The following is a 123,535-nucleotide window of genomic DNA, read 5'->3' as shown; positions in this document are numbered from 1 at the left end:
GGGATGCAGACGGCAGGTGGGGCACTGCCGGAGCTCCCCGGCTCTGGTGTCTGAGCCCAGGCCGCTAAGTGGGGAGCAGGCTTCCCGCCTCGTGCGGCTCCCCTCGTCTCACCCGCATCGGGCCTCTGGTGGAGCTTGGCGAGCGAGCAGGCCGGTGAGGAAAGCAAGGGTGCTGGCGGACGGGGCGGCTGTGTGAAGAGGGTGAGGGCTGCGTTAACATCTGCACAGGGAGGAGCATTCACGCGGTGGGCCCTGAGCACGGCTGGGGCGGGCTTCCTCACCCCTCTGCCGTGCTCCTGGCCCAGCCTCGCTTGGTGCTCCTGGATCACTCGGAACAAAGCAGCGAGTGGGAGGGAGTGGTTTAGATTTGCAGGGCACAATGTTCAGAGTCTTTCAGTAGAAGGGTTTGGGGAGGGGATGGCTAGAGAGGGCCCCACGAACACGTTTTCTGGAAGTCTGTTTTGCTCACTGGAGAGGAGGGTGCTTGCGATTGTTGGAGGAGTATATCCTAGGCCTCCACTGAGCACCTCTTGGGCAGGCCCAACCATGGGTGTCTGGAATCACATGCAGTCCTGACACAGAGAGGGCAGTCAGGACTGTGATGCCGTGTGGGGGTTTAGAGGTGGGCGTCCAGAGCTGGAGCCGCACTGCTGCCCTGGGGCCAAAGAGGCGCCCATCGGAGTGGAGGGTGGGGGACCACCAGAATGGGTGGTGCTGGAGCTGTGTTTAATGTTGGAGTGAATGGCTAGCTGCCCACTAAAGAAGGGGAGAAGCTTCTGGAAAGAAGGAGCAACGTGAAGGGCAAGCGTGTTTGTGGTCATGGTGCCACAGTAAACACCAGTGTTAGGATTTTGGTACTTATTTAAAAAATAATAGGATTCAGGAATTGATACTGGTACTTTATTTTTTAAGTGTCGTAAGAATTTCTAAAATGTCAGTAAAATCAAATAGTTGGTGTGTTTCAAATAGAAAAATAATTTTTAAATACACAGTAAAAATAGAATGTCATTTATTTTAGTTTCTTAAGGAAATCAGTAATCAGTTTATTAAGATAGAAATTCCTATATAGAATTTATAGTTTTGTTAAATATACTTATAAAGTTAATTATATTCTATTTATTTTTATTACAGATTTTTTTATTGAAGTGTAGTTGATTTACAATATTATGTTAGTTTCAGGTGTACAACATAATTAATATTTTTATAGATTACACTCCATTTAAAGTTATTAAAAATGGTTATATTTCCCTGTGCTGTACAATATATCTTTGTTGCTTATTTACTTTATACATAATAGTTTGCATCTTCTAATCCCATACCCGTGTATATAAGTGTTAAATATCCATTATCATTTTAATGAGTGATTAGATGAAAAAAATAAAAGCGTTATTCAAAAATATAAACTAAGCACTGCATGGAAATGAAAATCTTTTAGCTCCTTTATAAAGGTTAGTCTTTAAAACATGGGGCTTCCCTGATTTCATTTAGTTGTGAATGTGTTTTTGTGCACATTTTCTGTAGAGATTTGTTTTGTTTTTACACCACATAAATTGGGAGAATAAGGAAAATAATTATAAGCTAGTTCCAGATATTTTTCTTTGGTTCACTCATTTTTAAGTAACCCCTTCTCAGTGATAGCTTAAATGAGATCTTTTTTCAGCTGTTTAAGAATGTTCAGTCTTAATAGCAAGTTCTAGTATTTTATTTCAAAGTTAGGATTTCTGATTTGTCTCCATCTTCTTTGATTTTATCATGTATATAGAGGTTCTGATGCAGAATTAGCCATATAAAAACAAATTCTGTTATGTCATGTAATCCGTTTGTTTAGAAGTTATTGGAAATAAAAATTATTCTTGAAATAGTGTTAAAATATCATAGTGCATTGTAGATTATGCATTACTTTGTCCTTTCATATAATTATTCTCAAGGCATATTTCAGATTTTAGATTTTTTTTTAAAAACTAGGTGATAGCATTTGATGAACCTAAAGTATTGGTACAGAGAAATTTTAAAATATCACAGAATATCAGCAACTGAAATTGCAGTCACTAAAGGTATGACCTGTAGGAAATGTTTGGAGAGATGAGATGTGTTTGGCTGGGGCATGTGTGCAGTAGGAGCAGGCTAGGGAGGGCCAGGTCACCAAGGGCGCTGGACACGAAGGAGTGTGGGTGGTGTGCTCAAAAATTATGAGAAGTCAGTGAGAAATTGTAAGACATTAGATTTCCTTTTCAGGAAGAGCATTCCAGTTGTAGACTGGAGGATGTTTTGGGAAGGTCAGCTCAGTTAAGAGGCTCAGAGTCCTGATCTCAGCTAGAAATGACATCTGCTGGGCCGGACCAGCACAGGCGAAGTGGTCCAGTGAGATGGGCTTGTCCTCTAGTGAGTGGTCCTCAGAGTGTGGCCCCCAGGTGCCAGTGTCACATCCCCTGGGACCTTGATACAAATGCACATTCTGTTCCTCACCCACATCTGCTGGGTCAAAACTCATGAGACTGAGGCCAGCAGTTAGTATTCTTCTTATTATTATTACTTTTTATTAGAATGTCTTTGCTTTACAATGCTGTTAGTTTCTGCTGTACAGCAGTGTGAATCAGTTATAGTACATATACACGCATCCCCTCTCTTCGGGATTTCCTTCCCATTTACATCATCGTAGAGTATTGAGTACAGTTCCCTGTGCTTGGCGATCAGTTTTGCACATAGCACTGTGTATACGTCTGTCCCTGTCTCCCACTTCATCCCATTCCCCTCCCCATTTTGTATCCATACGTTTGTTCTCTGCACCTGTCTCTTCATTTCTACTTTGCAAATAAATTCATCTGTACCATTTTTCTAGATTCCACATATGAGCAATATTGGTTTTACTCTTTCTGACTTATTTCATTGTTTATGACAGCCTCTAGGTCCATCCACATCTCTGCAAATGGCATAGTTTTGTTCCTTTTTGTGGCTGAATAATACTCCATTGTATATATATGTACCACATCTTCTTTATCCATTCATCTGTTGAGGGACATGTGGTTGATGTTGATGTTTAACGAGCCCTACAAGTGATTCTGATGTGCACTGAGTTCTGAGAACTTCTGCTTTTGGGATTAAAGAGGTCAAATCAGTAGGACTTAGGGCTTCATTGGGGGTAATAAGTCGGTGTGGTAGGAATCCTGACAAGACCCCTGGGTTTCTGGCTCATTTGCAGTGTGGGTGAGGGTACCCTTCATTGGGACAGAAAACATGGGATGTAGTAGGTTTGTGTAAAAACACTGATGGACTTGGTTTTGACTTGTCCAAGTTTGGGTGCTTATAAGAAACCCAAGTAGGTTTGCTGATGGGGACACAGGTCTGTAGGTCAGCAGACTGGCATGGACTGGAAGCAGTTTAGAGTTGTCGTGTGTAAGTGGCGGGTGAGGAAGACCAGCATGAGGGTTTCGATGAGTCCACTCCACCATAGTGTCCAGAAAAGAAAGCACAGAGGAACACCAGGCTTGAGCTGAGAAAGGAAGAGCATTCTCTGAAGAGGCAACAGCCAGTTCCCAAAGATGGAGTTGCTGCTGAATTCAGGAGAGGAAGGGGTTTAAGTGGAAGTGGCTTCAGCGTCCAGCACTGCCCAGACCAGCACGGGTGGGGAATAAAGTTGCAAAGCCAGAGGCGGTGTTAGCATGGTCAGTTCAGTGAGGCCAGGAGCTGGACCGCGGGGGCTAACGTGGATGGGGCCTTTAGGTAACCGAACATGATCATAGACCAGTCATACATGTGTACTTTGCTTCCTGAAGCCATACTTCAGGGACAGCAAATAGGATCCTTTTTTAAAGGCATAAACCTGTTCGGACAAAGACAACAGGGAGAAAGTGACAGCCACAAGAGTCTGGAGGTTGGGAAGCAGATAAGTGAGTGATGACTGACAGCTCCCCAGGCCCAAGAACTCTGACAAGGGGCGGGACTTAATGGTGCTGGGACCCCGGGAATTAGGAGTAAAGGTGGAGCAGGAACAGTGGCTGAGAGTTTGAATAAAAGCCAGTTACATCCTCCTTGCTGTCCTGTGAAACTGGGCAACGTCTCGTCCTCAACCCTGGCGGAATCCAGAGCTTTGGTCTCTAGGAAGGATGAAACAGGAGGCTCTCCTGAAAGAGACCAGGCACAGCTGAGGGCCAGGGCCACGGTGGACACAGGCCGTCATCGTCTCGAGCTCAGGCGGCTGCAGCAGAAGGCTTGTAACCTTCAGACTCCAACTCCTCCCAGCTCTGGAAGCTGGGAGTGTGAGGGGAAGGCACTGGCACCTGGCTGTTGAGCACCTGCTTCCTGGTTCACAGAGAGCATCTTCTCACTGTGTCTTCACCTGAGGAAGGAGCAGGGAGCTCTCGGGTCTGTTCCCAAGATGCTGATCCCATCCCGAGGGCTTCACCCCGTGACCTCATCACCCCCAAAGGCCCCATCTCCTGACACCGTCCCCTTGGTGGGGGTGTGGTTAGGAATCAACATCCTAGTTTTATACATATGCATGCACATGCTAGATGGGAGACCAGCAACTTCTGTAGGGAGTAGACCCAACTTCAGTGAAACACCCACAGTGATGTAGATTCCTTGGGTGACTGGCCCCCTGGAACCCGTATCGGCATCAGACTACCCAAGTGCCCAGGGTTTCAAATAAGTTTTTAGTGCTCGACCCTTAAATAGGAGCCGCAGACCAACCAAATGTGGATCTCCAGCCATCTGAAAAGAGCCTCCAAGACGAAAGTGGGATATCAAAACAGAAAAGAATCAACTTGAAAGAAACGGTCTGTACAAGGAAAAGAAAAATCTAAATCTCTTAAATGTATTCAAAGAATAAGAGAAGACAGTGTATGCATGAGATAACAGGATCAGTTGTGTGTGTGTGTGTGTGTGTGTGCATTTGGAGACAAAAGTATAAAATGAAAAACCAATAGAATAGTTGAAAGAAGTTGGAAAAATAATATAGGAAGTTGAACAAAAGATTGAAAGGAGACACGTGATCAGAACCGCCTTAAGAGGTTGAGCATCTCAATGCCAAAGGAGTTTGGCAAAAAGAAAACAAGCTGGCAACTTTCATTTTTAATATGAAAAATCACCCAGAACTGAATTATGAGTTTGCAGGTTGAAATGATCAGCAAAATATATGAAGATAGACCTCCAGCGAGCCAGAGATGGAGATCCTACAGGAAGAGCATTACCTGTGTGCAAAGGTCCAGGAGTGGAAACATCTTCAGGTTATGCAACTCCACACCGAGGAGCTGCACCTCAGAACCCAGGGAAAGCGATTTCCAGCCTAGCATCCCAAACCCAACCAAAGGGCCAGTAAAATAAAGACGCTTTTACATGTAAAAATGTCATCCACCACGCTGCCTTCCTTAGGAAGCTGCAGGAAGGCTGAATCCCAGCACAGTAAAGGGCCAGTCAGGATGAGGAGGACCTTCCCTAGCAAACAGCAAGCCTGACCCAGGACAGGGGAGTCCTGGGCAGAATATTTCCGTAGAGGGCAGAATGTGGGCTGGAGTTGGTGATGCATAGAGTAATCCAGATTTGCTTTCCTGGAGTCTGGGTGAGGTCCACTTCCTTTGATGCACACGACAGTGTGGAAGGGAATTAATACCCCAAAGTGGGAACTCATTTGAGAAGGAGGGAGGGAGCAGGCAGCCACTGGGGCCTGGTTGTCCAGTATTTACATTGACCTTATCCAGGAAGCAACTTCAATGTTTATGAGCCTGGTAGACACACTTGGGACACCAAGTGTCACCTTATTCAGCTCTCCTGACAAGCCTGGGGGAGCAGGTGGTGAGCCAGGCTCTAGGGTGGTTGATCAGTAGCACGTAGCATAGTGCTCAGGTTGAAACCAGTGTGATCTCCAAACCCATGGTGTTTCCACCACCGGCACGTCGACGGTTGGCACTGGAGCTCTTCCGAAAACCCAGATCTGTCGGAAACAAAGCATAGAAGGCTTTCAGATGTTCTCAGCCATGGCATTCTTCAAACCAAATTTTACTCACAATAAATATAGCTGCCATACTCAGAGTAGCAGCTAGAATTCCTTCTAAGCTCTCCCCTGGGAAGCCCCCAAGCTGAGCAGCCTCTAAGGGTTCTGGGAAACCTTAGAGGTTTCTGGAAGACCAGAGACACTGCAGCCTCATGTAGCGCAGGGGGCGCTGGACCTCTTGGAGTTAGAGCAACTCTGGCGCCCTCCTGATGTCGGTTTTCTCAGAGGGTATTCTGAAGATTCCATGCGAGTTTTGTAATGAGTGCCTTTGGCTCTCTGCCCAGATACGTGAAGAAACAGTCCTGTACAGATAACCAAGTTCATGGTGATGGAGTCCATGAGAAAGGGCCCCCTGGGTAGTGCCTGGGACTTGAGCAGGACCCAAAGATTCTGCTGATTGCAACCAGTCCCTGCACAACCTTCAGTCTTCAAGGCTGCTTTTGTTTCAGTTTGTTTATATAATAGTCACTGAGCACTCCTGGAACCACCTAGGGTCACAGCAACCCCTGGAGCAGGGGAGGGGGTTGTAGGAGAACCACAAAGCTGCACAGTTGGTGAGTGTGCCATTCCAGGCCACTCCTGCTCCATCTCAGGCTGTTAGCAGAACTTATGCTGTTTTTCTGTCATCTGTAAGGCAGATCACGATTCAGAGTTATTCCTCCTTCCCTACTTCTCTGTGATTAGCAATACTTGCTTCTACTACCAAATCATTCTGGTGGGAATGCTTTGGTGACAAGTGATGGAAACAGTCTGTAATAAGGAAAGAAGATGCAATGGAAGAATGTTGGGGGCTCGGAGGATCACAGGAAGTTGGAGGATTAGGTTAGGAAAGCTGGGAGGAATTGAGGCAGCCTGGAGAGCTAAGACAATGGCAGCATGACAACCACTTGGTGCCTCCAAAGCACTGCCGGCTGCCGCTCCATCAGTTCTGCTGTGTTTGCTCATTCCATACTCAGTGCTTCTCACCAGGTGAGGGCATCCGATGGGCCTCACATGGGTCTGGATCTGCACCCTGGTGGGAGCCGGAGAAGGGGATATCAGCCTCTCTGCGTGTGGGCGAGAGGTCTCCAACATGATTGCAGATCACTTTGCCAACAGTGGTGTGTTTAATCAAAGCTTTTTCCAGTAGTCACATGCAGATGTGAGAGTCAAACCATAAAGAAGGCTGAGCCCTAAAGAATTGATGCTTTCAAAGTGTGGTGTTGGAGAATACTCCTGAGAGTCCCTTGGACTGCAAGGAAATCCAACCAGTCCATCCTAAAGGAAATCAACCCTGATTATTCATTGGAAGGACTGTTGCTGAAGCTCCAGTACTTTGGCCACCTGATGAGAAGAGCTGACTCATTGGAAAAGACCCTGATGCTGGGAAAGATTGAGGGCAGGAGGAGGGGACAACAGAGGATGAGATGTTGGATGGTATCACTGACTCAATGGACATGAATTTGAGCAAACTGAGAGACGGTGAATGACAGGGAAGCCTGGCCTGCTGCAGTCCTTGGTTTTGCAAAGAGTCGGACGCGACAGCCACTGAGCAACAACGACAAATTGGAGAAGACAGAGCGTCACACCCCAGGTTACTCAGGTCCAGAGAAGTAGAATGGGTGGGTTCATAGACAGGACCCTAGGGGAGAAAAGTGAACCATGACTCCTTTATACTTGTAACACCGTATATTTATAAATTCTGTGAAAATGTCACATGTTGAGTTCCTGATTTGTTCCTGACAGTGTGAGGTGTTGGGGATGCTTTGATTTGAATTGAGCTGGTTTCTTTGCCTTCAAGACTTATGGGAAAACCAACAAGTAAACCCAAGATTCTCAGCTACGTTCTTGAAATTCTGAGGCCAGAATTGAAGCAGATCAGTCAGTTGGAAACATGTAACCACCCTTAAATGTGCCCCTTTGGTCCCTGTTCTCTTACTTCCTAACATCTAGAAGAGAGTTTATAAAGACGAAAGTCTTATTTACTGATCAAGTCAAGGTAAAAAAGATGATAGGCAGTTTTCTTTGTGACAAATGTTGTGTAGGACAGGAAATGAGAGCAGGGAAAAATATGAATTATGTAGGTTCATAGCCAACTGACAGTGTCATCTGGGCTCAAGACCTCTAACACCTGTAGAGCTCAGATCCTTTTGAGTCCTGTGTGCTTTCTCCACTAAAAATAAAAAGATGGACTCTTCCCAGTGCCTGGCAGGTGCTGACTCCTATCATTCTCCTCACTCATCCATCCAACACTCCTTGGTATTTACGGACTACCAAGGATGGAAAGACAAATGCTGGCCCTGGGCAGTACCAAGGTAGAATCTCCCCAGATGGTTCCCCTGATTCCTTCCCTCCTCTTTTGTCAGCCCACCACATCTCCGAGAGTCTGGGCGGCCCAGCGACTTGCTTTGACCAATGAAATGAAACAGATGTGCCCATAAGATGTGGCAGTCCCCACCCTTAAGGGGCCTGGCAGTTTCTTTTTTCACCTGGAAGTGGTCTGGCTGTCCCAAGGCCACCATCTGTGAAGAAGCCCAAGCTAGCCACATGGAGCATTCATGCAAGGGAGCGCTAGGGCCCCACACAAGGGAGGTCTTCTCAGGTCTTCTAGCTCAGCCCAGCAACTAATGGAATGCAGACAAGTTGACGACGTGCAGAGCAGACCTGCCTGGCTGAGCCCAGTCAGCCCCCAAGGGCAGCAAGCAGTAGTGGTCTGGAGCTGCTTCAGACAGGTCGAAGGAGGTGGCATCACATCGGGTACACCTGCAGGACCCTCCCGGTTGGCTGAGTCGAGGCTTCCAGGTCGGATGGGAAGTGGTGGTTTTGGAGAACTCACAGTTGGCCTGCGCATGGGCACAGGTGTGAGGGGATGGGAACGAGTCCTGATGCAACAGAAGAAGGGCACCGGAGACCCCACGTGCACTCCTTTGCCCTCCCGGGTAGGTTGCTGTGGTCTCCGTGATGACGCCTCACTTCTGGGCACCTGGTGTCCGCCCAGGCCAGCCCTCTGGGATCAGTCGCTGTCTGCATGTAGAAACGGGGTACATGTAGAACTCGAGGTGCTTGGAGACGTCGGAGAAGGATAGGCAGCTGGGTGCTGAGTGTCCCCAGGTTACCTCCTTTTAACTCTGCCTGAGAACCAGCTCTCAGAACATTTGACCTTATTTTGATTTTATTATTTGGAATATTTTAATTAACCTATTTTTTTCTTTTATATAGATTGTGAAGAATTATGGACTTTGAGAATTTATTAAAGGGATGATTTAAAATGGGCTACAGAAATCATAGGCACCCATAGGGTCTTAGCCTGAGATACATTGTGTGATCGTTTATTCAGTCGTGTCCGACTCTTTGTGACCCCATGGACTGTAGCCCGCCAGGCTCCTCTGTCCATGGGATCTCCTAGGCAGGAATACTGGAGTGGGTTGCCATTTCCTTCTCCAATGGAATCTTTTAGTTTGTTGATCTAGCATCTGTTAATGACCTTCAGGGCAGTGTGTCAGTCTCTGAGAGAATTCAAAGATGAACACATAGTTCTTTCCAAGATGTTCACTGCGTGATGGATGCATTCTGGGGCCTTGGTATGTTTTGGCATTATAGAGGTTGTTTAAACCTTCCCCTAGAAGGACTGCACCAGCTGGTAAAAGAATTCATTTTATCCCTTGGACTGGAAAAAAAAAAAAGCCCTCATTGAGTGAGTGATTGATCTGTCCCTACCCAAGCCCTCTTGGCCCTTTTAGACCGCAGCTCCACCCAGCCCTGCTCGATGCTATGTCTAGATCTAACTTTTGACATATAATTCACCCAGCTTGAACTTGGTTGGTGCTTGGTGGACAGCAGACTTCGTGCTGGACATGAGTCAGGTGATTCCACAGCATCACATCACTCACTCTCCCCAGGAGGATGTGCATAAATCCATGAGCTAGCCCTGTGACCCAGCCCTCTTCCATCCCATGCTGCTGCTGCTGCTAAGTCGCTTCTGTCGTGTCCGACTCTGTGTGACCCCAGAGAAGGCAGCCCACCAGGCTCCCCCGTCCCTGGGATTCTCCAGGCAAGAACACTGGAGTGAGTTGCCATTTCCTTCTCCAATGTAGGAAAGTGAAAAGTGAAAGTGAAGTTGCTCAGTCATGTCCGACTCCTAGCGACCCCATGGACTGCAGCCCACCAGGCTCCCCCGTCCCTGGGATTCTCCAGGCAAGAACGCTGGAGTGGGTTGCCATTTCCTTCTCCAATGCATGAAAGTGAAGTCGCTCAGTCGTCTCCGACTCTTATAGAAACCTTTCGAATCCCTGGCTCCACTGAACATGTGCCTTTTTGTTGATGTTGTTCCTGTTAAATAAGTTTTAAAAATAACAAGGGTCGTGCACTTAAAAATTCTTGTAAAGAACAAACTGGGTCCAAGCATTAATAACTCTAGAAACTTAGGGACAAACAGCTGTAGAGAGAAACAAAAAAGTGTAGGTAACCAGTGTATGTAAGGATAAAAGAAAGTAAAAGTGAAGTCACTCAGTCGTGTCCGACTCTGTGACCCTGTGAACTGTAGCCCACCAGGCTCCTCTGTCCATGGGATTCTCCAGGCAAGGATATTGGAGTGGGTTGCCATTTCCTTTTCCAGGGGATCTTCCCAACCCAGGGATTGAACCCAGGTCTCCCGCATTGCAGGCAGACACTTTAACTTCTGAGCCACCAGCTGCTGCTGCTATGTAAGGATAACCAGATAACCAAGTGTATGTAAGGCTCAGCTCGAGTGTTAGCAGTGTTTCCTGCTCATTGAAAGAGACAGTGAATATGGTACATCTCTGAAATCCCCAACACCAGCTATTTAGCATTCCCACCCTTTCTTCCTTCACTCTTTTTTTAAAATTAATTAATTTATTTTAATTGGAGGCTAATTACAATATTGTAGTGGTTTTTGCCATACATTGACCTGAATCAGCCTTGGGTATACATGTGTTCCCCATCCTGAAACCCCCCTCCCACCTCCCTCCCCATCCCATCTCTCAGGGTCATCCCAGTTCACCAGCCCTGATGAAGGCATCTAAATTCATGACCTGAAGAAATTCACAAGAAGGAACACTGAGAGCCCCAGCAGCGGGTGGACTGGTTGCTCTGCCTCCAGTCCACCTCCCCGTCCCGGCTACCCTGGCCATGTGATGGGGCGGCTGACACCTGGTTTACAGTCCCGCCCCTGTACCTGCCCCCATCCGACTCTGTGCAGACTCTGCATGAGTAAATGGGCAAGTCACTTCTCTAGGTCTCAGTTTTCCCATCTGTAAAGTGAAGAGCTGGGACAAGGCCCATGATTTTATAAACAAACATAAACACCAAAGGAGGAAAGAACACAGGGACAGCGTGTGCAGCAGACACGCACGTGCTTCTCACGTAGAAACGCTACCGGAAATTCTCCAAAGCCACAGTCTGACTCGGCTGCAGGCAAGACTTTTTCCTTCTTTCAGAAAAGCTGACCTCAGTCATGCGGGACTCTGCATTCCTGATCTCCTTTTTTTCTTTCTGGTACATTTCTCGTCAGTGATTCTTTCAGTGCAATCTTTTTTTTTTTTTTTTAATTGAAAATAGACATTTTATATTGTTTGTACAAGGAACAAATTTCAAAATACAAATCTTACAATACGTAGATATAAAAGACAAGGATATAAATATAAATGCACATCTATAGAAAAACGTCACCAAGTTTTCTTCTTTCTGAATCCTTAAATCTAGAGGAGCCACTAGGCACAGTCTCTCTGCTCCCTTTCCATGCACGCACAGCACCTGGCCGAGAGAAGGTTTTACGAGTTGAAATGCTGGTGTCATCCTTGTTAACACCTCCCAATCCAGGAGGAGTCTTGTAGCTCACTTGGAGCCTCGGGTGTGTTTCTTCTCTTTGTAACCTGCTGGTCAGGGTGAGGAATGGGATTGAATCGAGTGGACAAGCTGTCCTGAATAAATGTCATGATGAAATAAAAGCCCTGATAGGAAGCCCTGAGGCCTTCACTCCCTCCCGGGTAACTGTTGACGGCTGGGACTTTGGGAACTAGGCCTTACTCCCAGGGCGGGCAGGCAAGGCAGGCAGACGGCGGGCATCTGTCCTGAGCCCAGAGAACCCACCGGTAAGGGCGATGCTGGAGCTGGGCCGTCGGTAAGATGAAGGCCGGATGTTTCCTCACCCTGGGGGTCTTTCCCCTGGGGCCAGCGCCCCAAGTCTTCCCTAGGTCCTCTCTGACTGGGGAAGAGCTGGGCCTTCACTGCGGCCGCTGCTGGCCTCAGCGTCCCCGGAGCCTCCTAGGCCATGCGGGTGGATTTCCGTGTCCTCCCCTCTGGCATCGGCCCCCGTGGTCATTGGCACACTCTCCATGCTCTCCATCTCAACACCGGGTGTCTGGTGGGCTCGCCTGGAAAGCAGGATAATTGACAGAGAAGATTGTGTCAACAAACAGTTCCTTTTGGACACTCTGATGGAGAACACCTAGACTGCCTCCACTCACAGGCGGTCTTTAGGTCTTATTTTGCATTTCACCCCTTTGTCCACCAAGTTTTACCAGCACTGTGGGGGCAGCTCCCCCCGCCTTGCCAACCCCCTGCCAAAAGGCAGTGGTTCCAGTGCCAGGTGCCATGGGAGGAGTGAGTGACGAGGAGCCTGGCCAAGCCAGCATTGGCAGTCCTGATAAAAGTGATGTAGTGGTTATAAAGCTCACTCAGTCATGTCCGACTCTCTGCGACCCCATGGGCTGTAGCCTACGGGGCTGCGGCGCTGTCCATTGGATTTTCCAGGCAACGGTACTGGAATGGGTTGCCATTTCCTTCTCCAGGGGATCTTCCCAACCCAGGGATTGGACCCAGGTCTCCCGCATTGTACACAGAGACTTTACCATCTGAGCCACCAGGTAAGCCCTGACATTTATTTAGTAAATGTTAAATAAACAAATATAATAATCAGTTCTTGAGAAGCCAGGAGTAGGGGATGCAGAGAATCTTCATCCCACGCCTCCCCACCTGTCACTGGAAGTGTGTTTTAGGTCCTGAGTATGCGGACCTGTGGATTACAGTCTGCCTCTTGAGAAGAAGCAAGTTTCAGGACATTGTAGAGTCAACACTCAAGCTCCTTGGAGTGAGGCCTAAACTATAAATCAGAACTCTAGGCCAGTTTATAAAACCAATTTTCTAAAACCCAATTTGTCGAATCACTAATCTACCTAATAACCCATTTGCAAATTAATCAGCTTATGGAAAGAATCAGCTCACCACATGCCCAAGTAGCAATGTTTAGCATGTTCACCAGTTCTTAAAGATCCATTCATGACTCGTACCATAAATACAGTCAGTGAATATTGCTGTATTCCTTTTAGGAGCATATTTATTGGCCATATTTATCAAATTTACAAATTCTTTTTAAGAATATATTTTTAATGTCTTCTTTAAAAAGATTGTATATTTATTCTTTTTTAATATAATCAATGAATATATTCTATCTCCTAAGAATAATTCTATATACATTTTATGTAGAAATTATTTAACCGTAATGATATTCTTAAAATCCTTTTAAAAGTAATTTTCTATTTTGCAAATATTTTAGCATTTAGGGGGATTTTTTGATGAATTTTTAAGTAAAATATCAGCTTTCTTTTCTTGATTTCTAGACTATGAAGTTTGTGGTATTTCTTTTTGCATAGGGTGATATTAATAGCTTTTGAAGATGTGTGTGAATATTTTGATGGCTGTTTTATATTTTGGCTTTGCAGTGCCATTTCGTGGAATATTCATTTTGTCAAAGTTAGGCTCGAAGAGTGGTATAATCTTTATATTGATATAATATTTAGGAAGAAATTTTTGTGACTAGTGATTGAAAGTTTAGTTTCAACACACCTGATATGTCTGGAACAGCCATATCACTATGGAATGGTAAAATACTGGTCACCAGCTGATGGAAGTACAGAATTAAGGCTAATATGCTATTTAAGGCTTTTATGAAGAAATGGTAAAAATGCCTAAAGATTAGAAAAATAAAAGCTGAAATTTCAGCAAGTGGCAGAAACAGTCTTGCTGAAATATAGAATTTCTAGTATTAGAAATGCCAAGGCCAACACGTATAAGCCTATTTATGGGGACGTGTGCCCGTATTTAACAAGTACATTCAAGAAGAACAGTCCGTAAATATATCATACAAATTGCATATCCATCACATCGGTTACTTGGCACATTCTTTCCCTCTGAATTGGCTTTTGGTGAATTGGCCCCATGCCGTCCATTCATTTCTGGCTGCCCAGATTCTGACCAGTGACCTGCAGGCTGCCTTTGGACAGTGAAGGGAACAGGCCTGACTCAGTGACCACTTGGCCTGGACACCCCTTTTGCCCAGCACAGAGTGGGTGGGAGCACTCACACCTCCAGCCAGGAAAGGGTCTTCCTTGGCAAGGGCAGAGCCAGGCCATCAGATGCAACCCTGCTCTTGGGGGAGGAAGCCTCTTGTCCAGCATGGGTCTCCTGTGCTACTCACCTTGACCACAGGCAACGTCCCAGAAGAAACACCAGGCATACTACAAAGAGCACGGTGACAGTTGAGACGGCTGCTGGAAAGAGAGCAGAGTGAGTCGGCACCCTGCTCAAAGTCCCAGCGTTTCTGAGCCTGAAAATTCTGTACAGTTTACGCTTCTGCAGGGAGATCCAGATGCCTTCCCAACCAGCTCACAGTTACTAACAGATCCTGAGATCCACGCTGTTCTGTCTGTTCTACATCAGGGCAGAGAGGACACTCCTTTCCCGGCAGCACAGCCACAGTGGTTGTTTGGGAGTTGTTAGGGAGGGTGGGACCTTCACGTGGATGCAAGAGGGCTGGGCCCAGGAGCAGGTGAAACAGTACTCTTTTTAAAACACTTGTATCCATCAGAAGCTCCCAGCAGATTTGGCCATTTTGCTTTAATATTGTGAAATCTCCCTGCAAAAATCACCAACGTGCCCTGCGTCTAAGATGACAATCTGGGGCTTCCCTGGTGACTCAGTGGTAAAGAATTCACTTGCCAATGCAGGAGACATGGGTTTGATCCTTGGTCTGGGAACATCCCACTTGCTGTGGAGCGCCTGGGCCCAAGTACCCCAACTACTGAGCCTGTGCTCTAGAGTCCGGGAGCCACAACTACTGAAGCCCATGCAGGCCCTAGAGCCCGTACTCCATGAGGAGGAAAGCCACTGCAACGAGAAGCCTGAGCACTGCAACTAGAGAAAGTGCACACAGCAGTGAAGACCCATCACAGCCAAAAATAAACTAAATTTTAAAAAATTTAAGGTGACAACCTGAACAACTGTGGACCCAGGAGTCTCACTGTGGCCCAGGAGGCATATTGATCACCTGGAGCCTTGAGCTTTTCAGACCTGTGCCTAGACAGACAGCCACAGCTGTGTGTGCAAGGACTTGGCCTTCAACTAGAACTGTCCTCAAAAACAGCTAGAGATAGGATGAGGGAACATACCCAGATTTCTACAGGCTAGAAGAGGAAATGGGTGATGTGTAACGGAAGCTTCAGAGAAGACCATTCCTTTTGACTCTAATTTCACTTCTAGAAATGTATTCTAAGAAAAGGGGAAATGCATACACAGGAGTAGTCACTAAAGCATTGTTTAAAATAATTGTTTTTAAATATTAATCTAAATCTCTTATCAGTAGACAGTTAAATGAAATGTGGCATACCCATACAATGGAGTATTATTCAGCTTTTCAAAACTTTGAAATCTACATTTGTTAACACAGAAAGATGTCTACAAAGTCTTAAGTGAAAAAGCTGGTTGAGATAAAAATAAATAAAAGAATTTCCAGTAAGCCACGTATGTGTCCATATACACAAAATAGTCTTGAAGAATATATGCCAAGTATTAAGTAATTCTTTGGGCTTGTAGATAACTTTATTTTCTTTTTTAAAAAGTTTGCATTTTCCCCCACCCCCGATCTTTTTGCAATGACGCTCCAATCAGAAGAGACACTAAAGTTACAAAAACAAGACTACTTTTATTTACCTAAGTAAATAAAACTTAGAAAAGCTATTCCAAAAGAATAAGAGAAAACATGAGAAATTAGTGAACGTTGTTCTGAGCTTCTAAATTTAACATTAATCATCATTATGACTAAAAGACAAATTTCTTAGCAGAGATGTCTTACCCTCCAGTAAACTATTCCTTCACGTTGACTAATCAGGTTGGCATGCATTTACTGTCCACGGAGAGATTTATTGGAAAAGGCGAGCTAGTGTTAACTCTAGTTCCACTTTCACAGTGCTGCTTCCTGTTTCTAACTGAGAATAGAAGCTGCGGACTCAGACTCAAGTACAAAGAGGGGTCCTGAGCCAATGATATGACAAAGCAATCTGAATTCAGCCCCTGGAACTCAGACAGTTGGTTCCTTCCCCAGTTATTTCCAGGCAAATGTAGTAAAGAAATTGAAACAAGAATCACCAAATTTAGTAAAGAGATTGAAACCAGAATCGCCAAAACAGTGGATTAATAAATCAACTGTCATGTTTTCCAACCTTTTATGTTTCCTAGCAGGCTGCGTGGGTTGGAGAAAGAGGAAAAGAGATCTGATGAGACAGAGAAGGGAGGAGGATTAGCTTGAGAGAGGAAGCAGAAGATGGTTATTGCACAGGCCAGAAGGCAGGAGCCCCTGCCTGGCCTTCAGCCTACAGTGATATTGGGTCTGCAGTGGAGAAGACAGCCGAGGTGGCCAGTGGACCATGTTCAGTGTGGGTGAAGGAGTCCTCTGTAACCACAGTGAGGTACCACCTCATGCCAGTCAGAATGGCCACCATCAACAAGTCGACAGAGAATACTAATTCGTGCCCCCAGTGTTCATAGCAGCACTGTTTTCCAAGTCAAGACATGGAAACAACCCAAATGTCCGCAAACAGCTGCATGGATAAAGAGGTGGTATTTATGTACAGTGTAACATTGCTCAGCCATAAAAAAGAATGAAATTCTATCATTTGCAGCAGTGTGGATGGGCCTAGAGTATATTATGCTTAGTGAAATAGGTCAGAGAAAGAGAAATACTGTATGATATCACTTATATGTGGAATCTAACAAGTAACACAAATGAATGTATATGTAAAACGGGAACAGACACAGAGAAAACAAACTTGTGGTTACCAAAGGAAAGAGGGAAGAGAGGGGGGCAAATCAGAGATAGGGAATTAGCAGATATAAACCACCATACACAAAATAGATGAGCAATAAAGATATACTGTGCAGCAGAAGGGCTTACAGACAATTATCTTGTAATAACATGAATGGAGGGAGTATAATCTACAAAAATGCTGCACACCTGAAACTAACATATTGTTGTAAATCAACTATACTTCAGTTTTTGTTTGTTTTTTTTTAATTTTTTTTTTATCATCTATTGGTAGCTGGCTATTCTTTTTTTTTTTTTTTTAACTTTACAATACTGTATTGGTTTTGTCATATATCAACATGAATCCGCCACAGGTATACACGTGTTCCCCATCCTGAACCCTCCTCCCTCCTCCCTCCCCGTACCATCCCTCTGGGTCATCCCAGTGCACCAGCCCCAAGCATCCAGTATCGTGCATCAAACCTGGACTGGCGACTCGTTTCGCATATGATATTATACGTGTTTCAATGCCATGAATGGATGGAGTGTAATCTACAAAAATGCTGCACACCTGAAACTAACATATTGTAAATCAATTATACTTCAGTTTTTAAAAAGTGTTCTCTGTGCATATCCAGGGAATCATCATTTCTTGGCAGTACCTTCAAACTAGCTCAGGCAGATGGTAGGGTCTCTGACATGCTGTGTGCCTGCATTCGCTGAAAGCAGTTATGAAATGAGAATGTCAACACCTTAGTCCCTGCCAATGGTTTCTCTTTTGTGTCTTCCTATACTGAGCACATAGGAAGTGCTGGGTTCAGAGTGGGTAATCAATAAATGATTAATTGATGGAATTAAACCATTAAACTTCTGCAAGCTAAAGAACTGGAAAAGATCAGTTTTCATTCCAATCCCAAAAAAGGGCAATGCCAAGGAATGATCAAACTGCAGTACAACTGCACTCATTTCACATGCTAGCAAGGTAATGCTCAAAATCCTGCAAGCTAGGCTTCAACAGTACCTGAATCGAGAACTTCCAGATGTACAAGCTGGATTTAGAAAAGGCAGAGGAACCAGAGATCAAATTGCCAACATCCGTTGGATCATAGAAAAAGCAAGAGAATTCCAGAACATCTGCTTTATTGACTACGCTAAAGCCTCTGACCGTGTGGATCACAACAAACTGTGAAAAATTCTTAAAGAGATGGGAATACCAGACCACCTTACCTGTCTCCTGAGAAATCTGTATGCAGGTCAAGAAGCAACAGTTAGAACCAGACATGGAACAACAGACTGGTTCCAAATAGGTAAAGGAGTACGTCAAGGCTGTATATTGTCACCCTGCTTATTTAACTTATATGCAGAGTACATCATGTGAAATGCTGGGCTGGATGAAGCACAAGCTGGAATCAAGATTGCCGGGAGAAATATCAATAACCTCAGATATGCAGATGGCACCACCCTTATGGCAGAAAGTGAAGAGGAACTAAAGAGCCTCTTGATGAAAGTGAAAGAGGAGAGTGAAAAATCTGGCTTAAAACTCAACATTCAAAAAACTAAGATCATGGCATCTGGTCCCATCACTTCATGGCAAATAGATGGGGAAACAATGTAAATAGTGACAGACTTTATTTTCTTGGGCCTGAAAATTATTGTGGATGGTGACTGCAGCTATGAAATTAAAAAGCACTGCTCCTTGGAAGAAAAGCTGTGACCAACCTAGACAGCATATTGAAAAGCAGAGCCATCACTTTGCCAACAAAGGTCCATCTAGTCAAAGCTATGGTTTTTCCAGTGGTCATGTATGGATGTGAGAATTAGACCACAAAGAGAGCTGAGTGCTGAAGAATTGATGCTTTTGAACCGTAGTGTTAGAGAAGACTCTTGAGAGTCTCTTGGACTGCCAGGAGATCAAACCATTCAACCCTAAAGGAAATCAACCCTGAATATTCATTGGAAGAATTGATGCTGAAGCTGAAGCTCCAGTACTTTGGCCACCTGATGAGAAGAGTCGACTCATTGGAAAAGACCCTGATGCTGGGAAAGGTTGAAGGTGGGAGGAGAAGGGAATGACAGAGGATGAGATGGTTGGATGGCATCACTGACTCAAGGGACATGAATTTGAGCAATTTCTGGGAGATAGTGAAGGATAGGGAAGCTTGGCATGCTGCAGTCCATGGGGTCACAAAAAGTTGGACACAACTGAGAGACTGAACTGAACTGCAGCTGAAGGACGTGTAAAGTGCCATTTGCTTTTTAATGAGAAATCTGCATGTTGTTGCAGCTTAGGACCATGTCTGGCACAAGATGGGAGCTCAATTTGTATCATTTGAACAGACAAATGATATGATATAGAAGTAGCTCCCTTTAAAGGCTGAGCATGTAAACTGCAGCAGATGTACTTCTGCTCTGAGAGATGGAGGTATAATACAGTCTGAAAGACGAACCCTTCCCCTCGGGTGCACTAAATGGATATGGCAGTGTAAACGCCGTCGTAGCTGACATTCTATCCTTTCATTTCACAACCAGGAATCTTCAAAAATAGCCTAGGTAAGGAGCAGAGGCAGACATTGGAATCATCGAATAAGGTTATTGATTACAAAACAAGGCTGCCAAGTGAGTGCATAGATATAGAAGATAGTGAAATGAGGACCATTTCCCTCAACATGTATTAAAATGTTAGAGCCCTCAAACTCCAATGAGTATTTGCTCCCTCACTTATGGAACATTTACTATTTACCATTTTGTTGCACGAAAAGAGCCACTTTTAAAAGTTGTGAAAGGGACTTCCCTGGCAGTCCAGGTTCAGTCACTGGTCGGGGAGCTAAGACCCCACATCCCTCAGGGCCAAAAACCCAAAACATAAAACAGAAGCAATATTGTAACAAATTCAATAAAGACTTTAAAATGGTCCACATCAAAAAATATCTTTAAATACATAAAAGTCATGATAATCATTTACATGATTCATTTTTTAAGAACTGATATTGGTAATACCAGTGGACTGATTAAAACATTAATATCTACTGAGCAACTGCTATGGTAAAGCATTATTTATATCATCTTCCAAAGATGATCAATCAGTGGCTTATTGCTGCAGAAATAGGAGCCCCTACCGACGCCCAAAGTGCCATGAGTGTCCCTGCCTCTTGTAACCGGCGGGGCACACTCCTAGGGCCCAGGTGGCTGGGACTGTGTGTGACAGACATACTTTGGAGAAACTGTTCATCACTAAGTGTTTCTAGACACCTACCCACTCCAGTGTTCTTGCCTGGAGAATCCCAGGGACGGGGGAGCCTGATGGGCTGCCGTCTATGGGGTCGCACAGAGTCGGACACGACTGAAGCGACTTAGCAGCAGCAGCAGCAGCAGCAGGGTTTTAGTTTTAATTCCTATCTTCTTAGCCGATAAAACTTAAATGGATCTCATTTTCATGTCTTTGCTGACTAGGCCTGTCTTATAGTTAGTGTCTACATTAAGCAGTCTGGAAGAAAAGAAATCTTATTCATGCCACATAAAAGATTTAAAGTTTGTTTTTTTTTTTTTTAATCTCTGTATTTCCACAGTTCCTTGAGCAGAGCTATCTTTGCCTATTGTAGGTATTCAGTTAATGTTTATTATCTGGCATTTTAGAATAAGGGAGAGAATTTTTGATATTTTAATCCAGTGAAAGTCATGAACTGGAAAGAAATACAGATTAGATCTCATAATAAAATAGTTTGGAAATCCACTTTGGAAAAAAATAGCCCTCAAATTTTGTAGGATTTTTTTTCTTTCAGATATACTTGTACATGGGCTTCCCAGCTGGCTCAGTGGTAAAGAATCCACTTGCCACTGCAGGAGATGCAAGAGACTGGGGGGTTCAATCCCTGGGTCGGGAAGATCCCCTGGAGAAGGAAATGGCAACCCACTCCAGTATTCTTGCCTGGGAAATCTCATGGACAGAGGAGCCTGGCATGGAGTCACAAGAGTCACACATGACTTAGGGACTAAACCAGCGCCACCACCATCCTTGCACGTGTGTGAAGCGATATAAGGTTTTCCAGTTAGTCCTCCTTTGTTACGTAGCCCAAGAATGTAAGCAACCCCAAGGCCCAGTAGGGGTTTTGGCTAGATAAATTTTGGCAAATCCATATATTAGAATATCCTGAGCTGTTGGAAAGAATGAGGTGGTTTTTTCGTCTATTGATATGAAAAAATTTCCAAGACATACCATTAGGTAAAGACAAGATGCAGAACAGTGAAAATAATACACCTACCTGTATCGTGTATCTTCTACATGCTATTTACAGATTGACTCTCTCTGAAGGATACCCTGAAATCTAGTAGCAGGAATTCCTGCCTGCCTGCAGGGGGACTTTCAGTCAGAGATGGGCTTTTTACCGTACAGCCTTTTATAACTTTTAATTGTTAAGCCCTGGGCAAATATTAACAGTTCAAGAAAATGACTAAAAAAATGTAAAAGTCTGTAGAAAGATTAATGTAATATGTGACATAAGGAGAAAAATTTGGTCAGCTCTCTGACTTATTGGCCACCTCTTAAATGATAAACATACTTTTGTTTCAACATCATTGTCATTAAATGCCACAGTTTTTCCATGAAAACACTCTCCAGAGAGCCTTTTAAAAATATCTTGCATTGGCATATGTTTTGATCATTCTTAAAACCATTCTAATCAACTAAATGCAAAAACGACCAAAGCCACTTGGTTTTTTTCCCAGAACACACTTGATGCAGATAAAATATAACTACAAAAACTTGAATCATTCTCTAGCCAGGAAACTTGTGAATAGAAATTAGAAATTAATTTTTGCCTGCATTGAAATTATAGTTTTTTTAATCACTGAAAACTTGCATTTCTCCCTGCTTCTGTTTCCTTGCATTTCTCCCTGCTTCTGTTTCCTCCCCTCTCCTTTTTTCTCTCTCTCTTCCCTTCCTCTTTGTCTTTCATTCTTGCAAGCACTTTTCCATTTTCCTCCTTATACTCTCTGGGACTTTCTCTCTCTCCCAGCCTTAAAGTCATGTGTCTTCTGTAAAGATGCCTTTTAGACCAAGGACGAGAACTTCTCGCTGTTGAGTGTATAGTGCTAACTCCCTGTGAAAGATAAGTGCGTCTCATGGCAGAATATCATTTAATCATGTTAACTGGTTTTCCAGTGGGTCCTGAATGAGTCTAGCCCCCAGTTAGTAGGCCTGAACAGCTGCACGAGGGGGCCCTGTGGTGCACCGACGCTGGCTTCTGTACCGATCGCCTGACAGTGAGAACCTACCAAGATTAAGATAAATAGCCAACCTAGAATTCTGCACACACTGTAAACAGCACAATCATGTAACTCATCTACACGGAAACACTTCTGAGAGTGAAAGGGGCAGCTGTTGGTGACCACACTGGAAGAGCAGGCGTAAGTCAGGACCTTCCAGCACCCTGGCACTGAGGTCCCCTGAACATAGACACCACCCCTTGATGCAGATAAAATATAACTACAAAGGACCAAGGAAAATACTCACCGGTCACAACTCTGGGATTGTTCTGATATGCACCTGCAGGGAAGAGATTACAGCTCAGTTATTGCCACGGTCCTGAAGGCACTAATTTCTCTAAGCAGGAGAACTCCTGGACAGTTTGGCTCTCATATTAAAGCCTTGAGAGATTCACAGCTGGCAAAATCAGACTAACTTTAGCACAGAACCAGGATCACTTGTTTCCATGCTGAGCCATGCTTAGGAATCAGAGGCACATTTACAGAACATACAGATTACCCAGAGAGCATGCCCCCATCCCTCACACCGTGATTCCAGATGGCAGAAAGCTTCCTCTGTCCTTCCATGTCAGGAGGAGGCAGATCTTAATCAGATTCTCAGCAAAGGCTCTGCCATGCAACTTAATGTGGGGCAAGACAGTTCTCTCCCCTCTGAAGCAGGGTGGAGCATAGAGCACAGGCCAGAGCGAGAAGGCTGTGGCAGAGAGCAGGAGGCAGAGGGTCACGCAGTCATCCTGATTTTGGATTGGATGGTGTGATGTGATCGGCCTACTCTGGATCTGCACCCGTGTCTCAGAAACAGCCCCCGGGAGCTGCGCTGTCCTCCAGCAGGCAAAGCCAGCACTAACCGGGCGTGTCCTGCAAGGCCGGGTATGTGTGTTCCGGAGCCTTGGCTGCTGTCTGAGCTGGGACGTAGGTGGTCTCCTTACTGACTACCCCTGTGGTTCCCACAGGAGGAGCTGTGGATGGCAGCCTGGAGCCTGGTCCAGTAGCTGGCCTTGTGGCCACTTTGGTGTCTGACTTGGAAGTAAGATCTGGCTCTGCAGGGGAGTGCAAGACATGGATAATGAAAACATTGAGAACAGTGTCTTTTCTCAGCTTCAGAAGAGAGTGGACCAGCACCTCCCGTGAACCCACCCCGGCCAGCCCTCTCCCAGCAAACTCCTCCACAGCTCTGGGAGAAGATCCCTTGAGTGGGCAACATCTTCGTCAGTTCCGAATGGCCAAGAGGCTTTTGTGGACACTAGTGGATTTATGACTATTTATCATGGGCCACATAAGCTAACAATCTCAAAGGTTTGAGTAGAATCAGGCACTGGAGAAGTGGTTACCAGGAGACCCAGCTCAGACAAATGGAACTGGAGATTTCCCTGGTTGTCCATTGGATAAGTATCCACCTGCCAATGCAGCGAACAGGGGGTTCGACCCCTGGTCTGGAAAGATCCCTCATGCTGTGGAGCAACGAAGCCAGTGCACCACAACTGCTGAGCCTGTGCTCTAGAGCCCACCAGCCTCAACTACTGAGTCCATGCTCTGCAACAAGAGAAGCCACGGCAGTGAGAAGCCTGAGCCCTACAACTAGAGTAACCCCCGCCCACCACAGCTAGATAGAGCCCTCACACAGCGGTGAAGAACCAGTGCACCCAAAAAATGAATGAATAAAAATAGTTAAGAAAAGAGGAACTGTACTTGCCAAAGACATCAGGATGCTAATTTTAGTTTACTTTGTACATACTTGCACAAAACTTTTGAAATAAGGGGAACCTGGGATTCAGCCCATCTGACCTTTCGTGAGTGGACCTGAGGGATGCGTCCTGGCTTGGCGCCCATCTCTGGGAGGCGGCTGAGCCACCTGCCTTGCGTTGAGGTCCTTGACCTCCTGTCCCTCACCGGCCAGCAGCTGCCGCAACCTGTAGGCTGCAGTGCACAACCCTGCTGTTCTGTTTCCGTGGTGAATGGGTCTTCCACGGTGATAATACAGTCCTGATGAGCCCAGCCCTGGAGGGGAAGCTGTGACCACACATTCTGGGTTATCCGGCCCCTGGTTAGGGCCTCTGCCCCACGCTCTCCCAGCCACGTGTGCCGGAGGAGTCACTGTGCCCTTTCACCCTCTGTCGGCACCTCGTAGGGCCTAGGCGCTCTGCAGACCATGCTTCCCCTGACTTGGAGCAGGCCCATGAGGTGCCCTGGCCACAGCACCCACCCTGGAGGTTACACTCACACCTGAGATTTCCCTGCATGGCTGCAATCTGCCAAGTGCTTGGGGCATGAAGGCCAGGCTGAGGGAGGTCCCTCGAGCCAGGTGTGACTCGGGTCAAAGGGGTTGTGGGCACCCCAGCCTCTTCTTCCTGTTTGTCATTGGCTCAGTAACTGGAAGGAAACCCTTGCTCCACCCCTCCACCTTCCCTTCAGTGATGGTGCTCAGCCCTGGCCCCCTGAGGGTCGCAGGAGAGCTTCTGGAACTCCAGTAACCAGGTGCTCCCCACCAACCCAGAGTTCCAGATCTCAGAGAGCATCCTCAGTTAAGAACTGGCTCTCTGGGGAGGCAGCCCGAGAAGCGCTGTCAACCACTGTGGGATGGCTGCGCCTGGAAGGAAAGGAGGAGACGGGGCCAGGAGAAGCCTGGCACTGGGGCTTCCCTGATGGCTCAGTGGTAAAGAAGCCACCTGCCGACGCAGGAGACGCAGGTTTGATCCCCGGCCCAGGAAGCTCCCACATGCCGCAGGGAAACTAAACCTAGACTCCACAACTAGTGAGCCAGCGCACTAGAGCCCTCGAGCCACAACTCCTGATCCACGAGCTGCAGCTTCTGAAGCCTGGGCGCCTAGAGCCTGTGCTTCCACAGCAAGAGAAGCCATAGCAATGAGAAACCCATGCACCGGAACGTGACCATAGCCCTTGCTCACCGCAGCTAGAGAAAAGCCTAAGCATCAACAAAGACCCAGCACAGCCAAAATAAATAAAAAATTAATGAAAACCTCACACTGGGTAATGGGCCACAGAGAATCAGGAGTCAAGAGAGGGTGTCAGAAGACACAGGGCAAGTCTTTCCAGGATATTTTGCATCCAAGAGCTCAGATTTTCTTAACAGTGCAGAGGAAACTAGGGTAGAGTTTCCTAAGACTCGGTCAAAATGCAGAATCCTGGCAGCTTTGTGCAAGCGTGTGTACCGAAACAATCACGAGTAGGGTTGTTGGGAGATGGTGTGCTTGGGTCTCTCCCAGTTCTGCACGTCTCGCCAGTGGAGGTCCATCTTTTCAAGGATGCTTAGATGGCCTTGGCAGGTGGAGATAGTACCTCCCTCGGAGCACAGGGCAGATGTGTTCACACCAACATTAAAACATCAGGTTCCTGCTCAGGCTCCCTCCTCTCCAGGGATGTCTGCCGCCCACACGGGCACCTGCTTAGGCCTGTTTAAGGCACGTGTGGACGAGGGACTTGATGAAACCTGCCGGTGGCCCCGCTGCCTGCAGTGCCAGGCAAGAGAGTCCTCCGTCTCTGATCTAGGAGGATTGGGTTTTCTGCCAGTGCCCATGAGGCCCAGGAAGGCTGATACGCAAGGTGGGCAGAACCTCAGCCCCCACCCCCCCCATTCTCGAAGCTACACATCTACCATGAAGTGTGATCTGGCCTAGTAAGAGTGGCTTTTAAACCACTATGAAGTGTGCACCCATGAAGCCTGGTTGTCCAGCAACTTTGGCTTAAAAGAGAAAATGAAGCTAATGTCAGTTCTTATCCTTGACGTGAATAAGGGGTGTTTGCGGTGGAATCCCCGCAGCGGTCCACAGATCTGCAGGCTCTCTGTGGACCTGAGGGCAGCCGAGGATGGGAGTCCTGAGAGAGTCTGCGGCATTCCTACCTTTTCCGGAGGGGGTGGGGCTCTCTGGCTCTGGGGTCAACCCTGTCGGCGCTGCTGTGGAGGGTGGCCTTTGGTGACTCAGGGAGGGGTCTCCTAGAGAGAGGATAACCACACGGCATTTATGATCCCAGGGTGGAACCTGGGGTGGCTTCAGAACTGCATGTAGATAAAAGAATAATAATAATAAATGTATACTTTAAATAAATAATACATTTATAATTTAAAGTGGACACATCTGGCCACCCAGGCCTGGCCAGACACACAGGAGATAAACAGCTGTTTATCTGCAGTTCCCAGTGCAAACAGAGTGCAAAAGTTCAGAGGCAAGTGTCTTATCTTTGGCTAGAATGATAGCAATGACATCAACTCAGCTTTTTAACGCTGGCTTTTCCATGACAAAACAGATGATTACTCAATGGATTGTTCTGGGCACAAGTTGTTGGGGAAATCATGGAGGGAGTGGTTAGTAGTAAAAGGTGGGGCTTTGGGGGCTAAGACCTAAAGGTTCCCCTAGTCTTTGGTTCTAAACATCTATGATTCTAGGCTTACCCCATCTTTCATTCCCCCAACCCCACCCTGCAACCCACCCTGTTCAGTTCAACATCCTTGATTCATTCACCCAGAGGAATTGGAACGTTGAGGAAATGCCCACTTTCTCTACAGTAGGAAGCCCTGATTTTTGCCCCTGGACTACAGTTCCAGTGGGTCCCTGGGCTAGACCAAGGAAAACAGCCATGCTCTCCCCAAAGTTACTGCTCAGACCTGGCCTCGCCCAGCCCATTCCCATGGGCCCAACGGTCCATGCGATGGGCACCCTGTTCCCAGCCCAGCGATGCTTCTGCTATAAGCAGAATGCCTGCCTGGCCTCTGAGCCCTGCACGGTGGCCACGCGGTGGGAGGGCAGGGGCTCAGGGTGATCTCAACACTACAGATTCAATAGGAGACGCTTTTCAAGGAGTCCCCCAGCCATGAATCTGCTCTTGAACAACCCCGTTTGTCTGCTTTCCCCGGAAAGGAGCTGAGAATGTCCGCAAATGTTACGTGAGAACATGTCCCACCTGGACACACACCATGTGTGCAGTAACTATTCAGCACATCCTTCTCTTGGAAGACTATGGGTTGCTCTTTCCTTCTCTAGAGTACAGGGCTTAGTCTTGCTGAAAATAACACTGCTGGCTTCCACTCTAAGATTCTTTGACTTCTCCTGGCATGGTTATCCAGCTGTGGATTTTTTTTTTTTAAAGGTGGGGGAATCCCATAGATCTCTCTTCATTCTTGGTCTGGAGCTCTGGCTGGATCCCAGACAATGTCTGGGCCAGGAGGTCTCTGCTCCATGGGTCTCCCCACTTCTCTCAGGGCAGGTATCAACAGGGGAAGAAGGGCCGTGATTTCCCTGTGGGCTGTCCCCTGGGGAGGAATTGGGCAGCCCTCCAGGGAGCAGGGTGCTATGAGCAAACACCTCTGTCTGTAGCCCAGTTCTTGCTTCTGTGATCTAAAGCACTGATGGTAATAATAGTTAATATTTACCAGAGTTTGCTTACTCCTCCTACAACCCACAATGTTGAAAGGACCTGATGAATCAGGCCCATTTTCTTGATGAGGAATCAAAAGATCGAAGACATTGAGGCCTTTGCCCAAGGTCTCATGGGTGGTTATGTGGCAGAGCCAGGATTTGAATCCAGAACTGTGTGGCCCCCAAAGCCCACGTAGTTCCCCCTCTTTGAGCTGTGTTTAGAGGCCCATTGGTTTATTTAGCCTCAGTCCTCAACCCAGACATGTAGGCTCCTTCATCAGCTGCCCATACTGCGGTCTGCTCTCTGCGTGGCCGTGGCAAAAGGGGTGGAGGGACAGTACTGGGACAGCCACTTACTGATGCACTTGAGGTTGGGAGTGGTCCAGTGGGCGACTTTCGCGGTCTCGTTAAACACACACTGGGTCAAGCTGGAGGTCCCAGCTTTACGCTTGAAGCCAGAATTACAAACATACCGCTCCCTGGAGTTGATGCTGTAACTCTTGACCTGGATGTCTGCATGCTCCACGGATGTGGGAGTCGGGCAGGTGATGCCTACAGAAGCGTAGAAGAGAGAGAAAATGTGAGAGGATTGCAGCTTGCTCTGCAGGATGCTTGGGTGGAAGTCAGTAACTTTAAACCCAAGGGACCCCGGGGATCCACCCCCCAGATTCAAGCATGTGGAAGATGTCGAGTAAGGGCACCCACCATCTAGAAGTGGTCCAGGATCTTTCTTTAAGAGCCAGCCACTGAGCATCACTAGAGCCTGGGGGTCATCAGTGGAGACCCCTCTCCCTGTCCTCTACCCCCATGTCTCCAGCCTCCGTATCTTTCAAACATATCCACCTCTGTCTCTCTCCTACCCTGAACAACAGCAAAAGGCTCCAGATTGCTACCTTTAACAAACCTTCCATTTCCACAAGGCAGCTGGCATCATCTTCATTTTTTAAATAGTTTATGTATTTATTTCTTTGGCTGTGGCATGTGAGATCTTTAGTTGCAGTCTGTGGGATCTAGTTCCCCCACCAGTGATAGAACCCGGGACCCCTGCACTGGGAATGTGGAGTCTTAACCACTAGACCATCAGGGGAGTCCCCAGCAGCATCTTTATAAATGCATATTTGATGACTTCACTTTTTCCTGGTTGCCCACTGCCATCTTTCCTAAGCTGAGTTTAATGTCACTTTCTTAGGAAAGCCCTCCCTCACCCCTGCAGTCACCTGAGTCCCAGAGTTCTGTGTCCTTTTCCTCTACAGTGGGTTCCATCCACAGCTGTATTTAAGACATGGAGCCTTCAAGAAGGCTCTGCTGGCCCCGTCTGCCTCTCCAGCTACTCTTGTCTCTGGCCACACTGGCCTTTGGCCCATCACCATCCCCCATGCCTTCACCATGCCCCCTGCCTCCCCCCATCCCACCCTTCCTAGCTTAGTTCAATGTTACTTCCTCAGGAAAGCCCTCCCTCACAAGGGTCCTCAGTTCTTACAAGGTGAGGACCCAGCCAGGTTACCACCTTTCCTCCAAAGCGGCCTCCTTTAAGACTGAGTCCCATCCAAAGCCAGGAAGAGTTTATTGCAGTTAAAGTTTCAAAGCAAGATTTTCCTGTAGCCACTTGAAATAACTGTATGATTTCTTAATGCTCTTTCCCCTATCAATTCAGTACATTATTAGGTTTTCTTGTGCATGGAAGAGATGGGAGAACTAGTTTCTGAGGGCAAGCTTCGCATATGTGGGGCGGTCGAGGCAGCTGAGAGTGGGCTGTGCTGGAGGCAAAGTCCCACAGGGAAATTCCTCAATAGCATTTGCCATCATCCTGAAGGCTCCTTTCTCAGTTACTAAAGGGTGTGTCTGTGCTGAGTGGCTCGTTGGTTGGGTGCCTGGCTGCCCACAGCTGCCTGCAGAGCTGACTTCCGGGTTCCAGGTTGGGAAATGAGTAAGTCTCTGCTGAGCAGCTGGAGCATCGTGAGGGTTAGGACTCTGGCAAGAGGAGTGAGTGAAGTAATCTTTCTGCCAGCGAGGGACTCTGAGGGGAAGACTGAATGTAGCGCCAGTTGGATTCACAGTCTGGAGGAGGAAGGCGCCCTAACTGCCCCTGTGCCAGGGGTCCAAACTAGGGCTCAAGGGCCAAATCCAGCCTGCCATCTACTTTTGCCAATAAAGTTTTATTGGCACACAGCCTTGCTCATTTGTTCATGAAGATAGATGCTTTCACTCTGCAACAGCAGGACTGAATTGTTACAACAGAGATCTAAATTATTTACTTCCTGGCCCCTTTTCAGGAACAGCCTGCCCCAGGCTGTGTAGCCTTGAAACAAACCACTGCCCTTGTTACTAAGACCAGCTGAGTGAGTCAGCAGAGAACTAGCGCCATCCTCGGAGTAACTGAGGTTGACAAAAGTAACATTGTCCCGCATAAAAAGAAAAACTGCCCCAGGTGGCAAAACTCAGTGTAAGTCAGAAGACAAATGACCAAAATGACAAAAAAAACCCTGCATTTTCTATCACATAGTGTTAACTTCTGTCATGTCAAGAGCTCCTGAAAGTCAATCAAAAGACTGCCAATCCCACAGAAAAATAGGAAAAGAGTATAAACCGGAACTTGACAAAAAAGGAAATACAAATGCTGTTAAATACATTTTAAAAATGCTCAACCTCAGTCATAATGAAGGAAATGTAAAATAAAACTACCTAAGACAGTGCTTTCAGCTCCCAAGTTGGAATAGAGCCAGAAGTTGGTTACTACACCATTACTGGCATGTGGCTCATACAGCCCCAAGTGAGACATACTTGTAATCTAAATACCCATGCATTTTGACCCTGCAATTCTGCTCCCAGGGATTTTATTTTACAGCTATATCTGCATTCCTGTGAAACACTGTTACAACACTTACGCATATACCCTTGAACTCAGCAGTTCCACCTCTAGGATTTGCCTTACTGGTGTATTTATGAAGTGAGTGTGTACAACATTATCCATTAAAATAGCCAGTAAATTACCCTGTGTGTCGTCAGTAGGAGAATAAATAAATTACAATAGAGATTATAGTGCCACTGTACCATGAAGTCCTACCCAGCTCTTTACAATAGAGATTAGAAAAAAAAAGAAAATTTATTTATGCACTGAAGTGGAGAGATTTCCAGGATAAACTGTTAGGTTTGGGAGCAAAGGGACAGAGCACTGTGTTTTATACACTACCCTCAGTGAGAGATGAAGCAATACATATATCCAGTTTTTTGTTTATACATAAAATCTCCAAAAGCATACACAAGAAACTATTCACACTGGAGGTGAGGCAGCTGAGGGATAAGATTGCTGCCTTTTCATGCTTTCTGAATTTTTATTAAAAATGCTTTTGAAATATTTTGTAATGCTGTTTCTTCTGCTGATGTGTACACAGGTTCTTTTTTTTTTTTTTTCCCCCATGATATATGCTGGGGTAACAATCAAAATAGCTAGCAGCCAAACAGTGGCCTGATTCAGACAGCAAACAATCAGAATAGCTGCTGGCATTAACCAGGACCCGATGGGGTGACCACTGGCCACAGATCAAAAGCCACACCAAAGATGAGAACTGGCAGAATATCAGTCATGTATATATATACTATATACTGTTTTAAATATATGAAATACTTCATAATAAAAAAGTGGGGGATGGGATTTAAAAATACCCCACCACAGGAAGTCAGAAATCACAGGACAAAGGAGAACTAAACCACGCGGAGCGTGCTCATTGCTTTTACTGTAACACCATGCCATCTCTGCGTGGAGTCCTAGCTTTCTGCTTTCCTGCCTGACCCTCTGCCCAGGGCTTACCCATCTTCTCCTCCAGAAAGCGCCCTCTGGGTTTCCACACTCCCCAGCTGCTAGCCTAGGTACAGATGTCAGAGAATCACTGCCAGAATGAGTGGGACACGTACTCACCTCTCAGGGTCACCACCTCCTGAACCCCTTCTGCCACATCCTGCTGGCTAGGAGGGCCTCTTTAGACATCAAATCAGAGGGAGCCACATTCAGAGTGTGGTTGGAACAGTTACTGCCAAGTGCTCAGCAGTCTACAGACAGGCCAGCCACCACAGGGCCAGCTGTCAGACCCCCTCCTCCCACTTCAGGGTGTATTGGTGAGGCGTCAGCATCCTCACACCTGAGCACACCTGAGCACACCTGAGTCCAGTGGGTCAGTCACTCTGGGCTTTACTTTGGTCTTCCTAGTCTCAGAAGGGAAAATAGATTGTTTGATTTTCATTCTTAATCCAACACTGACTCTTCTTTTAAAACCCCATCGACATCTAATATTAGATTTTTAAAATATTTATTTACTTATTTAGGGTGCACTGGGTCTCAGTTGCCACATATAGCATCTAGTTCCCCAGTCAAGGAGCATGAAGCCTTAGCCACTGGACCACAAGAGAGGTCCCTAATGTTACATTTTTAAAACTATAATATCCAGCTTGCTGTCCTTTATCACTCCATCCTGACGCTGGCAATGCTCTCTCCACTTACAGTGATTCTATGGTGGACACAGCATTTTCATTCCCTTTTCAATGAGATCATAAGATAACCATTATATTTTAATGTAGTAGTTTTCTAAAAAAAAAATTTTTCCCTATTAACTTGTGTGAACAGAGATCATGGGATAAGCGATCTGGCTGTTTAGGTGTACTCCCTTCCTCCTCCACTCTCTCCATCCGATGTCTGGGTTGCATCTTGCTCACCTGAATCCCTTCCCAAACATTCTTATTCGCCTTGTAGTCCTCAAGTTCAGCTTCATCCACGGATTCCAATTTCGAATCATGTTTTGAATCTATTGATCTTTCCTTGGTCACCTTTTTTTTTTTTTTGGTCCTCACTGTTTTCTATGTTGTCTTCAGGTTTGAGATCATGTGTCAGCAAATTGTCCTACATCTTCTAAATCTGGAAATCCTTTCCTCCATTTAGGGCAATGAATTTCAACTTTGAGTGTTTGTGGCATTCTGAAATAAAACATTTGCCCTGTCACTCGAGGGGATTTAAAAAGTTGAGGCCATGGCAACCGTGTCAGTAAGAGCCACAAGAATCACTGCCGCAGTGTAAGGACGCCGTGCTAATGTGTCATTCTGCAGAGCTGCCTGCTATGTGGGTGGGACAGTTTATTGCATGTCTAAGTACCTAAGTTTATGGCATATGTAATAATTCTAAGTTTGGGGCAGACTTAAGTAAATAGGCAGTCTTCTCCATGGTGGCCTGACTCCACCTTAGATGCATAGTTAACCTGCGACACAGTAAAGATGGGTGTGAGCACCCTGGCAGGATGGAAGAAGCGCTCCTGTTCCTTTGCACTTGGGAGATGGCTGCCCTTGCAGCTCCTGCTGTCACTCATCTGCAGCCCCCACGGGCGGCCGAGCAGCTCCTCCAGCCCTGTGACCCTTTGCTGCAGCTTCTCCCACCTTTGGGCCAGGTGTGTCCAGCTCCAGGATGAGGAGCGCCCCTTGTGGAAGCTGGAGTCTCAGAGGGAAGATGAAGGACCCACATGGGTTCCAGCTCTGCCTCTCGGGTCCCAGGGGGCTCTTGCTTCCCCCCGGTTTACATCCATCTTCCCACCAGACCATGACCTGGAGGCTCCGGCTTCAGATGCAGAAAGGACAGCTCACCTAGACAGTAACTGGCTCCCACAGCAGCACAAGGTGGTTCTGCTCCTCTTAGATCCTTAGGACCACAATCCTGACGGATACAGTCTCAGAGTATCTCCCACAGTTGCTTACTAGTTACAGTGAGAAAATGGTAACTATGTTGCTTCCCACAGTTGGTTACTAGTTACAACAGGGAAAATGGTAACTACCTTGAAGAAAGCTGCCCACCTGAACCAAGTGATCAGACATAACATCACAGGGACGTTCCCCTGGTGGTCTAGTGGCTATGACACTGTATCCCCAATGCAGGGGGCCTAGGTTCGATCCCTGGTCAGGGAACTACATCCTGCATGCTGCAACTAAGACTCGGTGTGGTCAAATAAATAAATTAAATATTAAATAAAAGTAAGATCACCAACATGGAGATACACAGCTGTCATATGCCTCCTGATCTGATTCACTGCCAAGGACACAGGACCACATCTGTGGTCTCCCTCCCCTAAATTCATAACCTGAATCTAACCATGAGGAAACATACAGAATGTTCCAGACTGAAAGAGGCTAAAGAGATATGATAACTAAATGTTACACGTGGTCCTAGATTAGATCCAGAATTAGGAAGAAAACAGCTAAAAGGACATTAATTGGACAACTGACGGAATTTGAAAAAATGGACCTTGTATTAGATAATATTATTATGCCGAGATTAAATGTCCTAATTTTGACAGTCATACTGTGATCTGGTAAGAGTGTTGTGTTTTAGGAAGGTATGTAATAAAATGTATTCCTGGGAAATATACATTGAGATATTTAGGCATAAATATTTCAAGCATAATGTGGCAAACAGTTTAGATGCTTCAGAAGAAGATGTACATGTAATATAAATATGCAAATGTACTTATACTTAGAGAGAGGGGGAAACAGTAAATAAAACGGTGGTCCAGTGGTCAGGAATCTGCTTTGCGGTGCAGGGGACATGGGTTTGATCCCTGGTTGGGGAACTAAGATCCCACATGCCATGGAGCATCTAAGTCCATGTGCCACAACTACAGAGTCTGTGCGCCACAATCTCGCATGACGCAACTAAGACCCGACAAAGCACATAAATACATTTGAAAAAAATAAAATGGGGCCAGATGTAAACAGTTGGCAAAGATGGGTAAAAGGTATTCAGAAGGCCTTTGTACTGTCTTTACAACTTCCTGGTGAGTTTGAGGTTGTATCGGAATAAATAAAAGTAAAAAATAAGTAAGCATGCAAATCAACATTAGCTGAGTGGTGCCTGGGGCCCTTTCCTTGAGATTTCCTCTTGAAGCAAACTCTACGAGCCCTCTACAGCTCAGACAACAATTACCTTTGGGTCAGGAAAATCTTTGATTATTTCCCTCGTGATTTTCATGGTGCTGACTGCCCCTCATTACCTGTCCTCTCTTCACACCTTTTAGAGTTTCTTCCTCACTTCCCCGGGGGCCAGTAGTGGTGCTTCCACTCTTTCTACACTTGGTCGTCTTTTTTTTTTTAATGTTTATTTCACTGCTCTGGGTCTTCTAAAAAATCAGATTATGCTATTTATTTTTGGCTGTGCTGGGTCTTTGTTGCTGCGTGGGCTTTTCTCTAGTTGTGGTGATCGGGGGCTACTCCAGGTGCGGCGCTCACGGCCTCTCTTGTTGCTCTGGGGTCCGAGAGCTTCAGTAGTTGTGGCTCTAGAGCACAAGGTCAATGGTTGTGGCGCACAGGCTTAGTTGCTCTGCAGCATATGGGATCTTCCCGGATCAGGGCTCGAAACCAAGTCTCTGGCACTGGCAGGCAGATTCTTTGCCACCGAGCCACCAGGGGAGCCCTGCTCCGGGTCTTAGCTGCAGCGTGTGGGGTCTTTTAGTTGCCGCTCGCGGGCTGCAGCCAAGAGTTCTGCATTGTCCCTGATGGGAGTGTTCGTCTCCATCAGGGCCACACTGGAGGCCTTGCTCTGCCTCGTCAACTCTGCTCTTTGCTGCCTTTACCCTCCTCTTCTACCCTCCTTGTCAGTGCTTCTCAGATGTGCACCAGAACCGTCTGGAGGGCCTGTGAAAACACAGAGTACTGCACCCTCTTCTTGGAACTCCCGAGTCAGCAGGTCCCAGGCAGGAGCCAAGCATCTCACTTCCTAACCCCAGCCCTAACAAGCTCCTGGTGATGACGATGCTGCCGGCCCAGGGACCATGCCCTCTGCTATTTACAGGCGTAGAAGCGCCCTGGCATCACAGCAAGTTACTTTTCAGCATGAAAACTGCTTGTTCATTCTTTTTCAGGTCATGGTCTTGGTTCCATCAGTGAGGATTTCTTTCACAGTTCTTCCTGGTGTGCTCCTCTGAATTTATAATATTTTTTCATTGAATCTAATTCTCCCCCACCTCCAGCTCAAAAATGTTCTGTGGGTGTGTTTGTGTGTGTCTAGCTTGACAGTACCACACCACAAAATCTTAAATTAAATCTCAGATTTTTGCTACCAAAATCCTAAGTCTGTACCTGTGGGGCTTTGCTATACGTGAACAGAGCTGGGGAAGTATTTAGAAGGGGACGGGTAGGTGAAGTGGAGAGGAATGACCGTAAAACTCAACCCTGGAAGCATTTGACCATGACCAGCATGGATAGTCCCATAAAAACACTAGACTCTGTTCTATGATAAAGTGTTCCTTCCTTCTGTGGGAGCCTGAATGGACCTTGGACTTTTGGACCTCTCAGGATACATTACTGATGGCTGGACGGTCTCTCCAGTCACAGAGGAGTAACTCCAGAGAATACAGCAGATGGGAGAGGGCTCGGCAAAGACGGGATTTAGTTGGCAAGAGTGTATTTAGCTGGTTTCCTTCCTTATTCCAAGTCTGGTCTCTGGAGCTGACACCATCATTGTCTTGGCCTTGGGAGAGTCTGTAATGTCAGAGTCGAGTGTTGAGCCTCTCTGCCAGAGGTTGTTCTGAAACCTTAGAAGGGAGGAGACTCAGAACCCCCGCCTCACCCCAAACACCACACACACAGTGATGCTCAGGACCAGTCCATTTCCTCAGAATTGCAAAGGCAACATGCTCAAAGCTGTACCTGTCTTTTTTGTGACCAGCTTATTTCACTTAAAGGGCTTCCCTGGTGGCTCAGATGGTAAAGAATCTGCCTACACTGCAGGAGACCTAGGTTTGATCCCTAGATGGCGAAGATCCCTTGGAGGAGGGCATGGCAACCCACTCCAGTATTCTTGCCTGGAGAATTCCATGGACAGAGGAGCCTGGTGGGCTACAGTCCATGGGGTCGCAAAGAGTGAACATGACTGAGTGACTAACACACTATTTCATTTAGCATAATCAATATTGTAGCATATTTCAAAACCGCCTTCCTTTTTAAGGCTAAATATTGCACTCTGTATCAACCACATTTTGATTGTCATTCATCTGCTGATGGACACTTGTGCTGCTTCTACAATTTGCTTACTGTGAATAATGCTGCTATGATCATAGGTGCACAAATATCTCTTTAAGACCCTACTTTCTTATCTTTGTTCCTCTGTATATAATGTATCTTTATTCTTTGGGTCATGATTTTCTCCCTCTCCTCATTTTTCAGCAGTCTGAGTATGATGTGTCTAGCATGAGATTATTTCAAGGGGCTGGCATTTATCCTGCTTGGTGTTCTCTTAGCTTCCTGCATCTGTAATTGAATAGCTTTTATAAACTTGGAGAAATTCCCAACTATTATCTCTTCAACTATTTCTTCTGCTCCATTCTCTTCTGTTTGTGGAGCTCTGATTACACATGTATGAAACCACTTCCTACCACAGCTCTTGGATGCTCTGCCCTGGTCTGTTTTCCCTCTCTTGTTTGCTCTTTGTGTTGCTGTTAATGTGTACTGACCTGTCTTCAAGTTTACTGATTCTTTTCTTGGCTATGTCAAGCGCTGTGATAAGCTTGTCAAAGGCTTGCTTCATCTGTATTGTTGTTAAGTTTTTTCTAATATTACCATTTGAGACTTTCTCATGATTTCCATTTCTCAGCTGAAATTCCCCCCTTTACATATGAATGCTGTCTATCTTTTTCATCTGAGCCTTTAACATGTTAATGATATTGAGCTAGCCAAAAGGTTCCTTTGGTTTTTTCCATAAGATGGCTCTCATAGAGCTTAGTTGTCTTTAACTTCACTGGAAACAATTTTGTTAGATTGTATTGTGACAACTATCATATCAGCATACATTTTTAAAAGCTTATCAAAATTGGGGAATTTGTATGTAGCCATTTTAAATATTGAAGATGGAAGAAAAAAGCAACATTTTTGGCATATTGTGCATTATTATTTCAGGAAAGGTAAAAACACAACTGCAATGCAGAAAGATATTTGTGCAGTGTATGGAGACGATGCTGTGACTAATCGAACATGTCAAAGGTGGTTTGCAAAGTTTCATGCTGGAGATTTCTCACTGGATGACATTCCATGGTTGAGTAGACCAGTTGAAGTTGATAGTAGTCAAATTGAGACATTAATTGAGAACAGTCAATTAATTGTTATATCATGCAGGCGATTGCTGACATACTCAAAGTATCCAAACCGAGGGTTGAAGATCCTGTGCACCAGGTTGCTTATATCCATCGCTTTGATGTTTGGGTTCCACAAAGTTAAGCAAAACAAAAACAAAAACAAAAAAAAACCTTGACTGTATTTCTACATGTGACTCTCCACTTAAATGTAATATCTTCCATTTTTAAAACAAATTGTGATAGGTCATGAAAAGTAGACACTGTACAATAATGCAGAATGGAAAAGATAGTGGGCCAGGGGAAATGAACCACCACCAACCATACCAAAGGCCAATCTTCATCCAAAGAAAGTGATGTTGTGTATATGGTGGGATTGGAAGGGAGTCCTCTATTATTAACTCCTTCTGGAAAACCAAACGATTAATTCCAACAAATACTGCTCCCAATTAGACCAACTGAAAGCAGCACTCAGCGAAAAGCATCCAAAATTAGTCAACAGAAAACACATGTACATTAAGATAATGCAAGATCGCGTGTTTCTTTGACACCAAGCAAAAACTGTTGCAGTTTGACTGGAAAGTTCTGATTCATCTGCCATATACACCAGACACTGCACCTTTAGGTGTCCATTTATTTCAGTCTTTACAAATTAATGGAAAAATTTTCAATTCCCTGGAAGACTGTATAAGGCACTTGGAACAGTTGTTTGCTCAAAAAGATACAAAGTTTTGGGAAGATGGATTTATGAAGTTGCCTGAAAAAAATGGCAGAAGGTAGTGGAACAAAACAGGGAATATATTGTTGAATAAAGTTCTTGGTAAAAAAAAAAAAAAGAAAAGAAAAGAAAGTTCTTGGTGAAAATGAAAAATGTGTCTTTTATTTTTACCTAAAAAACTGAAGGACCTTTTTGGCCAACCCAACAGTTCCTTTAACTTCCAGTGCAAAGAGTCGGACATGACTGAGCGACTGAACTGAACTAAACTGAACTGATAGTTTCAATTTCTGGGTCATCGGTGAGTCTTGTTTATTGCTTTTGATCCCTGGGTCGGGAAGATCCCCTGGAGGAGGAAATGGCAACCCACTCCAGTACTCTTGCCTGGAAAATCCCATGGACGGAGGAACCTGGTAGGCCATAGTCCATGGGGTCCCAAAGAGTCGGACAAGACTGAGCGACTTCACTTTCACTTCATAGTGGGACTTTTCTGTTGTTGTGACATAGACATACAGTATGTTGAGACATATTTTTTTGCATGGCTCAATTTTTGATTGAATGCTTAACCATATTTGTAGAACTGAGATAAACAGTATTTATACCTGAAAGTGTGAACACTTCTAATGCTAAACTGATGATGTGGGAAAGGTCCAGTCAGTCAAGTCAGTTGTTGAATTGGATTTAGATTTTGTTGTTGCTATGGTTAACTTCAGACTAGCATTGGCTTCAAATTCCCCCAGTTTTTTTTGTTTGTTTGTTTGTTTTAGCAGGGGATGGGGCAGGGCGGGGGCTGTGTTGGGTCTTCGCTGCAGTGAGCAGGGTCTCCTCTCTAGTTGCTGCGTGCGGGCTTCTCACTGCAGTGGCATCTCTTGTTGCAGAGCATGGCTGCAGGGCACACACAGGTTTCAGTAGCTGCTGCTCCCAGGCTCGAGAGCACAGGCTCAGTAGTTGTGGCACACACACTTAGTTGCTCTGTGGCATGTGGGATATTCCTGCGCAGGGATCGAACCTGTGTCCTCTGCATTGGCAGGTGAATTCTTTACCACTGTGCCACCAGGGAAGCCCTCTTTTAGTCTTTTCTTGTGCTTAGGGTGAATTTGAGTAAACTCTGGGAGATAACGGAGGGCGGAGGATCCTGGTGTGCTGCAATCCATGGGGCTGCAGTCAGACACCACATAGTGACTGAGCAACAAGTGCTTCGACTGGGGGCTGGAGTGGCGGGGGTTTTTCTCAGTGTTCCTGCTCCACCCTCATCTTGAGTCCTCTTCTGTTTATCTAAACCACAGGGGTTATCTCTCCACACTCCTGCCCACCCCACCCTGGGCAGTTGATGGCTGCGCTTGTGACTTGGCATTTGCTTGCCTGGATGGGGTGGGGCCAGGGGAAGCTGACTCTTGTCCTGGTCCAGCCTCAGTCTTAGGCAGGCCCGCTGTGCCTGGCGCTCAGGCTTGCAGCTTTCAGTCGTCTTGCCTTTTCCTTTCGTGGCAGCCAAACGCTCCCTCGTTATCTTTAACGGGTTTGTGCATGTAAAAGCGTCTCCAGCAGCAGCAGTGGTGGGCCTCCAGTGGTGTTGGTATAGGATCTGTACCCAGGACCAAGTATATGTGGGGTTATTTAGGGACTTGACATTCTGTTCCAATGATATATTTGTCTATTTGTTCATCTAGACATGCAATACCTTGCTGTCTTGATTATTGTAGCTTTATTGTTGAAGTCAGGTAGTGTAAGTCCTCTGACTTTGTTAATCATTTTCAAAGCTGACTTTGGTCCTTTACTGGGTTATTCAATCAGTATATCAATTTCTAACTGGAAAAAAATAAGCCTGCTGAAAGTTTGATTGGAATTGCATTAAATTTATAGATCAAGTTGGTGAAGAACTGACATCTTAATAGTACTGAGTCTTCTCAATACCCATAAACACAGTCTTTCTTGATTTATTTAAGTCTTCAGTAATTTATCTCAGAAATTTTTTCTAGTTTTCAGTGTATCAATTTTGTACATCTTTTGTCAATATATCCCTAAGTACTTCATATTTTTACTACAACCCAAATGACATTATGTTTATTTCAGTTTTTAATTGTTGCTAGTATTTTGTATATTGATGTTTGTAAATTGATTGTGTGCTCTGCAACTTTGCTCACTCATTCCATTAGCATTTTTGTAGATTCCATGGGATTTTCTATGCAGGTGGTTCCATAGAAATTTCATGATTCCATTTCATTTACTGTGTTGTCTTACTAAATGTAACACTCTGTTGTGTTATTGCAGTGTTTGCTTTCAGATCTGTAGTATATGTCTTTGCCTCATCACAGCTCACCCACAGGTGAAATCATACTACTTCACATGTGTAGTATAAGAACCTTGAACAATATACTTTCATTTCTCTCCATCCAGCCTTTTGCTATTCTCTCAAATGTTTTGCTTCTACTTATAAATACCACAATACATTATTATTATTTTTACTTTAAACAGCTGATTACATATTTTATTGGCTATGGATTTTAATAGATGTTTTCTATCTATTATTCATCATTTCTGGGTGTTTTGTTTCCAGCAGAATTTTTCAGAATGTCTACTCTGTCATTTTACTGAAAAAGGAAGTCTACTTTCCACTGTGAACTGTGTGTGTGTGTGTATGTGTGTGTGTGTGTGTGCATGCTTAGCCTCTCAGTTGTGTCAAACGCTTTGCAACCCCATGGACTATAGCCCGCCAAGCTCCTGTGTCCATGGGATTTCCCAGGCAAGAATACTGGAGTAGGTTGCCATTCCCATCTCCAGGGGATCTTCCCAACCCAGGGATGGAACCTGTGTCTCCTACATTGCAGGCAGATTCTTTACCACTGAGCCACCTGCGCAGCCAATCAACCACATATTGGTCAGTAACTCACTTTACGAAGCTAGACTTTCACAAGTGCAATGGAGGTAACACATTGGATTGTGTCAATAATCTTCATCTCAGAGGCCTTAGTCACACCTTTTGATACTTCAATTATAATTTCTCTTCTCATAACATTGTCCTCTAGATAGTTAGTGAAGCAAATCTCACCTTGTTTACAACACTGAAAGCTCCTGAATATAGTTCTCAGGTACTCTTATTACAGGAGCTAAGCCCAGTATGTGATGGGTGTTTTCTGAAGTTAGTTTTCAGCTTACTAATCTATAGATGGAATGGATGAAGTAATGGAAATGGGAGAAAATGTAAGATTCTTGGATTTTCAAAATTCTTAAGTAGGCAAAAAATATACATAACAAGTCCTAACGATTGTTTAAATGAAGTCACCAAAATATTTGTGTAGGGCCACACCTCTTTCTACTTCCCAGAACCTGTGAATCAGACTTTTTTCTAACATGAGTAAGTAATCCTGGCCTACTCTCGAATCCAGAGCTCAAGAGTAGCAGGCTCCTCCCATTCTGTAAGAAAAGTCAGAATCCATTTCAGCATTTCCTGCCTCATATTCTGCTGTTGAAACGCCTATAGCACGCTGACTGGTGGGATACCAAGACATATAGGATATGATCGCTGCCCTTGTGCTCGTTGTGACACTGATGTAGCCAATGCATAAAAGCCTTTCTGTGTTTTCAGTAATCCATTCTCCCTCTTTATTCTGGCTGAAGCACCAGCCAAGCCAACACACATTTTCCTCTTGGCACTCAGTGTAAGTACCCGCTACACCCAGGTCATGCCTTTAACTCATCAGCTCTCTCAGGCTCGTTAACTAAGCCTCCCAGTCTACCTTTTGTGTGGTAGGTAGACTCATCATCATTCAAATCCTTAAATTATGACTTCTGAAAGCTTGGGAGACTTGAGTGGCTGTAGGTTGAAGGACGAACAAAAGAATGAAATACATTCTATACTCGAAGGACTCAGGAGGAAATCTGCCCCCCCACCTTCCACCTTACCAACACCGCCTTGGTTCAGGGTTTCATCACCACTTACTGGAACTATTGCAAAAGTCTCCAGCTTAGCTTCCTGCCTCCAGACTCTCTTGCCTACAGTTTATTCTCCACACTCTTGACAAGAGTAACCCGTACACCACGTGCATGCATGCTAAGTCACTTTAGTTTTGCCCAACTCTTTGTGACCCTGTGGACTGTAGCCTGCCAGGCTCCTCTCTCCATGGGATTTCCCAGGCAAGAATGCTGGATTGGGTTGCTATATTCTCTTCCAGGGGATCTTCCTGACCCAAGGATCACATCTGGGTCTCCCACACTGCAGGTGGATTCTTTACCATCTGAGCCACTAGAGAGGTCCAACTCTTCCACCATACAGCTCCAGTAATATCCCCCTGGACCCAGCCCTTAATTACCTTCCCACTGTGCAGGAGAAAATCATCTTTCCAAGTAGAAACATTCAAATAACATCAATCATGTTTAATAAGTAACATGGATATGACTCCAAGAGAATGTACTAGGGGACTTTATACATGTATTTACTTAGTTATGTGCTATTGGGTAAAATCAGTTTGGTAGAAGTGATCTAGCCCAATACAAGTTAGCTAGAGTGATGATTTTATTGCAAAAGAATATCCTCAAATGTTTATGCCATTTAAAAAAGACTTCGAGGGCTTTCCCCTTGCCTTATTTGTTCTATATAGCTAATTTTCATCCAACTTATTTTATTCTATGCTGTTTAGAATATCAGAGATTTTGAAACAACCTGAATATCCATCCTTTGGCAGGTAACAGAAGCCTACCAACAACTCTAACAATAAGGAATTATTTAAACAAGTCATAAAGGATTGTAAAATATATGTATATAATGCAGTTATATGCAGTGACTTTATAGAGCCCAATTTTGAGCAATCTGCAAAATTTACAAAGCCACCAAAACATTGCCAAACAAGATTGGTTATAATTAACTAAAGATGAATTAGAAAAAACTCCAAAATTCTAGCTCTTTTTTGTGTTACTTCTTTTGTAGTTTTATTTTTTCCTTTTATTACAAAAGCAATGCAAATTACATTGGAAAGACAAGAAAAGGCAGAAAACTACACAGACACAGACGCATACACACACAATCTATCATCTCTCGACTCTAGATCTCTAGTAAAGGCTGAATCATACAGTGCGTACTGTTTGAAAGCAACCCCATTATATTTATGCAGTCCTCCACTGTGGGGCATTCAGGTTGATTTCAACAAATCCCATATTTTGTACATTTAAGTTTGTATCACTTTTTTGCCATCAGTAGCAGCACAAAGCAAAAATGAGATAAAAATGATTTGACAAAAGTTTTAGCAAAACTCCCCAGATGTCTGAAAAATGGCTTATTAATTAAAAAAATGTTTAAAGACACAAGCTGTACAACCACCTTTAGGCACACCAGCACCCTGCATAACAAAACCCAAGCTGGTGAGCAGGGATATTCAGCTTCAAACAAATCATCATCGTCTCCAGCTGCTTTGGGCAAATCACCTGAAGCCTCACGGGTTACGAGGGTCTTTAAGAAGCTGCCTGGCCAAGATGATGCGTTCCCCTCCAGATCAGGCCTCCTGAATCAGAACAGATGACAGCAACTCGCTTTGTCTATTAGCACTGAAAACTAGCGGGAACAGATCTGAAACTATCATTTACCCAGCTAGTTGTAAGGAAAGAGCTGCTCTGTATAACTCCCGACCAGGATCACACTGCCAAGTAGCAAATCTAATCATCTGTGTCCACTTCCCTTCTCAGTCACTTAAAAACATCAGGTACCCTTTGTTCTCTTAGCTATTCATCCATTTTTACACCAGGAGAACATGTCCTGGCGGCTACCCAGGTGGCATTAGTGGTAAAGAACCCGCCTGCCAATGCAGACCTGGGTTTGATCCCTGGAGGAGGGCATGGCCATCCACTCCAGTATTCTTGCCTGGAAAATCCCATGGACAGAGGAGGCTGGCGTGCTTCATTCCAAGGAGTCGCAAAGAGTCGAACACAAATGAAGCACTTAGCATGCACGCTGTCCTGATTACTGCAACTTTGTAAGTCTTAAAGTCAGAAGTGCTGATCCCCCAGCTCAGTTGTCTTTCAAAGCTGTTTGATTGTGCTAGGTCTTTTGCATTTCCTGTCTCAATTTTGCAACCAGTCTATCATTTTCTATAAGAAAGCCTGCTGGAATTTTTATCTGATAAAAATTTTATCTGGAGAACTGATACTTTAGCAGCATTAATTTGTCCAGTCCGTGAACATGACACACCTCCATTTGTTTAGATCTTCTTTAATTTCTCTCAGCAGTGCTTTGTGGGTTTTAGTGTACAGTCTTTCTCATTTTTTTTTTTTTTTTTTTTTTTTTGGTCAGAGTTATCCCTAACTTTCTGATGCTACTGCAAATGATATTGTTATTTAAAAAATTCAGTTTCCAATTACCCATTGCTAATGTATAGAAATATAATTGATTTTCATGTAGTGATGTTTTGTCTATAGCAACCAATATATACAAACAGCTGATGCTGAATACAGGTGTAAGAGCAGTTCAACAGAGATCATCTTTTGAACAAATGGTGCTGGAAAAATTGGATAGCCACATTTGCTTGGAAAACCAAACAAATACAAAATTTTCAACCCATATTTCACATTATATGAAAAATTAATTCAAAATGAATCACAGACATCAATAAAAGCTAAACTATAAAACTTCTAGAAGTAAACATAGAAGAAAACCTTTGTAACCTTGACTTAAGCAAATATTTCTTAGATATGACACTAAAAGCACAATACAAAAGAACAAATTCATGAGCTGAACTTCATCAAAGTTAAAAATGTCTTCTCTTCATCAAACACTGTTATGAAAATGAAAAGAGAAGTCACAGACTCTGAAAATTTTTTTTTGCAAATCATATATCCAATAAAGGACTTATACCCAGAAAATATAAAGAACTCTCAAAACTCAATAATAATTCAATAACTCAATTTTTTAAAGGGCAGAATGCTTAACTAGACACTTTACCAAAAGAAGACAGATTGATGGCAAGGAAGCACAATAAGAGATGCTCAATATTATTAATTATTAGGAAAATGCAAATTAAAACTATGAAAGACAACTACACATCTACTAGAATGGGGATGATTAAAGAGAAAGACTGATCACACACACATAATTGTTTTCTTTTGATAACTATGGGAGCTGATGATGAATGTGTTAATCTTATTGCAGCAATCATTTCACAATATATACACATATCAAATCATCACTTTGTACACCTTGTGTGTGCGGTCAGTTGCTCAGTTGTTCTGATTCTACGACCTCATGCACTGTAGCCCACCAGGCTCCTCTGTCCATGGGATTCTCCAGGCAAGAACGTTGGAGAACATGGGTAGCCATGCCCTCCTCCAGGGGATCTTTCTGACCCAGCAATCAAACCTGTGTCTCTGGCATCTCCTGCATTGGCAGGTGGGTTGTTTATCACTGTGCCATCTGGGAAGCCCTTTGTACAGCTTAAACTTGCACAATATTATATATCAATTACATATACCTCAATAAAACTGGAAAAAAATTAAAAGTTAACAAAAAAAGACTGGCCATACCAAGTGCCAACAAAGATGGAGAGGAAGTGGAACTCTTGCCCACTGCTGGTGGGAATGTAAATGAGTACAATTCCTTTAGAAAACAGATTGGCTGTTACTTTAAACAGTAAGCATACACATGTCATGTTATCCAGCCATTCACTCCCAGCCATTTTCTCTACCCAAGTGAAATGAAAACCTCTGTCCACACAAAAACCTATATGGAAATGTTCATAATAGTTTTATATTTAATAGTCAAAACCAGAAACCCCCAAAACGTCCAGCAACAAAGTGGATGGATAAAAAAACTACAACATCCGTGCATTAGAACAATTCTCAGTAATAAAGAAGAATGGACTGCTTGATACAAGTTACAAGCTGGAGAATTCTCAGGATAATTATTATAAGTGAAAGGAACACAGGACATGGGGAAGCTTCTGAGAGTGATGATTATATTTACTTTCGTGGTGGTGGTGATGGTTTCCTGACTTTACGTTTACCTCTAAACTTATCAAATTGTTTAATTTATATGTGCACTGTTTATTATCTGTCAACCACCCCCCAAGAGAGCTGTTTAGGAAAAACTAAGAACCATCAGGAGCTAAGAGATGGAAGCCGTGCCTCTGTGAGGTCAAAGAGCTGCTGGAGCTGAAGAGCTTCAGGGAGTTTGCCTGCAGCCTGCTCTGCCCTGGGAGGTACACTGCTCTCGGTTTTGCTGGGTTCTGACTAAGGCTGCATTTCACTTTCACATCGTCCAGTAGACTTGCCCCACGTTGTTCTCCCCTGGGTCATGCGGGACATTGGCTAGGCAGGTGGGAGGAATTGACATCACCCTCATAACTCGGATTCTCAGATATGGGGGGAAATCCAAACATAGTCTCAGGGGAAAAAAAACCTCAGGAAAGCCAGAAGAGCTAGGGGATTCTCAGCAGGCCAGCCGGCGGCCAATGCGGATGGATCCTCCAGTGGAGGACCGGCCGACTGACCGGACTGGACATGTTATGAGAAGTGTTGCCTTAAACACACACACGTGCACAGACAGATCGCAGGATTACTCTCCTCTGGAGAGTCCATGGATGGCCTTTGGGGGCCCCTTAACCCCAAAACTATATGCAGGTTTTGTTAAGTCGTGCATTCGTGTGTTTTTCAGAGGAGAGGGTTTGTAGCTTTCATCAGACCCTCGCAGCTCCGTGACTGCGAAATGATTAAGGCGTGCCAACGCGGATAAACGCGGATACATCCCTACTTTCTCCTCCCTCTTGTCCAGCTCCTGGGACGAAAACCCACCAGAACGACACTCATTTGAGTCTGCCCAGTGAGTTGACAGCTGTGTCTAAAATTCCTCCTGAACACACACACCCAGCCATCCTTCCACTTCATTTTTCCCGGTTTGTCTGGGAGCGCGCCGTCCGGACTGCGGCCCCTACCTCCGCGCGCCCTCAGGGTTTCCTAACGCGGAGACTTCCCAGCTGTTGCCAGGCCCCCCGGGTGTGCAACCTGCCTGACACGTTTGCTCTCCTCTGGGACGCACGCGGTCCGTACCCCGTCGTACCGCCGCCCACCCGTATAACCTGCTTTGGTCGAGGGGAGGGACCCCCGCGAGGACTGCCGGCTGTTGAACGCTCTCCCTGCTTTCCTCTCGGGGCTCACCCATTTCTCGAAATCGCTGTAAAGCTCCCAACTGTAGCTCGTGCAGCACACCCCGGCTTCTTCCCTTTGCCTCGGAAATTGGGGAAAACGTAGAATGAAAAGCCCGGCGACTCGCTGCCTGCCTTGAGTGGCCAGGCGAGTGGGGCCCGCAGCCCGTGGTCCCCGCGTCCCTCCACGTGTCCCCGGCGCGCGGGGCGCACCTCGTGCTGGGGGCCGCCCCGCGCCCGGCCGCCCGCCTCCCTGCCCGCCCGCCAGGCGCGCGCGCCCTACCCGGCGTGGCCGAAGATCCGAGCAGCAGTAGTAGCAGCAGCAGCCCCAGCGCGGGGAGGGCGCCGGCCCCGCGGCCCCGGAGCCGCCCGGACATGGCCAGACTTCGGCCGCGCCCCCGCCGGCCGCCTCCCGGGCTCGCCCCGGCCGGGACGCCCCGCCGCCGGCGCGCTCAGATGCCCACGGCCTGGGGGAGGCGACGGGCCGCAGCTCCAGACCGGCCGCCCCGCGAGCCGCATTCGCTTTCGCTTTTGCTTTAGCCCCCGAGGGCAGGAGAGAGGTGAGAAGCGGTGACAGTTCCGTGACTCAGCATCCCCGCCCCCTCCCCTGGAAAAAACCCGGCGGCGCCGTGACCCCCGCGCCGCCGCCGAGTCCCCGCAGCGCCTCCGGCCGCGCCCGGACGGGAACCCGGAATGTGCCCCGCGGAGGCCCGGACTGTGCCCCGCGGAGGCCCGGAGTCCTCGCCGGCTGTGCCCTCCAGCCCCTGGTGTCCCCAGCGGTTTATTCCGTCGCGTGTCCCCGCGCAGAGGGAATGGGAGAAACCGACTCGTTCCCGTAAACACGGCCGGTGGGCGTCACACCTGGCTTCCACTCCACTCGGTCACCTCCCCTGGCTTGTGTGCGTCTGTCGCTCTGACTTAGAAGGCCTGGACCTTGGGCTGCCTGCGAACGAGCGGCCCCACGCCCTGCCAGTCCGGGCCTGTGACGCTGGGTGACAACTGGGCTGTCGCCCGGCGTGGCTGGCTTGGTCACCTGCCCTGTGCGTCCAGGCCCAGACCTGGCGCGCACCCGGAGCTGCCTGACCCAACGTTCCCCGACTCCTGGCACTGGCACTGGCGCTTCTTAGTCTTGCTGCATCTTTCTTCCCCAAGAACATTTCAGCTATTTAAAGGGGGCTCGGGAGAGAGGACCAACCGTGGTTCCCCTCTGTGCCTTATTCCTCCGTTAGAGGAATTCGCCTAGCCTACCATCCTGCTGCTGGGCAGGCAGCTTGCTTTCCTGGGATCTCCAGGTAAGCTGGACAGTCCTGAGAAGCAGGTGCGCTATGAGAAAGCTCCCGATGCACAATCGAAAACCCCCAGTTTGGGAAGTGAAATGAGGCCGACGCGGCATCTTTGGCCTGGGCCTCCCTCCATTCTCCGAGTGCTAAGATCCCGAATAACTCGGCACACAGCAAACTGTCACGAATGCCAACCGCAGCCCTTGCTCAGGTTTGGTCCGTTTTCCATGACTCAGGGGAGGGTGTGTGCTCAGTTCTAGGCAGTCTTGTCATGTGTGAAGATGTCTGTGCCCCCCACTGTCAAGACGGAGAGCACTCGTCCCCAGCACCCTCTCATGGAGCCCTGGCCATCGTCGAGTTGTCCTCCATCTTTGTGACCTTGTCGTTTGAAGGATGGTATGTAAGTGGAATCGTACAGTTTGTAACCACTAGAGGTCCACTCTTGTCCCTTGAGATCCATTCAAGTTGCTGTGTGTCAGTACTTTGTCACTTTTAGTGAGCAATACTGACGGTTTCTTTTTTAAAACGTGTGAGGCTCCGCCATCCACACCCAGACGCCCTGTGCTTTTGGGTCTGTGTTAGTTTGCTAGGGCTGCCTTAACAAAGTTTCAAGAACTAGGTGCTTGATTACAGCAGAAAGTGATTCTCTGATGTTCTGGAGGTCAGGAGTCTCAGATCCAAGTGTTCCTGGGGGCCCAGCTCTCTGGGAAGACGCTGGGGGACCGTCCTACCCACGTCTTCTAGCTTCTGGAGTTCCTGGGTTTGTCAGTGCGTCACTGCAGTTACTCCCAGTTACTAACTTGCCTTCCCTCTATGCCTGTCTCTGTTCAAATTTCTCCCTCTTCTATAGACACCAGATGTAATGGATTAGGAAGCACCCTAATCCTAATGACCTCGTTTTCTCTTGATGACCTCTTAGAGATCCTGTTTCCAAAGTGGTGACATGCTGAGTCACTGGGAGTTAGGACTTCAGCATATGTTTCTAGGATGACACATTTCCACCTAAACAAGAGGGTGTTTTTTTATTTTTTAAATTTGTTTTATGTATTTATTTAATGTTTGGCTGCACCAAGTCTTCATTGCTGAATGGGCTTTCTCTAGGGATGGTGAGCAGGGGCATCTCTTTAGTTCCAGCGTGCAGGCTTCTCATTGTGGGGGCTTCATATTTTCTGCCCCCAGGCTCCAGATCTAGGGCTCAGTAGTTGTGGCTCCCATGCGGCTCACATGGGGCGTGTGATTGAACCGGTGTCCCTGCGTTGGCAGGTGGATTCTTACCCACTGAATCAGCAGGGAAGCCCCTATGGTATCTTTACTTCTGAGAACAAAGTCCAAGACCTATTTTTCAGGCCAAAGGGAGTGAGCAGTTGGGTCCCTGCGGTATCCACACCTTGAGGGTGACTCATGTAGGAGTTTGTCCCAGGGCCTTCAAATCAGAGGCCTTTACAGGGCTGGGGAACTCGGTTATCAGCCGCCACTCAGAGCGCAGCTAGGGTTGAGGACACAGCTGTGGGAACAGGAAAGGTGATTCCTGGTAGCAGGGTCTTCAGCCATAGCCCTTCCTCTGGAGGAGTAGACAGTGGACCCTCAGGACAGAAGGGTAATGGGTCACATTGGGTCACCCAGAGGAGGAGGCCGTGGATCAAGGCTAATGGATTATTTCCCACCCTCCTCCTCCTCTGCCTCCTTCTTGCTTTAGAATCTTAATTTTAAAAAATTGTTTATTTGGCTGCACCAGGTCTTAGTTGCAGTATGCAGGATCTTCGACCTTTATTGTGACATGTGGTATCTATTAGTAGTTCCCTGACCAGGGATTGAACCTGGGGCCCCTGCATTGGGAGCTCAGAGTTTTAGCCACTGGACCACCAGGAAAGTCCCAAGAATGTTAAACTTTTAAAGTAAACTGTAATTCACATAACAGTAAATTCACCACTTTATTGTGTATAATTCATTTGTTTTTATTCATGACATTGTATGCATGCGTGCTAAGACATTCCAGGTGTGTCTGAGTCTGTGTGACCCTGTGGACTGTAGCCCACCAGGCTCCTCTGTCTATGGGATTCTCCAGGCAAGAGTACTGGAGTGGGTTGCCATTGCCTTCTCCATGACATTGTATAACCATCACCAATAGTGAATTCCGGAACACTTCCATCATCCCAGAAAGAAACCCAGTGCCTATTGGAGTTACTCCTAGTTCCCCCTCTCCTTAGTCCCTGCTAACCTCACATCTTTCTTTTCCTATGGATATGCCTGTTCTGAATCTTTCACATAAATGGAATCATACAGTATGTCCTTCTGTGTCTGGTATCTTTCACTCAGCATAATTTTTTCAAGGTTCATCCGTGTTGTAGGGTGTATCAGTACTTTATTCATTTTTTTGGCTTCATAATATTCCATTAACTAGATATTCCACATTTTGTTTATTCATAAGCCAGCACATGGATATTTGAGCTGTTTCTACCTTTTGGCTGTTAGGAACAATGCTGCTGAGAACATTCATGTACAAGCCTTTGGGTGAATCTATGTCTTCAGTCCCCTTGGGTGTGTGCCTAGGAGCAGAATTGTTGGGTCACGTGGACACACTCAGATTCTTGAAGGACAGCACAAAGACGTGGGGGCCATTTAAGGACCAGGCACAACTGGTCCCCAGACTGGGGGTGATCATTCCACTGCTCACCAAGGGATAGCATCCTTGAGTTTGGGAGATGCTGACTCAGGAGCTAAGGCGAGGGAAATCTGTAGGGATCAGTGTACGGGCATGTAGCAGTAGACAGCCCAGGGAAACCAAGGCAGCAAACTGCGATACAGGGACCAAGAGAAAACGAGTCCACGCCCAGAGGAGCCTTGCTGAAGAGCGGACAGACGAGTGCTGGCTGTGCGAGGAAGGAACTGCTTCTCAATCTTCAGAATATAAAAAACACCACATTTTCTATTTTTGTAAGTCTTCATATCTGGCCCCAAGCTTCCATTTGCCAAGATCAACAAAAATCCGATACGACTCCCGCCTCCCCAACCCCTGCACCCTTCCCAAAGCAATGGCTCTCTTCCCTTCCCATGGGTTTTTTTCAGGAAAACTAGAGAGGAGGCCTGCCACCTCTGACTTCTTGATTATTTCTGGATAGTTGTTGTCCAGACCCAGGCTCCAGCCTCTGGTTTCAGCAGGCCTCTCTGACCCCTTCTAGGGATTCCACCTCCATTCCCCTCGATACACTGTTTTGCACAGCCTCAGGGGCAGTCTCAGCAGATGCTCTCAATTAGCTGAGGTCCTTATCCAGAAGAGTCCTATGTGGGTCCACCTCCCTGGTACCCAGCCATCAATCAGACAAGTAAACATCACACAGTCTGTAAACTGCATCCCTGGGAGAGCCTGGATTCTGGAACACAAAAGCCTATTCACCCTCAGGGAAAATCACCCCTCAGTTTCTTCCCTGTGATGAGTCTTCAGTAGCAGAAATCTCCAAGCGACCAATCCATTCCTTTCATCTACTTGCTTCATTTTCGTTTTGGCTGCATCAGATCGCTGCTGCAGCTCACAGAATCCTCGCTGCGGCACACAGGCTCCTCTCCAGGGGCGATGCTGGGGCTTAGTTGCCCCTGGAGTGTGGGATTTTAGTTCCTTGACCAGGGATCAAACCTAAGCCTCCTGCATTGGAGGTCAGATTCTTAACCACTGGACTGCTAGAGAAGTCCCCCAATCCATTTCTTGATATCACAATTATATTCATTTGTAGTCTCATAGCCATACTCGAATCACTTTTGTAGTTGAAAGATGGAGTGATGGACTCTGAATTTTAAAGATTTAAATGTGTCAGAGGAGAATGTGTTTAACAACTCTTTGCAGTTTCATTTTTTTTTTCTTTTGACTCAACATTGTTTTGGATCTTTATACTGAGGTGACAAGACTTATAGCAAGTTTCATTTGTAAAATGTTTTATTTTTACTTCTGTCTACCCTGCAGAGTGCTCACCACCAAAAATTTACTTTCCCTCCATCACCATACAGCTGATCCCCTGTATCCATTTTACCCTCCACTGCCCCTTCCCCTCTGGTAACCCCTATTCTGTTCTCTGTATCTGTGTGTTCATTTTTGTTTGATTTGTCTTGGAACTTTTGCTTTTTAACTGACTTTGAACCACATTCTCTCCAGTTCTGCACATGCCATGAAAATTAGATGAATTAATAAAACCATTTTGTGTGCCCCACATATAACAAATACTCGATAAGTGTTACATATATGACATATAATGTGTAATATGTGATGCATTGTCCTTTATAAACTACCCTCAGTTCAGTTCAGTTCAGTCGCTCAATCGTGTCCGACTCTTTGCGACCCCATGAATCGCACGCCAGGCCTCCCTGTCCATCACCAACTCCTGGAGTTCACTCAGACTCACGTCCATCGAGTCAGTGATGCCATCCAGCCATCTCATCCTCTGTCGTCCCCTTCTCCTCCTGCCCCCAATCCCTCCCAGCATCAGAGTCTTTTCCAATGAGTCAACTCTTCGCATGAGGTGGCCAAAGTACTGGAGCTTCAGCTTTAGCATCATTCCCTCCAAAGAACACCCAGGGCTGATCTCCTTTAGAATGGACTGGTTGGATCTCCTTGCAGTCCAAGGGACTCTCAGGAGTCTTCTCCAGCACCACAGTTCAAAACCATCAATTCTTCGGCACTCAGCTTTCTTCACAGTCCAACTCTCACATCCACACATGACCACTGGAAAAACCATAGCCTTGACTAGATGGACCTTTGTTGGCAAAGTAATGTCTCTGCTTTTCAATATGCTATCTAGATTGGTCATAACTTTTCTTCCAAGGAGTAAGCATCTTTTAATTTCATGGCTGCAGTCACCATCTGCAGTGATTTTGGAGCCCAAAACAATAAAGTCGGATACTGTTTCCACTGTTTCCCCATCTATTTCCCATGAAGTGATGGGACCAGATGCCATGATCTTCGTCTTCTGAATGTTGAGCTTTAAGCCAACTTTTTCACTCTTCTCTTTCACTTTCATAAAGAGGCTTTTTAGTTCCTCTTCACTTTCTGCCATAAGGGTGGTGTTATCTGCATATCTGAGGTTATTGATACTTCTCCCGGCAATCTTGATTCCAGCTTGTGCTTCTTCCAGCCCAGCATTTCACATGATGTACTCTGCATATAAGTTAAATAAGCAGGGTGACAATATACAGCCTTGACGTATTCCTTTTCCTATTTGGAACCAGTCTGTTGTTCCATGTCCAGTTCTAACTGTTGCTTCCTGGCCTGCATATAGGTTTCTCAAGAGGAAGGTCAGGTGGTCTGCTATTCCCCTCTTTCAGAATTTTCCACAGTTTATTGTGATCCATACAGTCAAAGGCTTTGGCATAGTCAATAAAGCAGAAGTAGATGTTTTTCTGGAACTCTCTTGCTTTTTCCATGATCCATCAGATGTTGGCAATTTGATCTCCAGTTCCTCTGCCTTTTCTAAAACCAGCTTGAACATCTGGAAGTTCACAGTTCATGTATTGCTGAAGCCTGGGTTGGAGAATTTTGAGCATTACTTTACTAGCATGTGAGATGAGTGCAATTGTGTGGTAGTTTGAGCATTCTTTGGCATTGCCTTTCTTTGGGATTGGAATGAAAACTGACCTTTTCCCTAGATGATTGTAAAGAAAGTTATCAGCTAGAAATGTTAAGTACAAGTTAGGGGTGGGAAAGGGGTTGGGAGAAACATTATCTATGACACTAAGTCGAGCCATCTGCCGAGATGGGGGCCAGACAGCTGGAGGAGCCCAGAGGGTGTAACAGAAGAAGAACAGGCAGGCAGTGATCTGCTGAAGGAGGCAGCACCCGCCACCCTCGTGGTGTCGGTGGGGAGCTTTCTCAGCATCCCAGCTCCAGCTTTGGGGAAGTAAAACCCATGGGGTCCTCTTGATTGAAGGCAAAGTCTCAATGCATCCACACAAAGGAGGCAGAGGCAAGGATTTATCATCACTTACAGATCCCAAAAGCAAGGAGTGGGGCACAACTGACTCCAGCTGACTCCAGGAAAGACAATTCTCCATCCCAGGCCACAGTGAGCCAGAGGTAGAGAGGAGGGGAGCAAACATCTATTACTCATGAAGTCCTTGGGCGGAGGTCACTAATTTTTCACAGGCTTCCCTGTAAGCAGTAACTTTAAAAGGTGCCCCGAGAATACTGAAGAGGGAACTTGGAGTGGTATCCTCCATTTGAGTCTTTATCCAGATGTCCAGACTCTGGGTGTGAGAAGGATTATCACAGCATACAATGTCTCAGCAGCAACTCAGAAAGACAAAGTTGTTTTTCTCAAAAGTTTTTTTTTTTTTTTTTTCCCTCTCATCACACCAAAGTCTCAAGAAGATGGACAGTGAGGCCCCATGAACAGATGGTGAGAATAGAAACCCCACCCTGGGTGAAGTCCCAACAGCTGGGACCAATCTTCCTGCTTCCGCCATCACCTCCTACAGCAAGATTACAGCCAACTAAGATGCCGAACTCATGAAGCAAACCAGCCCGAGCTGAACTGCCTTTGTGCTTCATTTTCAGTTACACCATGAGAATCCCCTCCTATCCTTCATCCACCCAAGGGCCCAACGTGGCCAGTTGCCCTGAGGCTTCTTCCTTAATTTTCAGAAATACACCTGCCCCTCCTCTCTGCCCCTCATCCTGTCTCTTCTTCCTCCCTTGTCTCATCTCCCAGTGAGGAGGCTTGAAGACGAGGACCAGCTTCGTGAGCCTCCTGCTCTCTCCATTGTTTTTTGGTTCATTCCTGAATAACTCAGGATAAAACCAAGGAAGAAAGCGACAGAACCTTAGGGTTTTAAAAATGTAAACTCATGACTTACCCCAGGATCTCAAACCCAAATAAATGCCCACAATGGCCAGATAGCAGGGCTCGGGGCATGAGAGGAAGTGAGCTGAAAGCCCTTGAAGGCTTTGTGTGTGTCCAACATTTGGGTCCTTGTGTGATAACTCCTGGCTTGCAAACAGTGATTATTGTTTTAGAAAAAAATCAAGACACCATGCAAGCCCAAGAAAATCCATTTATAGGCTTTGCAACATCTAATATATAGTAATCTTTTTATTCAACCACTCAGCTTCCTCCACCATGCTAAAAATTAGAAATATTACTTTATTGGAATAAGTTCAGTTCACACATTTTAAAATCTTATGTCTGTGACCAATCTCAGATTATGTAGGGTAGCCACAAACCTTCAGTTTGTGAAAGATGTTTATCTGCAAAACACAATAAAAATGAAGTGCAACGACTCAGTAAATTTACTAAAGTCATTTAATTGTACTTTAAAATTGAGTGGATTTTTTGGTATGTAAATTATACCTCAATAAAATTATTTAAAGAGGTAAAGACAAGTGCAATACGTTGCTGTAATTGCCTGATAGAAGAATATACATGCCCATTTATGGGTGTAAATATTCTTTGCTTCAGTCTCTACTATTCTTGTACACAGAAAATTTAACATTCAATCCAAATAACAAGCTATCCCCCACCCAAAAAACAAGATAACATGAGATAAAACAGTCAACAGAACCAGACACAGAGGTGATGCAGATGTGGGAACTATCAAAAACTTTAAAAATAACTGTGACTAATGTATTAAAAGGGCGTAGTTGGAAAAGTGAACATTAGAAAACTTTTAAATCAAAATTCTGAAAATGAACATCATTTTTACGGGTTAAATTCCCCCCAGATTCATCTGTTGTAGCCCTAACCCCCCAAGGTGACTGCATTTGGAGATAAGGCCTGCCTTAGCAGACTAATGAAACCATGATGTGAGATACGAAGAATTCCTCAATAGGCTTATTAGCAGAGGAAAGAACCATGAGCTTGAGGAAAGGTCAATAGAAATGATCCACACTGAAACATAGGGTGTGAAAAGGGAGGACAAGAAATAACAACATCCTGGAGCCACAGGACAGTACAAGATAGTCTTACATGCATGTTACTGAGCCCTTGAAGGATGAAAGAGAGGAATATGGAAGAAGAGATAAAAGCTGAAAATTTCCCAAAGTGCATGAAAAACAACAAACTCCAGAATAGGAAGCTGAAAGCACCCCGATCAAGATAAATACCAGTAAAAACAAATAGCATGTCATTGTCAAACTGCTTAAAATCAGTGATATAGGGAAAACCTTAAAGTCATCCAGAATGAAATAATGAAATGATCCATAAGGAATATACTGCATTCTGAAGACTTCACACCAGGTACTGTGTGAACCAGAAGAGGATGGAGGGACATGGCTAAGAAGCAGAAAGAAAGGACTTAACTCGTGGTCCGCTGGTTAGAGCTCCACACTCCCATTGCAGGGGCAGAGGTTCAATCCCTGTTTGGGGAAGTAAGGTGTTACAAGACATTCAGTGTGGCAGGAAAAACAAACAAGCAAACAGAAAAAACAAAACTGGACTTGCAGTTTATTTATTCTCCAATATCCTTGTCTCTAAGGATCCCAGCACATGGTTTGTCACTATAGTATGACTGAGACATCTCTAGGGAGAGGAACCATGGGAGAAGAGGGAAGGAAAAGCCTGCCAACCCTGCAGGTGTAGTGTTGGGGAGCAGAAATGCCATCTGATTTCCTACTAAGTGAGCAGACATCTGCCCTCACAGGACCTAGGTGGCAGAAGCATTCTAGAGTTGTGACAATAATTTCTTTTTTAACATCTTGCATATACAATTTAAGTATCAAAATGAAATATTATTTTAGGAACACAGACATTATGAAAGAAAAAACACACTGTATTTCTCTTCACTGAGGCTCCATCTATTCTGAAATGTGTGACAATAATTTCTGACTAAACCTCTGACCTGCCAGGTACATTCCATTCCACCTCGCCCACTCCACGCTGTCCCTCCATCCACTTCAGTCAGCTTGCAGGTCAATTATTAACTGGGTCTGAGTTTCATCCCTCTCTTCCTTGGACGGGGGATGTCTCTCATCGATTTCTGCCCCAGTGTCTCCAAGTGCTGAGGGAGGGTTTCCTGTTCCAGTCCCAGCAGTTCCGGGGGTGCCCTGCAGGAGATCCGCTGACATCCTGAGCCTCAGCTCCCTGCCTGCACCCAGGCTCCTTCCTCGCTGAGGCCTGGAGAGTGTGCAGTCCCTGTCTGCGGTGCACCGGGCACCTGGGAACGTTTGGATTCTGTTCGGGCCTCATTTGCCCCGAGGGGAGCTCAGAACTTGGGCCATCTCTGACAGCTCCCTGGCTTTCCCACTTCTAGGAGCGCAAGATTAGTGTCCTGGCTGCCCATCCCAAAACAGTCAGACTCCCCTAGGCTCTTTTTGTTTTTTTTTTTTAACAGCTTTGTTGATGTTCTTTGACATATAAAAATTACGTACCCTAAAGATGTTTGATACATGTTATGCATCATGAAAAGATCACCAGGGTCTTTGCCGTCCCCTGTCCCTCCGCAGTTGCCCAGGTCTCTCCTGAGTCTCAGTTTAACAGTGCCTGTGTCAGAACCTCCCACCCGCCCCAGAGCAGGGGACGGTGGGCTCTGAGCTCGCCCCTCCCCTGCCCTCTCCTCTTCCCCACGGGCTGGGGAGGCAATGGGCATAGGGAAGGAAACACGCTCTCCCGGTTGTCCCGAGATCCCCCTCCTTTTTTGTCCCACGCAGTTGGTGGAGTTTCCTTGAACCAGATTAGCATCTGGTGACTTTGTTTTCATGAGTCCCAGCGTCGGTGGTTGCAGGGGTGCAGAACACAGACTAGTCCTTTCATTTCTAACACAGTCAAAACGTCCTCCTTTATGTATGATCCTTGCATACCGGCTATGAAGCTGTCTGTCTGGTTTTCCCTAGAGAGTGGTGCTCCATATTTGTAAAATGAATACACAGGAAGCTGAAACTCCAGAGGCCCTAGAAGAGGTTTTAGCACCGTGGTCCTGATCTCTGTAGACTGGATGTCCCGTGCCCTTGAGTTCACCAGTGAAATCCACCCCTCTCGGGGCATGCCTGCTGCACCTCTAGGGACAGTAAGCAGGAGTCTATTTGCAGTTTTGGAGGAGTGGGCCCCAGGGACAAGCCCACGGGGGAAGAGAGGACAGGCTGGTGCCTGTCTGAGGCTGTCCCAGTGGTCTGGCCCCCTGGCTGTGGATGAGAACCTGAAAAGCTATTTAGGTGTGAGCTGAGAACTTGGGGTTCACAGAGACTCCAGGTGAGATTCCAGGGTGCACAGAACTTGTTTTAGTGTAAATGCAGTCCTGACAGCCAGATCCTGGGGATCCCCAAAGGTGTCTGAGGGAAACGGTGTGTGCGCGTCAGCGTGTGTGTGCGCATATGCCGTGGGTGTGTGCGGGATTGAAGTCCAACTCTAGCAGATGGAGCAAGAACAAGGCATTATGGTTTATCCCCAGTAGCCTGGCTTCATCTGAACCTGCAGGCTGGTGAGGCCAGAAGACATTTCATTCAGACGCCAGTCTCCCCTCGAACCTCCCAAACCCTGCCACCCCACCAGGAACTTCAAACAGAGGTGAATTTTTCAGAAAGCATGTTATTGGAGGGGGTTAATATTTGAAGCATATGGTTGGATAGGTTTTGACATGTCCGCACCTGTAAACCCACAGTCACACAAAAGCCCTTTTAACCCTTACTCTGCCCCTCCCTGCCCATCTTCCATGTCTCCACTTAACATATATAATCTTTCCTCTAGCTTTTAAAAAAATCTTTTAAAATTAGTTAATTAATTTTGACTGTGCTGGGTGTTTGCTGCTGTGGTTGGGCTTTTCTCTAGTTGCGTGCAGCGAGAGGGAGCTACTCTAGTTGGGTGCGCGGGCTTCTCATTGCAGCGGCTTCTCCTGTTGCCAAGTGCAGGCTCCAGGCACACAGGCTTTATTTGCTCCACGCCATGTGGAATCTTCCCGGATCAGGGATCGAACCCGTGTCCCCTGCATTGGCAGGCAGATTCCTAGCCAGTGGACCACCAGGGAAGTCCTCCTTTTTCTTTTTTAAACAGATGGAATGCAGTTACTGTTAACGTTCTAATGGGTCACCGGCTTTGGTTTTGATCGATTGACCTTTACTCATTGTGAGTCATGTACTCCTGCTTGCTTGCATGGCCCGTACATCCTGACTGGTTTGTGGATTTTATCTCGTTGGCTGCTGGATGTTTTTCTGCGTTCCTGTAAACAATCTCGAGCTTAGCTCCAGAGTGCAGTGAAATGCGTGGATACGCTTTGATCCTTTTAGATCTTGCTTTTAAGCTGTGTCAGGAAGGATTTACACAGCTTGTAGCCTGGAGGTTGTTATTCCCCAATGCTGAGGTGTGGCCCCTCTGAGCACTCTACCCAGTGCCTCATGAGTTACGGAATCCAGAGAGCTTTAGGCTGGCTAGTGGGAGCGGGCATTGTCCATGACCTCCCAGGTCTCCAGGCTGGTGGGAGCGGGCATTGTCCACGACCTCCCGGGTCTCAGGCTGGTGGGAGTGGGCACTGTCCGTGACCTCTCGTGTGCTGAGTGTTGCCGCCCCACTTCCTCAGGGGGCCCTTTTCCTGGCCTGAGCAGTCCCTCACACACAGCCGATGGCCGGCACTCCTGTGAGAGGAAGGGCCGTGGCGCAGTCTCTCCAGAACCTGCTGGTCTCCAAGTCCTCTCAGTGCTGCTCTCTCCTGGGTCCTCTTCCCTGTGAACCATGAGGCCTGGGCTCTCTCTGGACACTCAGCTGCATCTCCTCCCCATGCCTGGCCTGAAATGTAACACGTAAGCTGGGCCAGCATAGGCTCTCCTGTCTGTTTCTCACCCCTCAGGGATCGGTATCCTTCACTGCAGCACATCCAACGTCTTGAAAACCATTGTTGGGCTTCCCTGGTGGTCCAGTGGTTAAAACTTTGCCTTCCAGAGCAGTGGGTGTAGGTTCGGTCCCTGGTCGGGAAGCTAAGATCCCACATGCCTCAGGGACAAAAAAGATAAACAAGAGATGCGGTATGATAACAAATTCAATAAACACTTTTAAATGGTCCACATTTTTTTTTAAAAGTCTTTAAAAAAATCTTGTTATCTCATTTTGTTGTCTCCCATTTTTGGTTGTTTCAGGCATGAGGGTAAATTCAGTTCCTATTTCCCCATCTGGTTGCATTAAATAAACTAAAGGAGCAAAGTAGGAGAGGTTTTTATTTCAGGAAGCAAAATGTTAGTCACTTAGTCCGTCATGTCTGACTCTTTGCGACCCCGTGGACTGTAGCCCACCAGGCTCCTCTTTCATGGAATTCTCCAGGCAAGAATACTGGGGTGGGTTGCCATTCCCTTCTCCAGGGGATCTTCCTGACCCAGGTATTGAACCCAGGTCTTCCACATTGCAGGCAGATTCAAGGTCTGAGCCACTCCAGGGAAGCCATCAGGAACACAGGGAAGAGGTGGGATTACATAAGCAGACTTTCGGCTGATTCTGACGGAAACTGTTGCTGTGGTTGAAATAAGTGCTGCTGTAATTGCAAAACTGTTTTGGAGCCTGTAATGGCAGTCAACCACTGCTGACTGTACCAGGGCCGCCAAAGGCTGTTGGAGCCCACAGCCACTTCTCGCTGACGGAGAGGCCACAAGAAGCTGAAAGGAAGGATTATGGCTTCTCTTTCTTCATCGGCCTTCCAAACTCTTCCTTGGACTTCCCGAAGGCCACCTAGCCCACAGCCAGGGCAGGAGCAAGTGGGAAGCTGCAAAGACACAGCCCCTCACAGCAGAGACCCGGGCGTGCAAGGACAGAAGTCATCACCTATCTGCGGCTGCATCTTCTACTCCCTTGCTGATGAGCGGTGTTTACTTTCTCAGTTAATCCCGTGGCTGTGAAGCACTCCACTGAAGATTTCAGATAGTTTATAACTTCTCATATTGGGGTCTGTTCTTTCAAGGTAATCTAAAGGACTTAAGCCAGATTCTCTCTTCCGACTCTACTAATGGAAATTAGTAGCCGTCCGTCTTGCCTGACTGCTTGAAGGTAGTTCTTAGCCTATTTTTTTTCCAGATGGTATACTCTGTTATCCTACCCTCGTAGCATTAGGATAACTTATGTAAGTAGGATAATTTACTACTGTAGAAAGAAAAAGACGTACATTTTGCACTGCACTCTTTCACAGGAGGAATGGAGTAACAAGGGGATTGGCTCTGCAAATCTCAGCCCTCCCTCTTTCTGATTCCTAGCTTAGCCAGAAAGGACTGTCTGCCTGGAACATCCCCATGTGAGCCCACATTTTTGGAAAGCCTTCAGGGACACTGCAGACTAACTGCAGTCATTCTCTGAAGATTAGTAAGGAAGTAGTCAAATGAGCACGGAGTGTCAATGCTGTTTCCTTGGATGTCCTTGTTTACCTCCTGGAGGGAGAAATTTTTTAGATAATATTTATGAACAGCAAACATGTACTTACTTGAAAGTCTGTTTAAATGTTGCACGATCATTCTTGTCTCATTTCCCACTGAAAATATTTGGATACTGATAAGACCATATCAGCCAAAGTTGGGGGCGAGGCATGTCTGTCTCTGATATTGGTAGGGGTGGATGTTGTGGGGTGTTGGTATAGCTGTTCTAACAAGGGCAGACATCACAATGGCCTAAAAAGGAGAGTATTCCTTTCTTTCTTTTTGGCAGTTGTGACTGTTAAAAGGGCTTCCCAGGTGGCTCAGTGGTAAAGAATCTGCCTACCAATGCAGGAGATGCAAGAGAAACTGTTATAAATGTTACATCTGCATTTTATTTTTCAAAAATTTTATTTTATATTTGAGCATAATTGATTAACAGTGTTGCATACGTTTCAGATGTACAGAAAGTAATTCAGTTATACATATACATGTATCTATTCTTTTTCAAACTCTTTTCCCATTGAGGTTGTTACAGAGTATTGTGTAGAGTCCCCTACGCTATGTAGTAGGTCCTTGTTGATCGATCTTATATACAGTAGTGTGAACATGTCCATTCCAAACTCCCAATCTGCCCCCAGGGGAGGTTATTTCTGTCTCACATCCAGTACAAGTATAAGCAGTCCCGGCATGGCCCCGCCATGCCAGACATCCTGGCTCCTTTGGTGTTATTTCCGTTTTGATCCCACTCCTGGTCTGACTCCCACCACCAAGGCCATCTGCCGGCCAGCGGAGGAGGTGAAGGAGGGGCGGGACATACCAGTTCTCTTCAAGGGCGCATCCTAGAGACTGCTTGCTTTACCACACTCACGTCTCCTGGGGCAGAGCTTAGTCACAGGACGCACTGAAGCCCAAGGGAGGCTGGCAAATGTAATCCTCAGCTGGGAGAGGACTGTGTCCCCCTAAAACCTGGGGCTAAGGGAAAGATGGATTTAGGGAGTCACACAGCAATCTCTGTTAGAATGACTTATCTTCCACAGTTGTTTTAAATTCCCAACCTGGTAATCCCAGCATGTCTGCCATGTCTGTGTTTGGTTCTGACGCTGGCTCTGTCTGTTCAAACTGTACTTTCTGCCTTTTAGCTTGCCTTGTAATTTATTTTTTTTCTCCACTGCTTGTCTTGTGGGATCTTAGTTCTCTGAACAGGGATCGAACCAGGGCCCTTAGCGGGGAAAGCATTGAGTCTTCACTACTGAACCACCAGGGAATTCCCTAGCATGCTTGCACTTTTCTGTTGAGAGCTGGATATGATGTCCCAGGTAGCAGGAGCTGAGGTGAGTAGGCCTTTGGTGGGAGGCTTTGTATGTTGATGTAGGAATTAGGCTGTGTTTAATGCTTACAATGCCTGGGATGTCAGAGGGTGAAGCTGCCTGTGGTGTAGTTGGTTTTTCCCCCTGATTTTCCCTGGGTTTTCTCTAGGTTTCCCTTCAGATTTTTTCTTAAATGGGGTCTGAGACATGCCCGTCTTTGGGCTGTTTTGTGGTTGTTTAGTCACTCAGTCATGTCCGTGTGCTCTATGTAGCCCACCAGGCTCCTCTGTCCATGGAGATTCTCCAGGCAAGAATGCTGGGGTGGGTAGCCATTCCCTTCTCCAGCAGATCTTCCCTACAGTCTCGTACAGTCCTGCATTGGCAGGCGGGGTCTTTAGCACTGCGTCACCTGGGAAGATTTACTACCCTGTACCCGTTAAGCAACCACTCACGCCAGCCCTGGTGAGCAGTAGTTTGCTTCAGTCTCCTTGGAGCTGCCTCTTCTGGACATTTTGTACAAAGGGAATCACACAGCACGTGACATTTTATGTCTGGCCTCCTCCACTTAGCGTCATGTTCTTTAGGCTCATCTACATGGCAGCCTTTCTTGAAGGCCTCATTCCTTTCTGTGCCTGAGCCGTATTGCAGTGTGCAGAGAGATCACGGTTTGCTTACCCACTCATCCACTGGGGGGCGTTTGGGTTGTTTCCATCTCTTGAGTGTTTGGCTGAGATGCTGTTATAAATAGTCTTATACCAGTTTCTGTGTGCACATGGGTTTTCTTCACCCCTGGGTAATATACCCAGGAGTGAAACTGCTGAGCCATGTGGTCATTCCATGTTTAACTTTTTCAGAAACTACTACCACCATGGCGGCACCATTTGGCATTCCCACCAGCAATGTATGAGGGTTCCTATTTCTCCATATTCTTGTCAACATTTGTTATTTCTTTTCTTTTCTCCTTAAAGTCGTCTTACTGGGTAGAACCATCTCACTGTGGTTTTGATTTGCATTTCTTTTTTAAAAAAATTTTATTGAAATATAGTTGATTTACAATGTTCTGTTAGTTTCAAGTATATATATATATAAATGTTCTTCTTTTACATTCTCTTCCATTATAGGTTATTATAAGATTTTTGAGTAGAGTCCTCTGTGCCATACAGTAGGTCCTTGTTAATTATTTTTCTATATAGTAGTATTTATATGTTAATCCCAAACTCCTAATTTATCCCTCCCCACTTCCCCTTTGGTAACCATAAGTTTGTTTTCTATGTCTGTCATATAAAACAGTATGTCAAAACATATTGTTTTATTAATAAGATCACTCGTATCTTTTTAGACTCCACGTATGAGTGATATCATACAATATTTGTCTCTCTCAGTCGGACTTACTTTGCTTAGTATGATCATCTCTAGATCTATCCATGTTGCTCAAAATGGCATCATTTCATTATTTTTACGGCTGAGTAATATTCCATTGCACACAGGTGTGTGCATGCCCATGTGTGTGTGTACACATACGTACCTGATTTGCCTTGCTGAAATGACCAGTGAGGGTGTGCTTGTTAACTGTCAGGACCTCTGTATGTTATTACAAGTATTGAGGGCTCCCAAAACTTTTTGTTTATATAGTTACATCTAGTGATACTTAGCATACTTAGATGCTAAAACACCAAGAAATTTTAAAAATATTATTCATTAATTCTTCCATCAACAATAGTGATAAACTTATTTTATGTTAACACCAGAGCGATGACATCATCATGTATCATGTAGTTTCTGGAAAACCCCACCACGCACTCGTAAGGGAGTAAGAACGAGAAGGCAAATCACATCTTACTCACAGTTGACCCTTGAACAGCCCGGGAGTTGGGAGCAATGACCCTCTCTGTGCAGTAAAAAAATCCACGTTATAGTTGGTTCCTCATACCCACGGTTTCTACATATCCCTGGTTCTGCATCTACAGATTCAACCAACCTCGGATTGAATAGCACGCAGGATTTACTGTTGACGAAAATCCACATGTAAGCGGACCCACGCGGTTCAAACCCATGCTCTTCAAGGGTCACCTGTATTATGAAAAAATTTTGATCTCACAGACTCCCCCCCACAAAATGAATAATGATAATCCAGTTTTACTCAAGTCAGATAAATAAGGTTAAAAACATTTTACTCACTTTCCCAGAAAACATACATGTCAGGGAACGCTGATGATGGACTCTGATTGTACTTGGTTGGTCACAGAAAGAACAGAAAAGCTCTTTTTAACCTGGATATAGACCTGCTAATACCTGTGTATTTTTTGGTAACACTTTCCTGCCCTTTCAGAAATGAAAACTGGCTGCTGATTTAAATTTTTCATTAATCTCCTTCATCATGTGATTTTGTTCAGCCAGGACATCTGTCAACTGATTGAGAATTGATATCTTGGGCAAGAGTTTGAACTTGCACTGAAATCTCAACCCCCAAGGTTGGCTTTTCCATTGGGGGTTGAGGGTCAGCAGGTATGGAGAGGTATAAACACGATGATTCTCAAAATGTGGTCCCGGGTTGGCATCCCATGTAACCTATTAGACATATGGATTCTCAAGCCCCACCCCAGACCTGCTGACTCAGAAACTTTGGAGATGGGCCCAGGCTTCTAGATCTCACCAAGTTCTCCAGGCAATTTTAATTTGCTCACAGTGTGAGGGTCACTTATGTGACCTCGTCCGTAATTACATGCGCTCCCCTGCCCCCATCCTTCTTTCTTTCTTTCCTCCCATAAACATTAGATGTACTGCTCCCTTATCAGTGTTTTTATGACACCTCTTTGCAAATGTACACATTTGCACACTGTGTGTCTGTCTGTAAACATCAGATTTGTGGTAGCCGAATGTGGAGCATCATTTATAGCAATCCCAGAGGAAAAGCTCTTAGAACAGCCAGTCACAAACAGCTGAAGCTAAATGTTAAGGATAACCCACTACGTGGACCCAGCTTCTCCCCCTTCTCCTGGCATTAACTCCAGTGAAATCCTTTCAAACTCTGAAGCTCAACAGTTCCATGGGTTTGCTTGCTGTCTTCTGCGGTCACCCAAAGACTGCTCCCCCAGGGAATCTGTTCTTTAGAAATTCAAACTGTAAGGTTCAGTAGAGGGGGCTAGCTTGGAGGACTGGGCTAAGGTCAAAAGGATTCCTTTGGGGGCATATGAGCAGGAGAGTGGGCTGGTCAACCAGAGGCTTGGAAAGGACTTATGTGGATCCAGGGACAAAGTCCACTCACCTGGGCAGAGAGCATGTGTGTCTATTTACATCAGTGTTAGGGCTTTCCTTGGGATTTCTAACCTGGGAAGTCGGGATGCTCTTAGCATGAAACTACTCTTCTTTATACTCTACATGGTGTGGAGAGAGCTCCATGCTACTTGTGGTCTAGTGAACGCATATACATGGAAACAGGAGCAAGAGTTCTGGTTGTCTCTCCCCGTTCCTCCAGCGACCTTGGACTTGCTGCCTAGACGCAGATCCACCTCAAGGGCTGATACCACAGGGCTGGCTTCACGATGGGGTTGCAGCTGCCCGGTGTTCTGTTCTGTGACTTCAGAGCTTTCCAGAGCCCACCGGATCAGGAAAGGCCTCTTGGATGAGTGTTTAGCTTCTTTGATTTTGATTGTGGTCCATGACATCTGTGGGCTGTTCTTGACTTCTTCTGGCCCTTGGTTTTCTATATTGTCCTTCTGTTCTTCTTCCTGTGGTGATACAAGTCATAGTCATGGGTGGAATGCTGCATCAACACCAATATGATCTCACTAAACTGATGTGGGTTGAGCATCCCAAGCCCCACTGACCCGCTAACTTTAAGTCCCACCTCAGGATACCCTGACCATCCCACTGATCATCCCTCTAGAAGTCAAGACCGGCAGCCCCGTGGTCCTCACGGGGACGTGACCCAGTCATTGTGCAGCCTGTGGGGCTGAAGATGAGCCCGAGGTCTGGCGGATTACAGGTGGGGGAGCTGGTGGGTCTTGGGGAGGGGCTGAAAGGTGGGCTGTGCTCGGGGGCTGCTCCTCACGGGGTGCACATCCTCACTCTGCATTTTGTCCCAGTAGGTGGTGATGACAGTCCCTGGGGAGTGGGTACCTGCCGCATCTCGAGTCGACCCTCCTCCTTCACACTCACTTCCAATCAGCCACCAGACTCTGCTAACCTGACTCCTTTATGTGTCTCTCCATTCTTTTCCTCTGGTTTAGCTGATGCCCCCAACCTGGTCCAGCCTCTCCTCGTCCCCTGGGTGGATTTATTCCGGCATAAATATCAAACTGCCACCACTATTACCACCCTCAATCCAGCCTTTCTGGTGGCCGGACCATTCAAATGCCGAGGCTACCATTTACCACATCAGCCAGCTTCTGTGGCTGCTGTTGCCCTCAGGATGGGCCTGAGTTCCCCAGTCTGGCCTGATCTTCCAGGACGTGGTCTCTGGCCATCACACGTCGGGGCACTGTGACCACTGCCCCGTGCACTTTACCCCTCAGTGCGGAGAACTGCCAGACCCTCGCAGATGGCCTCCTGCCCTTTAGGACGCTTCCCTTCTCCTCCTGTGCCTCTGCCTTGCAGCTGCTCCTGCTGTTCTTCACCTGTCTGCCCGTGTCAGCTCTGAAAGCCTGTTGGGCGCCCCCCAACAGGATGGTCTGTGTCATTTCTCTCTTCATTCTCTGTAACGCCTCAGTCTTAGGCTTTCACAAATTGCATTTCAAGTCTCTCTCTTTTATTTTCTCTTCTCTTGGACTGGTCTATAAGCTCCTGAGAGCAGAGGCCCTTCTTAATCATCCTGAGGCCCCTACCAAGTGCCTTGTACACAGGAGATAGTCTCTGAGTCCTTTTAAAATCGAAAGATAATTGGCAATGAACACTGTGGACGTTTAAGGTGTAGTGTGTTGATTTGATACATTTATGTGTTGTGACATAATAGCCACGTTGCTGTTAAGCTAACACTTCCATCACATCACGTGGTTGTCATTTCTTTTTTGGTGGTGAGACTATTCAAGAGCTAGTCTCTTAGCAGCTCTAAAGTATATAGATACACTGCTGTTGCTTGTAGTCACCTAAGCTGCTGCGTCAGATTCCCCAGAACTTGGCCATTTCCTAACTGCAAGTGTGTGCCCTCTGACCCACATCTACACAGGAGCTGTTCTATAAAACTTTTTGGGAGTAGAAGACAATAGCTGCAGAAAAGGAAAAATCATAGCACAGCTAGCTGTGCCAAGGGGATTTCCTGAATTGAAAACTGCTAGTTTCTAGCCAGGACTGTGCTGTAAGAACTTTCTGTGAAGATGGGAGTGTTTCATATCTGTGTTGTCCAACGAGGTGGCCACATGTGGCTATCAAACACCTGAAATGTGGCTACTGCCACGTGTAAACCGAACTTTTAATCATATTTAACTTATTTAAGTTTAAGCTGAAGTATCCGCACGAGGCTAGTGGCAACCCTGTCAGACAGCTCTCAGCAGCATCTGGTTACCTCCTACCTGGCTAAGAGCTCCCATGGGGTGAGGCTGCAGGAACTGGCATGCAGGCAAATGCTTAACAACCAGCTCTCGGAAACCGTCTGCTCACCTCCGTGGTGTAAAAACCCCCACCACACCCAGTGTCAATATGTCCTGCATACAGAGCTGGGGAGAGAGGCACAATGTAAAGTCATTATCTAGGCAGTGTTTCCTCAACACAGGTACACAGATGCAAACAACCCTGAGAATAAAGTAGTCAAAGGCAATAAAATAATTAGAAAGTGATTAATTTTGAATATTTATTGACTTTGTACTAAACTTATTTAATTGTAAGCTTAATATTTTAGTTTTTAATAATGGCTAAACTTAAAAGCAGATTGCAAAACTCCAGAACACCTAACTTTTGGCTTTCAGGAGCCTTTGTAAGCCAGCTCCATCTCATCACCAACTCCTAGTTCAGTTCAGTAGCTCAGTTGTGTCCGATTCTTCGCATGGACTGCACCACACCAGGCTTCCCTGTCCATCACCAACTCCCAGAGCCCACTCAAACTCATGTCTATTGCCTCTGTGACACCATCCAACCATCTCATCCTCTGTTGTCCCCTTCTCCTCCCACCTTCAATCTTTCCCAGCATCAGTGTCTTTTCAAATGAGTCAGTTCTTTGCATCAGGTGGCCAAGGTATTTGAGTTTCAGCATCAGTCCTTTCAATGAATATTCAGGACTGATTTCCTTTAGATTGACTGGTTGGATCTCCTTGCAGTCCAAGGGACTCTCAAGAGTCTAACACCACAGTTCAAAAGCATCAATCCTTCCGTGCTCAGCTTTCTTTATAGTCCAACTCTCACATCCATACATTACTACTGGAAAAACCACAGCCTTGACTAGACAGACCTTTGTTGGCAAAGTAATGTCTCTGCTTTTTAATGTGCTGTCTAGTTTGGTCATAGCTTTCCTTCCAAGGAGCAAGCGTCTTTTAATTTCATGGCTGCAGTCACCATCTTCAGTGATTTTGGAGCCCCCCAAATTAAAGTCTATCACTGTTTGCATTGTTTCCCCATCTATTTGCCATGAAGTGATGGGACCGGCTGCCACGATCTTATTTTTCTGAATGCTGCTGCTGCTGCTGCTAAGTCGCTTCAGTCCTGTCCGATTCTGTGCGACTCCATAGACGGCAGCCCAGGATTCTCCAGGCAAGAATACTGGAGTGGGTTGCCATTTCCTTCTCCAATGCATGAAAGTGAAAAGTGAAAGTGAAGTCGCTTAGTTGTGTCCGACTCTTAGCGACCCCATGGACTGCAGCCTACCAGGCTCCTCCGTCCATGGGATTTTCCAGGCAAGAGTACTGGAGTGGGGTGCCATTGCCTTCTGAATGCTACCAATTGCTTAAAAAAAAAAAAAAAAAGAAAGAAAGAAAGTAGTATTTCATTTGGCCACAAGAGGGCGCTCTCAGATGGCATTGGATTCTAAGAAGGCTTTTGTTGGCTTAGTCGGTAAAGAATCTGACTGAAATGCAGGAGACCTGGGTCTGATTCCTGGGTCAGAAAGATCCCCTGAAGTAGGGAATGGCAACCAACCCTGTATTGCCACAATACAGGCAACCCAGTATTCTTGCCTGGAGAATCCCATGGGCAGAGGAGCCTGGCAGGCTACAGTCCATGGGGTCGCAAAGAGTGGAACGCGACTGAGTGACTAACACTTGGAACAGCTCTCTGGGTCAGTCTGAGGTGTCTGCTCCCGTCTCCCAGAAGACTGCAGTTCTGGGCGTCTGGGGGACTCACACAGTGTCAGGCAGTTCTCTGTTTCACAACTACTCACCATTTCCGCTGCCAGGTGAGGCAGCTCAGGAGGAGGATGCTGGCGAGCAGGAGGGTGCAGCCGGCCACTGTGGACAGAGAAGCAGGTCAGGGAGGCGGCCCCGGGGCTGAGAGAGCCCCTTCCCGCGTGTCGGTGCCCCCAGCCCTCCACACCCAGCTCAGTGCTTCTGGGGAGGTGAGCGCCGCGGTCTCCGCAGCCCCTTTTCAGAACGCAGCTCCCTCCTGGCCAGGCTTCCCTGGAGGCTGCAGGACCAGGACCTGGGGGTATGGATCAGAAGGGCCCCAACCTTTCCCAAGGGGACTCCCCTCCTTCTCAGGGAGCAGCTGACAGGCACCCTCTTCAGAGAGGGTCAGAGGCCCAGCCTCAGTTAAAGAGAACTTGAGTGAGGCCCGCAAGGGGTGAAAGAAATGTTGAAACATCAAGATGAGTATAAAGGTAAGTGATAAACACTTGGCATCTCCTGAAAGCATCTCTGTTTCCCATACACTCTTTCCTTTGCCCTGGAGCTGGCGGTTATCCATCCAGCCATCCATCTATCGGTCTCAGACGTGCCTCAGAGCCTGTTTTTCTCCCTTCATCCGCCCCGTAAGATATAATTGACCTGTAACAGGCTGTAATTTTAAGGTGTGCACTTTTATTGCAAAATATATTGTAATTACTATTTCTCTTCTGTGCCAAGAACGTTGAAGATTTACTGTTAGCAACTTTCAAGTCCTCGACACAGCATCGTTGCTGTGATCCCTACACCCTGACTGTCCCAGACCGACTCCTCTGCTGAGGAAGTCCGTGCCCTTTGTCACCGTCTTCTCTTTGCCTCACCCCCAGGCCCTGGTCACCAGCATTCTACTCGAAGAGCTCCGTTTTGGTGTTTGGGGGTTTTTTTTGTTTCCCTCAAAGCCTGTTTCTGGCTCCCACCAGAAGGCAGCTGGAGTGGTCTTGGTGTGTTTTTTTCTCTCCTGCGCTGGGCACGCCACCTCCCTCCACTCACATCCAGGTGCTGGGTGTTTGTCCTCTGGGAGCTGGTCAGGAGGCTCTGGTTGAGGCTGGTTGGAGACCTCACTGCTGACTCACCACAGCCGTGCCTGTGACTCTGAGTCACGTTATGCTCTGGATTCGTCTTTGAGTTTATATATCATATAGTGTAAAGAGTTCATTTAGACTAACTCACCAAGCAGCTCACCACCCACCAAGCAAATGTGTAGGTTTCTGTTGGGTCACTACCCACCTGCAATCTGGTACTCAGTGGTAAATATGAACGTATCCAGTGTTGCAATCTCATCTGTGGGCTTCTGGAAATCTGCAAGAGAGGGGGAGGAGCTTGTGGATGCTGGCTGTGGGGCTGCCTGGGGCTGTGAGAGTCCAGGCTTCTGGAGGCAGGGGACTCGGAGGCCGCTGGAGACCTGCGAGAGGCCAGGGGAGCCCTGGCCCAACTTCTGAACATCTCGTTCTTCTGCCTCGAGCTGCTGCCCTCCAACTTGCTTATCCTCTGACACTGGCGACACTGACCGTGTTTGAGGCCTGGGAGGTCATGTGCAGATGTGGGACCGTCTCTAGCACCAGGGGGCAACTCCCAGGCCAGCTCTTCCCTCTCCTGCCTCACAGTTTAATAGCCAGGCTTTTGTCTTCCAAGAATGCCAGCCGTACCTGTGGTCCCTGCCATCCTGGTTGGTAAGAAAGTTCCACTCCCAGGGGGAGCTTCCGTGCTCTCCTGAGGCTCTGCGTCATCTGGAGGAGAGAAGAAGGATGCTTGTGGGGCAGAGGTGAGGAGTGGGGTTCTGGGGTCTCCCACCCACCCCCTCCGCCTCCTCAGCTGACCCCAGACATGGTAGCTGAGGTGTGTCTCGGCTTTGCGGTCCCCATCAGGGTCACAGTGAAGTGGCTCAGTGACCCCAGCAGAGCGGGAGGGAGGGACCTGTGACCCTGACTCTGGCTCTCCTTGGAGCTCTAAGCAGCTTTCTCCCCGAACTTCCTACTCAGCTCTGGTTGCTGTCTGCAGCTTGGAATTGGGTCATCCTAATACAAATTCCATCAAACCATTAAGCAAAGTGTGTGCGTGCTAAGTCGCTTCAGTCTTGTCTGACTCTTTGCGACCCTCTGGATTGTAGCCCATCAGGCTCCTCTGTCCATGGGATTCTCCAGGCCAGAATCCTGGAGTGTGTTGCCATTTCCTTCTCCGGGGATCTTCCCAACACAGGGATCGAACCTCTTATGTCTCCTGCATTGGCAGGTGAGAGTTCTTTACCACTAGGGCCACCTGGGAAGCCTATTAAAGTAGAAATGCCCAAAAGGAGAGCTTTTCTTTGTGACAGATTCCCCATTGCTCGTGGACACGCCTGGTGGGCAGTGTGACTCATGGTGGGGGGGCAGGCTATGGGAAAGAAACACAGCACCCCAACAAGAAGATCCAAGAGGGAGGTGTGGGGCCTGGGCAATGGGGGCGAGCAAAGAAACCACCGACAGTTAGGGCCCAATGGGGGGCCTTTTGATTGTAGATATGGTAATACGATTTGAGGACAAAAGTAGCAGAAGAACTCAACGTAGGTGGCGTGTCCGTGTGTGTGAACGAGCACACAAGCGTGTGCCTGTGTGTCTGTGCTTGAAAAGTCCCTGCCCTGCACGTCTGCACTTTGGCAAAGCTCAGGTGGGACTCACATAAGAAGGGGGGTGGCTTTCTCCTGGTATAGAAGGAGGCTGGATTTACATCACGTATCAGCAAGTTGGAAACATATGCAGGGCAGGTGGACTTTCCCTTTTGAATGAGGAAGTCTTGGTAGCTTAGAAGCAGAGGGGGAATTTCAGGATCAGCTAGAAACGCCGTGTGGGGGTGGGGGGGGCCCTCTGGAAGATGCCTGTCTTCCTCTTTCAGATCCTGCTCTTTATCCCCATCAGGAAATGGGGGACCCCAGGGCATGGAGACCTTACGGTTCATTTCATCCGTTTTCTAGAGTAAGAACAAACCGAGGCCCCAGGAGAGGGAGCGGCTTGCCCAGGACCACGTGGCGGGTGGGTCAGGGAGCAGCCAGGCGGCGGGCCCTGGGCCCGGGCACCTCTGTACCTGAAGCCTGACCGTGCTCCCCTTCACGTATGCACTTGAGCCTGGGCCTGGTCCACCTCAGCTCCCCGTTGATCATCATGCAGGTGCTTTCAGCAGGACTGGTCTGTAGGGCCCTGAATCCCTGGGCGCACTGGTAATGAACCGTCTGCCCCAGCGTGAAATGGTAGACTCTCTTTAAAGGTTCACGTTCGTGTTCCCATGGTGGCGGTTCCTCACAGTGACCTGGACGAGGGGAAGGGAATTCCAGAGGCAAGTTGAGGAGATGCTGTGAGTCCAGGCTGCCTCTTCCTAGAGACCAGACCACAGTCCTTCTTCTCTTCTTTGGCCCCTCCTCCACCCCTCCCCCCGCTTTCTTCCAATAAGTATTGGTAACATCTATTTGTTAGGGCCTTTGCTAGGCACTTTGTGAAAGGCATGAAGACCCAGTCCCCCTCTCCTGCAGTGAGCAGACAGTGGGTCAGGGAAGGAGCCTCTGCAGGGAGAACGTGGGGAGCATGACACAGGTGCTCGCTCTGGGAACGCAGAGAAACGAGCTTCTGCTGACAGGGAGAGATTTGCTCAGTGGACAGGCGTGCGAACAGTGGTTTCAGCTTAGGGTTAAGGGCAGGCTCCAGCCAGTCTGGGCCGAGGAGATGTGGAGACCACCTAGATCTCGACTGCTAAGTGAGGAAGCACATTCTCAAGTGGTCGTCTTGGAGCCACGGAGAAGTACTTGGGACAAATCCAAAGCTGGGAGGAGGGAAGCACCAAGACGATCTTAGAGAAATGGAGCCTGGTCCCTGATCAAGCCATGCCTGAAGCTTGCCCTTTTAAGGCCTCTGAAAATTCCCATATCCAGTAACTTTCCCCTCATCCAACTAAAACCAAAGCCTGGCTGCCCTTTAACCCCACAGATCATGTCCTGTCTTGATTTAATCCCTTGCCCCCCAAATCTGGACACATGGAACCACAGATCCTTCTAAGCCCAGAACTGTGAAGCTGTGTATATGCTCTGACCTTCCACAACCCCAAGGATCCAACATAACCCCTCCTACTGCCCTCCATGACCCTTTGCAGCAGGAGGCCTAGTGGTCCCATTCTGAGGGGTCTGCTCAGTACAGCATCTTGCAGTCCATCCTTGAACGTGTGTTTAAGTCTCAGAATCAAATTGCCTTTCCAGTCAGTAAAATTCATAACCGTCCAGACCCGTTGGAATTAGTTTTGCTTCTTTCGAGTGAAAACTTCCAAATTAAGACAGTCTGCGCAGCATCCCTTAGCCAGAGGCAGCTGGTTATCTCTTGAGTAAGGAGAGTAAACACTGATCTCTTGAGAAAACTTTCAGTAATTGTGGGATATGGGAGGCGAGAAGGAGAGGAAAACAACGAATGTGTTCTGAATCCTCACTCCAGAAAAAAGTCACAGTGACAAGGAGAGGAGACAGCGTATTGCAGCAGGTTCCCCAGATTAGTTGTTGTCTTTTTATTTTTTGTTAATTAATAAAAGCTGAAAATAAATTCAAAGTAGCTTAAATAATCGTACCAAGAGCCCTGGTCTAATTCAGGAGACCCGAGGCCTTATTTCGGTCCCATTTTATGAGTCGCGCCGTGTCTTTAATTGTCTCTGCATCTCAATTCCATCAGTAAATTGAAGGAATATTTCCTGCTCCCTGACATACTGGGTTCTGAGGTTGGAACGAGATTATACACCAAGTCGTAAAGTTCTCTGTAAGGTTGTACAATCAGCATAGGGGCACGGGGTATTGAAAGGTCAGCTGGCCCCCCAACGCTCAGGTTTCCCTAATGGGCTCCTTTCTTCCCGATGTCAAGGCTGACTTCCACCGTATTAATTTTGGAAAGTCGAGGCAGCAGCTGGGTGACACAGCACTGGCTCGTCCACAGCCCATTAGCTCAAGCTCTGTCCGCAGCTTCCAGAAGCCAGTGTGGCCCCACCCAACTCAGAACCCTGTCCTGTTAGAAATAGAGATGTCTGGAAGTCAATTACTTGGCTCACAGTTCAGTGTCTCTTCCTTAAGGGAAACACAGAGCATCTTTTGAGGCCAAGGAGTACTGGCGACTCAGATTGCTATTCTCTGGCCACTGTGCTTGGGGCAGTTAGCCCCCAAAATGCTATTTGAATGGAAGTGAGTTGAGTTGAACTGAATTGAGCCCTCTTGGGCCAGTTCCCAAGCCTGGAGGATGCACAGAGCCCAGGCTGGCTGCTGTAAGAGGGGCTCGAGATGCTGAGCAGAGAGCCTGCCACCACCGCGCCACGGCGCTGGTCCCCAGGGCGTCCTCGGGAGAGAGGACCACAGGCCGGACTTTCCTCCTTGGGGGTGCACTGCGTGTGTCTGTGAGAGAGCAGGTCCGTTCCTACCTGGAAGGTCAGCTTCCTCCGGAGGCTGCGTTTGGTTCTGCGCATCTGTGGGTTTTTTCTCCCTCTGTTCTTCGGGTGCAGGAGTGACTTGTTTTACTGGGTTCTTAGCAGGGGCTAGAGAGTATGGAGGGAATGAAGAATATAACTTCACAGGTGTTTAAAAGAGAATACCCTCAGAAAGAACATCTTTCTAGGGCCTGTAACATGCCAGGCAATATTGGGAGATGCTGAGGTTATAAAAATGAGCCCCACACACCCTGTCCTCAGGGGGCTCTCAGAGGGCCTGTTCACGGGCAGCAGAGCACCAGCCCGCCAGGCAGGCTTCCTGTACGTGATGATAGTAGTCTATAGTGTGTTTCTGAAGGACCCAAGCTTTTCTGGCTGAATGGTTTGTGCCTGTGTGTCTCCCCAAAAGGGACCCCGTTCTGGCCATCAGCCTGTCAACGCCGTGCATGGAGGTGAGTGTGGTGGCCAGAAGAGCAATCTCAGCCACTCCTGTCTCCCGAAGGCAGGTTGTTTAAGAGTCAGAGGGCATCCTAAAGAATGGCAATGTGTGCAGTCTCAGAAAAGACAGAATGGTCTCTGCTTCCAAGGCAAACCATTCAATATCACAGTAATCCAAGTCTATGCCCTAACCACTAATGCTGAAGAAGCTGAAATTGAACGGTTCTATGATGATCTACAAGACCTTCTAGAACTAACACCAAAAAAAGGTGTCCTTTTCATCATAGGGGACTGGAATGCAAAAGTAGGAAGTCAAGAGATACCTGGAGTAACGGTTTGGCAAGTTTGGCCTTGGAGTACAAAATGAAGCAGGGCAAAGGTCAACAGAGTTTTGCCAAGAGAACACACTGGTCATAGTGAACACCCTCTTCCAACAACACAAGAGACGACTCTACACGTGGACATCACCAGATGGTCAATACCAAAATCAACTGATTTTATTCTTTGCAGGTAATGATGGAGAAGCTCTATTCTGTCAGCAAAAACAAGACCAGGAGCTGATTGTGGCTCAGATCATGAACTCCTTATTGCAAAATTGAGACTTAAATCGAAGAAACTAGGAAAACCACTAGACCATTCAAATACGATCTAAATCAAATCCCACTTCCCTGGTGGCTCAGATGGTAAAGCGTCTGCCTACAATGTGGGAAACCCAGGTTCAATCCCTGGGTCGGGAAGATCCTCTGGAGAAGGAAATAGCAACCCACTCCAGTACTCTTGCCTGGAAAATCTCATGGACGCAGGACTGTGGTAGGCTACAGTCCATGGGGTTGCAAAGAGTCAGACAGGACTGAGAGACTTCACTTTCATTTCCACTTTCTATGATTATACAGTATAAGTGAGAAATAGATTCAAGGGATTAAATCTGATAGGCAGAGTGCCTGAAGAACTATGGACGGAGGTTTGTGACACGGTACAGGAGGCAGTTATTAAAACCATCCCCAAGAAGAAGAAATGCAAAAAGGCAAAATGGTTGTCTGAGGAGGCTTTACAAATAGCTGAGAAGAGAAGTGAAAGGAAGGGAAGAAAGGAAAGATATACCCATTTGAATGCATAGTTCCAAAGAATAGCAGGGAGAGATAAGAAAGCCTGCCTAAGTGATTAATGCAAAAAAAAATAGAGGAAAATCATAGAATGGACATGTTTAGAGATCTCTTCAAGAAAATTAGAGAAACCAAGGGAACTTTTCATGCAAAGATGAGCACAATAAAGGACAGAAACAGTATGGACCTAAAAAAAGCAGAAGATATTAAGAAGAGGTGGCAAGAATACACAGAAGAACTATACAGAAAAGATCTTCATGACCCAGACAACCACGATAATGTGATCACTCAACTGGAACAGACATCCTGGAATGTGAAGTCAAGTGGGCCTTAGGCAGCATCACTACTAACAAAGCTAGTGGAGGTGATGGAATTACAGCTGAACTACTTCAAATCCTAAAAGATGCTGCTGCTAAAGTGCTGCACTCAATATGCTAGCAAATTTGGAAAACTCAGCAGTGGCCACAGAACTGGAAAAGGTCAGTTTTCATTCCAATCCCAAAGAAAAGCAATGCCAAAGAATGTTCAAACTACCACACGATTGCGTTCATTTCACACATTAGCAAAGTAATGCTCAAAATTCTCTAAGCTAGGCTTCAACAGTACATGAACCAAGAACTTCCAGATGTTCAAGCTGGATTTAGAAAAGGCAGAGGAACCAGAGATCAAATTACCAACATCCTATGATTGTTGGATCATAGAAAAAGCAAGAGAATTCCAGACAAACATCTACTTCTGCTTTATTGACTACACTAAAACCTTTGACTGTGTGGATCACAACAAACTGGACAATTCTTAAAGAGATGGGAATACCAGACCACCTTACCTGCCTCCTGAGAAATCTGTATGCAGGTCAAGAAGCAACAGTTAGAACCAGACATGGAACAATACACTGGTTCCAAATTGGGAAAGGAATATGTCAAGACTGTATAATGTCACACTGCTTATTTAACTTATATGCAGAGTACATCATGTGAAATGCTGGGCTGGATGAATCACAAGCTGGAATCAAGATTGCTGGGAGAAATATCAATAACCTCAGATATGCATATGACACCACTCTTATGGAAGAAAGTGAAGAAGAACTAAAGAGCCTTATGATGAAAATGAAAGAAGAGAGTGAAAAAAATGGTTTAAAACTCAATATTCAGAAAACTTAGATCATGGCATCCAGTCCCATCACTGCATGGCAAATAGATGGGGAAACAAGGGAAACAATGGCAGACTTTATTCTTTCGGGCTCCAAAATCACTGCAGATGGTGATTGCAGCCATGAAATTAAAAGACTCTTGCTTCTTGGAAGAAAAGCTATGACCAACCTAGACAGCATATTAAAAAGCAGAGACATTACTTTACTAACAAAGGTCTGTCTAATCAAAGCTATGGTTTTTCCAGTAGTCATGTATGGATGTGAGAGTTGGACTGTGAAGAAAGCTGAGTGCCAAAGAATTGATGCTTTTGAACTGTGGTGTTGGAGAAGACCTTGAGAGTCCCTTGGACTGCAAGGAGATCCAACCAGTCAATCTTTAAGGAAATCAGTCCTGGGTGTTCATTGGAAAGACTGCTGCTAAAGCTGAAACTCCAATACTTTGGCCACCTGATGTAAAGAGTTGACTCTTTTAAAAAAGACCCTGATGCTGGGAAAGATTGAAGGCAGGACGAGAAGGGGACGACAGAGGATGAAGTGATTGGCTGGCATCACTAACTTGATGGACATGAATTTGAGTAGGCTCTGGGAGTTGGGAAAGGACAGGGAAGCCTGGCATGCTGCAGACCATGGGGTTGCAAAGCGTTGGACACGACTGAGCGACTGAACTGAACTGAAGAATGGCAGTGGTGCAGCTGCTATGGAGAACAGCTCAGTTGCATGTGCTACATTCACATCGTTATGAACTATAGTTATTTTCAGTTGTTTAGTAATTATTAGTGTAATGTCTTCCCCCCCTCCGCCACGCCCTCTTAAAGTGTGGTTTCCTTGGCTTGGTGTGGCAGAGTCTAGGTCCACCCAAATCTCTACAAATGAGCCAATTTCATGCCTTTTTATGGCTGAGTAATGTTCCATTGTATATACGTAGCACATCTTCTATATTCATTCCTCTGTCAATGGACTTTTAGGTTGCTTCCATGTCCTGGCTATTGTAAATAGTGCTGCAATAAACACTGAGGTGCATGTGTCTTTCTGAATCATGGAAAAGTAGTACAGATGAACCTATTTGCAGGGCAGGAATAGAGACGCAGATGCAGAGAATGGGCGTGTGGACACAGCAGGGGAAGGGGAGAATGGGAAGAACTGAGAGAGTAGCATTTACATATATACACTAGTGTGTGTGGACCAGCTACTGGGGAGCTGCTGTACAGCACAGGGAGCTCAGCTCGGTGCCCTGTGGTGACCTAGAAGGGTAGGATGAGTGGTGGGAGGGAGGCTCAGGAGTTAGGGGATATATGAATACTTGTAGCTGATTCACTTCCTTACCAGCAGAAACTAACAACATTGTAAAGGAATTCCACCCCCCCCCACCAGCCCCCAAGGAAAGTTGCAGCCCCGCCTCCTTCTTTGCTCCAGTTTTTCTCCTTCCCTAGGGGTTACCAGTGGAAACTCTTACAGGTGCTGTTGCAGAAGCATCTGTTTTCCCAGGCAGAGTGGCTGGAGTCCCCCACGCAGCGCATGACGGCCGACACTCTGCGGAAGCCTGTCTTGCAGTCGCAGTTTATCATGGTGCCCACCTCGTACCTGAAGACCTTGAACATGGCGTTTCTGAGACTCGGAGGGTCATCATGACAAGCCTCTGCCAAGACAAAAAGGCACCTTAGTGATCCAGGAGCTTCCAAACACGGGCGCAGTCAACCATCAAAAGGTTCGAACCCCACCTTTCTTCCCTTGATTTAAGGGGTTGGCATGTACCCCACTTTTTCCTGGAAAGAAACTCAGGCTGTTGAAGGTTCTTTAGAAACCTTCAGATCAGAGATGGTTCAGAATTTAACTTCAGCCAAGTTCTAAGCCAAGCTACAGTGTCTGTCAAACTAAATTAATAGAAACAGCTGGGGTTTTATTCTGATGACTCCTGCCGAGCAAGCATAGTTTCTAAACAAGGAACAAGAGGAAGGGCTTCCCTGGTGGCCCAGCTGGTAAAGAATCCGCCTGCAATGAGAGAGACCGGGGTTCGATCCCAGGGTTCGGAAGATCCCCTGGAGAAGGGGAAGGCTACCCATTCCAGTATTCTGGCCTGGAGAATTCCAGGGTATAGTCCATGGGGTCACAAAGAGTCGGACACGACTGAGCGACTTTCACTTCACTAACATGAGGAAAGGTGGGCAGCGGGGGAAGCCACACGGATTTAACTGAGGGATGAAATGTATCTGTTGAGAAATCGTTTCTTGGAGGAGAAATATTTGTTAAGTGTTCACTCAGTGTGTGGTGAGTAGGAGATGTGTTTCTCACCCATCCACCCACCTCTGAGTTTACCACATTTCTTCTCACACCACAAAACCTGACCCTCGCTTGGCCCAAAAAACCATCACTGGTTTCCCACTAAAGACACTTGAAGAAGTAGCCGAACACCCAACTAGTATGGGGAGGGAAGCGTGCTGGTCTCATCAGAACAGGGATTCCACTGTGTGTCTCTAGACACGTTGCCCTGCTTCAAGAGATGAGATTTTTCAGGAAAAAGTCATAGGCTGTGTGGAGGAGGTGGACAGGACGGAACAGGAAACGGGAGAAAGTGAGGCGGCCAGGGCTGCCCGCAGCTGGCCTCGCCACCCAGCAGAAGGGCATCAGCTCTGGGCAGGTGGCCAAACCCGGGGCCGACAGAGGACCGTCTGCAGTTGTGAGTCAGTCACTCCGTGTGGAGCGGAGCTTCTCGGAGCCCTCATGCTCTGCCCAGCCACTCACCGTCCTGGAGACCACCCCTTATCCCCATCCAGGATGCAGGACCCTCCTGACACCCCCCAGAGGATGAGGAGAATGTGAACAGCTTGCCCCACCTCTAACCCAGAAGGGACTAAACAACAGCAATTTGAATGGCCGAGCGGGCCAGCAGTTGCAGAGGAACCTGTAACATAACGTGCATGCTGAGTCACTTCCGACATCTCTGACTCTTTGCGACCCCATGGACTTTAGCCCACCAGGCTCTTCTGTCCATGGGATTCTCCAGGCAAGAACACTGGACTGGGTTGCCATGCCCTCCTCCAGGGGATCTTCCCGACCCAGGGATCGCACCCGCGTCTCTTATCGTCTCCTGCTTTGGCAGGCGGGTTCTTTACCATTAGCGCCACCTGGGAAGCCCATCACATAATTAAATTCTGGTAATTGTAATACTCATAATAAGCCAAGAAACATAGTGTAGTGGAAAGGTGTTGGGGGCCAGAGTGAGGTACTCCGCCCATGGCAAAGGTCATGAGGAAGGAGGCTCGACATACGCAAAGGCAGGATCGAGCCTCAGGAGTCCCCCTGGAAATCCCCGAGCGTCTACCCCCATAACCAGAGCCTGCCTACTTTACTACTTTGTGCTCTTACCTACACCTCTGACTTTACGGGGGGCTGTCCCCCACCACCTCTTTCGGAGAAGGAGTTAACCTAGAGCTCCAGTTAATAATAATTCCTGGGCGTGATAAGAGTGTTTTAACCTACAAACTCCTCTGAAGGTTCTCTAGCCTGCCTGACAGGCTCGTCCAGCCACATGTGATTGCTCACAGCCTCCCAACCGTGAGAGGCACAAGATGCTTTAAACCCTCTAAAAACAGGTTCTTTAGAGAAGTTAGAAAACTATTAGTATAAGTATAATGGGCTGATTAGAAATTGTGTTGGTGAAGGGTTTTTCATTTGTTGAGCCAATGTTTGTTGCTAAGTCTCCACATCCCCTGCCCTTACACACATTAATGAATATATAGAAGGAATAAGTATTAACCTTTGATATTAATCACGTTAGACCTTAGGCTAAGTAAATTCTTTCCTTAACTAAAACCCACTACACCCTCACCCTGTAGGAATGTAACTTTATTTGGGTGGCGTCTGTTTTGAGAATAATCAGCCCTGGAGAAATAAGTGTCCTGATTGACTGACCGCTGTCACAAGGAGAGGGTCGTAAATTGTCAGCAGGCCCCCCTGGCCAGAAGATGATGTAACACCCCTAAGACCTCTGTATACATTTGTGTGAAGCACCTGACTTTAATAAAAGTCAGGACTGCTGTCCCCACGTGACTTTTGTATAACATCTCAGTGTATAAAAACAGACTCTGGAAAATAAAGAATTGGGATCAGTTTCTCGAAATACTGGTCTCCCCATGTCGCGCTCTCTCTCACTCTGGCTGAGTCTCCATCTGGAGCGCGGAACCCACCATGCTTACTAATTATGCCTGGGCTTCTAAGATCCGACCCGGGAGGCCTCAGTGTCTCCTCCCCTTCGGGAGAACGGAAGGACGCCTGCGGCCTACGTAAGTGGTGCAAACTTCTTGTCTTGAAGTTTTATTGGTCTCCCGTGTAAACCAAGCTACTCAGCCTCTTTTCTCCACTGAATTTTCCTACTGAGCTATCCTTATTCTATTACTCTTTATATCTTTAATTAATATCTAATTGAAGCTATTGTATCCTGATCCTCGCCTATGCCGTCTCTCCTTCGAATACCCTGGATCAGCTGGGGCTGGTCCCCGGCAGAAAGGGAAGGAAGCTGGGTCTCTAAATTGTAGCTCCACCAGCTTACTAGCCACACAGTTTTATTGTAGTTACTTATCTAAGACGCAGCTTCCTTTTCTGTAAAATTCATATAATAATTATCATTTTACTGATTTGTTTTAAAGATTATGTGAAATAACATATCAAGGTAACTTGCAGAGCACCCAACACGTAATAGTCATAGAATAGATGCTAGTTCAGCTCCTTTTTTTCTCTGTCCAGAAAAAGCAATCTTAGATGTCCTTCAGAAAATGAGTGGACAAATAAACTGTGGTAAATTCAGACAATGGAATGTTATTCAGAGCTAAAAAGAAATGAGCTCTCAAGCCAGAAGAAGACATAGAGGAAACATTAATGCATATTATTAAGTGAAAGAAGACAATCTTAAAAGACCACACATTGTATGATTCTAACTATAAGACATTCTAGAAAAGGAAAAACTATGAAGGCAGTAAAAAAAAAAAAAATCAATGGTTGCCAAGGGTTACGGAGAAGGCAGTGGCACCCCACTCCAGTACTCTTGCTTGGAAAATCCCATGGACGGAGGAGCCTGGTAGGCTGCAGTCCATGGGGTCGCTAAGAGTCAGACATGACTGAGAGACTTCACTTTAACTTTTCACTTTCCTGCCTTGGAAAAGGAAATGGCAACCCACTCCAGTGTTCTTGCCTGGAGAATCCCAGGGATGGGGGAGCCTGGTGGGCTGCTGTCTATGGGATCACACAGAGTCGGACACGACTGAAGCAACTTAGCGGCAGCAGGAGCAGGGGGGCTGGAGAGATGAATATGTAGAGCACAGAGGATTTTTAGGGGGTGAAATTACTCTGTATGATACCATAATGATGGATACAATAAATAAGTGGGCGAAGATTGTTCAAGTCACTTCTCCAAAGAAGATATCTGATTATCAGTAATCACTTGAAAAGGTGCTCAAGACAACATTAGACATCATGGAAAAGCAAATCAGAAGCCACTGTTCAAAGAGTCCATTAGAATGGGTAGAACAGATACAAGACTGATAATACCAAATGTTGGCAGGGAGCAACTGCAACTTGCTGACATTACTGGTGGGAGTGAAAATAACACTGTTAACTTTTGAAAATTCCAAGTTTTTAAAAATGAAGTTAGATATATACCTGCCCTACGATCCAACCATCCCACTCCTGGGTATTTATCCAGGAGGAGTGAAATCTTGTGTCTATGAAAACACTTAAACATTTATAGTAGCCTTAAGTAATCTCAAAAACATTATGTTGAACAAAAGAAGATAAAACAACACACACACACGTTGATTCCACTTATATAAAGCTTCAGAAAAGACAAACTAGTATACAGAAAGAAATTAAACCAGGGTTTGCTCGTGGTGGGCGGGATTGACTGCAAGGAGTTGGTGGGGTGATGGAAATGGGGGGTCCTTGGGTGTACATCTTCATCCTGATGACAAATTGAAATTATAATGGACTCATCACAGTTCAGGCAGACAAAAGTAGAGTCAGGGGCCATGGAAGACCTGCTCTCAGACACCTCCCTGCACCAAGAACTTGAATTTTCTCTGAATTGCACAGAACTTAAGGACACCACCAACCGTTTTCAAAGCAGTATCTGCCAGCAGCTGCAAACTGATGGTCTCAAGGTTCCTCCTTGAAACTGTGCATGCAGCCTTTTCAGATGTCAGCCGATTGGTACTTAACAAGCATCCTTATGCTTGCCAGCTCCAACTATAATTCTTGGCAAACAAGTCATGTCACTAACTGTAACCTTGTGGGTTTTCCGTTTATAAGCCTCCCTTGTTTTATTGTTGGGGGTGGAGTGGGGAGACAATTCACAGGCTCCTTTTCTTAATTTTTATTGGAGTCTAGTTGCACGACAATATTGTGTTAGTTTCTATTGTACAACATAATGAATCAGGCGTAGATATACATAGAGCCCCTAGTTTTTGGACTTCCTTCCCACTTAAGTCACCACAGAGGATGGAGTAGAGCTCCCTGTGTTGTACAGTAGGTTCTCATTAGTTATCTATTTTATACAGAGTATCAATAGTGTCAGTCCCAATCTCCCAATTCTCACCACCCTTGCCCTTTCGCCCTTGGTCAAGGGCTTCTCTGGGGTATTCCTAACAAACCCCAAAGAAACACCTTTTTTATTTCAATCAGGTCTCCATTTCTGAAATTTTTGGTTAATGGCCAAAACTCATCAAAATCGTACACTTCAGATCTGCGCATTTCACTGCAAGTAATTTTACTTCCAAAAAATCAGTAAGAAGTATACCGAGCAACTCTCACGATTATTCACTAGCACAAAGAATCAAGGATTGACCTCAGATGCATTCGGAATCTGACAACTCAATCACAAACCAAGGAAGTTTCCAAACACAGAAATTGGAAAAGAACCAGGAAAATTGCCCTTGGGACAACTTGGTGTCCTTAAAAACTATTTACATGGTGATATGCTTTTTTTAATTAGGCCATGGAAATTTTTCCAGGATCATCATAAATTAGCCTGAGCGTCGAGGAGGTCATGTGAGGACAAGGGAAAGTTTCAGAGCTTCTTACTCCCACAGACTTGCTTTTTATCAAAGCATCTTTCCTGGAATCTAGAAGCAATGGAACTTCCCTGATCTATAGCTTAGAAGTAGTAAAGAACTTGACTATAACCCTTTGCCCTGGAACCATACAAAGACTGAGCCAGATGTCATCTGAAGAAGGTGGAGTGGGAAGGTGTTCAGCAAAGGCAGACAGAGGGTGGGGTGTTCTTTTTAATAGGATTAAATCTGAGATTTTTAAAAAGTCCTTCTCAGACTGGTCATAAAAGAAACAGCAGTACAACATCTTTCAAAAAAAAAAAAAAACTGAAAATGCCTCTTCTCTCCTGAAATCTTGCAGAGGAATGAGTGAGTGAAACTTGCTGAGTCGTCTCTGGTTCTTTGTGACCCCATGGACTGTAACCTGCCAGGCTCCTCTGTCCATGGAATTCTCCAGGCAAGTGTACTGGAGTGGGTAGCCATTTTCTTCTCCAGGAGATCTTCCTGACCCAGGGATCAAACCCAGGTCTCTTGCATTGCAGGCGGATTCTTTATCATCTGAGCCACCAGGGAAGCAGAGGAGTGTTGAAGGACAATTCTGTTTATGTGACTCAGCAAAATGTCTTTACATCCCCTTTCCTCATATTATCCTTACAAATTTTCTTCTCACACAGCATGGCAGCTGCCCTCATTTCCTAGTTTTACTCTAAAATTCTCAGAGTTCAGCAAAGGGGCTTTTTCCGCCTTTACTCTTGCACCCACATTTCCAAATCTATTTCCTGTTTCCACCGGAGGCTCTGCCTTTCTAACAGAAGTCTTTCTCTGCTCTCCACTCTGCCCATTTCCCCAACTCAGGAGGCAAACACAGAAAAAGTTTTTGCAAGTGGGAAGTGAACTGTTTTTCTCTCTGTCGTTTTAAAGCATCGATACATTTCTAAATTGGATGTTATCTTCTCTTCAGAGAGGATTGAAAGCGTGTGCTGCTTCTGGAGTGAAGGAGAACTGTGTACATTCCTAGTCTGGTGCTGGGACTTGGGGTGAATGCTCAGAGCTTGGACTGGGGGTCCAGGCGGGGTCCTACCAGGGGCTCAGAGGAACACTGATATGGTCTTGCCACCTCCTACCTTTCGTGTGATCAGAGGTGGAAAGAGAGCCAGTGATTATCATTAATCCTGCAAACCCCAAGAGCTTCCACTCTCACTTAGAGAGTTCAAATTGAGCTCTTCTGACGTCGAAAGTGTTTCCTGTCTCATTTCAGATTTTAGCTAAGACAGGTAATTGGAAAGACACAGGCGGGACCCCACACATGTGTCCCTCTGCCCTGCACCCACCCCACCTCCATCCACACTGGCCCAGGTGCAGCTCCTCTTGGGATATTTGTAGGTTTGTTGCCTCCGGGAATTCCCTATTCAACTGAAGTGCAGGAATCTGTGCACTTTTGACATCTCCAGCTGACACTGGTGACAGTCACTGAGAGCTGCCTTGCTCTGGGCTGTGTCACCATGCAGGTCTGGGAGGAAGGTGGACGAGGACGGGGGCCCCTGGGACACTCACTTCTTTTGATCTCCGTTGTTTTGTTTTCCCTCCAGTGGGTCGCTGGAGCTTCACCTCCTCCATCTCACCACACCCAAGCAGGGGGAAAGAGAGCTGAGGCAGCCACTGCAACGCTGCAACAGACCAGCTGTTCTGTCTCCTAGGCGTCTGCTCTCTCCTTTCTGGCCTCTTCTTCTTCTTCTTTTCATTTTTTAAAGATTTATTGATTTATTTTTGGCTGTGCTGGGTCTTCATTGCTTTGCATGGACTTTTCTCTAGATGTGGCAAGCTGGGATGCCCAGGCTTCTCACGGGGGCGTTGCTTAATGCAGAGCACGGGCTCTCGGCACATAGGCTTCGGTAGCTGAGGTTCAGCAGCTCTAGAGCAGGCGCTCAGCAGTTGTGGTGAACAGGCCTGGTTGCCCTGCAGCAGGTGGGGTCTTTCCAGAACAGGGGCTGAACCTGCATCCCTTGGGTTGGCAGGCAGATTCTTTCCCACTGGGCCACCAGGGAGGTCCTGCTCTCTCGTTTTGAACATTAGACCAAACCACCAACCATTTGCTGCTGTTTCCAGAAGGACAGCTCCTGCTGCTTGGGTTTCCAATAACAGATGAGAAACTTGGTGACTCAGAGCAGTCACTTCCCTTCCTCTAAGTGACCGGCCACCCGGTAGGAGTGACAAGAGATGCAGACCGGGGCTTCCTAATTGGAGGTGGGATCCTGATACCCCTTCTCTCGCCCCGCATGTGCTTTCAATGCCACTCCCCCCAACATAAAGCTACCCTTTGTGTTTTGCCATTTTGTTTTTAGAAGAGAATAGAACTAAGATGCGGGCTTCCCCGGTGGCTCAGTAGTAAAGTGCCAATGCAGGAGACATGGGTTCGATCCCTGGGTTGGGAAGATCCCCTGGAGAAGGAAATGGCAACCCACTCCAGTATTCTTGCCTGGGGAATCCCATGGACAGAGGAGCCTGGGGGCGCTATAGTCCTTGGGGTCACCAAGAGTCGGACACGATTTAGCGACTAAACAATGGCAACCGCAAAGAACTAAGATGAGTTTTGGGCTGAGGTGTTTTCGTGTCCCTCGAGTTAACCAGGAATACCAGCACCTGGAGGGAAGTCGGTCCTTTGAGCGGGAAGTCTGATTAGAGCCGGCAGGACTCTGCTTCACTTGTGCACAGCAGAGCCTCTCACACTTTGACATACAGACATGTGGCCTGCGGGGGGCTTGTTGAAATGATAGGGTGAGTGTGGATGCTGAGATGATTTCTCACAAGTGCCTTGAAGCTGCTGGGGGCTGCAGCCACGTTCAGCATCTAGCAGTGGCTGCCCCCTCCCCAGGGGCCCGCCTCCCCCAGGGGCCGACCAGTGGGGTCCTTAAGCGCCGCTAAAGCTGCTTCTGGAACACTTTGTTCCCAGGAAAAGCATCTGAGAGGGTGCACTGAGAACTCCCTTGGCTGGAGGAAAGGTAGATGGGTGAAAACAGTTGTGGACTAGGTGATTTTTTTTTTAGTATTCTTTTCTGATGTTGCTGAAAACAGAAGAGCACTCATATGGCCCCTGCGGCCTGTGTGAGTAACATGAAAGACAGGGAAAGGGAAGGGGCTTCGAAAGGATGTGGACAAGGTCTGAGATAAGATTCTTCGCTCTGTGCGTGAATCAAGATCAAGTTGTGTTTGCCCGAACAGCCAGGCCAGCTCTGAGTGCCTGGCTTCATCTTTGGGCGCATCTGCCTGGCCGTCCATATGCTCGAGGCTGGGGGCAGGCATCAGAGGAGCTCACTCAGCACAGGAGCTTCTGGGTGATGGTTCACTGAGCTTTACATAAGGGATGTGGGAGCCATGAAAGTTTGGACCACTGGATAAAGAAATGGTGTGGTTCTTGACCTCAAAACATCCATCTGTGTCAAATCTAAGAACCCCGAGATTTGCTGCTGTTGTTCAATCGCTAAGTCGTCTCCAACTCTTTGTGACGCTGTGGACTGCAGCACGCCAGGCTTCCCTGTCCTTCACTATCTGTCAGAGCTTGCTCAAACTCATGTCCATCGAGTCAGTGATGCCATCCAACCATTTCATCCTCTGTTACCCCCTTCTCCTCCTGCCCTCTGTCTTTCCCTGATGAGAGCACCTCATCAGGGCACCTGATGGTGGCCAAAGTATTGGAGCTTCAGCTTCAGCCTCAGTCCTTCCAGTGAATATTCAGAGATTTATCTAAAAGTAAGAGACAGTCTCCAAATTCCTTGGGGGGCCCACCCAGCAGTCTGAGCCTCAGAAAAACCAGGTATTTCAGGTGCAAACTAAAATATTACAGGACACGTTTACCATTAATCTAATAGGATCCCAGGATCTGAGAGCTGGGAGAAACTCCAGAGATAATTAAGGTTAACCTGCTCTTTTGTTGATTAAGGAAACAGACCTTGTTCCATTCAACGAATAGCTGCAAACATGGGACACGACAGAGCCCCGACTTCCGGTTCAGTGCTTCCCCCCATAGCTAGCGTCAGGAAGGAGCGTGCTTGTCACCAGCGGTGGAAGCTCCTCTAGCTGGAGGCAGGCTCTGTCTACACTATCTGGGTCACTGGGAAGTGTTTGTGAAGTGTTGTGGTTGAATTCAGATCATTATCTTTGAAGAATTCAGAGCTCACGTCCTCCATTTGGGGCTATTTATATAACAGTAGCTGTGACACCTGAGCCCTGCCTGTGGCTGCTCCCTTGTAGAGATTACCTTCCATGCTCACTGCAACCCTCAAAGGGAGAGATTGTCATCACACCTTACACGTCAGGGAACTGAGGTTCAGTCAGTTGCCTGAAGTCACACAGCTCAAGGCGATGGGACCAGAATCACAGGAAATCCCACTATTGCTGCCTTCATGCCTACCTTTTTTTTTTTTTTTAAAGGAACGCCTTTTTTTTTTGGTATGGCAGATGATCTGCTTACAATGCAGGAGACCTGAGTTCAATTCCTGGGTTGGGAAGATTCCCCTGGAGAAGGAAATGGCAACCCACTCCTCGCCTGGAGAATCTCATGGACAGAGGAGCCTGGCGGGCTACAATCCATGGGGTCGCAAAGAGTCTTACATGACTGAGTGACTCACACTATTTCTTTTTTTAAAGAATATCTATTTATTTTTGGCTGTGCCGGGTCTTCACTGCTGCTTAGGCTTTCTCTAGTTGTGGTGGGTGGGGGCTGCTCTCTAGCAATGCGCAGGCTTCTCATTGCACTGGATTCTCTCATTGCAGAGCACGGGCTCCAGGACATAGACTTCAGCAGTTTGCGGTTTCCCAGCTCTAGATTACAGGCTCGATAGTTGTGGAGTATGGGCTTAGCTGCTCCACGACCTGTGGGATCTTCCTGGAACAGGGATTGAACCCTGTCTCCTGCCTTGGCTGGAGGATTCTTTATCACCAAGCCACCAAAGAAGCCCCCTCATGCCTACTTTTAAAAAAAGATCTCACTTTTACTTTCAGGAAATAATTTCAAATAGCAAACTTAAATGAGTCAGAAGAAGCAGTGATGAAGAAGACAGCAGGAGAAAAGGTTTTCATGGACCCCAGGTCACCACAAAAACACAGAGGGTGATGCAGTTGGTTTCTCTGTAGGCATGAGATTCAAAGTGTTGAAGAAGCAGGATAGAGGGGGTCGGGAACCAGTGTGAGGGATGCCAATGTAAGGGTGAAGCCAGCGTCCCGCAGCCCCCGTCTGCCACAGAGTGACCCTTCAGTTGCTGATGTGTGGGAGGAGCCAGGGGAACGAGTGCAGACGGATCATTTGAGAAGTTCAAAGAGCAGATATTGACAAACAAACTTGGACATATTTCAATTCTTTAAACAACTAATATGACAAAGGCAGTGATTCTCAAACCTTTTGGTGTTAGACCTCTTTACACTTTCAAAAATTACTGAGGGTCCCACCTCAAAGCTTTTGTTTTTGTAGATTATATCCATCACTGTTTGCCACATTAGGAATTAACACTGGGAGAGTTTAAGAGTACATGTTAATAATTCATCTTAAAGTAACAGTGACAAGCCCTCACAAATATGCCCTGATTTGATCCTGACAACCACACCATGAAGAAGATATTATCATGATTCCTACCATTTTACAAATGAGACACTGAGGCACAGCGAGGTTTGGAGAATTGCCTGAGCTTGCCCAGCAAGGTCGTGTGGCTAGACGACCCTCAATGATGGGACTAGAGGCTTGTCTGGGCTTCTGAGCTGAGGTCTTGGCAAGGATGCTGTGCTGCCCCGAGCAGACGCCTACCTCAAGCCCTGAGCTCATGTCGAGACATAGTGCCTTCACCTCCCCATCTGGCCATCCTCTGGTGCTCCAGCTCTGCTCAAAACCTACTATTTCCTCTTCTACTTAACTCGCCACTGGGGTTTTAGTCAATGCAATCAGATGAAAGAACACGTAGCCACCTAAATATTAGAAAGAAAAGAAGTAGAACTATCTCTACTTGCAAATTTTATGACAGCATGTCCGGTAAACCCCAAAGAAGCAATGGTGGTAGTGATAAAATAATGAAATGGTTTGAAAAGCTAGCAAACGATCTGTGTGTGTGTCCCAGCTGCTCAGTCGTGTCCAACTCTTTGTGACCCCATGGACTGTAGCCTGCCAGGTTCCTCTGTTTATGGGGTTCTCCAGGCAAGAATACTGGAGTGGGTTGCTATCGATAGTGATACTGAAAAAGCATGGCATGGAGTGAGGAGGAGAGAAGCACTTTTTTGGATAATGTCTGGATAATGCCAGCTAAGGAATGCAGAAAGATGGATTGAAAAGAGAATTATGTGCAGAAAGGTAGATCACAAAGGAATTAGGTTGAGTGAAAAAAAGCCAATTTCAAAGGTTACATATCATGTAATTCCATTTATCTCATAGTCTTAAAATGACAAAAATCATAGAGATGGAGAGTGGCTCAGTGTCTGCCAAGGGTCAGGGAGGATGGTGGCCTGTGGCCATGGTCACAGTAAGGCAGTGGGAGGGATCTTGGGATAGGAACTTTTGTGTACATTGACTCTGCTCATGGTCACAGAAATCTACACACGTGGGAAAGTCGCATGGAAATAAAGACACACGTGCATCAATGAGAGCATGTAAGATTGTTAGATCAGCAAGACTGATAGATTGCAGTGAGGTCAACTTCCTGGTTGTGATACCATGCTATAATTGTGGGGAAGACTGAATGAAGGCTGTACTGGATCTCTTGATATTGTTATTTACAACTGCATGAAAATCTATAATTCTCCCAAAATAAAAAGTTAAAAACAAACATGCACTCAAACAACCCTCAGGTCTTCTTGTCCTTGTTTCTTTTAAGGGCCCTGTCATGCCCATGAGGCAACTCTTCAGTCCCTTCAGTTCCCCTCGCCTTTGCCATCGGGTGCAATCCCTTCCCAGGAGTTGTTGCTTGGACCTCTCTAGGACCCTGGCATATGTAGCCCCCTCCATCTCCTGTACCACCCACCCTCGCCTCCAGCCCTCCGGACTGCAGACCTGCCAGAGCATCTTATCATTTCCTTCCACCTCCCAACTTTCCCTGCTTCCGATATGTGTTTTCAAATGTCACCAGTTTTGTGCAGTGGCAGTATTGTGGCCAATGAGGCTTATCCGAGCTAGCTGAAAAGGAAAAAAGACCATCAAGTCAGGGACTTGACTGGCTGTCCAGTAGTTAAGAATCCTCCTTACAATGCCAGAGTTAGATCCCCGATCAGGGAACTAAGATCCCACGTGCTGTGGGACAACTGGGGCCTCGAGGAGCATCCAAGCCTGTGCGCCACAGCTAGAGAGTCTGTGTGCTGCAACGGAAGATCCTGCATGGTGCAACTAAGACCCAACATGGTCAAACAAATAAATACCTTTTACAAATGAAAGAACATTGAGAAGTCAAGCATCCTAGCATCCCAGAGCACAGAGTGACTGAACTGGTGCCGTAGTCAATGGCTGCAGGTGAGGAGCTCTCCACCTCTGTGATCGACCTCTGGGTATCACAACCACTCTCCCTCTTTCACCTTTGATTCAGGAAGTGGGTTTCTCAATCACCAGACTCGGTTTTTGACAGGAGGGATTGACAACATTTCTTTTCCTTACTTCGGGAATCAAGTCTGCCAGTCAAACCACAGATGGCAGATCCCTCAGCGCCATTAAGGAGCGTATGACCTTAGGGGCTTCTTAGACACTCCACGTCCTCCAGGTCACTGCCTTTGCCAAGCTGATCTGGGCATGATGTCCCCGATGGGGAAGCCTTCCCAGCCTGTGAGTCAGGTCAGGAGGAAGGCTGTTCTCGGCTTTACCGGGTTTGAAGGATAAACAGTGGTTCGCCTGGCAGAGAGAATGTCAGATTCAGGGGACTGTGTGTGTGTGCCAAGTTTCTTCAGTCGTGTTTGACTCTTTGCGACCCCGTGAACTGTAGCCAGGCTCCTCTGTCCTTGGGGTTCTCCAGGTAAGAATACTGGAGTGTGTTGCTATGGCCTTCTCCAGGGGATCTTCCCAACCCAGGGATCAAACCCACTTCTCTTATGTCTCCTGCCTTGGCAGGTGTGTTCTTTACCACCAGTGCCACCTGGGGACTTTAAGGGGAATATTTTCTGGAGTGTGAATGGCAAGGGTGTGAATGACAAGAGATGCATCCATGGAAATAATGTAAGCGAAAGCTTTCAATATCTGGCCCCCAGGTCTTGATGTTGCTATTATTATCTCTGGAGCAGGGTTGTTTTTAGGACCAAATGATAAGATTGGTAAGCTTTGTGAGCTGGAAGAAAATATCTAAAGTGTTAATAAAGCTTGATTGTGTCAGAACAAGGAAATGGAGAGTCTTTTGATCTTTATCTTCTAAGAACTATTTGTGAGAATCCTGGATCTGTTTCCTTCCTCTCACCTGCGTTCACAATGGCCTGCACATGTAATAAAGTACGGTGAACTTCCTGATCACTACCCACTGGCTCACCACCGTTGAGTTTCAAAACTTCTGGTCATTTCTGGTTGTTGTTGGCCGTCCATGTCACCTACTGTTTAAACTATTTCCTCAATGTGGGCAGCCATAAGCCCTGAATGAATGCTTGAGTGTATTAGCAATCACATCGATAATATGGTCCATTAATTCATTCAGTCAACACAGATCCATCTTCACTCAGTGTAAGTACTGAGGCGTGCATGCTCAGTCACTCAGTCATGTCCAACTCTTTTCAATCCCGTGGACTGTAGCCCATCAGGCTCCTCTATCCAGGAGATTCTCCAGGCAAGAATTACTGGAGCGGGTTGCCATTTCCTTCTGCAGGGAATCTTCCTGACCCAGGGATTGAACCTGCGTCTCTTATTGTCTCCTGCGTTGCAGGTAGACAATGCTTTACCACTGCACCACCTGGGAATCCCCCACATGCTGAGGGAAATGTGGCAAAACCAAGTTCAGGGTCACCATGCTGTGGGCTGGGTGGGGGGATGGGGTTAAGGCAGGTTAACGGCATCAAAGAAAAGGTCGCCCAACTCCCCAGGTGGGAATAAGTGGGGGCGCTGTGTGCTCTGGGGTGAGGGGGGTACTCAGTGCAGCTGGGCTGGTTCTCTGGTACTGAGCATCCTTCGCTCATGAGTTCTGTATCTGACCCACAGTTTCTGAGACCCGGCTGGGCCTCTCAGACCAAAGAGTCAGAGTTTCCACAACTCAAGAATGAGAACACCTTCTGCCTTAATCAACACTTGTTACCAAGAAAAACGGGGGGCTGGGTGGGAAAAGAGTTCTTTTCTCTTTACGTTAGAAGGGAAGAAAGGAGAGTGAGAACCAGTAGTATTCCTGTCCCTAAGTCAAAGCTGTCGCATTTGGGGGTCTCAAATGCTCCTGCGAATGAAATGTTGAGGGTGGTGGTTTTGTCCCTGGGAGGCTTAGCTGATAACAAATTTCTGTATGTGAAAAAGTTAACCACACATTTACCGCAGAATGTCAACCCGATGAAAATTAAAACATTGTCAGATAAGAAAAACAAGGGGTGTAGAAATATAACCATGTTCTTTCTCTGAAATCGAAAATCAGTTTTCCTTCAAACCTTTGAAAGCTGTTTCTTGGGACGAAATAATGGTTTCAGCAGAAATGTGCTACGTTGGTGAATCCCACCCACCATCTGCCCCAAGAGGAGCCTTCAGAGAATTTAGACCATGGAGTCGTGAGATTTTCAACTCCATAGCCACAGAGTTTCCACTGTTTTAAAGAACGCCAGGCGCATAGGTGCAATGCCGGGTAGAAACTCAAGACCCAAGGGGAAACATAGGAGAGAAGAAAAAAGAAAAAAGTCACAGGAGAACATGGAGACATCCAGAAGGAAGAGTCACTCATCAGAACTGACATCCCGTTCAGGTGTCGTGCAGGGGCTGGCCGTGCCAGAGTGGGCCCCGAGTGTGTCAGGCGCCCCAAATCCGTGTGTCCTGGGAAGACGAGGGTCAGGTTTGCCAGTAGCCACCCCCACCTCCCGGGGTGCCCCCCATACCCCTCACTCTGGGCACGCTTCTTCCTGCCTGCTCTCAACAATACACTCCGTTTCAAACAAGTGTTTGGATTCACATTCATATGAAGAAACCTTCCTGCCTGGAGCAATGGTGTCAGGAGGTGGGGCATTGGGTGACTTGAGGCTGTGAGGTTGGACCCTCATAGGTGGGTCTGGGTCCCTTAGGAGAGTCACGAGAAATCCTCTGGGGGGAAACCATAGCCCTCGCTCAAACCCCATCACGCCACCTGCCCCCACCCCCGGCTCAGATCTCAGCCCCCAGGAATAAAGTGAGGGGTAAGCTGTGTTGTCCTAAGGCCCCCAGGCCGTGGTCTTCTGCTAGGACAGTCTGCTAGGACAGCCTGCTCAGACAAAGACATCATTGTTTGTCTTGGATGGTGACCAGCCTTTCCATGGAGAAGGTCAATGCCGCTATGGAAACGGAGGCCACAGGCCAGCTGGAGGGAAGGTGCTGATTTAGGTTCTGAGGTTCTTGGTGCTTTGGAGGCAGCCCTGATCTCCTTGTCTACTGTGACTGGCCTAAGATGGGTTCAGTGTAGACCAACAGCAGCCGGAAATCCACACATCAGTAGGCGAGGCCCCACAGAGAACGGGGGGATGAAGCTGTGTCAGAGTGAACTGATGATGGGGGTGGCCACACAGTCAGGAGGAGGGTGTTTAAGATTGTCACGTAGACAAGGCCCGGAGCCCTCTCCGGTACTCCAGGAACTGGCCTCAGAAAGGCAGCCTCAACTGAAAGGCTTTTAATGAGCTTTTAATGTGGACTCAGTAGTCCACAGAGTAGTCTATGGACTACTGAAGGAAACAGACTCCAAGATCCCCAGAAAGTGAAGTGAAACTGTTAGTCGCCCTGACTCTGTGATGCCATGGACTGTAGCCCACAAAATTCCTCTGTCCATGGAATTTTCCAGGCATGAATACTGGCATGGGTTGCCCATTCCCTTCTCCAGGGGATCCTCCCACCCCAGGGATCGAACCCGCATCTCCTGCACTGGGGGGCAGGTTCTTTACTGTCTGAGCCAAGTTCCCCAGAGCACCTTTTAAAGTGTCAGCTCTAGGGACTTCCTGTTCCAGTGGCTAAGACTCCAAACTGCCAGTGCAGGGGGTCCAGGTTCAATCCCTGGGCAGGGAAGTGGACCCAACAGGTCACAACTAAGAGTTTGCATGCTGCAACTAAGACCCAGTACAGCCAAATAAATAAAAATATTTAAAATCCACACCATTCCTGCCTTCTCTAAATTCATAGGCAGCACCCGCAATGTAGTCTCTGATCAAAGCCATAGGCGAGCACTGTTCCTTTCAAGGGACACCCAACTTAGAAGGTTTGACCACAGGCGATGAATTTGTAAGGGGTTTTCGTGTTGGGCTTCCTCTTATTGAATTTAAATCCAAGGTGGCAGCATTTTCCAAGGACATGGGAACTAAGACCTGTTTACCATGATTCAAGGGGAATTGCTTTGTGCTGAAAAGAACAGATGGGAGCCATCAAGGATGTAGTTGTTGCAGCATGAACTGCATATAGGTCCTCCCATGGTGTGAGCGATGCCTTCAGTCCTGCTGGTGAATGGACGGGACGCAGTAGGGGAGCGGGCTGGCTGGTGGGGAGCCTGAACGGCTCGATCAGCACAGCGTGGAAGGGATGGGGTTTCACCCTGCTCTGGGGTGTTTATTAACCACAGAATGTCAGAACTGAAAGGGACTTAGAGAGCCTCTCTGTCATCTCCTCGGAGGCACAGAGAGTGCCCGCTCTGTCCAAGATGTGGCAGTCACTGCATGCTTGCCACTGATGCAGGCACACAATTGGCTTCCCTGGTCCCCCCAGCCACCTCTGTAGGAGGCTGTTATGAACATTCATGACAATTAATATGACGACTATTTTATAGTCCATTATTATAAGCAAGACATTGAATATACAATAAACTGAGATATACAGAATGCTACAGTGTTACTGATACAGCTGTAAATAAGAATCACTTCAGTGTGATTAATGACGGGATGGCCGTCCCTACTGGCTCCGTGTTATACACAATGCAGTGAGCCGGCAGCGTCAGTGCCCTGCCCAGAGTCACACAGCCGGTTCCGCAATGTCAGGATCCGCAGCCTCTCGGGGGGAGGCGCCCATGACTGCGTGTGCCCACCTTTCCTCCCATGTCGCAGCTACTTCCTGTCCCTGTGGCCACAGTAGCCTCTGACCTCCTTCCGCCCCACCCCCCGTGTGTCCTGTGAGGCAGGAAGGCCATCTCGGGCACCTCGGGCTGGGGTTTGGGGGGCTGGAGCTTGGACAGTGGAGAGTGGGTACTAATATGCAGAGATGGTTCAGACTGGACTCCCCAGGGACTGGGCCTTTGTAAGGAGTGCGGGGCCAGCAAGGCGAAAGGAGCAGGATTCTGGGCATGTTCCCTGGGCAGCTGGAGGTGGTGGTGGTGGTAGCATCTTTCATTAAAACTGGAGATAAAGGAGGACAAGCAAGCCAGTGGGGTCGGGGGCAGGGCGCCCAGCACTGGCTGTACTGAACTTGGGAAGCCTGTGGAGAGGTACTCTGGCTCTCGGCCGTGCAGATTGCAGGCCCAGCAAGCCGTGCTGACTGAGCACCTACTGTATCCTGATTACCTTAGGCAGGCTGCCTCGTCCCACAGCAGCTGAGGCCCCTGGAGGCTTGAAGGACCAGCCCACTCCCGACTCTCCCCCAGGTCACTCAGCACCCTCAGGGGCTGCACCCCTTCCCCTGTGCCACCTGCCATCAGTCATACACACAGATAACAGGGCTGATGCCCTCAAGCCCAGATGGCCCCCATCCCTGCAGCTGCTCTGTGGCGTTGCCTCCTCCCCAGGTACAGTCCATGCCCCTGCACTTGGCCCAGCTCCACGGCCAGCTCACAGCTCCACCCCACGGGTGCTCCCCGACCTGAAGGACTGTGCTGTGTCCTCTGTCATTAACTCGCTCGAGACTTTGCTTCCCCCTTCCTGCCTTCTGCCTGTCCTGCAGGACCCTTCCTTGTCACTTTGCTCTGGGAAGCATCCTTGCCCCTTTTTTCTGGGGTTGGGCATGCCTCTGTCTTCCTGGACCACCTGCTCTCACCTGTCCATCAGCTGTCCCCACCCTGGTAGTGCTGGCAGAGAATGGTACCCAGTGATGGTTTTACAGGAAAACAGGATTACACAAGTTCAAACCAGGTTCTGAATCCAAGCCCTGTGGAATCCCAAGTTCCTGAGCCCTTTCTACTCTCCCCAGATGCTTCCCAGTTGGGAAGAATTCCAAGTAGGCAGATGAGATGTAGTGGATTATAAAAGGGGAGGTGTCCCTAGGTGCCAGGCTTTGAAACTGTAGGTGAGGAAGCATGTTTGCAGAACAGGAGCCCTGCCTGCTGGAGTGGCTGGAGCTGCAGGGGGTCCAATATGCAGAGGACATTCAGATGGACCAGGTCAGAAAAAACACCAGACGCCAGGCAGAGGAAGAATGCCCCACAGGCTGTAGGGGAACAACATGAGATCTTTGATCAGGGAAGAGGCATTGTGAAAGCTGCTTTCAAGAGAATTAATTTGGGAGTGGATCAAAGAGTGACTCAAAATAAGAGACAGAAAACTTGCCTAGGAAGCCCAGGGGAATTGATGAGACAGGTTAACTGCCTTCTTCCCCTGTACAAGGATGGAGCAGGTAGCCTGGCTCCGTCACTTTCTGGGGTGTGTGAATGAAAGCCTAACTTCAGTTTCCTTGTCTGTAAAATGGCAATGATTCCAGTGGTCCCTGACTTACAGGGCTGTTGTGAGACCGGTAAGATCACAGGTGCAGAAGGCACAGCCGGGTGCCTGGCTGGCCCACAGTTCCTCTCCCAGGAGGAGTAGGAGGCGCAGGAGAGTGGGAGTCCCTCCGCGGGAGCCCACTGCAAACTCAGGCTAGAGGAGCGAGACAGGAAACCCTGGGAGAGGGAAAGTGAAACTTGATGGCCTGGCGAGTGAAAGGCGTTGAAAGTCAAAAGTGAAATAAAGGGCCTGTTAGCACATCTGAGCCGAAAGCGCTCACCCTTTGCGGTCCCCGCACTCTCCCGGGTGTCAGCAGGATGTCAGCGGAAACTGCCCTGGTATGGTTAAAAGGTGTTGGGGTTTGTGACTTTTTCTGGTAGTTGTTTGTTTTGCCTTCCACTTGAAATAAGGAGTTTTCTCTTCGCGAAGATCCTTTTATTCTAAATCAGACGCTGAGCAGAGGTGTCACTACCGCAGGGGCCGGAAACAGATACCACACTCAGCTGGGTCTGCAGGCGCTACTGGTTTCGCCCGCTGGGGAAGCCGCCAGCCTGCCACAGCCAGGACCGGAGCCGCAGCACAGCCGCCCCGAAACTCCCGGGAAACTCACAGGGCCCGGGGCAGGAAGTGGCTGACGTCAGCCCGGGCCGCGGGGATTTCAAGCAAAACTTGTAGAAACGGCTCGCTGCCCTTTAACTGTGTCACAGTCTTTCTCTGAGGAGATAGACTGATTCACTCCAAGGGCCTCATTTCATGAAACTATGTGTATATAGTTATACACATATATATGTACACATTCTATACATGTGTATAGTTATACACACACATATATAAACATTGTATACGTTTATATATATCCATACACACACATATATATAAACATTGTATACGTTTATATATATCCACTATACACACACACATATATAAACATTGTATATGTTTATATATATCCACACACACATATATGTACGTGTATATACCATGTGCATATACATATATGTGTATACACATAGTGTATATATGTATATTTGTGTACATGTATGTATACACATGGCCTTCCCCAGTGGCTCAGTGGTAAAGACTCTGCCTGCCAATGCAGGAGATACGGACTTAATTCCTGGGTCAGGAAGATCCCTTGGAGAAGAAAATAGCAACCCACTCCAGGACTCTTGGCTGGAGAATTCCATAGACAGAGGAGCCTGGGGGGTTACAGTCCATGGGGTTGCAAAGAGTCAGTCACAACTTAGCAACTAAACAAACATATATATAGAGAGACACATATATATACATAAACACACACATACACATATATATCCATAGTACATATATGTATGTGTATACAATACATATAGCATGTGTATACAACCTGTATACATCAAGTTGGCCAAAAAAGTCATTCAGGTTTTTCTGAAAGATGTTACAGAAAAACACAAATTTTTTTTATGAATCCAATATATATATATGTGTATATATATTTATATGTATATATACACACATATATAGTTTAAAAAAACACTGTTCCTTTTAAGTACCTAGCATAACCAGACTGACTGGGTTCCCCTCATCCCTTTCTTGGAGAGGCAGTTCCTTCCTGGGTGTTTGAAATTGGAGAGTGGCTCACACACTGGTGAGGAGGTGCCATCTGTCAGCTCCGCATGTTAACGGTATTTCTATAACACCCGTGGGCTGTGAGAGCCATCCGTTTCTCCTTTAAGGAAAGTAACCGCTCCCACCAAAAATATTCCTATTTTCTTGGTCAGGGAGTTTCTTGAGCAAAGGACAACTTCTGCACATTTTCTGACTGTGCTGTTCTAAATTCAAAATCCACGGTGTATGATTTCAATAGCTTTAGTAATGACAGAGCAATGCCTTCAGCCCTTGTTTCTGTCCCAGGTATTAGGACAGTGAGGCAGTTCTTGAGTGACAATGTCCAGGGACTTGCATAGGAACAAATGCCTGTCTGTGTGGCCATCCACTCTTTCTTTGTATTTGCATTCTGAGTCTCAGCTCGGTTGGCATTGTCTGTGCGATATATTTTTCTCCTGCTGGATGGTGGGTTCCTGGAGACCCAGGGTTGGGTTGCACCCATCTCCCGATCCTGGAGACCCAGGGTTGGGTTGCACCCATCTCCCGACCCTGTATCTGACACATAGTATTTGCTTAATAAATGTTCGCCAAGGGAATGAATGAACAAAGGAACGACCGTCCCCAGCCGCCCTCCTGCGTACCCCTTCCCCCTGCCACACCTGTCCTGCGTGCCCAGCTCAGCGGCAGTGTTTTCACTGCAGAGAACTTCACAGCAGAGTGAACTCCCTCCATCATGCCTTGGATGCACACCTACCCTCGCCTTTGTTTTCTTATTGCTGAGGCTACAGAAAGCAGGGAGGCTTCTGAAGGAGGTATCTATTTTGGGCCCAAACAGAAGAGTGGGTGATTCTGTGGGCAGAGATTCCTGAACATGGTGGTGTTGACTCATGCCTGAAGGTGCTCAGAATTTCCTTGCTTTGTGGGCGGCTGGGGCAGACGTGGCTTGACGAGTGCTTTCTTTGAAGCCCAGTCAAATGCAGGAAAGACACCCCGAGCTGCTGTTTGGCGGGTAGGAGGGGGGAGAACAGGATTTAGAGAATTTAAACTTCAGGGATTCTGCGGGCCTGAAAAGCCAGCCCCTCGAGAAGACGGCAGGCGGCCTCTGGGCGTCTGGGGCTGGATGCGGTCGGAACAGGCTTTTCATTTATCAACAACCACAGGGGCAGTGGGGCCTACTCAGAGCAGACTTTCAAAAGGAGAAACTAAACTTCTTTATTAACAGCAGTTTACGAGAATCATCAACAATGCAGGCCCTGCATGGAGCCAGCTTGGCTCCCATCTGGCACCCCCACACCCACGGTTGTATTCCATGAGATAACTGATTCACCTCCGTGAGCCTCAGTTTACTGGGTACGAGAAGGGGGTGAGAACAAGGTGGACCCGATTTTGAGGATTAACACAGCCAACACAACGTTTTCACGTAGTGCCTGTGAGAGAGCTGTAAATATGAGCTCTTGTCGTTATCGCTCCTGTTTCAAATGTTTCTTGGGGACGTTCCTGGGGGTCAGGGGTTAGAACTTGGTGCTTTTACTGCCCGGACCCAGGTTGAGTCCTTGTTTGGGGAACTAAGAGTCCACAAGCCTTTGTAGTGCAGCACCCTCCAAAAGTGTTTGTTTCCTGGCACAAGGCTGAAGGCAAAATAAGCCTCAAAGGGAAAAGTGGGTGCTGGGATCAGGGTTTGTGCGGGGCCTGCCCCAACCAGCCAGCCGTTGTGCAGTTCACAGCTCTGCCCACCTTCCTCATCTCCCTCTCTCCCGAGAGCCTCCTGGAGCCCAGTGGGCTTTCCATGCTGTTTAGAGTAAAGGGACCCATCACTTCCATGCTCTTTAGAGTAAAGGGACCCATCACCTCCTTAGCACGCACTTTGTATTCTTTAAAAACCTGCTTCTCTTTCTTCTTTTCAGAAAGAAGCACTTGACTCTTCCTAGTCTCCTGATCCACCTGGCCCTTTCGTTGTGTCTGGAGGGGTGGGTGGGGAAGGGGGCACCTGGAAGCCCAACTCCACTGGCCTGGTCCGGCCACCCCGCTCATGCTCAGGCCTTCTGGTCACCCCGCCTGGGGCAGCCACACTTTGGTGCCTTAGAGTTTCTGCTGCCTGAAATCCTCGTGGGTCCCTGGCCCTGGGCTGAGCGCTGCAGGCACCATGGCTGATGGAAAGCTGTATACAGGATGGGTTAGGGGCAGACGGTCACGTGGGCAGTCAGGATGGAAGCCCTGGTGCTCGACAGAGGTCGGGGCAAAATTTGAATGTGGGGAAATAAGACTCCGGACTTCTTGACTGTTACCCAGAGGTGTCATGAGGTCCTAGTGATGCTGACTCGGTGGCCCATTGTGGGAGTGCAGACTCCAGACCCCAACAATGTATGTTACTAGAGGATCAAAGCGTGAGGGCAAGAACCCAGGTGCCTCTTGTCAGAACAGAAGTACTAGTTTTTATAGGATCACTAGGCATTTGAGCTTCATTTTTGTTCAGCAAGCGACCAACAATGGAGTAGGAAATATTTGAGACGTGGGGCATTTGTTTCTTTGCCCTCATGAACACCTCAATCTTCAGTTTGTTGCTCAAGGAGCATGACTCACGTATACAACTTTAGCCACTTCATTAGGAAACACCACCCTTCAGCCAGCTCCTGAGATTCACAAGCGCAAGCTCAGAGCCACCTTCTCCAAGAAGGCTTTCTGAATGCCCCAGGAAGCACCTCTGGATGCCAGGGTGTCATCAACTCTGCCACCTACCACGCTGCTACGTTCAATCTTGTGTCTTTCCCGGACTGGTTTTCCCATTTTAGTTGCAAGTTCTGTGTGGGGTGGACACAGCACCTGCTGCTTCTCTCCCATGACAGCTTTGCTACTCAAAACGGGGTTCAGGCACCAGGCACTCAGATCTCATGGAGGAGCCTGTTTGAATCAGAATCTCCTCCCTCACCCCAGATATTGTGAATCAGAATCTTTCTCACAACAAACCCCCTGCCTCACCCGTATTATAGGTGGTCTGTAATACACTGAACTTTGGGAAGTACTATGCTAGGGCATCTATTCCCAGTGAATAGGAATAAAACAATGGACTCAGACCAACCATGGAATCACTCTTCTGTGGATTTCAATCCTAACTGCATCTTGAATCATTTGAGTGGCTTAAAAATAACGCTAGCCTTATGTCCAGTTCTAATCCCCAGAGAGTCTGACCTAACTGGTCTTGGGTGGGACTTGGACATCATTTGTGAAAGTTTCCCAGATGCACATTTAATGTGCACTTTGTGCCAGCAACTGCTGCTCTAAATACATTTCCCAGTTAGACTTGTGTTTTCTCACTGATGGAAGCAAATCCCAGAGTAAGCTCCAAACAAGTCAAAAGCCGGAAAATTCCTGAGTAATCTTAGAGTGGAAAATACCTAAAAGACCCAGAGATGATTCTAGTATTGTTTTCCCCGAAATGGGTGACTTATTTGAAAGCCTGGGGAAAGGGGGGATTCAGTGATGGCTGTTGAGTCATTGGCAAATACTGCTGCCTCCCTTGGCAAGTCCTCAAGGCGGGAGTTGCTCAGCAGATGTTTTACCTCCAGTCTTAGGCCAGGAGCAGTTTGACAGCAAAGACCTTTTCAATCTCAGTAATCCTAATGCATGGATAGATTGATGGATGGATGGATGGATGATGGATAGATGAAAGAAAGGAAGGATGAATGAATGGAGAGATGGATGGATGGAAGGAAGGAAGGAGGGAAGGATGGATGGGTGGATGGAAGGAAGGAAGGAGGGAAGGAAGGATGGATGGATGGATGGAAGGAAGGAAGGAGGGAAGGATGGATGGATGTATGGTTGGATTGAAGGAAGGATGGGTGGATGGATGGAAAGTAGATGGATGAATGTCACTGAGAGTTGATGTGAAGACATATGGGGAATATTGTACTGTAATTTGAGAGGCCTGACTTCTAGTCCTAGATCTCCACTCCTCTTGCTTCCCTGGTGTCTTTGGTTTTTCCTTGGAAACCTTTGCTTCCAATCTTGTCTAGGCACCCAGGCCTTTTAGGTTACTTTTGCCAAGCCAGCTACATCTCCCTTAGTAGTGAGGGTAACATCCTGTGTCTCATTCTCTGTGCTCAGAGTATGGCTGTTCAGATATTAAAGAACCTGATCAGAGGTCTTACCTGGAGACCCTGGTTGACAGAGAGGTTATTATCCCAAATATTGCTCTCAAAATTTTGTGCATAAGAAAGTTTTCTAAGGAAACAAGTAGCAGCACTCCCCAAATTTGCTCAAAGACTCACTACTCAAGAAAGATGGAGCTAGATAGAGTGTGTCTATCACACTGTTCTTCCTGTTGGGAGTTTCAGGATGTATATAGGAGTAACAAATGAGGTCCATCTTTATGTGGTAAGGTCATCTCTGGGCTGTTTCCACCACCACCTCCCCCCCACCGCCCCCGCCACACCCCAGATAATACTTGGGACAGCAGCTGACTCCACCTAAGCAGAACTTCCTGAAGAAATTACTAGAAAAGGTAGCAAAAGAGGCAGATGAGGGTCCTCATTAGTGGCCTCCAATCTCTCCTCCCCTGATACATCCCTGGATGAAGAGCAACAGACAGAAGGGTCACAGGAAGTTTAGGGACCCCCCCCCCCCCACCTATGGCTTCAGGGGCTTCTCTGGTGGCTCAGATGGTGAAAGAATCTACCTGCAATGCAAGAGATGTGGGTTTGATCCCTGAGTCAGGAAGATCCCCTGGAGGAGGGCATGGCAACCCACTCCAGTGTTTTTGCCTGGAGAATCCCACGGACAGAGGAGCCTGGTGGACTGCAGTCCACGGGGTCACACAGAGTCGGACACAATGGAGCAGCTCACAATACTGTGACTTCAGAGGGCCCCGCTGGGCTGTGGTGACGCACTCTGTTAGCCTGGAGACAGGAATCCTAGATCCTGAGTCCAAAGGGCTCAGAAGCCATCCCTTGAGCCCCGCTGCCCAGCTCTTCATACCACTTGTGACCAACGTTCTTCTATGCTCTGCTCAGGTACTTCCGGAGAAAGGGCGCCCAGGACTGTCTGGGGAGGAAAAGGTGGAGGCGCCCTTTCCTCTGAACGTTGAGCTCCAGGGCACTTACCAGAGTAAATCCACGGCCCAGGTCTTACCTCTTCAGTGCCAACCTCCCCCACCCAGCCTCAACCTCCTTCCTGCTCAAGTCTCTTTCCTTCTCGGTTTCTCGCTGCCACCGAAAGACTGGGGCAGGGAGCAGACGAGGAACGAAAGCCGAGAATCGCGCGTAAGACCGAGGACCCACGGGTACGCGCTTGGGTGCTCTGACGTACGAAAAGTACGAATGTCATCACATATGCATACATTCATTTTTTCAGAGGGGAAGTTAGAAAACAGGGATTGGAGGGGCTTCCCTGGTGGCCCAGTAGCTACGACTGCGTGCTCCCCATGCCGGGGGCCCAGGTTCCCTCCTGGGTCAGGGACTAAGCTCCCACGTGCCGCAGGTAACCATCTCACATGCTCCAGCAGAGACTTCACAGGCCACAACTGAAGACGCCACAGGCCTCAGCACAGATCAAAGAGCCCACGTGCCGCGACTAAGACCCGTGCAGCCAAATCCGTGAACAAAAGTCAGCATTAAAAGAAACAGAGACTGGAGGGGAGCAGAGAAGAACCAAAATTCTTCCCTGACTGTCTTCCTGCCCAGCACACGTGCCCCTCTGAGGCTCCCCCGAAGTCGTTAGAAAGCCTCAATTTAACCGCTTTCAAGAATACAAGGGCTTATAGCTTTTTGAAGCAATTGACTGAATGAAGATCCTCTTTCCTCTCCTCCCAGGGAATGGCCTGGGATGAAGAGAAGAGAAATAGGTTCCCGCTCATGTAAGCCCTCCCCTACGAGAAGCAAGGACATCGACTGAGGGCAAAAAGGCCCCAAGAGCAAATAGCAGAAGCCTCCCCAGCAGGGAGCAGTATTACAGCCCTCACCCTCCCTGAAGCCGCGCTCCTGGCCTGAGCGCAGGGCGGAACCTACCTCCCAGAGGCTGGAAATAACCGTGATGACACGTCAGCCTTGGTGCTTGCGCCTCCGAAGGCCTCTCAACCCGGACCCTGCTCTATATGTCTTCGGTTTGGAAACTTTTTCATCTGAAAGTGCCCCAGCTTGCAAAGGCCTTTTGACAGAGCTTATTTTATTTCCTGTTCAGAATTCTTGACATAGAGCAAGAGAACCAGAAGGCAGTCTCAGGATCAGCCCCATCAACCTCCTCATTTTACAGAGAAACTGAGGCCCACAGAGATCCAGCAGTTTGCCCCCAAATCACGCCCTTCACCCCCCTGCAAAATTCAGCTTCCTCCTAACATTTCTCTGCCCTCGCCTCAGGGGACACGGCCCCACTTCCCAAAGGAACCCCTGTTTCTCCTTCAGGTCTCTGCTGGTCATGAGGCGATGAGGAGGGCAGGGAATGTGTGGGGGCTGGGGGAGGGCTAGCCCGACTTGAGAGTGACTGTAGCTCTGATGAGAATGATCTCAGCAAGATGTGACACAGGCGCCTCCAGACCAGTCAAGGCTTTGCTCAGAGAAGCTAAGAACTCTTCTCTTGCACATCAGCCATTCTTTTCAGCAGCTGACTGTCAGCGAAGCCAGCTCTTTCTGGCGCCTCGATGCTCCCAGATCTCAAAAGGACCAGATGTACAGGTGATAAACAGCACCACCTACTTAAGAAAGGCTGTTTTTAAAGAAAGTAGCAACTGTTTTATGAGATACTCCCTAAGTTTACCAAATCCATATATACATATATACACACACACACAATTATGAGCTATCCATCTATCTATATACACTACCTTCTCCAAGGCATATCTTAAAGATAAGCAAGGAACATGTGGTAATCACACTTTGGGATCTAGAGAAACTGAATGATTGAATGTGAAGGGTTAAGCGTTTGTGTTTTAATGACAAACGTGAAGACGGAAATTCCAGTGTGGGCAGTCATCTTTACAAGAAGGGATAATTAGACAAAAATATCATCTTCATGGGTTTCCGCACTGGGTGTGTGTTTTTGAGTCTAGGGCATGCAGATTTGATCACAGAATTCCTAGAATGAAAGAAAGATGATGAAGGCACAGATAAACTCTCAGAATTTCCACAATGCTGAGAAAGGCACTATCAATAATGTGCCTGTTGGCAACATCAGGAGAATTCTCTTTTCAACCACATCCCAGGACCCAGTAATACAGAGACTAAAAACACCCACGTTGACCAATATACTCCCTGTCAGCCCTCAAGTTTTAAATGGTGGCTTTGGAAATTTTCAGAATGAAAATCAGCCTTATGAATCAGCTAGAAATTGCATCTGTTGACAGTCTGATTGATTTTGTTAGTGACCTCTCCCTTCCTAGGAATAAGATTTGTTTATTTTAAGACTGGGCTCCTCTGGGAGGAAAAAGTCTGAGAGATTATTTCTGACCCTGGAGAGATTCCTAAGCCATGTGTGGATCCCAGAAATTCAGCCCATGTCATTCTCTTTGGCTGCCAAGTCCTTACTGGTCTCTGGAAGAGACCTTGTCTGCCCGCCTTTGTCTGTGAAGTCACTTCCACAGAGCTTGGGCCCTGTCCACAGTGAACAGAAAGAGCACTCAGCGGAAAGAACCGGGTTTGAGTCCCGGCCGTGCCACTGCCTCTGTGGCCTCTGAGTCTTGAGGTCTTCTTCATCTCATGGGTTGGTGACATCCACTTTGCAAAGGGACTGTGAAGGTGGAAGGAAGACATGTGTCTGGCCTATACAAGGTACTTTGTGCTCACTCACTCAGCTGTGTCCGATTCTTTGGGACCCCATGGACTATAGCCCGCCAGGCTCCTCTGTCCACGGGATTCTCCAGGCAAGAATACTGGAGTGGGTTGCCATTTTCTCCTCTGTGGATCTTTCCAACCCAGGGATCAAATGCATGTCTCTTGTGTCTCCTGCATTGGCTGACTGATTCTTTACCACTACTCCACCTGGGAAGCCCCGTAAGGTACACTATACATGGTAAATTTTACTTTCTCATTGTCTTTGATTGACTCCCAAATGAAATTTAAAATCCTCAACTTGGGGTCATCCAGTCTTAATCCCCAGTAGCCCTGTACCTCCACCTGAGGCTGAGGGCTTTTCCTGGCGCCCTGCCGCATCTCTGCGCGTGTGGTCCTCTCTCTCTGGAATTCCCATGGAGGGAAATTCACTGGCCCCTCAGGGCTCTTTGTGCTGCTGCTTTTGTGAAGCCTTCCCAGATGGCCCCCTGCTCCCATAGATCTTATCCCACCCCAACCACACTGCTGTCATAACTCTCTTCCCCTCACCAGGTTATATCCTTTTTAAGGTGAGGCTAAGTTTTGTTCACTTTTGTATTTCCTGTACTGTTGAAAAGGGGAACAAGAGGCATTGGATAGATTTTTGAAGATGTGAGTGTATGGCAGAGCACTTCGATCAGACCATTCACATCCTCAGATAAGTCACCAACACCTATCAGTAACCCGCACTTACTCGAAATGCGCTCCCTAGAGATGAGGCACAGTCAACCGTAAAGACTTTTCTGTTCCCTTGGCCTGCCTCTCACTTTGCAAAGACCCGGCGGAGGCAGAAGTCACATAAGTCTTCCTAAAATCATGTCCACTTTTCACTTTAAAGTAAAGAAGTGACCTACCCCTGGGTCAGATCATAGCCCAATGACTGGTCACTTCCCCTCAACAGGCCCAAAAGACCCCTTATGCATCATTGTGTTTCACTTCTTAACACATCTTTCTGTGGCCACTTGGCATTATTATATGTCTAGAAATGAAGGATATGAAATTATAGATGCTGATACGTTTTCCTGCATAAGCAAGGGAGGACATTTTTAGAAAATTCACATGCCATTAGGAAGGAGGTTTGAGGCTGAAATTGGTGGCTTCTTATTTCTTTAAAAAAAAAAAAAAAAAAAAACAGAAACGGACAATATCCTTCTGAAAGGATGAATGAAATGCAAAACTTTCATATATGTACACATACACACATATATATATACATGCATGTAGACACATAAGAAGATAAGAATTAATGTTCTCAAAGTGATATGCTTATATTTTTTAAAAAACTTCTATAAAGTTGCACATACAAGGAGCTTCCTAGGTATCATTTCCTTGAAGCTTAACTTTTCTGAGATCCTAAATGATCCCAGTGCTTCATATGAGTTACTGACATCTGAGGCACATTCACCTGGTATTAGAGAGATTTCTACCAGACTTCTAGTATTACCCTTACAGCCAGTGGATGTAGTGGAAAACTAAATTCACGGGAAAATAAAATCTCTTGTGGAATCTGCTCATTAGTATCTGGTTAACAGTCAAATATCACACCACTATGTTCTTCCCAGAATCAACTGTCAAAGACCTTGAGTGACAAGAACTCCCCATTCCGAGTTCTCTTTAGAAGTCGGTGATGACTGAGGCAAAGAATGGGGCCCCGGGGGGCCATGGACACAGAGGCAGAACCCAGGGTCCCATCCCCTCCCTGTACTTTCTACTTAGATGCCCCTCGTATTGTGTGATTGGGAAGAGTCTACATCCTTAGCCTTCCCAGGACTCCAAAGGCACCAGTGACCTCTTACCTGTCACGCAGCCAGGTACCACGATGAATACGAAGAACCTCCACATCAGCAAGCTTGGCTCCATCCTCCTGGCCCCTGAGACCACTGCCGATGTCGGGGCTGGGAAGAGAAAGTGCTGCTCTGCAGAACGCCGGGTTTCCTTTCAGCCTCTTGTTGGCATCGCACCGGGAGACGGGAATGAAGGGTGAGTCCGCTCAGGTTGTCATCCCTGCCGGTCCGTCAACCTCTAGGGCAGTAAGTGCTTACTCTGTATAAGTATTAGCCTGGGTTCTTCAGCCAGGAAATTGTGCGTACCACTCTCTTCTCTAGTCTCAAATATAGGAAGTGGTTTTAACCAGGTTTTTTTTTTTTTTCTTTCTCAAGTTCAGTTGCTGGGAGGTGTGGGCTGGGGTTGGTGAGAAGGATTGGGGTTCGTTTATGAATCCGTTCTTTGGCTTACCCCTGAAAAAGACAGGGAGATTCCCACTGCCGTTAAAGCAGGGTGAGCAAGCCCTTCTTGGCAGTGGTCTCAACTAGAGTTTCATAATCTGATGTCACCGTGAAACTGAGGTCCCGGACTCGCAGCTCCCCGGGGAGTCGGCAGGTGCCACTCAAGATGGAGGGGCGCCAGGTCATGCCAAGCAGTCTTGGCCCTAGATGGGAATTTCCTAAAGCTGTCTGACCACGGAGCCCTTGAAGAAGTCCACTGGGTCTTCGGGTGGGGTCTCCAATATTCAGATAATTGAAGAGGAAGCACAGACTGCCCCACGCTCAGAGCTCCTGAATATTCTCCCAAGACTTACAATCAGTACTAGCCGTAATTCTCTCACCATGATGCCCTGGGTCCTGAATATGAGTTGTCATTTTATAAGATATTTTGCCACCAGCTGTGTTTTTTCTTGAAAGATCATTACTAAAAGTGGATTTTGGTTCTCAACGTTGGACTTTTTCTTGTTTTCCAGAGAGTTGAATCTTGCTTTCCTGTTTAATGATCAGAGCTATCTTCTGATTTTCACAGAATAGTTGACTATGTTTTGCCCTCTAGAAATTCATGTCATGGTGTATTTATATTAAAATAAAATTTAAAAAATATTAGCAAGTAAGCAAAAACATTGACAAAAGGAAGACTATCCAGGCATGACAAAGCAGTTCATAGTTCCAATATGTGTTATTGATAAGCTCTAAGAATATTCTGACATTCTCTAAGAAAGACAATTACTGGGACTTCCCTGGCTAAGACTTCACCTTCCAATGCAGAGGGTGGAGGAGGTTCAATCACATGTCCCAGGACCAAACACCCACAACATGAAACAGAAGCAACATTGTAACAAGTTCAATAAAGACTTTAAAAAAAGATGTGTGTGTCTTAGTAGCTAAGTCCTGTCTGACCCTTTGCAACCCCATGGACTGTACTCTCCAGGCTCCTCCTTCTGTGGAATTCATGGAAAAAAAATGCTGGAGTGGGTTGCCATTCCTTTCTCCAGGGGATCTTCTGAATCCGGAGATCAAAGCCAGGTCTCCCTCATTGCAGGCAGATTCTTTACCGTCTGAGCCCCAGGGAAGAAGAAGAAAGAAAGAAAAAGAAAGGAAGGAAAGAAGGAGGGAGGGAGGGAAGGAAGAAAAGCAATTACCATCTCTGAAAAGAGCCTTGTGCATGAGTGTGTGAGTGCTCAGACCTGTCCAACTCTGTGACCAATGGGCTGTCGACCACCAGGCTCCTCTGTCCCTGGAATTTTCCAGAGGAGAATACTGGAGTGGGTTGCCATTTCCTACTCCAGGGAATCCTCCCGACCCAGGCAGGGATCAAACCCGCTTCTTTTGCGTTTCCTACTTGGGCAGGCAGATTCTTTACCACTGAGCCACAGCCACCTGCAGATGAACTAAAAGGGGTTTTCAGACTAAATACCAGAGTTTGCAGGGAAAAGCATGAACTGCTCTCTTTCTGGGAGAGCAATACTTGTCAGAATGTGACAGGATCATCGATAGCATTCCAGGACAGGCTTACGCTCACTGCTGGAAACATTCTCAACCCGCAGAAGGAGAGCAGCAGTTCCTGTTGTCTGGAGGGCTGGCCCAGTTATTAAGCTGGAGATTTTCCCTGGCTACAGGTATCAAAGTATAATTTTGAAACAAACACAGAAAAATTGGAAATATAATCCAAATAACATCCCCTCCCCCAAAGCATTGAAGAGTGGTTGCCAACGTGATATTTAGGGCTGAATTATTCAGAAAGGGAAGGAGCAGAGAATGGTTAGTGCTTAACATTCAAGAGTAAAGCAATGAAAGGAAAACGAGACCAAAATGTGAAATCCAGCCAAGATCAGTGAGCACGTTGGTAATGGAGAAGCAAACAAACCAGAATGACCTCCACGCTTTTTTAAAATTAATTTCTTTATTTGGCTGTGCCAGGTCTTAGCTGTGGCACATAGGACCTTCCATCTTCATTGCAACATATAGGATCTTTAGTTTGGCATGCAGGATCAGGAATTGGGCCTGGATCCCCTGAATTGGGAGTGTGGAGTCTTAGCCACTGGACCACCAGGGAAGTATCGACATACAAGCTTTGAAGGTATTTCATATTTTTTTAACTCTAGAGGGTCTTTGGAATTAATATTTCTCCTTGGAAAGTAACAATTACCTAAAGTTTACTAATACCTTCAGTTTTATATCAGTTTTCTTCTGTGAATTTAAAATTAAATGTATGAAACGAGTTGCCAGTCCAGGTTCGATGCACGATACTGGATGCTTGGGGCTTGTGCACTGGGACGACCCAGAGGGATGGTATGGGGAGGGAGAAGGGAGGAGGGTTCAGGATGGGGAACACATGTATACCTGTGGCGGATTCATTTCAATATTTGACAAAACTAATACAATATTGTAAAGTTTAAAAATAAAATAAATTTTAAAAAATAAATAAATAAAAATTAAATTAAATTAAATTAAATGTAATGACATTTATTTACAAAATTTTTGAGAACCAAGGAAATATTAACCAGGATTTGAAAGATATACTTGGACTGAAGTAAGTAGACAACATTAATTTCACAAATTAATTCACTGTTATATAAAATAATCAAAATTTGAATTGTAATTTTTAAAATTGTATTCGCACATAGTTAATTTATAATGTTGTGTTTAGTTTCAACTGTGCAGCAAAGTCAGTCAGTTATGTATATATCTATTCTTTTTCGTATTCTTGTCCATTGTGGTTCATCACAGGATATGAAATATAGTTCCCTGTGCTGTACAGTGGAACCTTACTGTTTATCCACCCTGTACATATTGGTTTATATCTGCTAATTCCAAGCTCCCAGCCCTGCCCTCCCCCATAAGAACCGCAAGTCTGTTCTCTATGTCTGTGAATCTATTTCTGTTTCATAGATAGGTTCATTGTATCATATTTTAGCAAGTTGTAATTTTTTTTTTTTGCTTTACAACAGAACTTCCCTCAACCCCTTCTCATAATTATTAGAAAAGTTAAATCCATTTTATCTTATTAACAACAAAATAAGAAAATAATAGCAAAATAGTTAAACATCTTTAATTTTATCTTGTTTATTACTTAAAATAATGTATAAACTGTGGAAACAAAAATAGTGAAATGGGGCTTTTTTTAAATAATGTAAAAGCTTTATTTCACCCCACAATCAGCAGGTGGGTTTTTTTTTAGTTCAACAACAAGTTTTCTTCCTACAGTTGCCTGGTTGGGAGTTCTTTTTAATCAAATATGAGTAGTGTTTTTATGAGTAGTGTTGCTGAATTAGAGCCTTGAAAGAAAGCCACATTTGACATTTTATTCCGCACTGGAATGTTAGGGAAAAGGTAGGGCGTAGAAATTGCACACTGCTCCCAAAAACATCAGGTGGTTTACCTTGGGACGCTCACTTCTCCATTTATAAGAAATTTCAGGTTGGAATTTTTCATTTTCACTTTGAAATGTTAAGATGTGTTGTTTGCTTAAGTCAATCCAAGTTGGAAAACCATGAAAAATTCTTTTTAAGTCAGTCTTCTTGGGACAACCATGTAAAACTCTTTTAAGTCACAGAGCTTAGTCAATATGATATACATGTGGGGGTTCATTAAACTGAATAATATCATAAATACATGATGAAGTTATGGACAGGGACCAGAGACCAGTAGGCTGACAACTGCATCATGACTGTTGTCATGGAGACAACATGCCATGGTAGGGTGGAGACAGCCAGCAGGTCCCCCAGGCGACCTTCCCTTCTTCTCCGGTGAATGATCAGAGCACATTCCCTAGCCCCCTGGAGCTAAGTGTGGTTCTGTGGTGATGTTCTTGCCAAGAAACATTAGCAGAAGTGGCGTTTACACCCCTGCCTGTTTCCCTTCTTTCCCTTCATTCCATGGCTGGAATGCAGTGACCAGAGTCATCCTGGAAGTTGAGTGCTCCCCCTGGGTTCCTGAATGCCTGGAGCACACCTATCCATGAATTGTCATTTAGGAAACCAGTAGATTTTCTGGTATATTAGGTTGCATTCTTGTTGGGTTTTTGTTACAGCAACTTAGCTTACCCTGACTGATATCATTGGTTCCCACAGACGGATCAAACATCGTGTGCTCCTGGATCAGTGACTTCCCTTGGGGTGGCAGGTTTGCTTAGGGAGGACTCAACCATTCTCAAATCCCATAAGAATTGTCATAATAGTCTCAATCTGACTCATCATAAATGGAAAAAAACCCCAGCATTTTGTGAACTTCTAACCAAAAATGTTTTCCCTTACCTTTTCAAAATGTGGGACTCTAAACATTAAATCTAGGTAAATGGTTCAATTATTTGACATGTTATTTAATTGAGGTTTCTTCCTAATATTGTTTCATAGAAACACACCTTGACCTTCGAACCAAGAGGTTGGTGAAGTTCAAGTAGCTAAGCAGCACCTAGTCCACTAGTAAAGCAGCAGAAAAAAAATCGTCTTGAAGTACTTAATGGATTGTGATGATAAAGTTATCTACGTGCATACGAGTAACAGTCACAAAGTCTACAGAATTTTTCTGACAAAATAAGGGGAGCAGCTCCTGGCGCTAAGATGGACTCATATAAGACAAATAACTTGGTCAAGTTTTACAGTTTGCACTGAGCTGAACTTTCAGTCTTCGTCTCCTGACCTTGACAGCACCGGGTGGAGGCAGAGAGAGGAGAAGAGAGCAGACCCAATTTGTCGTGAATTGTGTATGTATTGTACCAAGGCTGCATAGAGCAAAGCTACTCCCCACAGTGGACTCACGTTTGAGAAGGAAAGACACTTGACTATCACTTTTTAATCCTCAGACTCAAACCCTGGGTTGAATTTCATTTTACCTGCCTTCATTCATCAAGGTCATTTTAAGACTTGCATGCCGTCTAAGCAGCACGTAGCCTGAACAATAAGATGTTTGCCCAAGTTGTCGGCTAGGAATTTGGAGTTTGCTGTGTCCAGTTCAAGCTGATGTGGTTAAGACTGGATGGAACCAAAGACCCTTCAACTGGGCAGGCGTGAATGTCTGCATGGTGACCTTTTGAAGGTAATTTAGTCACTCCTGCACAGAAAGATAATCATGGCACCTTTTCCCAATCGTCTTTCCCCACTCTCCCATGCCTCAGACCATCCTGCTTCTTCAGTCTTCATCCCAGAAATACTCCAGCCCCTTGCCATCGGGGAGTCTAACTTGAGATTTGCTTTTCCGTCTCCTTACCTGGCTGCCTTGTGAATAACCCCTCTCTGCTTCAAACCGCAGTGTCCTAGCATTTTGTCTTGCTATGTCGAGTAAGATGAACCTGGTTCAGTAACAGACTAACACTATCACAGCACTTGCTTTGCTGTATTATCATCCACTCTTTTTTTTTTTTAACTTTTGATCGCTTTATTTTGCATTGAGGTGGAGCTGCTTAACAATGTTGTGAGTTTCAGGTGAACAGCAAAGGGACTCAGCCATACATATCCATGTATCCATTCTCCTCCAAGCCCCCCTCCCATCCAGCCTGCCACATTTAGCAGAGTTCCATGTGCTGTACAACAGGTCCTTGTTGGTTACCCATTTTAAATATAAGTGTCCATCCCAAACTCCCTAACTATCCCTTTCCCCTCATCCTTCCCCCGGCCACCGTAAGTTCTTCTCTAAGTCTGTGAGTTTCTGTTTTGTAAGTTCATTTGGATCATGTCATTTTAGATTCCATATATAAAGGATGTCATATGATATTTCTCCTTCTCTGTCCGACTTACTTCACTCAGGAAGACACTCTCTAGGTCCATCCATGTGCTGCAAATGCCATTAATTCATTCTTTAAATGGCTGAGTGATATTCTGTGGTATATATGAACCACATCTTTATCCATTCCTCTGTTGATGGACATTTAGGTTTCTTGCATGTCTTAGCTATTGTAAATAGTGTTGCAATGAACATTGGGGTGCATATATCCTTTTGAATCATGTTTTTCTCCATCTGCCCAGGAGTGGGATTGCAGGGTCATATGGTGCCTCTATTATTAGCTTTTAAGGACCCTCCACACTGTTCTCCACAGTGGCTGTACCAACTTACATTCCTGCCAACAGTGTAGGAGGGTTCCCTTCTCTCCACACCCTCTCTAGCATTTATTGTTTGTGAATTTTTTTTTGATGACAGCCATTCTGGCTGTTGTGAAGTGATATCTTATTGTAGTTTTGATGTGCATTTCTCTAATAATGAGTGATGTTGAGCATCTTTTCGTGTGCCTCTTGGCCATCTGCATGTCTTCTTTGGAGAAATGTCTTTTTAGGTCTTGTGCCCATTTTTTGAGTGGGTTGTTTGTTTTGATACTGTTAAGTGTCATGAGCTATTTGTAAATTTTGGAGACTAGTCTCTTATTAGTCACATTATTTACAGATATTTCCTCCCAACCTGTGAGTTGTTGTCATTCTGTTTGTTGTTTCGTTTGCTGTGAAAAAGCTTTTGAGTTTAAGTAGGTCCTGTTTATTCATTTTTGTTTTTATTTCCATTACTCTGGGAGATGGTGTCATCCCCACCTTCATATGCCTTTTCTTCCTCTAGTCTGGTGGTTAATCTTTGTTTTGGGGGGATGTGGTTACACTTTTGAGAATTTGATAGAATCTCTAATTTCTTCCCTTGGAAAAAAATATACATCAACACATCCCCAGGAAGTTAGGAGTCCATTTCAGAAGAGTCTCCTTCACTTTGAGGACTTAGATGAAAAGATTTTCATGCCAATTTACGGGCCTCTGGGCAGCTTAATCACACGACCCAACCCAGAGTGTGACATGTGGGTATCCAATGGCTATTTGTTAAAATACATACCTATAAGAATACAACTGTCATCTATTAAAGCAACTTCAGACACATTCTTCATGAGCATACATTGAAGGTTTGTTTCAAGCCTACTACTGCCAGATCATTTCCAATCAGTCCAGGTCAAAGATCTTCCTGGTAGAGATTCTTTTTGGAAGAAAAGGTGACTAGATGACACAGACAGATTATGTTCAAGAAAGGAAAGTTTGGTTAAAGGTAACTAAGTTCCTCCCAGGAGAGGCGGTCAACTGTTCAAGTTGAATCTCAATTTTTCAGGAAGTTGCTCAATTCTGTTATCAGAAACACTTGGTACTTCCCAGAAGAGACCATTCATTGCATCAGACAACACATTTCTGACCCAGACTGCCTTTTCTGAGGTTTGTCACAATTTTGTAGCAGTAGAAGGTGATAAACACTAGTGATAATGATAAGAGACATAGAAGTTCAGGAAGAGAAAAATTCAGGAAGACTGATATGATCAGTCTCAGAACTGTCCTTGAAGGATGAGTGGGGAGGTGGATACTGGGGGTAAGAAGGCGTGGTCTATTGTCGAATAGAAATAGAGATAGGTAGAGAGAGGATGGGCTTCCCTGGTGGCTCAGATGGTAAAGAATCTGCCTGCAATGTGGGAGACCTGGGTTCGATCCCTGGGTTGGAAAGATCCCCTAGAGAACAGAATGGTACCCACTCCAGTATTCTTGCCTGAGGAATTCCATGGACAGGGGAGTCTGGCGGGCTACAGTCCGTGGGGTTGCAAAGAGTCAGACACGACTGAGCAACTAATACACAACAACACAGACCAGGGGGTGGGAGCCAAGAGCAGAAATGGCAGTTGGATTTAGATGGAGGTGGACCTCAAAGGACAGAATGAGATGTGTGGACTTTAGCCGCTGACGGAGTCTAAACAGAGTGGGACATATTCAATGACATCATAGTCAGCCTGAGCTGGTGCAGTGGAAAGTAAAGGCACAGGGACAGAGATCCCGAGATGCTCTTCAGGCAGGAAATAACAGGACCTGAATGAGGGGATGATGCAGAAGGGTTACTGTCAGAATATACGACAAAAGAAAAATGCAGCTTGTAATACCTGGTATTTGGAGGCAAGAGGTCGGGGATGGACACTGTGAACTTTGGCAGAAGTGAAATTCATTGATTGGAGTTTCACCTTTTCCTTCCCTTGAACATTCCCAGGCAAAGATGCTAATAAGTGTGAGATGAAGAGACCAGTGGGAAGTGGCGCAGCAAGGGAGGATGTGGAAGAAGACCGTGGATGTTTAAACCTGGGTGCATGAGGCTGAGGTTAGGTGAGTGGAAGAAAGGTGGGTTAATGCAGGAGTCCCCAACCTCCAGGATCTCGTACCTGATGGTCAGAGGTGGAGCTGATGTAATAACAAGGAAATAAAGTGCACGATAAATGTAATGCACTTGAATCATCCCCAAACCATCTCCCCGCCGGCCAGTCCGTGGAAAAATTGCGTTCCTTGAAACCAGCCCCGGTGCCAAAAAGGTTGAGGACTGCTGGATCAATAGGGAGGAGTTAGTCGCTCACTCATGGTTGTCTGTCATTCTTGCTGTCTTGTTCCGTCCTTGAAAACACGAACTTTGTCATTTATCATCCAGACTATCCTAAGCCTTGGCTCTCCAATCTTTCCCTGCACCCCTTATAATGAACAAATTGCAACAAACTGCTTCTATTTATCAGAATCTAGATTGGGGAGGGAGGGTAAAGGAGCAGCAGGCAAAAGAAGAAGAGATGGTGAGAAATCAATCCTCCTCTTTCACTTTTCCTTCACTTGCCGTTATGGCTTTGTCGAAGGTCATTTCAACAGTGCCCCTAGTCCCGAGTTGCACAGATTCTCCTATGAAAGGCCGACAAAAGAAGTGGATCATGAAAGATTGAATGCAGAAATAAAAGGATGAGGTAAGAGAAAGGGTAGGACAAGGAAGAGAGAGATAAGGAAGAAATGACTGCATCGAGACCCTGAGTCCCACCTGGGGATGCTGACCCCTGATCACTGGAGTTGTTGTCCTCCCGCAGATGAAAGGGTGCTAAGGTGAGCTCTTTATTGAGTCCACCGATTACTGTTTTCAGGTATTAAAATGCCACTTCTCTAAGGTGTGCTTGCAAAATGGGCATGAGTATGTGCGTTAGAGCAGTCAAGGCCCAGAAAAAGTGCTCCATTAAAAAAAAGAAATGCTGGACCAAGAGGAAGTAGGGTTGAGAGAAAGTGGCAGAGAAGGGATTGGGATAGAGCGAAAAATTAAGGGGGATCTAAAATCATTGGAAGATTTTGCCATTTGCTTTGCAATGTTAACCCTTTCCCCCAATGAAAATTCAATGAAAATCTTGGTTCTGGTGCTCATTTCTTGCTTATGCCTTTTGGGGTTAATTTCGCTTGGAGAATGGGTGCAAATGCTGAGCACAGCTTTCTTCAACAGATTGGGACAAGAGAGACAGCTGTTTAGCTCAGAACTTCATGATTTCTCTCTGATCTTTCCTGCCTCTGCTTTTTTTTTTTTTTTTTTACCATTTTATTTTCTTCTAGCATCTTCAAGGGAAGTTCAAGAAGAAGAGGTGAGACTTGGATAAAAAGGATTTCACCTTTGTCAAGTCCTGCGTCAACAGAAGTTGATAACACCTACAGTTAAACATGCACTGTGCTAGGACCTGGGGGGATCTGAGAAATGAGGGCACGGCCCTGCTCAGGGGATGCTCAGGGTCTCCTCAAAGGTGAAACAGATGCGCCCTCCACAAGGGGAATGACATGAGTTGCAGGGTGTCTTAGCCACCAGGGCTGCCCTGCCTCACCCAGCCATACCACATAAAAGCAGCCTTGCTCTCTCATCTTGTACCTCCTTTCTCTAGCAGAACAATGTGCTGAGCTGTGGTCTCAGAGTCAGAATCCAAGAGAAAAGAAACTTGGCTCTCCTGGACAGAGGCAGTGTGATGACCAGAGGTAGTGCAGGGACCCTGTTGTTTACATAGCGCATAAAGATTCCCCAGGTGGCGCTAGTGGTAAAGAACCCGCCTGCCAATGACAATGAGACACGAAAGACTTGGGTTTGATTCCTGGGTCGGGAAGATCCCCTGGAGGAGGAAATGGCAACCTACTCCAGTATTCTTCCCTGGGAAATCCCATGGACAGAGAAGCCTGGAGTTCTACAGACTCTGGGGTCTCATAGTCGGACAGGACTGAGCAACTGAGCACACACATGCCTTATCCAGTTGAAGAAACAGGTGGTTTTCCCAGGTCTGTGGTGTGGTGTCCCAGGTCTTTCTGCCTTTGACCTCTTAGTTATGGACTTGAAATCTCCAGTAGAAGTCCCACAATTTACTCTTTCCTGTAGTTTGTGCGCTCTGGCGAGCATTCTTCGGTATAATTCAATTCAGTGAGGACTGGGAGAGGCAAAAGGAAATTTACAAGGGCTCCTGCTCTCAAAGAGTCTAATCATGGGGGTTGCAGATTAGAAAAGCCCCAGCTAACTGCAGACACATCTGTCAGCTTGATAATCCCCCAAACTGATCAATCAATGCAAGAGAGGCTGCAGTGTGGAGGTCTTCAAACCACACCTGTTAGACGGTAGATGGTATCTGCCATGGCTGATACCTGCTGTCACTGAGAGGGACATAACAGTACCTCAGATTTCGCCCCAGTTGTTACTATGAAAACAGTCTTATTTCTCTCAAACTTGTGTCGAGAGAATTCTGCTGCAAATTCTACGAAATCTACAGGTGCATCCTGTTATTGAGACGCTGAGTTGAATTTCTGCAGTTCGTAATTTCCACCAGATCTCACTAGTCAAAGGGTACCATGGAAAAAACAAAACCCACTATGCATCAAATTCCTCTCCCCGACTCACACATCTGGTATCCAAGAAGCTGTGGCTTGCCCCACCCATAAAATACAGGGAGTAAACAGCTGGTTGGCATGAACCAAAAACCAAGTCCTCCATCTCGAATGGTTAAAAAGGGATTTTGTTGTCATTTTGAAGCTTATGAGGACTTTTCCAGCAGGATTCCACCAAGGTTGTCCAAAAGTGAGGTTCCTTTTCTCCCTTTCTGTTTGAGAGCAGGATGTGTTTGCTATATGGAGTTCAGTAAAAGCCCCCTCACCTCTTCCACTGTGGCTCTAGTTTGGGGATGGATAATAACGTGTTTTCTCTCTCAAGCCAGTGATGATCAATTACCAATAGTTGCCTGGAGCAGGTTCTGGGTGGCGTCTGGGCTCAGGGGCTGGGGGTATTCGGAGGGTGCGTAGACCTGTATCATTTTTTTGTCTAGACCTTTACCCAGCTTCCCACATGGGCTTCCCTGGGCTCAGATGTGTCTCTCACTCCTCAACAATTCTCACTCATTAGATTCGGCTTAATCTTCCTAAAGAACCTTGTAATTTTTTCTCTTCTTTTATCCAAAACTTAGAACCTTAGGAATGTCCTTAATGTTCCTGAAATTAAGCCCAGGTTCCTTGGCCTGGTACTCAGGGTCCTTTATAATCTGCCCTAGCCTCTCTTTTCAACATGAATTCTCCACCTCTCTCTTTCATGACAGCTCTGCTACAGAAAAAAAAACAAGAGAAAACAAAAGTCATCAACTTCTCACTAATCCCCTTAGGTTCTCTCTGCCAGATCTTCAAGGCCAAATCTAAGTCCCTCTTTAAGATCCAGTTCGGATGCTCCTTCCTAAAGGGATCTCACCTAATCTCTCCTTCCTGTGCCTCAGTAAAACCGATGACAACCACTAACAGTGATGAAGTGTGTGCAACAGGGCACGTCCTGTGCTAAGCGTGCCATGTGTATCATCTCCCCAACCTCTTGTAAAAGTGGGTGAGGTCAGTGTAACCATCACAATTTCCATTTTACAAATGAAGATACTGAATCTCCTTGAGGTTGTGCAACACCCACACTCCCCGTTACCTGGGGGTGGAGACCTGTCTGGGTCCCCAGGTCTACCTGCCACATCCCCTCACTCTCAGGACCCTTCCCAACTTCTGTGTCCTGGGTCTCTGGAGACACATCTGATCATTACTACTTGACTCCACGAGTCTTAGAGGCAGGAAGTGCTTCTACTTCCCCTTTTATTCCCCGTGCGGTACCTGGCACAGAACAGACACTCAGTAAGAGTCTGCTGAAAGAGTGATCACATGGGGAACCCATTCTGAGCTCTGCTTTTGAGAGGCGAGTCATATGCTGTCGGTCTTCACTGGTTTTCAGCAGGCTCTTTCTTTATGGAATTGGGTTTCAGGAGAAGTCATTTGATGATGGCATGTCTGAGTCCACACATACACCAAGAGTCTGGTTTATACTCACACCTGCAGCGTCAAGAGGCAGGATGGTCAGGATTTTCAGCCAAGAATCCAGAGACTTGGGTGCAGTCGGCCTGCT

The 123,535-nt window shown here is 46.5% G+C and overlaps 2 protein-coding genes, 1 long non-coding RNA gene and 1 other non-coding gene across 9 annotated transcripts; 2 read left to right on the top strand and 2 right to left on the bottom strand.

Moving 5' to 3' along the window:
• Positions 1–2,508: 2,508 nt before the first annotated feature.
• IL15RA (interleukin 15 receptor subunit alpha) lies at positions 2,509–48,041 on the bottom strand. Of its 6 annotated transcripts, none has more exons than XM_070801989.1 (7): positions 47,909–48,041; positions 28,055–28,249; positions 26,185–26,277; positions 23,174–23,365; positions 22,573–22,605; positions 14,463–14,535; positions 2,509–12,360 (listed from the first exon to the last, which is right to left on the bottom strand). In XM_070801989.1, exons 1-7 carry the CDS (start codon positions 48,000–48,002, stop codon positions 12,177–12,179), a joined length of 864 nt encoding a protein of 287 aa, XP_070658090.1. In that variant the 5' UTR covers positions 48,003–48,041; the 3' UTR covers positions 2,509–12,176. The 6 variants fall into 6 exon arrangements, with proteins under 6 accessions (XP_070658090.1, XP_070658091.1, XP_019828502.2 ...); XM_070801990.1 differs by having other exon boundaries at positions 14,463–14,532; XM_019972943.2 differs by lacking the exon at positions 47,909–48,041 and adding an exon at positions 47,639–47,837.
• Positions 33,564–33,637, top strand: TRNAG-CCC (transfer RNA glycine (anticodon CCC)). The gene has a single exon. It is a non-coding gene; the product is annotated as a tRNA-Gly (tRNA).
• Positions 48,042–48,479: 438 nt separating the features above from the next.
• Positions 48,480–56,165, top strand: LOC109567896 (uncharacterized). Its single transcript, XR_011570319.1, has 2 exons — positions 48,480–49,301; positions 55,248–56,165. It is a non-coding gene; the product is annotated as an uncharacterized lncRNA (long non-coding RNA).
• Positions 56,166–65,660: 9,495 nt separating this feature from the next.
• IL2RA (interleukin 2 receptor subunit alpha) lies at positions 65,661–111,327 on the bottom strand. The gene is made up of 8 exons (XM_070801994.1): positions 110,891–111,327; positions 80,367–80,549; positions 76,217–76,330; positions 73,865–74,086; positions 72,454–72,534; positions 72,035–72,106; positions 70,810–70,876; positions 65,661–67,234 (listed from the first exon to the last, which is right to left on the bottom strand). The coding sequence occupies exons 1-8, from the start codon at positions 110,952–110,954 to the stop codon at positions 67,210–67,212; spliced, it is 828 nt and encodes a 275-aa protein (XP_070658095.1). The 5' UTR covers positions 110,955–111,327; the 3' UTR covers positions 65,661–67,209.
• Between the last annotated feature and the right edge of the window lie 12,208 nt (positions 111,328–123,535).

This window comes from Bos indicus, chromosome 13, assembly GCF_029378745.1.
Source record: "Bos indicus isolate NIAB-ARS_2022 breed Sahiwal x Tharparkar chromosome 13, NIAB-ARS_B.indTharparkar_mat_pri_1.0, whole genome shotgun sequence".
NCBI classification, from domain to species: Eukaryota; Metazoa; Chordata; class Mammalia; order Artiodactyla; family Bovidae; genus Bos; species Bos indicus.
Note: the sequence above shows the minus strand (reverse complement) of the source record. Positions and strands in the feature narration are given on the sequence as shown.

Excerpts from the sequence above, each read along its gene's own strand:
- IL15RA (XM_070801989.1), bottom strand. The coding sequence starts at position 48,002 with ATGTCCGGGCGGCTCCGGGGCCGCGGGGCCGGCGCCCTCCCCGCGCTG. Across the intron at positions 26,278-28,054 it reads TCCCAACCTCAAGTGCATCA|GAGACCCCTCCCTGAGTCAC; the intron begins GTAAGTGGCTGT and ends TCCTCTCTCTAG. Across the intron at positions 23,366-26,184 it reads CCCCACCCCCTCCGGAAAAG|AGCCAGATCTTACTTCCAAG; the intron begins GTAGGAATGCCG and ends ACTCCCCTGCAG.
- IL2RA (XM_070801994.1), bottom strand. The coding sequence starts at position 110,954 with ATGGAGCCAAGCTTGCTGATGTGGAGGTTCTTCGTATTCATCGTGGTA. Across the intron at positions 74,087-76,216 it reads GGAGGAAGCTGACCTTCCAG|GTCACTGTGAGGAACCGCCA; the intron begins GTAGGAACGGAC and ends CCCCTCGTCCAG. Across the intron at positions 70,877-72,034 it reads CACTGAGTACCAGATTGCAG|TGGCCGGCTGCACCCTCCTG; the intron begins GTGGGTAGTGAC and ends CTCTGTCCACAG.